A 117,585-nucleotide genomic window follows, 5' to 3' on the forward strand; every position below is an offset into this window, starting at 1 on the left:
ACCTCAGTGTTTTTTTTGTCTGGTCATTATAACCATTTTCTTTTTTGTTTTGATTGTTTCAAAAAGTCTAGAATTTTAGAGAAATCTGAGTTAAGACTTCTACAATTGAAATCTATAATAGAAAGTGAATCTTTTATGATTATGTGCTTCTCAAGTTGCTCATGTGTATAATATTCACTATTGTTCTGTATTTTTGCAAGCACATTGTTCTCTGGGTCCAAATCATTCTGTCTATCATGCGGTTTAAACTCTGTGTAATCAAACCTTTTGACATGACAAGAGTGATCTTACTGCACTATAAAGTGAGTCATGGGTGCTTATTTCTATACTTTAATATGAATGAAAACTGCTAGGCCTAAGCTACCTTTCATTTTTTAACTCTGAAATATATATAATAATCATGATAATAATAAATTATATGAAAATAAAATGAATTGTTTGATTGATTGTAACACAGCACAAACTTTCTCTTGCTCATTTATTTGAAAACTTCCGGCATAAGAAGCCAAAAGCAAGTGTTTTCATTTTTAATCAGCTTTTGCGGTTGAAATGACAAAAATCACTTAAAAACTTCATCAGATGTAGAGATAATTTAAAAACAAAACAAAATGGAGGCCACTCCATTTTGTGAGTGGCCGTTACTAGGCAACGGCTGCACTGTGAGTGGGAGGGGCTTGCATAATTAGCTTTGATGATGTCACATTCTAAAGTGCTTTAATGACACAGCCTCTTTATATATTGGGTTCCATCAGCATACAGACACTTTCTCCAAACCTCACAGGCTGCAGCATACGAAACACATAGTTACAGACAGAAGTAAGAGAAGGAGATAATAACATACATTACAAACATTGTACAAACATTTGGGACAGAACGCATTAAGAGGTAAGAGCTTACACATTGTACTGGACTGATTTTAACCAAGCTACACACAGTCTTTGAGTGTTAAACTAATACACCACTTTGAAGATTTACAAGGCTCATCAGCCATAATAACGCAGCCATAATCACCATGTCTAAACAAGTAACATCACAGACAGGGGAGATGCCGGAGGTTGATGGATGTACTTTTCTCCCACTGATTGAAAAGTATTTGAAAAGAATCCCAGAGGAACAGTGGCGACTGTTAAAATCAGGCACCCCTGATGAAGCTACTAAAGTGATGATAGCTGAACTGATTTTGGACATTTTGAAAGACATGTCAAAAGCCATGCTGACAGCTCTTGACAGTGGGGAAGTGTCTGAGGAGCTTGCTATGTCTAGTCTTTGCACCAAACTCTCTCAGAGTTTTTCCCAGGCTCTTGACGACGTCCAGAGTGACAGCTTAAAAAGCTTCATGAGTTTGATCAGAAAAGAGGTCTCAGCAAGTGTCAACGAGCTCATCGCCATTGATGAGGGCACTGTAGAAACTGTAATCAATCAACGCATCACTCCCGCCTATACACTGAATGGTATGGTTTTTGATGTCTGCAAAATGTTGAAGGCCTTCATAGCCAACATCAAAGTACCTCAAATACATTGGAAAAGAAGAAGGCAGACCACCTCCCAGAAAAGTACGGAGCCAGATTCAGAAAACCCAGACAATAAGGACCACAGGCAGGCACCTGCTACACCTTTGGAACCAGAATCCTCAGAGCCGGTCACATCAGAAAACACAACTGAAGCTGCCGAAGCAATCATCCGGAAAGAGGTCGTTCGGATCTTTCAACCTTTTGTGGTCGAAGACTCAGTGCCGCTGCTACCATCTGGAAGGTCTATGGAGATTTTGAGTATTGCAGAAGATATTGCTCAAGAAGGGAAGTATTTCGAGGGGACTGATTCCACAGGCCCAAATCCAAACTCCATAGAGAAGTGCAAGTCTCGGCAAAGAATAGCGAACAAGGCCAAGACCTTTTTTACAAAGTCCTTTACCAAAGTGTGGATACTCAGTTCACTGACTGGTCTGAAGATCAAATTCCACCTGAACTCTGATAAAGCTGAAAACAGGCGCTCAGCCATGTCACTCATGGAGAGTGTTCCTGCCCTGATGGCAGACGATGGAGATAAACCAAACAGTGAAAATGAGGCTTGGGGGTTTGCAAAGTTCAACTATATTTCCCCTAAAAAAGTCCTGTCATTCACAAAAAAATTCAGTGAACTCTTCTACAGTCACATCACACATGGAACCAAGGGTATCCCACAACCAGTAACAAGGACAGATACCTGCAGGACAGTGTCAGTTCCTCAGTCACATGCTGACATGTATGCTGAGATCCAGAACAAATCATGGAGTTACCTGGCACTGATTAATTGGTGGGTGACCACTCAGGTCGAAGCCCACAGCCAAAGGGTGACATGTGCTTTTGAGGCCATGAAGTCACCATCACCAAGACGGACACCAGAGGTCATGGAGGAGAGCGTGCCTGTAGAAGCTGCTGCAGCAACGGTCTCAGTACGTGAGGAGACATGTTCCAAAAAGACACCAGAGGTCATCGAGGAGATGGTGGCTGTAGAAGCTGCTGCAGCAACTGTCTCAGTACGGGAGGAGACATGTTCCAAAAAGACACCAGAGGACATCGAGGAGTGCATGCCTGTAGAAGCTGCTGCAGCAACTGTCTCAGTACATGAGGAGACATGTTCCAAAAAGACACCAGAGGACATCGAGGAGACAGTGCTCATAAAAGCTGCTCCAGCAACTGTCTCAGTACAAAAGGAGACATGTTCCAAAAAGACACCAGAGGACATCGAGGAGACAGTGCCCATAAAAGCTGCTGCAGCAACTGTCTCAGTACATGAGGGGACACGTTCCAAAAAGACACGAGAGGTCATCAAGGAGACGGTGCCTGTAGAAGCTCCTGCAGCAACCGTCTCTGTTCGTGAGGAGACATGTTCCAAAAAGGCACCAGAGGACATTGAGGAGACGGTGCCTGTAGAAGCTGCTGCAGCAACTGTCTCAGTATGTGAGGAGACATGTTCCAAAAAGGCACCAGAGGACATTGAGGAGAGCGTTCCTGTAGAAACTGCTGCAGCAACTGTCTCAGTACGTAAGGAGGTACCTGCCAAACTTGCGGGGGATGCAGAGGAAGAAAAAAACAAAATAGCCGTCGAGACCTTTGTGGAGAAGATGGTTGGACGGATATACAGGAAAGGAAAAGTGAACAGGACCATTTCAAACACTGAGGCCATCATTCAGCATCTGCATGAAATAGTATGGGCAGAAGTCGAGGACGTCAATTTTGATGTCACACCAAAAACTTTTCAAAACCTTGAAAAGAAGATTTTCAACGAGCTGTGTCAGAAGTGGGGCAATGCAGAAATGGTGCTGATCTCCCTCAGGCTAGGGGAACCAGCACTTGAAAGCTGTATTGCATCCGCTGTCAAGGATCACCTGATGACACCACCAAAAAAGTCGTGCAACATCGTTAGATTCTTCGCCTCTGCGCGCAAAGCCATTGCGCGCATCTGCAGATGGAACTGCGCATATACAAGTCCAGGGTGAACCGCTTGTTCACACTCAATGCCAGGTGATCTGGTTGTTCAATGCCAGGTGATCTGGTTGTTCAATGCTAGGTGATCTGGTTGTTCAATGCCAGGTGATCTGGTTGTTCCACATTCAATGCTGGGTGAACCGGTTGTTCTAGATTCAATGCTGGGTGAACCGGTTGTTCCACATTCTGTGAATATGAACAAAAAAACCCAAAAATTAAAAATTAAAACAAACAAAAATAATTCTGTTTATCCCTCTCATTATTTGCTGGAAGACCAAAGTCAAATGAATCTTTATTGTCATACAGAATGTACAGTGAAAATCAAAATAATAGAAAAAAGTTTTAATTCTTGATTCATTCTTAAAGGTTGAATATGAAGAATCTTAATTCATAGCTGTTTTTAAAAAAAAAAAAAGAATACACCCAAGGGGCGTTTTGAGGGGTACAGAATGAAAGTATTGCTTTTCAATTAAAAAAAAAAAAATCTCAAATCTGAATTAATATCTAAAAACACTTTTGATGGGCTTGACAATAAATTTCTTTTTATGTTCTGTTTACATTGAACCAGCCCATAACATTGGGCATTGTGGGCATTGTGGGCTAAGGGGCTAACGCTAACTGTCAGTCAAACTCCTCTGTAATATATTATTTTTTTATAGTGTGATTTGCTGGAGTTGATGGGTTCAAACGGGCTAAAACAGTGTAGGACCTCCATGAGGAAGTGCTGTTTAAGAAGTTTTTGTGTCTGGTTGTCTGCTCAGCGTCGCAGGAAGAAAATCGTAGATAAGACATTTGTGTGCTTGTTTTGATAAGAGATAAGGTGTGGTTTACAACCTCGGACCCTCCTGGGGTAATAAAACCTAGAACTCCTGGTCTCAGGACCCCCTTTTAACCTAAATCAACGTCAAATCTGACCGCACATCGAACTGGAGGAGCTGTATCTGGGAGGCAGATTGTCAGGTTCAAGCAACCTAAAGCATCCAAAACTTAACAAAAGAGAGAAAGACAAGAATTATATGTTTTACTTGCAAGGAGAACGGACAGAGATGCGTTCAGTTACAATCTCCTACCGCTCTGAAGCACACTCTGCCGAGCCCTTTCTTTTTATTTCCTTTTGGTGGTTCCTAGTTACAATGTGAGTTACAGCACATAAGGTGAGGGGGCACACAACTGCAACTCGTCACATATAAACAATTCATTATCTTCACGAGTTACAACTCTAAGGGAGAGGGGGCACATGTTGCTCGTTCTTAAAACATGTCCTGCCTTTAATCAGATAAGCAGTGTCTGTTTTTGCACAGATACCTCTTTGGGTACTCATCAGCAGTCATGCTTATCTGATTTCTTCTACCTGTAAAACAACTCTACACAAATTAGCTGTTCACACACACCAAGTAAGGTTAGATTATATGTAAAGGCAATTTGAGTAAATATGAGATTACTTTATGCACAATTATTCCAACATTTCCCTCCTGTTTATCACATATTTGCTCAAATTCTCATATCACTTTCAGTCAGCCACATGTCTGATTTTCAGCTGTAGGATTTTTTTCACGAGCACAAATTAATTACACTCTTAATTTCTTAATTTCTTAATACTTGTCAGAGTCATAGTCTGTTGGATCAGGATACAGTTCCATCAAATCAAAAGGAGTTTCCTTGTCGTCGTCATCGTTGCTTTCATCATCACTTTGGGGATCGCTGCCAAGCAAAGGATACAGCTGCTCCATTTTGTTCTCCATGGGTGAAATAGCTGTAGTAATGAGACGGTTAAGCAGAGCACGCAGACAAGGAACACAACAGCATCCACACAAGGTTAAAATTGCAGCAAAAACTGCTATGGAGACTAGGACAGAGGACACCAAAGTTCTATACTTCCCAAAAGCATCCTTCCAGGAGTCCCACATAGTGGTATCGACTCCAGAGTGCTCCTTCATCTTAGTGTTGAGAGTACAGAGCCCTGCTATGGCCTTGGTGAGGCTGCCATCAGCAGCAGTGTTGTTAGGGATGAAAGTGCAGCACTGTTCACCTGAACATTGCCCATACCCCTCCTTTCTCGGCCAATAGCATGTCCAGGGCTATTCGTTTTTGGAATGCCATGAAGGAAGTTGCAACTAATTGATCGTGAACTGCTTCGAAACCACTTTGTGTCCAATTTCCACAATTACTTGACACCATTCTTTTGAGAGATTGTTCAGTCGTTTTTCTCCTTCAGTCATGTGTATACATGTAAAGTTGCCTGGTGCTACTTTTTTAGAAAACATTGGTCTCTTAAGATCGAACGCAGTGATCGGGAAAATAGAATCCCAGTAACTACAATTTGCCCTAGGATTTGTGTTATTCATTATATCAGCTACACATGTTTGGGGAATTATGGACCCATACACACTACACAATTCTTTTTATATATGTTAGCAGCTTGTTCAACCATTAAAAACCAATTGTTTTTATGTCCAGATACCCCTGTTGCTGCCTGGAACCATTCATCTGGAGTATACGCTACTGTAGGTTCTCCAAATGCAAAAACTCCTATCGTTTTCCTGCCGGAGAGACCTGTGGTTTAGTTGGTGCACTTTCATGTTCACCACAATTATACATGCATAGACTTATTAGGAATGAAGGATCATTATTATTAAACAGATAGATGTCACCCAGCAATAAATGGCATCACCTAACCATGGTTTTCCAGAAAATTTGTGAGTGATTACTTTACTAATCATGGGACAATGTGTGTTATAAAGGGTAAAAAAACAAGTTCAAAAAGGCTTCATAAGCAGTATTTACATTATCTGAATATACATTGTCCCAGTTTTGTTCCATTAGAGCATTCTTAAGTCTATTAATTACCTCAGTGTTTTTTTTGTCTGGTCATTATAACCATTTTCTTTTTTGTTTTGATTGTTTCAAAAAGTCTAGAATTTTAGAGAAATTTGAGTTAAGACTTCTACAATTGAAATCTATAATAGAAAGTGAATCTTTTATGGTTATGTGCTTCTCAAGTTGCTCATGTGTATAATATTCACTATTGTTCTGTATTTTTGCAAGCACATTGTTCTCTGGGTCCAAATCATTCTGTCTATCATGCGGTTTAAACTCTGTGTAATCAAACCTTTTGACATGACAAGAGTGATCTTACTGCACTATAAAGTGAGTCATGGGTGCTTATTTCTATACTTTAATATGAATGAAAACTGCTAGGCCTAAGCTACCTTTCATTTTTTAACTCTGAAATATATATAATAATCATGATAATAATAAATTATATGAAAATAAAATGAATTGTTTGATTGATTGTAACACAGCACAAACTTTCTCTTGCTCATTTATTTGAAAACTTCCGGCATAAGAAGCCAAAAGCAAGTGTTTTCATTTTTAATCAGCTTTTGCGGTTGAAATGACAAAAATCACTTAAAAACTTCATCAGATGTAGAGATAGTTTAAAAACAAAACAAAATGGAGGCCACTCCATTTTGTGAGTGGCCGTTACCAGGCAACGGCTGCACTGTGAGTGGGAGGGGCTTGCATAATTAGCTTTGATGATGTCAGATTCTAAAGTGCTTTAATGACACAGCCTCTTTATATATTGGGTTCCATCAGCATACAGACACTTTCTCCAAACCTCACAGGCTGCAGCATACGAAACACATAGTTACAGACAGAAGTAAGAGAAGGAGATAATAACATACATTACAAACATTGTACAAACATTTGGGACAGAACGCATTAAGAGGTAAGAGCTTACACATTGTACTGGACTGATTTTAACCAAGCTACACACAGTCTTTGAGTGTTAAACTAATACACCACTTTGAAGATTTACAAGGCTCATCAGCCATAATAACGCAGCCATAATCACCATGTCTAAACAAGTAACATCACAGACAGGGGAGATGCCGGAGGTTGATGGATGTACTTTTCTCCCACTGATTGAAAAGTATTTGAAAAGAATCCCAGAGGAACAGTGGCGACTGTTAAAATCAGGCACCCCTGATGAAGCTACTAAAGTGATGATAGCTGAACTGATTTTGGACATTTTGAAAGACATGTCAAAAGCCATGCTGACAGCTCTTGACAGTGGGGAAGTGTCTGAGGAGCATGCTATGTCTAGTCTTTGCACCAAACTCTCTCAGAGTTTTTCCCAGGCTCTTGACGACGTCCAGAGTGACAGCTTAAAAAGCTTCATGAGTTTGATCAGAAAAGAGGTCTCAGCAAGTGTCAACGAGCTCATCGCCATTGATGAGGGCACTGTAGAAACTGTAATCAATCAACGCATCACTCCCGCCTATACACTGAATGGTATGGTTTTTGATGTCTGCAAAATGTTGAAGGCCTTCATAGCCAACATCAAAGTACCTCAAATACATTGGAAAAGAAGAAGGCAGACCACCTCCCAGAAAAGTACGGAGCCAGATTCAGAAAACCCAGACAATAAGGACCACAGGCAGGCACCTGCTACACCTTTGGAACCAGAATCCTCAGAGCCGGTCACATCAGAAAACACAACTGAAGCTGCCGAAGCAATCATCCGGAAAGAGGTCGTTCGGATCTTTCAACCTTTTGTGGTCGAAGACTCAGTGCCGCTGCTACCATCTGGAAGGTCTATGGAGATTTTGAGTATTGCAGAAGATATTGCTCAAGAAGGGAAGTATTTCGAGGGGACTGATTCCACAGGCCCAAGTCCAAACTCCATAGAGAAGTGCAAGTCTCGGCAAAGAATAGCGAACAAGGCCAAGACCTTTTTTACAAAGTCCTTTACCAAAGTGTGGATACTCAGTTCACTGACTGGTCTGAAGATCAAATTCCACCTGAACTCTGATAAAGCTGAAAACAGGCGCTCAGCCATGTCACTCATGGAGAGTGTTCCTGCCCTGATGGCAGACGATGGAGATAAACCAAACGGTGAAAATGAGGCTTGGGGGTTTGCAAAGTTCAACTATATTTCCCCTAAAAAAGTCCTGTCATTCACAAAAAAATTCAGTGAACTCTTCTACAGTCACATCACACATGGAACCAAGGGTATCCCACAACCAGTAACAAGGACAGATACCTGCAGGACAGTGTCAGTTCCTCAGTCACATGCTGACATGTATGCTGAGATCCAGAACAAATCATGGAGTTACCTGGCACTGATTAATTGGTGGGTGACCACTCAGGTCGAAGCCCACAGCCAAAGGGTGACATGTGCTTTTGAGGCCATGAAGTCACCATCACCAAGACGGACACCAGAGGTCATGGAGGAGAGCGTGCCTGTAGAAGCTGCTGCAGCAACGGTCTCAGTACGTGAGGAGACATGTTCCAAAAAGACACCAGAGGACATCGAGGAGTGCATGCCTGTAGAAGCTGCTGCAGCAACCGTCTCAGTACGTGAGGAGACATGTTCCAAAAAGACACCAGAGGTCATCGAGGAGACGGTGGCTGTAGAAGCTGCTGCAGCAACTGTCTCGGTACGGGAGGAGACATGTTCCAAAAAGACACCAGAGGACATCGAGGAGTGCATGCCTGTAGAAGTTGCTGCAGCAACTGTTTCAGTACATGAGGAGACATGTTCCAAAAAGACACCAGAGGACATCGAGGAGACAGTGCTCATAAAAGCTGCTCCAGCAACTGTCTCAGTACAAAAGGAGACATGTTCCAAAAAGACACGAGAGGTCATCGAGGAGACGGTGCCTGTAGAAGCTCCTGCAGCAACCGTCTCTGTTCGTGAGGAGACATGTTCCAAAAAGGCACCAGAGGACATTGAGGAGACGGTGCCTGTAGAAGCTGCTGCAGCAACTGTCTCAGTACAAAAGGAGACATGTTCCAAAAAGACACCAGAGGACATCGAGGAGTGCATGCCTGTAGAAGTTGCTGCAGCAACTGTTTCAGTACATGAGGAGACATGTTCCAAAAAGACACCAGAGGACATCGAGGAGACAGTGCTCATAAAAGCTGCTCCAGCAACTGTCTCAGTACAAAAGGAGACATGTTCCAAAAAGACACGAGAGGTCATCGAGGAGACGGTGCCTGTAGAAGCTCCTGCAGCAACCGTCTCTGTTCATGAGGAGACATGTTCCAAAAAGGCACCAGAGGACATTGAGGAGACGGTGCCTGTAGAAGCTGCTGCAGCAACTGTCTCAGTATGTGAGGAGACATGTTCCAAACAGACACCAAAGCACATCAAGGAGAGCGTTCCTGTAGAAACTGCTGCAGCAACTGTCTCAGTACGTAAGGAGGTACTTGCCAAACTTGCGGGGGATGCAGAGGAAGAAAAAAACAAAATAGCCGTCGAGACCTTTGTGGAGAAGCTGGTTGGACGGATATACAGGAAAGGAAAAGTGAACAGGACCATTTCAAACACTGAGGCCATCATTCAGCATCTGCATGAAATAGTATGGGCAGAAGTCGAGGACGTCAATTTTGATGTCACACCAAAAACTTTTCAAAACCTTGAAAAGAAGATTTTCAACGAGCTGTGTCAGAAGTGGGGCAATGCAGAAATGGTGCTGATCTCCCTCAGGCTAGGGGAACCAGCACTTGAAAGCTGTATTGCATCCGCTGTCAAGGATCACCTGATGACACCACCAAAAAAGTCGTGCAACATCGTTAGATTCTTCGCCTCTGCGCGCAAAGCCATTGCGCGCATCTGCAGATGGAACTGCGCATATACAAGTCCAGGGTGAACCGCTTGTTCACACTCAATGCCAGGTGATCTGGTTGTTCAATGCCAGGTGATCTGGTTGTTCAATGCTAGGTGATCTGGTTGTTCAATGCCAGGTGATCTGGTTGTTCCACATTCAATGCTGGGTGAACCGGTTGTTCTAGATTCAATGCTGGGTGAACCGGTTGTTCCACATTCTGTGAATATGAACAAAAAACCCCAAAAATTAAAAATTAAAACAAACAAAATAATTCTGTTTATCCCTCTCATCATTTGCTGGAAGACCAAAGTCGAATGAATCTTTATTGTCATACAGAATGTACAGTGAAAATCTAAATAATAGAAAAAAGTTTTAATTCTTGATTCATTCTTAAAGGTTGAATATGAAGAATCTTAATTCATAGCTGTTTTTAAAAAAAAGAAAAAGAAAAAAGAATACACCCAAGGGGCGTTTTGAGGGGTACAGAATGAAAGTATTGCTTTTCCATTAAAAAAAAAAAATCTCAAATCTGAATTAATATCTAAAAACACTTTTGATGGGCTTGACAATAAATTTCTTTTTATGTTCTGTTTACATCGAACCAGCCCATAACGTTGGGCATTGTGGGCTAACGCTAACTGTCAGTCAAACTCCTCTGTAATACTTTATTTTTTTATAGTGTGATTTGCTGGAGTTGATGGGTTCAAACAGGCTAAAACAGTGTAGGACCTCCATGAGGAAGGGCTGTTTAAGGAGTTTTTGTGTCTGGTTGTCTGCTCAGCGTCGCAGGAAGAAAATCGTAGATAAGACATTTGTGTGCTTGTTTTGATAAGAGATAAGGTGTGGTTTACAACCTCGGACCCTCCTGGGTTAATAAAACCTAGAACTCCAGGTCTCAGGACCCCCTTTTAACCTAAATCAACGTCAAATCTGACCGCACATCGAACTGGAGGAGCTGTATCTGGGAGGCAGATTGTCAGGTTCAAGCAACCTAAAGCATCCAAAACTTAACAAAAGAGAGAAAGACAAGAATTATATGTTTTACTTGCAAGGAGAACGGACAGAGATGCGTTCAGTTACAATCTCCTACCGCTCTGAAGCACACTCTGCCGAGCCCTTTCTTTTTATTTCCTTTTGGTGGTTCCTAGTTACAATGTGAGTTACAGCACATAAGGTGAGGGGGCACACAACTGCAACTCGTCACATATAAACAATTCATTATCTTCACGAGTTACAACTCTAAGGGAGAGGGGGCACATGTTGCTCGTTCTTAAAACATGTCCTGCCTTTAATCAGATAAGCAGTGTCTGTTTTTGCACAGATACCTCTTTGGGTACTCATCAGCAGTCATGCTTATCTGATTTCTTCTACCTGTAAAACAACTCTACACAAATTAGCTGTTCACACACACCAAGTAAGGTTAGATTATATGTAAAGGCAATTTGAGTAAATATGAGATTACTTTATGCACAATTATTCCAACATTTCCCTCCTGTTTATCACATATTTGCTCAAATTCTCATATCACTTTCAGTCAGCCACATGTCTGATTTTCAGCTGTAGGATTATTTTCACGAGCACAAATTAATTACACTCTTAATTTCTTAATTTCTTAATACTTGTCAGAGTCATAGTCTGTTGGATCAGGATACAGTTCCATCAAATCAAAAGGAGTTTCCTTGTCGTCGTCATCGTTGCTTTCATCATCACTTTGGGGATCGCTGCCAAGCAAAGGATACAGCTGCTCCATTTTGTTCTCCATGGGTGAAATAGCTGTAGTAATGAGACGGTTAAGCAGAGCACGCAGACAAGGAACACAACAGCATCCACACAAGGTTAAAATTGCAGCAAAAACTGCTATGGAGACTAGGACAGAGGACACCAAAGTTCTATACTTCCCAAAAGCATCCTTCCAGGAGTCCCACATAGTGGTATCGACTCCAGAGTGCTCCTTCATCTTAGTGTTGAGAGTACAGAGCCCTGCTATGGCCTTGGTGAGGCTGCCATCAGCAGCAGTGTTGTTAGGGATGAAAGTGCAGCACTGTTCACCTGAACATTGCCCATACCCCTCCTTTCTCGGCCAATAGCATGTCCAGGGCTATTCGTTTTTGGAATGCCATGAAGGAAGTTGCAACTAATTGATCGTGAACTGCTTCGAAACCACTTTGTGTCCAATTTCCACAATTACTTGACACCATTCTTTTGAGAGATTGTTCAGTCGTTTTTCTCCTTCAGTCATGTGTATACATGTAAAGTTGCCTGGTGCTACTTTTTTAGAAAACATTGGTCTCTTAAGATCGACCGCAGTGATCGGGAAAATAGAATCCCAGTAACTACAATTTGCCCTAGGATTTGTGTTATTCATTATATCAGCTACACATGTTTGGGGAATTATGGACCCATACACACTACACAATTCTTTTTATATATGTTAGCAGCTTGTTCAACCATTAAAAACCAATTGTTTTTATGTCCAGATACCCCTGTTGCTGCCTGGAACCATTCATCTGGAGTATACGCTACTGTAGGTTCTCCAAATGCAAAAACTCCTATCGTTTTCCTGCCGGAGAGACCTGTGGTTTAGTTGGTGCACTTTCATGTTCACCACAATTATACATGCATAGACTTATTAGGAATGAAGGATCATTATTATTAAACAGATAGATGTCACCCAGCAATAAATGGCATCACCTAACCATGGTTTTCCAGAAAATTTGTGAGTGATTACTTTACTAATCATGGGACAATGTGTGTTATAAAGGGTAAAAAAACAAGTTCAAAAAGGCTTCATAAGCAGTATTTACATTATCTGAATATACATTGTCCCAGTTTTGTTCCATTAGAGCATTCTTAAGTCTATTAATTACCTCAGTGTTTTTTTTGTCTGGTCATTATAACCATTTTCTTTTTTGTTTTGATTGTTTCAAAAAGTCTAGAATTTTAGAGAAATCTGAGTTAAGACTTCTACAATTGAAATCTATAATAGAAAGTGAATCTTTTATGGTTATGTGCTTCTCAAGTTGCTCATGTGTATAATATTCACTATTGTTCTGTATTTTTGCAAGCACATTGTTCTCTGGGTCCAAATCATTCTGTCTATCATGCGGTTTAAACTCTGTGTAATCAAACCTTTTGACATGACAAGAGTGATCTTACTGCACTATAAAGTGAGTCATGGGTGCTTATTTCTATACTTTAATATGAATGAAAACTGCTAGGCCTAAGCTACCTTTCATTTTTTAACTCTGAAATATATATAATAATCATGATAATAATAAATTATATGAAAATAAAATGAATTGTTTGATTGATTGTAACACAGCACAAACTTTCTCTTGCTCATTTATTTGAAAACTTCCGGCATAAGAAGCCAAAAGCAAGTGTTTTCATTTTTAATCAGCTTTTGCGGTTGAAATGACAAAAATCACTTAAAAACTTCATCAGATGTAGAGATAGTTTAAAAACAAAACAAAATGGAGGCCACTCCATTTTGTGAGTGGCCGTTACCAGGCAACGGCTGCACTGTGAGTGGGAGGGGCTTGCATAATTAGCTTTGATGATGTCAGATTCTAAAGTGCTTTAATGACACAGCCTCTTTATATATTGGGTTCCATCAGCATACAGACACTTTCTCCAAACCTCACAGGCTGCAGCATACGAAACACATAGTTACAGACAGAAGTAAGAGAAGGAGATAATAACATACATTACAAACATTGTACAAACATTTGGGACAGAACGCATTAAGAGGTAAGAGCTTACACATTGTACTGGACTGATTTTAACCAAGCTACACACAGTCTTTGAGTGTTAAACTAATACACCACTTTGAAGATTTACAAGGCTCATCAGCCATAATAACGCAGCCATAATCACCATGTCTAAACAAGTAACATCACAGACAGGGGAGATGCCGGAGGTTGATGGATGTACTTTTCTCCCACTGATTGAAAAGTATTTGAAAAGAATCCCAGAGGAACAGTGGCGACTGTTAAAATCAGGCACCCCTGATGAAGCTACTAAAGTGATGATAGCTGAACTGATTTTGGACATTTTGAAAGACATGTCAAAAGCCATGCTGACAGCTCTTGACAGTGGGGAAGTGTCTGAGGAGCATGCTATGTCTAGTCTTTGCACCAAACTCTCTCAGAGTTTTTCCCAGGCTCTTGACGACGTCCAGAGTGACAGCTTAAAAAGCTTCATGAGTTTGATCAGAAAAGAGGTCTCAGCAAGTGTCAACGAGCTCATCGCCATTGATGAGGGCACTGTAGAAACTGTAATCAATCAACGCATCACTCCCGCCTATACACTGAATGGTATGGTTTTTGATGTCTGCAAAATGTTGAAGGCCTTCATAGCCAACATCAAAGTACCTCAAATACATTGGAAAAGAAGAAGGCAGACCACCTCCCAGAAAAGTACGGAGCCAGATTCAGAAAACCCAGACAATAAGGACCACAGGCAGGCACCTGCTACACCTTTGGAACCAGAATCCTCAGAGCCGGTCACATCAGAAAACACAACTGAAGCTGCCGAAGCAATCATCCGGAAAGAGGTCGTTCGGATCTTTCAACCTTTTGTGGTCGAAGACTCAGTGCCGCTGCTACCATCTGGAAGGTCTATGGAGATTTTGAGTATTGCAGAAGATATTGCTCAAGAAGGGAAGTATTTCGAGGGGACTGATTCCACAGGCCCAAGTCCAAACTCCATAGAGAAGTGCAAGTCTCGGCAAAGAATAGCGAACAAGGCCAAGACCTTTTTTACAAAGTCCTTTACCAAAGTGTGGATACTCAGTTCACTGACTGGTCTGAAGATCAAATTCCACCTGAACTCTGATAAAGCTGAAAACAGGCGCTCAGCCATGTCACTCATGGAGAGTGTTCCTGCCCTGATGGCAGACGATGGAGATAAACCAAACAGTGAAAATGAGGCTTGGGGGTTTGCAAAGTTCAACTATATTTCCCCTAAAAAAGTCCTGTCATTCACAAAAAAATTCAGTGAACTCTTCTACAGTCACATCACACATGGTACAAAGGGTATCCCACAACCAGTAACAAGGACAGATACCTGCAGGACAGTGTCAGTTCCTCAGTCACATGCTGACATGTATGCTGAGATCCAGAACAAATCATGGAGTTACCTGGCACTGATTAATTGGTGGGTGACCACTCAGGTCGAAGCCCACAGCCAAAGGGTGACATGTGCTTTTGAGGCCCTGAAGTCACCATCACCAAGACGGACACCAGAGGTCATGGAGGAGAGCGTGCCTGTAGAAGCTGCTGCAGCAACGGTCTCAGTACGTGAGGAGACATGTTCCAAAAAGACACCAGAGGACATCGAGGAGTGCATGCCTGTAGAAGCTGCTGCAGCAACCGTCTCAGTACGTGAGGAGACATGTTCCAAAAAGACACCAGAGGTCATCGAGGAGACGGTGGCTGTAGAAGCTGCTGCAGCAACTGTCTCGGTACGGGAGGAGACATGTTCCAAAAAGACACCAGAGGTCATGGAGGAGTGCATGCCTGTAGAAGTTGCTGCAGCAACTGTTTCAGTACATGAGGAGACATGTTCCAAAAAGACACCAGAGGACATCGAGGAGACAGTGCTTATAAAAGCTGCTCCAGCAACTGTCTCAGTACAAAAGGAGACATGTTCCAAAAAGACACCAGAGGACATCGAGGAGTGCATGCCTGTAGACGTTGCTGCAGCAACTGTCTCAGTACAAAAGGAGACATGTTCCAAAAAGACACGAGAGGTCATCGAGGAGACGGTGCCTGTAGAAGCTCCTGCAGCAACCGTCTCTGTTCGTGAGGAGACATGTTCCAAAAAGGCACCAGAGGACATTGAGGAGACGGTGCCTGTAGAAGCTGCTGCAGCAACTGTCTCAGTATGTGAGGAGACATGTTCCAAACAGACACCAAAGCACATCAAGGAGAGCGTTCCTGTAGAAACTGCTGCAGCAACTGTCTCAGTACGTAAGGAGGTACCTGCCAAACTTGCGGGGGATGCAGAGGAAGAAAAAAAACAAAATAGCCGTCGAGACCTTTGTGGAGAAGCTGGTTGGACGGATATACAGGAAAGGAAAAGTGAACAGGACCATTTCAAACACTGAGGCCATCATTCAGCATCTGCATGAAATAGTATGGGCAGAAGTCGAGGACGTCAATTTTGATGTCACACCAAAAACTTTTCAAAACCTTGAAAAGAAGATTTTCAACGAGCTGTGTCAGAAGTGGGGCAATGCAGAAATGGTGCTGATCTCCCTCAGGCTAGGGGAACCAGCACTTGAAAGCTGTATTGCATCCGCTGTCAAGGATCACCTGATGACACCACCAAAAAAGTCGTGCAACATCGTTAGATTCTTCGCCTCTGCGCGCAAAGCCATTGCGCGCATCTGCAGATGGAACTGCGCATATACAAGTCCAGGGTGAACCGCTTGTTCACACTCAATGCCAGGTGATCTGGTTGTTCAATGCCAGGTGATCTGGTTGTTCAATGCTAGGTGATCTGGTTGTTCAATGCCAGGTGATCTGGTTGTTCCACATTCAATGCTGGGTGAACCGGTTGTTCTAGATTCAATGCTGGGTGAACCGGTTGTTCCACATTCTGTGAATATGAACAAAAAACCCCAAAAATTAAAAATTAAAACAAACAAAAATAATTCTGTTTATCCCTCTCATTATTTGCTGGAAGACCAAAGTCAAATGAATCTTTATTGTCATACAGAATGTACAGTGAAAATCTAAATAATAGAAAAAAGTATTAATTCTTGATTCATTCTTAAAGGTTGAATATGAAGAATCTTAATTCATAGCTGTTTAAAAAAAAAAAAAGAATACACCCAAGGGGCGTTTTGAGGGGTACAGAATGAAAGTATTGCTTTTCCATTAAAAAAAAAAAAATCTCAAATCTGAATTAATATCTAAAAACACTTTTGATGGGCTTGACAATAAATTTCTTTTTATGTTCTGTTTACATCGAACCAGCCCATAACGTTGGGCATTGTGGGCATTGTGGGCTAAGGGGCTAACGCTAACTGTCAGTCAAACTCCTCTGTAATACTTTATTTTTTTATAGTGTGATTTGCTGGAGTTGATGGGTTCAAACAGGCTAAAACAGTGTAGGACCTCCATGAGGAAGTGCTGTTTAAGAAGTTTTTGTGTCTGGTTGTCTGCTCAGCGTCGCAGGAAGAAAATCGTAGATAAGACATTTGTGTGCTTGTTTTGATAAGAGATAAGGTGTGGTTTACAACCTCGGACCCTCCTGGGGTAATAAAACCTAGAACTCCTGGTCTCAGGACCCCCTTTTAACCTAAATCAACGTCAAATCTGACCGCACATCGAACTGGAGGAGCTGTCTCTGGGAGGCAGATTGTCAGGTTCAAGCAACCTAAAGCATCCAAAACTTAACAAAAGAGAGAAAGACAAGAATTATATGTTTTACTTGCAAGGAGAACGGACAGAGACGCGTTCAGTTACAATCTCCTACCGCTCTGAAGCACACTCTGCCGAGCCCTTTCTTTTTATTTCCTTTTGGTGGTTCCTAGTTACAATGTGAGTTACAGCACATAAGGTGAGGGGGCACACAACTGCAACTCGTCACATATAAACAATTCATTATCTTCACGAGTTACAACTCTAAGGGAGAGGGGGCACATGTTGCTCGTTCTTAAAACATGTCCTGCCTTTAATCAGATAAGCAGTGTCTGTTTTTGCACAGATACCTCTTTGGGTACTCATCAGCAGTCATGCTTATCTGATTTCTTCTACCTGTAAAACAACTCTACACAAATTAGCTGTTCACACACACCAAGTAAGGTTAGATTATATGTAAAGGCAATTTGAGTAAATATGAGATTACTTTATGCACAATTATTCCAACATTTCCCTCCTGTTTATCACATATTTGCTCAAATTCTCATATCACTTTCAGTCAGCCACATGTCTGATTTTCAGCTGTAGGATTATTTTCACGAGCACAAATTAATTACACTCTTAATTTCTTAATTTCTTAATACTTGTCAGAGTCATAGTCTGTTGGATCAGGATACAGTTCCATCAAATCAAAAGGAGTTTCCTTGTCGTCGTCATCGTTGCTTTCATCATCACTTTGGGGATCGCTGCCAAGCAAAGAATACAGCTGCTCCATTTTGTTCTCCATGGGTGAAATAGCTGTACTAATGAGACGGTTAAGCAGAGCGCGCAGACAAGGAACACAACAGCATCCACACAAGGTTAAAATTGCAGCAAAAACTGCTATGGAGACTAGGACAGAGGACACCAAAGTTCTATACTTCCCAAAAGCATCCTTCCAGGAGTTCCACATAGTGGTATCGACTCCAGAGTGCTCCTTCATCTTAGTGTTGAGAGTACAGAGCCCTGCTATGGCCTTGGTGAGGCTGCCATCAGCAGCAGTGTTGTTAGGGATGAAAGTGCAGCACTGTTCACCTGAACATTGCCCATACCCCTCCTTTCTCGGCCAATAGCATGTCCAGGGCTATTCGTTTTTGGAATGCCATGAAGGAAGTTGCAACTAATTGATCGTGAACTGCTTCGAAACCACTTTGTGTCCAATTTCCACAATTACTTGACACCATTCTTTTGAGAGATTGTTCAGTCGTTTTTCTCCTTCAGTCATGTGTATACATGTAAAGTTGCCTGGTGCTACTTTTTTAGAAAACATTGGTCTCTTAAGATCGACCGCAGTGATCGGGAAAATAGAATCCCAGTAACTACAATTTGCCCTAGGATTTGTGTTATTCATTATATCAGCTACACATGTTTGGGGAATTATGGACCCATACACACTACACAATTCTGTTTAGATATGTTAGCAGCTTGTTCAACCATTAAAAACCAATTGTTTTTATGTCCAGATACCCCTGTTGCTGCCTGGAACCATTCATCTGGAGTATACGCTACTGTAGGTTCTCCAAATGCAAAAACTCCTATCGTTTTCCTGCCGGAGAGACCTGTGGTTTAGTTGGTGCACTTTCATGTTCACCACAATTATACATGCATAGACTTATTAGGAATGAAGGATCATTATTATTAAACAGATAGATGTCACCCAGCAATAAATGGCATCACCTAACCATGGTTTTCCAGAAAATTTGTGAGTGATTACTTTACTAATCATGGGACAATGTGTGTTATAAAGGGTAAAAAAACAAGTTAAAAAAGGCTTCATAAGCAGTATTTACATTATCTGAATATACATTGTCCCAGTTTTGTTCCATTAGAGCATTCTTAAGTCTATTAATTACCTCAGTGTTTTTTTTGTCTGGTCATTATAACCATTTTCTTTTTTGTTTTGATTGTTTCAAAAAGTCTAGAATTTTAGAGAAATCTGAGTTAAGACTTCTACAATTGAAATCTATAATAGAAAGTGAATCTTTTATGATTATGTGCTTCTCAAGTTGCTCATGTGTATAATATTCACTATTGTTCTGTATTTTTGCAAGCACATTGTTCTCTGGGTCCAAATCATTCTGTCTATCATGCGGTTTAAACTCTGTGTAATCAAACCTTTTGACATGACAAGAGTGATCTTACTGCACTATAAAGTGAGTCATGGGTGCTTATTTCTATACTTTAATATGAATGAAAACTGCTAGGCCTAAGCTACCTTTCATTTTTTTAACTCTGAAATATATATAATAATCATGATAATAATAAATTATATGAAAATAAAATGAATTGTTTGATTGATTGTAACACAGCACAAACTTTCTCTTGCTCATTTATTTGAAAACTTCCGGCATAAGAAGCCAAAAGCAAGTGTTTTCATTTTTAATCAGCTTTTGCGGTTGAAATGACAAAAATCACTTAAAAACTTCATCAGATGTAGAGATAGTTTAAAAACAAAACAAAATGGAGGCCACTCCATTTTGTGAGTGGCCGTTACTAGGCAACGGCTGCACTGTGAGTGGGAGGGGCTTGCATAATTAGCTTTGATGATGTCACATTCTAAAGTGCTTTAATGACACAGCCTCTTTATATATTGGGTTCCATCAGCATACAGACACTTTCTCCAAACCTCACAGGCTGCAGCATACGAAACACATAGTTACAGACAGAAGTAAGAGAAGGAGATAATAACATACATTACAAACATTGTACAAACATTTGGGACAGAACGCATTAAGAGGTAAGAGCTTACACATTGTACTGGACTGATTTTAACCAAGCTACACACAGTCTTTGAGTGTTAAACTAATACACCACTTTGAAGATTTACAAGGCTCATCAGCCATAATAACGCAGCCATAATCACCATGTCTAAACAAGTAACATCACAGACAGGGGAGATGCCGGAGGTTGATGGATGTACTTTTCTCCCACTGATTGAAAAGTATTTGAAAAGAATCCCAGAGGAACAGTGGCGACTGTTAAAATCAGGCACCCCTGATGAAGCTACTAAAGTGATGATAGCTGAACTGATTTTGGACATTTTGAAAGACATGTCAAAAGCCATGCTGACAGCTCTTGACAGTGGGGAAGTGTCTGAGGAGCTTGCTATGTCTAGTCTTTGCACCAAACTCTCTCAGAGTTTTTCCCAGGCTCTTGACGACGTCCAGAGTGACAGCTTAAAAAGCTTCATGAGTTTGATCAGAAAAGAGGTCTCAGCAAGTGTCAACGAGCTCATCGCCATTGATGAGGGCACTGTAGAAACTGTAATCAATCAACGCATCACTCCCGCCTATACACTGAATGGTATGGTTTTTGATGTCTGCAAAATGTTGAAGGCCTTCATAGCCAACATCAAAGTACCTCAAATACATTGGAAAAGAAGAAGGCAGACCACCTCCCAGAAAAGTACGGAGCCAGATTCAGAAAACCCAGACAATAAGGACCACAGGCAGGCACCTGCTACACCTTTGGAACCAGAATCCTCAGAGCCGGTCACATCAGAAAACACAACTGAAGCTGCCGAAGCAATCATCCGGAAAGAGGTCGTTCGGATCTTTCAACCTTTTGTGGTCGAAGACTCAGTGCCGCTGCTACCATCTGGAAGGTCTATGGAGATTTTGAGTATTGCAGAAGATATTGCTCAAGAAGGGAAGTATTTCGAGGGGACTGATTCCACAGGCCCAAATCCAAACTCCATAGAGAAGTGCAAGTCTCGGCAAAGAATAGCGAACAAGGCCAAGACCTTTTTTACAAAGTCCTTTACCAAAGTGTGGATACTCAGTTCACTGACTGGTCTGAAGATCAAATTCCACCTGAACTCTGATAAAGCTGAAAACAGGCGCTCAGCCATGTCACTCATGGAGAGTGTTCCTGCCCTGATGGCAGACGATGGAGATAAACCAAACAGTGAAAATGAGGCTTGGGGGTTTGCAAAGTTCAACTATATTTCCCCTAAAAAAGTCCTGTCATTCACAAAAAAATTCAGTGAACTCTTCTACAGTCACATCACACATGGTACCAAGGGTATCCCACAACCAGTAACAAGGACAGATACCTGCAGGACAGTGTCAGTTCCTCAGTCACATGCTGACATGTATGCTGAGATCCAGAACAAATCATGGAGTTACCTGGCACTGATTAATTGGTGGGTGACCACTCAGGTCGAAGCCCACAGCCAAAGGGTGACATGTGCTTTTGAGGCCATGAAGTCACCATCACCAAGACGGACACCAGAGGTCATGGAGGAGAGCGTGCCTGTAGAGGCTGCTGCAGCAACGGTCTCAGTACGTGAGGAGACATGTTCCAAAAAGACACCAGAGGACATCGAGGAGTGCATGCCTGTAGAAGCTGCTGCAGCAACCGTCTCAGTACGTGAGGAGACATGTTCCAAAAAGACACCAGAGGTCATCGAGGAGACGGTGGCTGTAGAAGCTGCTGCAGCAACTGTCTCGGTACGGGAGGAGACATGTTCCAAAAAGGCACCAGAGGACATCGAGGAGTGCATGCCTGTAGAAGCTGCTGCAGCAACTGTCTCGGTACGGGAGGAGACATGTTCCAAAAAGACACCAGAGGACATCGAGGAGTGCATGCCTGTAGAAGTTGCTGCAGCAACTGTTTCAGTACATGAGGAGACATGTTCCAAAAAGACACCAGAGGACATCGAGGAGACAGTGCTCATAAAAGCTGCTCCAGCAACTGTCTCAGTACAAAAGGAGACATGTTCCAAAAAGACACGAGAGGTCATCGAGGAGACGGTGCCTGTAGAAGCTCCTGCAGCAACCGTCTCTGTTCGTGAGGAGACATGTTCCAAAAAGGCACCAGAGGACATTGAGGAGACGGTGCCTGTAGAAGCTGCTGCAGCAACTGTCTCAGTATGTGAGGAGACATGTTCCAAACAGACACCAAAGCACATCAAGGAGAGCGTTCCTGTAGAAACTGCTGCAGCAACTGTCTCAGTACGTAAGGAGGTACCTGCCAAACTTGCGGGGGATGCAGAGGAAGAAAAAAACAAAATAGCCGTCGAGACCTTCGTGGAGAAGCTGGTTGGACGGATATACAGGAAAGGAAAAGTGAACAGGACCATTTCAAACACTGAGGCCATCATTCAGCATCTGCATGAAATAGTATGGGCAGAAGTCGAGGACGTCAATTTTGATGTCACACCAAAAACTTTTCAAAACCTTGAAAAGAAGATTTTCAACGAGCTGTGTCAGAAGTGGGGCAATGCAGAAATGGTGCTGATCTCCCTCAGGCTAGGGGAACCAGCACTTGAAAGCTGTATTGCATCCGCTGTCAAGGATCACCTGATGACACCACCAAAAAAGTCGTGCAACATCGTTAGATTCTTCGCCTCTGCGCGCAAAGCCATTGCGCGCATCTGCAGATGGAACTGCGCGTATACAAGTCCAGGGTGAACCGCTTGTTCACACTCAATGCCAGGTGATCTGGTTGTTCAATGCCAGGTGATCTGGTTGTTCAATGCTAGGTGATCTGGTTGTTCAATGCCAGGTGATCTGGTTGTTCAATGCTAGGTGATCTGGTTGTTCAATGCTAGGTGATCTGGTTGTTCAATGCCAGGTGATCTGGTTGTTCCACATTCAATGCTGGGTGAACCGGTTGTTCTAGATTCAATGCTGGGTGAACCGGTTGTTCCACATTCTGTGAATATGAACAAAAAACCCCAAAAATTAAAAATTAAAACAAACAAAATAATTCTGTTTATCCCTCTCATTATTTGCTGGAAGACCAAAGTCAAATGAATCTTTATTGTCATACAGAATGTACAGTGAAAATCAAAATAATAGAAAAAAGTTTTAATTCTTGATTCATTCTTAAAGGTTGAATATGAAGAATCTTAATTCATAGCTGTTTTTAAAAAAAAAGAAAAGAAAAAAGAATACACCCAAGGGGCGTTTTGAGGGGTACAGAATGAAAGTATTGCTTTTCCATTAAAAAAAAAAAATCTCAAATCTGAATTAATATCTAAAAACACTTTTGATGGGCTTGACAATAAATTTCTTTTTATGTTCTGTTTACATCGAACCAGCCCATAACGTTGGGCATTGTGGGCATTGTGGGCATTGTGGGCTAAGGGGCTAACGCTAACTGTCAGTCAAACTCCTCTGTAATACTTTATTTTTTTATAGTGTGATTTGCTGGAGTTGATGGGTTCAAACAGGCTAAAACAGTGTAGGACCTCCATGAGGAAGTGCTGTTTAAGGAGTTTTTGTGTCTGGTTGTCTGCTCAGCGTCGCAGGAAGAAAATCGTAGATAAGAAATTTGTGTGCTTGTTTTGATAAGAGATAAGGTGTGGTTTACAACCTCGGACCCTCCTGGGGTAATAAAACCTAGAACTCCAGGTCTCAGGACCCCCTTTTAACCTAAATCAACGTCAAATCTGACCGCACATCGAACTGGAGGAGCTGTCTCTGGGAGGCAGATTGTCAGGTTCAAGCAACCTAAAGCATCCAAAACTTAACAAAAGAGAGAAAGACAAGAATTATATGTTTTACTTGCAAGGAGAACGGACAGAGACGCGTTCAGTTACAATCTCCTACCGCTCTGAAGCACACTCTGCCGAGCCCTTTCTTTTTATTTCCTTTTGGTGGTTCCTAGTTACAATGTGAGTTACAGCACATAAGGTGAGGGGGCACACAACTGCAACTCGTCACATATAAACAATTCATTATCTTCACGAGTTACAACTCTAAGGGAGAGGGGGCACATGTTGCTCGTTCTTAAAACATGTCCTGCCTTTAATCAGATAAGCAGTGTCTGTTTTTGCACAGATACCTCTTTGGGTACTCATCAGCAGTCATGCTTATCTGATTTCTTCTACCTGTAAAACAACTCTACACAAATTAGCTGTTCACACACACCAAGTAAGGTTAGATTATATGTAAAGGCAATTTGAGTAAATATGAGATTACTTTATGCACAATTATTCCAACATTTCCCTCCTGTTTATCACATATTTGCTCAAATTCTCATATCACTTTCAGTCAGCCACATGTCTGATTTTCAGCTGTAGGATTATTTTCACGAGCACAAATTAATTACACTCTTAATTTCTTAATTTCTTAATACTTGTCAGAGTCATAGTCTGTTGGATCAGGATACAGTTCCATCAAATCAAAAGGAGTTTCCTTGTCGTCGTCATCGTTGCTTTCATCATCACTTTGGGGATCGCTGCCAAGCAAAGGATACAGCTGCTCCATTTTGTTCTCCATGGGTGAAATAGCTGTAGTAATGAGACGGTTAAGCAGAGCATGCAGACAAGGAACACAACAGCATCCACACAAGGTTAAAATTGCAGCATAAACTGCTATGGAGACTAGGACAGAGGACACCAAAGTTCTATACTTCCCAAAAGCATCCTTCCAGGAGTCCCACATAGTGGTATCGACTCCAGAGTGCTCCTTCATCTTAGTGTTGAGAGTACAGAGCCCTGCTATGGCCTTGGTGAGGCTGCCATCAGCAGCAGTGTTGTTAGGGATGAAAGTGCAGCACTGTTCACCTGAACATTGCCCATACCCCTCCTTTCTCGGCCAATAGCATGTCCAGGGCTATTCGTTTTTGGAATGCCATGAAGGAAGTTGCAACTAATTGATCGTGAACTGCTTCGAAACCACTTTGTGTCCAATTTCCACAATTACTTGACAACATTCTTTTGAGAGATTGTTCAGTCGTTTTTCTCCTTCAGTCATGTGTATACATGTAAAGTTGCCTGGTGCTACTTTTTTAGAAAACATTGGTCTCTTAAGATCGACCGCAGTGATCGGGAAAATAGAATCCCAGTAACTACAATTTGCCCTAGGATTTGTGTTATTCATTATATCAGCTACACATGTTTGGGGAATTATGGACCCATACACACTACACAATTCTGTTTAGATATGTTAGCAGCTTGTTCAACCATTAAAAACCAATTGTTTTTATGTCCAGATACCCCTGTTGCTGCCTGGAACCATTCATCTGGAGTATACGCTACTGTAGGTTCTCCAAATGCAAAAACTCCTATCGTTTTCCTGCCGGAGAGACCTGTGGTTTAGTTGGTGCACTTTCATGTTCACCACAATTATACATGCATAGACTTATTAGGAATGAAGGATCATTATTATTAAACAGATAGATGTCACCCAGCAATAAATGGCATCACCTAACCATGGTTTTCCAGAAAATTTGTGAGTGATTACTTTACTAATCATGGGACAATGTGTGTTGTAAAGGGTAAAAAAACAAGTTCAAAAAGGCTTCATAAGCAGTATTTACATTATCTGAATATACATTGTCCCAGTTTTGTTCCATTAGAGCATTCTTAAGTCTATTAATTACCTCAGTGTTTTTTTTGTCTGGTCATTATAACCATTTTCTTTTTTGTTTTGATTGTTTCAAAAAGTCTAGAATTTTAGAGAAATCTGAGTTAAGACTTCTACAATTGAAATCTATAATAGAAAGTGAATCTTTTATGGTTATGTGCTTCTCAAGTTGCTCATGTGTATAATATTCACTATTGTTCTGTATTTTTGCAAGCACATTGTTCTCTGGGTCCAAATCATTCTGTCTATCATGCGGTTTAAACTCTGTGTAATCAAACCTTTTGACATGACAAGAGTGATCTTACTGCACTATAAAGTGAGTCATGGGTGCTTATTTCTATACTTTAATATGAATGAAAACTGCTAGGCCTAAGCTACCTTTCATTTTTTAACTCTGAAATATATATAATAATCATGATAATAATAAATTATATGAAAATAAAATGAATTGTTTGATTGATTGTAACACAGCACAAACTTTCTCTTGCTCATTTATTTGAAAACTTCCGGCATAAGAAGCCAAAAGCAAGTGTTTTCATTTTTAATCAGCTTTTGCGGTTGAAATGACAAAAATCACTTATAAACTTCATCAGATGTAGAGATAGTTTAAAAACAAAACAAAATGGAGGCCACTCCATTTTGTGAGTGGCCGTTACTAGGCAACGGCTGCACTGTGAGTGGGAGGGGCTTGCATAATTAGCTTTGATGATGTCACATTCTAAAGTGCTTTAATGACACAGCCTCTTTATATATTGGGTTCCATCAGCATACAGACACTTTCTCCAAACCTCACAGGCTGCAGCATACGAAACACATAGTTACAGACAGAAGTAAGAGAAGGAGATAATAACATACATTACAAACATTGTACAAACATTTGGGACAGAACGCATTAAGAGGTAAGAGCTTACACATTGTACTGGACTGATTTTAACCAAGCTACACACAGTCTTTGAGTGTTAAACTAATACACCACTTTGAAGATTTACAAGGCTCATCAGCCATAATAACGCAGCCATAATCACCATGTCTAAACAAGTAACATCACAGACAGGGGAGATGCCGGAGGTTGATGGATGTACTTTTCTCCCACTGATTGAAAAGTATTTGAAAAGAATCCCAGAGGAACAGTGGCGACTGTTAAAATCAGGCACCCCTGATGAAGCTACTAAAGTGATGATAGCTGAACTGATTTTGGACATTTTGAAAGACATGTCAAAAGCCATGCTGACAGCTCTTGACAGTGGGGAAGTGTCTGAGGAGCTTGCTATGTCTAGTCTTTGCACCAAACTCTCTCAGAGTTTTTCCCAGGCTCTTGACGACGTCCAGAGTGACAGCTTAAAAAGCTTCATGAGTTTGATCAGAAAAGAGGTCTCAGCAAGTGTCAACGAGCTCATCGCCATTGATGAGGGCACTGTAGAAACTGTAATCAATCAACGCATCACTCCCGCCTATACACTGAATGGTATGGTTTTTGATGTCTGCAAAATGTTGAAGGCCTTCATAGCCAACATCAAAGTACCTCAAATACATTGGAAAAGAAGAAGGCAGACCACCTCCCAGAAAAGTACGGAGCCAGATTCAGAAAACCCAGACAATAAGGACCACAGGCAGGCACCTGCTACACCTTTGGAACCAGAATCCTCAGAGCCGGTCACATCAGAAAACACAACTGAAGCTGCCGAAGCAATCATCCGGAAAGAGGTCGTTCGGATCTTTCAACCTTTTGTGGTCGAAGACTCAGTGCCGCTGCTACCATCTGGAAGGTCTATGGAGATTTTGAGTATTGCAGAAGATATTGCTCAAGAAGGGAAGTATTTCGAGGGGACTGATTCCACAGGCCCAAGTCCAAACTCCATAGAGAAGTGCAAGTCTCGGCAAAGAATAGCGAACAAGGCCAAGACCTTTTTTACAAAGTCCTTTACCAAAGTGTGGATACTCAGTTCACTGACTGGTCTGAAGATCAAATTCCACCTGAACTCTGATAAAGCTGAAAACAGGCGCTCAGCCATGTCACTCATGGAGAGTGTTCCTGCCCTGATGGCAGACGATGGAGATAAACCAAACGGTGAAAATGAGGCTTGGGGGTTTGCAAAGTTCAACTATATTTCCCCTAAAAAAGTCCTGTCATTCACAAAAAAATTCAGTGAACTCTTCTACAGTCACATCACACATGGAACCAAGGGTATCCCACAACCAGTAACAAGGACAGATACCTGCAGGACAGTGTCAGTTCCTCAGTCACATGCTGACATGTATGCTGAGATCCAGAACAAATCATGGAGTTACCTGGCACTGATTAATTGGTGGGTGACCACTCAGGTCGAAGCCCACAGCCAAAGGGTGACATGTGCTTTTGAGGCCATGAAGTCACCATCACCAAGACGGACACCAGAGGTCATCGAAGAGTGCATGCCTGTAGAAGCTGCTGCAGCAACCGTCTCAGTACGTGAGGAGACATATTCCAAAAAGACACCAGAGGTCATCGAGGAGATGGTGGCTGTAGAAGCTGCTGCAGCAACTGTCTCAGTACGGGAGGAGACATGTTCCAAAAAGACACCAGAGGACATCGAGGAGTGCATGCCTGTAGAAGCTGCTGCAGCAACCGTCTCAGTACGTGAGGAGACATGTTCCAAAAAGACACCAGAGGTCATCGAGGAGACGGTGGCTGTAGAAGCTGCTGCAGCAACTGTCTCAGTACGGGAGGAGACATGTTCCAAAAAGACACCAGAGGACATCGAGGAGTGCATGCCTGTAGAAGTTGCTGCAGCAACTGTTTCAGTACATGAGGAGACATGTTCCAAAAAGACACCAGAGGACATCGAGGAGACAGTGCTCATAAAAGCTGCTCCCGCAACTGTCTCAGTACAAAAGGAGACATGTTCCAAAAAGACACCAGAGGACATCGAGGAGACAGTGCCCATAAAAGCTGCTGCAGCAACTGTCTCAGTACATGAGGGGACACGTTCCAAAAAGACACGAGAGGTCATCGAGGAGACGGTGCCTGTAGAAGCTCCTGCAGCAACCGTCTCTGTTCGTGAGGAGACATGTTCCAAAAAGGCACCAGAGGACATTGAGGAGACGGTGCCTGTAGAAGCTGCTGCAGCAACTGTCTCAGTATGTGAGGAGACATATTCCAAACAGACACCAAAGCACATCAAGGAGAGCGTTCCTGTAGAAACTGCTGCAGCAACTGTCTCAGTACGTAAGGAGGTACCTGCCAAACTTGCGGGGGATGCAGAGGAAGAAAAAAACAAAATAGCCGTCGAGACCTTCGTGGAGAAGCTGGTTGGACGGATATACAGGAAAGGAAAAGTGAACAGAACCATTTCAAACACTGAGGCCATCATTCAGCATCTGCATGAAATAGTATGGGCAGAAGTCGAGGACGTCAATTTTGATGTCACACCAAAAACTTTTCAAAACCTTGAAAAGAAGATTTTCAACGAGCTGTGTCAGAAGTGGGGCAATGCAGAAATGGTGCTGATCTCCCTCAGGCTAGGGGAACCAGCACTTGAAAGCTGTATTGCATCCGCTGTCAAGGATCACCTGATGACACCACCAAAAAAGTCGTGCAACATCGTTAGATTCTTCGCCTCTGCGCGCAAAGCCATTGCGCGCATCTGCAGATGGAACTGCGCATATACAAGTCCAGGGTGAACTGCTTGTTCACACTCAATGCCAGGTGATCTGGTTGTTCAATGCCAGGTGATCTGGTTGTTCAATGCTAGGTGATCTGGTTGTTCAATGCCAGGTGATCTGGTTGTTCCACATTCAATGCTGGGTGAACCGGTTGTTCTAGATTCAATGCTGGGTGAACCGGTTGTTCCACATTCTGTGAATATGAACAAAAAACCCCAAAAATTAAAAATTAAAACAAACAAAAATAATTCTGTTTATCCCTCTCATTATTTGCTGGAAGACCAAAGTCAAATGAATCTTTATTGTCATACAGAATGTACAGTGAAAATCTAAATAATAGAAAAAAGTATTAATTCTTGATTCATTCTTAAAGGTTGAATATGAAGAATCTTAATTCATAGCTGTTTAAAAAAAAAAAAAAAATACACCCAAGGGGCGTTTTGAGGGGTACAGAATGAAAGTATTGCTTTTCCATTAAAAAAAAAAAAATCTCAAATCTGAATTAATATCTAAAAACACTTTTGATGGGCTTGACAATAAATTTCTTTTTATGTTCTGTTTACATCGAACCAGCCCATAACGTTGGGCATTGTGGGCATTGTGGGCTAACGGGCTAACGCTAACTGTCAGTCAAACTCCTCTGTAATACTTTATTTTTTTATAGTGTGATTTGCTGGAGTTGATGGGTTCAAACAGGCTAAAACAGTGTAGGACCTCCATGAGGAAGTGCTGTTTAAGGAGTTTTTGTGTCTGGTTGTCTGCTCAGCGTCGCAGGAAGAAAATCGTAGATAAGACATTTGTGTGCTTGTTTTGATAAGAGATAAGGTGTGGTTTACAACCTCGGACCCTCCTGGGGTAATAAAACCTAGAACTCCAGGTCTCAGGACCCCCTTTTAACCTAAATCAACGTCAAATCTGACCGCACATCGAACTGGAGGAGCTGTCTCTGGGAGGCAGATTGTCAGGTTCAAGCAACCTAAAGCATCCAAAACTTAACAAAAGAGAGAAAGACAAGAATTATATGTTTTACTTGCAAGGAGAACGGACAGAGATGCGTTCAGTTACAATCTCCTACCGCTCTGAAGCACACTCTGCCGAGCCCTTTCTTTTTATTTCCTTTTGGTGGTTCCTAGTTACAATGTGAGTTACAGCACATAAGGTGAGGGGGCACACAACTGCAACTCGTCACATATAAACAATTCATTATCTTCACGAGTTACAACTCTAAGGGAGAGGGGGCACATGTTGCTCGTTCTTAAAACATGTCCTGCTTTTAATCAGATAAGCAGTGTCTGTTTTTACACAGTTACCTCTTTGGGTACTCATCAGCAGTCATGCTTATCTGATTTCTTCTACCTGTAAAACAACTCTACACAAATTAGCTGTTCACACACACCAAGTAAGGTTAGATTATATGTAAAGGCAATTTGAGTAAATATGAGATTACTTTATGCACAATTATTCCAACATTTCCCTCCTGTTTATCACATATTTGCTCAAATTCTCATATCACTTTCAGTCAGCCACATGTCTGATTTTCAGCTGTATGATTATTTTCACGAGCACAAATTAATTACACTCTTAATTTCTTAATTTCTTAATACTTGTCAGAGTCATAGTCTGTTGGATCAGGATACAGTTCCATCAAATCAAAAGGAGTTTCCTTGTCGTCGTCATCGTTGCTTTCATTATCACTTTGGGGATCGCTGCCAAGCAAAGGATACAGCTGCTCCATTTTGTTCTCCATGGGTGAAATAGCTGTAGTAATGAGACGGTTAAGCAGAGCACGCAGACAAGGACCACAACAGCATCTACACAAGGTTACAATTGCAGCAAAAACTGCTATGGAGACTAGGACAGAGGACACCAAAGTTCTATACTTCCCAAAAGCATCCTTCCAGGAGTTCCACATAGTGGTATCGACTCCAGAGTGCTCCTTCATCTTAGTGTTGAGAGTACAGAGCCCTGCTATGGCCTTGGTGAGGCTGCCATCAGCAGCAGTGTTGTTAGGGATGAAAGTGCAGCACTGTTCACCTGAACATTGCCCATACCCCTCCTTTCTCGGCCAATAGCATGTCCAGGGCTATTCGTTTTTGGAATGCCATGAAGGAAGTTGCAACTAATTGATCGTGAACTGCTTCGAAACCACTTTGTGTCCAATTTCCACAATTACTTGACACCATTCTTTTGAGAGATTGTTCAGTCGTTTTTCTCCTTCAGTCATGTGTATACATGTAAAGTTGCCTGGTGCTACTTTTTTAGAAAACATTGGTCTCTTAAGATCGACCGCAGTGATCGGGAAAATAGAATCCCAGTAACTACAATTTGCCCTAGGATTTGTGTTATTCATTATATCAGCTACACATGTTTGGGGAATTATGGACTCATACACACTACACAATTCTGTTTAGATATGTTAGCAGCTTGTTCAACCATTAAAAACCAATTGTTTTTATGTCCAGATACCCCTGTTGCTGCCTGGAACCATTCATCTGGAGTATACGCTACTGTAGGTTCTCCAAATGCAAAAACTCCTATCGTTTTCCTGCCGGAGAGACCTGTGGTTTAGTTGGTGCACTTTCATGTTCACCACAATTATACATGCATAGACTTATTAGGAATGAAGGATCATTATTATTAAACAGATAGATGTCACCCAGCAATAAATGGCATCTCCTAACCATCTTTGGGTCATTTTGGCTAAATTTATCTCCTCTACTTGGTTTGGTGTCTTATAAACGCTTCACTGACTTTCAGGTCTATCCAGCCTCGAAACGTCTAAATCCACCCTATTATCAGATTTTGGCACACCTCCCCTAACGGAGTCTTTAACCGAAGTTACCCTTTTGCAATGTATTAAATGGATCCACGTTGATCTTTCTGCTATCTTTACTGCTGTGGGAGTTGTTAGCAATACCGGATACGGCCCTTCACACTTAGGTGAATACCAATGTTTCTTCTTTATTCTTCTTATTAGCACCCAGTCTCCCAGTTCCACTAGTTGGAGTTCCTGCTGGGGGACAGAAGGATTTTCATTAGTTTGTTTCTGTTTTTGTTTTTCCAACATGGACCTCATCTAATCAGCTAAATTAGCCTCATCATCCGTTTCCCATTCATTTTTAAATTGGGGTAGTCTATATGGTCTTCCAAACAATGTTTCATAAGGTGTAAATCCAGAAGTACAGGTAATGTTTATGTATAATTTCACTAAATCTAAACATTGCGTCCATGGTCTTCCTTTATTTTTCTTCAATGCACTTTTCAATCTATTTTTAATCGTTCTGTTCATTCTTTCTACTAGGCCAGCACTTTGTGTTTGGTAAGCACAATGATTCTTCAGATCAATATGAAACATTATATTAGATTATATTACTTTTTACTATCTGGTTAACAACATTAGTTCCATTATTCCATTGCCATTATCACTACAGATTTTCTGGTTGGAAAAAGTTCAATCCATTTTAAAAATGCATCTATTATGAATGGACTTATACTTTTCCCTTCACTTTGGTTTAATTCTATAAAATCCATGTGGATTATTTGGAATGGATATTTAGATGTAGGAAACTTTCCTTTACGCGGTCTTAGATTACTTTGTGCATTGTGCCTGGCACACGTCAGACATGCTCTACAGAAATTATTTTTTTTAACAATAGTTGAATCCATAGGTCGTACGTATACTATTAGTCTATCTGTCCTACCATCCCTCCTTTTGAGACATGTGTTGACCCATGGCTCAACATGGGTCAACACATTTATACAAGTTTCTTGGTAGGATAGGTTTGTTGTCTAGTCACATATATATGTTGTCTTGTAATTTTGCTCCGTTTTTTATCCAAACTTCTCTTTCAGTTTGTGAACTTTGTTCTTGCATTTCTTTTAAGGTAGTTTGATCTAGAGTTGTGCACTCTTGCACTGTCATCACAGTTGTGTGAACTGTTGCTGTTGCTTTTGCTGTTTCATCTGCAAATGCATTTCCTAGGGAAACACTATCTGTGCCAGACGTATGTGCTGCACATTTACATATTGCTAATGCTTTTGGCAGTTGCACTGCTTGCAATAGATCTGTTAAAAGTTCAACATGTGTTACTAGTTTCCCTGTTGAGGTTATCATGCCTCTGTTGTTCCAAATTTGTGCAAAAGTATGAACTATAGCATATGTATACTGACTATCAGTATAGATAGTTACTTCTTTATTTTTCATTAATTTACATGCTCCAATTAGGGCTATTAATTCAGCAGCCTGTGCTGAATAATGTGATGGCAGTTGTTTTGCTTTATGCACCGTCGTGTGAGTTACAACTGCATCTCCTGTCAGGGTTTTACCTAGTTCATTCTTTTTAGAGTAACCATCTACAAATATCACTCCTTGTTTTTGTAATGGTTGGTCTCTCAGATCGGCTCTGCTCTCACACAGTCAGGCAGTGCACATGCAACACTGTCTAGTTTAGATGAAAAATATGCTATAGGTTTCAATTTGTCTCCATGTTATTGTTCTAATATAAAGGTCATAAAATATAATTTGCAATCTACCATTTGAACGATTTGAAAAGATTTACTATAATCTGGTTATGCTAGTGCTGTGCTAGATACCAAAACTTGTTTTAGTTTACAGAATGCTTCTTCATCCTCTGCATTCCAGCATAATGGGGATGTCGTTTTTAGATCTTCTTCATACATTAATTTACTCAAAGGTGCCGTTATTTCTGCATAGTTAGGCACCCAAGTTCTACAATACTGACATCATCTATTTATTTATTTTTTCACTAGTTTAGGAGCTTGGAGGATTGCAGTTTCTTCTGTCTTCCACTATTATTCGTCCTCCTGCACTAACATTGTGTCCCAAGTATTTTATCTGCTCTTTGCACATCTGAAGCTTATTCTTACTTGTTTTGTGACCTTCTTCAGCTAAATTTTTTAGGAGTGCTATAGTGTCTTTTTTACATGTCTCCATATCAGGGCAGGCTAATAAAATATCATTTACATACAGGAGCACTTGGCTTCCCCCTGGACGTTGGAATTTAGCCATACTTGCACTCATCACTTGAGAGTAAATAGCTGGACTCTCAGAATAGCCTTGGGGCAGTCTTCTTTAATTATTACTCCTGCAGCAATTGAATCCTCAATAATAGGTTTTTATTCCCTCTTATGCATCCTGTTTTAATGGATATTGTTTCACACATGGTCTGTACTCAGTTTTAGGTCTTATTTGCACTGGTAATGCTCCTTTTACTAATCCCACATCAGCTGGTCCTTTAGACCATAATTTATCTGGGACACTTTTTAGCAGTTCTTCCTCATTTTCCACTAACATAATGTTTCACTGAGCTCTTTGGTCCAGATGAGTACCTCCCTGTACTTGTACTGTCCAAAACAATGCTTTTCTGGTCAGGCCTGTATTTGAGCTGTACCACGTGTTCACTGATGTGGCAACCCAGTCTGTTGCACTCTCCCCCATTTGCACTATTTTACCCAGATCTTTCCATTGTTGATTTTTACTTTTATACAGGGAGATGTGAGGTGGGGTCCACATCCGATACAGCTTGGAGTTTTCACCAGACTGCTGTACTTTCTGAATCTCCATACAAATAAGTTACAGTGATTTTAGCAGGAGTGGCTTTCTCTAGCTTAGCTTCGTATTCTCTATCTGGTCCAGGTGTAGGTATTCATGCTAGTCCTAACAACAACAAGCGTCTCTGCCCAAAAGGTTGACTGGACATTCTGCAAACATTAAGATGGACAGCTGACAAGACAGTCCAGATGGATCTGGGTCTCTTATCCACACGGGTTCTGTCTCTGGCAACTGAGTCAGCTTTCCGGTGGCAGATCTCACAGTGACACTTGTTTGATTTGGTTTAAACCCTGGTATCCACATAGTGTATTGTAATATAGTGTTTATCTGCGATACTGTACTCTTATTATAGTTCATATTTTGTATTTTATATTGTTTTTTTATATTATTATTATTTTTTATTTTTGTACCGCTGCTACGATGACCTTATTTCCCCTCTGGGATAAATAAAGTTATCTATCTATCTATTTATTCATCTATCTATTTATCTATCTAGCTATCTATTAGTTATCTGCAGGTAGTCCTGCAGACACCTATGTCACATAAAAAGGTAATAGGTTTACCGTTTACATACAAAATTACCTCTGGTTTTATACTATCCATATAGAGCAGGGGCCTGTTTCGCAAAGCAGGTTTAGGTAGTGACTCATCAAACCAGGGCCCCATTGATGCTGTCTTTTTATACTTGTGGTGCACGCGCTTAACTCCAGATCAAACTACTCTGAGTTGATCAACCTAACGCAAATCTGCTGTTCTGGAACTGAAAACTCAGAGTTTCCTATCTCAGAGTAGTTCAACTCAGAGTTCAGGGTTAGACTCAGAGTTTTTTGAACCTGCTTTGTGAAACGGACCCCAGGTCTTGATCATTTAACAGCACATCCCCTGTGTCCCTGTCTGTTTTGCTCTCTCTGAAACCTCCTATACCCCTACCTCCTTGGTAGTAAATTTCCTCTTCCTCGTCCTGAAAGAAAGTACTGACATAATCCCTGCACTACGACCTTTGGCCCTGCAGCAACCACTGGCTTTGCAGCAGCTCCTTCTTCTTCACTTTCCTCATCCCTATGTCTCCCCTGTCTTCTTGTCACTGGCCCTGTCTCATCATCCTCCTTCCTATGAAACAGCAACTCTTTTGCTTTAGCTTTTCTACACTTTCAAGTATCTGTCTTTTACTTTTTCTTTTTTCCACAGCCTTCATCCAATACTTCGTATCTTCATACCCTTCTTGTTTCATCTGTTTTGGATTCTTTTTGGTCTTTGTTTTTTATTTGCATCTTGTAGTGCAGTTATTTTTTGTGTGTTCAGCCGGCCTTCAAATTTTTACGGTTTTATCCATTTATTTATTTAATTTTATCAGGATCCTTTTTTTCTATAAACTTCCAATCTTTAATTAACAGTTCATCTTTTGGTTCGATTTTGCTTCCCCCTTTTCCCATTTTTGAGATTTTGGTCCAGTCCTGTTAACACATAGGGTGTTCTAAAAACTGGTTTTAGTCAGTAGGGTAGCGATCAAACTACCTTTTGTGGTAACTCTCACTTCTTGAATTCTTGCCTTTGCATCCACAATAGATCCTCTACTTGTAGTCCTACTGTTTTGCATGAGGTAAAATACCTAGTGGTATTTTGATCTCCAATCTCACTCACAATCACACTTTCATTCACACAATTTTACCGTTTTTTACTTCTGAACTTTTAAGACGTCCGGACCCCACTTGTCCTTTTACACCAAAGCTTTCGGGTCTCTGTCTCCCAGTGGGTTTAGCATCACAGGACCCCGCCGTCCTTTACACAGAGTTTTTAATTTTCATTTATTATCTTTTTTTTTTTTTTTTTTTGTTTTATTTATTTTTTTGCGGACCTCCGTTGCCTCTACGGGATTTAAGTGATCGCTTTTACCTGATAGTGTCTAGAATTGTCAGGGCTTTATACACGCAATGACCCTCAGTCATTCATCATCTTTTTAAGTGAAACTTCACTCACCACTGTGGCACCACTGTTGTCTTTCCCCTTCACAGATTACCATCAGCCGTCGGATCCCAGCGGGTGAGCTGATTTCCAGTCCTGGAAAAGGATCTTAAAAGACTCACTCTATGGAGTCTGCCGTGGCCACGGTCTTTCCTGGAGTCCCCCACACCCGCAGGAATCCTTCAGGCGTGTTGGTATCCGGCTCGAAGGACCAAATAAATGTCAGGTTTAAGCAACCTAAAACACCCAAAACTTAACAAAAGAGAGAAAGACAAGAATTATATGTTTTACTTGCAAGGAGAACGGACAGAGACACGTTCAGTTACAATCTCCTACCGCTCTGAAGCACACCCTGCCGAGCCCTTTCTTTTTATTTCCTTTTGGTGGTTCCTAGTTACAATGTGAGTTACAGCACATAAGGTGAGGGGGCACACAACTGCAACTCGTCACATATGAACCATTCATTATCTTTATGAGTTTACAACTCTAAGGGAGAGGGGGCACATGTTGCTCGTTCTTAAAAACATGTCCTGCCTTTAATCAGATAAGCAGTGTCTGTTTTTGCACAGATACCTCTTTGGGTTCTTCTACCTGTAAAACAACTCTACACAAATTAGCTGTTCACACACACCAAGTAAGGTTAGATTATATGTAAAGGCAATTTGAGTAAATATGAGATTACTTTATGCACAATTATTCCAACACAGATGGACTTTCATTATTAAAATCTAAGCAACAGAACTTTGTGTAGATGTTTGGAAAAATAGTTAAAGTTCGATGTGTGTAACAGTATATGCATTATTTGTATCTTGTTGTGATTATGTTTATGTGGTTTCAGAAGTGCAAAGTCTCTGTCTAATTCCTGAAATAATTTGTGTTTTAATAATAGGCCTGTCACTATATCCAGGAGAGTGTGATGATGTGTAGTATTTGTATCTGTTAAAACTGTCTACCTAAAGATTTTGGTTAAATTCGTTTAACTGTGAGATAAATTAACAAACAGAGGTGTCCAAAACTCTCTCTTGTCTGCTCTCTTGTCTGCTCTCTTGTCTCCTCTCTTGCTCTCTTGTCTGCTCTCTTGTCTCCTCTCTTGCTCTCTTGTCTGCTCTCTTGTCTCCTCTCTTGCTCTCTTGTCTCCTCTCTTGTCTCCTCTCTTGCTCTCTTGTCTGCTCTCTTGTCTCCTCTCTTGCTCTCTTGTCTCCTCTCTTGCTCTCTTGTCTCCTCTCTTGTTCTCTTGTTCTCTCCTGCATCTCCACCATTTCGCACCTCTGACCACCCCTCCTGCTGTTAATTCCTTTGTTAACCCAAAGTTAGCAAGAGACGTTACTTTATATTTTGTTTCTTACTAAAGTATTTTCGTTTGTTAATCTATTTTTATCGCTTGACTTTTAAGTTTTCTACGACACGTTTTTTTTTATCTTTTATAAGTATAGTTAAACCCCTCGTGCTGTCTTTGCCTTTTTGTCCGGCCGGCAAATTGCATCGAACTCGTGACTCCAGCCCCACAGAATCTGTTGGCAGGCTAATTAGAGCAAGTTTTTGTATCCGCCAGTGATATTATAAACAAGCCCCCCTCGAGCCTCAAGCTTCTTATATCCACATTTAACCTTTTTTCACTTGTCTATTCAATGTCGCACTATACTGTATTATAATCTCGTTGTTATGTAGTCAAATAAAGGTTTATAACCTCACGTCGTTGTGAGAGTCTGCCGTTCTGTGCAGAAAGTGTTGGTCACTGATAAGGCTGTGGTACGAATTAACACGTTCAAGACGAGACTGATACAATTTAACAATCAATTACTTAAATAACTAACAGGTATTAAACCTTTACCAAAGTTGTATAAACATCCTGTCTTAATTTGGTGTGGTGCCCTTACTTCGAGGTAAAATAAATCCTAAATTTTAACGAGTCGTGTTAATTCATAATTAATTCACAGCGACTACTATATTCTAGCCATAACAAAAGTAGGCTTAATCTCCTACAACAGACTCCTGTCTCCTGTAGCTACTGGGGCAGGTCTGACCAACCTGGCAACCCGACTGCTGGAATTATTTTTTGTTGTTGTGACTACAATCTTGGGACACTAGATGGAGGTGTTCTGCTCCCTCTACCTTTAATCTAACTTGTACCTTGTTTGCTGTATTGCTTTGCCTATATGCATGTGAAAACTAAATAAAAATTTAACTTGTAAAAAACAGAATTGCATTCTAATATTATCTGGCTAAAGATATTCCATTTGTTGGTTATTTTCTCTATTATTTTTCACTTAGAGGAAACTCCCACAGGCTGTCATTTTCTTGCTTATTATTTACTCTATAAAAGGCAATGTTTGGGTCACCATGATCCAGCAGGCATGCTTGACGAAAGCCTGATTGCCAAAACGTTGCCTTTTTATGCCTGTCATGGCATAAGCAATCTGCAATCTTATAGTAAGGGCAGAGGTGTAAAGTGACTGTGTGTGTGTGTGTGTGTGTGTGTGGATTTAAGAGGGTAACATATAGGGGACGGACTTGAAGTAGAGAGATGAATGTGTTTCAATAAAGTTTACAAAAGAGTAACATAATAAATAGTCAACACAAATAGTGACTGTGAACGTGACAAGATGGAGGCTCTGAAAGAACAGGCTCACCTGCAGTTACATCTTACTGCCACAGAGGCCGCTAGAAACAACGTATCTCAATTCTTATGGAGTACAACTTTAACAGAAATGTTTTAAAACTGGTAAACTTCCATGTAGTTGAGACATTGTCAATGGATTATTTGAAGATTATTTTTTGAACTGCAGCCCTCCACCAATCAGGACATTATGGCAGAATGGCCTCTCCTCAGTGCACGACACACGAAAGCCTACATAGAGTTTGCCAAAAAACACATGAGGGAATCCCAGACCATGAGAAATAACATTCTCTGGTCTGATGAGACCAAGAGACTTCTGTCTGGGCAACTCTGAGACAAAGTCCTCATTAGTGGAGGGCTGCAGTGATGGTTGTCTTTCTCTGGAGCTCATCCACAGTGGTCTTTGGGTTCTTCTTTACCTCTCTCACCAGGGCTCTTCTCCCCTGAATATTATTATTATTATTATTATTATTATTATTATTAGTTTATTTAAAAGGGGGGAGTACAATTTCATTAAATACATGATTACTCATGGTTAAAAGAAATCCAGAATTAGCCAGAAGGCTAGTTTTCATCTGTAGTCCCCTGGCGGTGATGTGAAAAGGCAATAAAAATTACAATTTAACAAATGAGAAAAGAAAAGAAAAAGAGAGAAGAAAAAAAGCCCACAATACATGTACAATATAATATACAATACATGTGCAGCACTTACTATACAATTAAGAAAAAACACAAAATCACAACATAACATTTTATCAGAACATAAGAACATCACAACAGGCTTATCTTTTAGTGTTGGCAGCTGTAAGTGTTCGTCAGACACATTTTCAGGTTTTTTGTGAAGGCCTTGTCTGTGAAGTTTAACCTCCTCAGATACTGAGTTCCACACATTTGCACTCCCTACTGACCAGGCCAACTTACTGAAAGTGCTCCTGCGCTGAGGAACATAACAGTCACCTCTGACAGAGCCTCGAGTGACACGCTCAAGGCTGTTTCTGTGGTTGATGAACTCTGCCAGGATCTGGAGCCAATTTATGCAATACTTTACAGGTCAGTTTTAAGTCTGCAAATGTGTGAAAACTGTCCAAATTTAAAATACCATGTTTTTTTAATTGCACTGTGATGATAGTGCCTAGGTTTGTTATCCATCATTTTTAAGTGCTTGTTTGTACAAGATTTCCAATAGTTTTGTTTAACTCTTACCAGCCTGGGACCAGCTGGTCAGGCAATAGTTGAAGTGGCTGAAAATCATCGAATGCAAATACATTTTTGCGGCTTCAGTTGACATTTCATTTCGAATTGCATGAAAATTTGCGAGATTAAACTTGATTAAAGCCCAATTTGCCAATTTGGGCTTTAAAGGACAGCTGGGAATCTATTATTATCCCAAGATATATTATTGGCTGACAATTTGTATTCTTTCTCCATTAACATGTATGTCAGGGTCAGATGATACTCTATGTGTTTTAAGTTAAATACATGCCTACAGTTTTAGAAACGTTTAGCTGCAGACAGCACTCCTGTAACCAAGTTGTAACACAGAACATTGTTTTAATGAGTCTTTGGTGTGACGAGAAACAAAGAAACCTGTATCGTCTGCATACATTAAGCATTCAGCTTCAGTACAAACAGTGGGGAAATCATTAATAGAAAGACTAAATAAAAGGGAGCCTATTATTAACCCCTGAGGGACTCCGGAGGTTAGCCTAAGAGAGTCAGATCTGCAGTTGTTAACTGATACAGATTGTGTTCGATCATGCAGATTATGATTCACTCATAATCATTTGGTCGTCCCAAACTGCTTTCATTTAAGGATTGTGGGGGCCACTGTGCTCTGAGGAACCTGAAGTGCAGCAGAAATTCCTCTGTAACCTTGGCATGATCTGTGTCTTTCGACCTCATGATTCTCATTTGCTCTGACATGCACTGTGAGCTAAGGTCTTATATAGTCAAGCGTGTGCCTTTCCTTATCAAGTCCAATCAATTTATTTAAGAACAGCTGAACTTCAATAAAGGTGTAGAATCATCTCAAGGATGATCAGGAGAAATAGACAGAACCTGAGTTAACTATAGGAGTGTCACAGCAAAGGCTCTTAATAGTTATGGACATGTCATAGTTCAGGGCGGTAGGTGGTGTGGTTGTTAGCACTGTCGCCTCACAGCAAGAGGGTTCTTGGTTTGAATCCCAGCTGGGGCCCTTCTGTGTGGAGTTTGCATGTTGTCCCCGTGTCTGCGTGGGTTTTCTCCAGCTTCCTCCCACAGTCCAAAGACATGCAGGTGTTAGATTCATTGATGACTGTGAATGTGAGTGTGAATGGTTGTCTGTCTCTGTTTGTCTCTATGTGCCCTGTGATAGACTGGCATCCTGTCCAGGGCGGACCCCGCCTTACGCCCAACGTCAGCTGGGATCGGCTCCAGCCCCCCACCAGACAAGCGGTTGAAGATGATGGACTGATGGATGGTTGTCATATTTAACTTTTTTTGTTTTAGAAAAGTTCTACAATTCTGTGTTTTTCTTTCCAAATGTGTTGCTGCTTGAACATTAATAAGAAAAAAAACAACTTAAATGATTTTAGCAAATGGCTGCAAATGAACAGAGTGAGAAATATAAGGGTATTTATTCAACCTGGACCATATTTCCCCATGTATTTGTGTGCAAATGACGAAGAGCAACAACAATTTCTGAGCGAGAGCAATGCAGCCAGGTAGCTGCCAAACAGGCTGTAACGTTATCAAATGGGGCAATAACAAATTTCCATATACGTCCACTAAAAGTGCTAATCAAGCTGAAAAACAACCTTCCTCATCCAATCATTATCTTGTACAGTACATTGATACTTAATAAGGTGCCTACTACAATTTTTTTTTTTGTTTTTTCATTTTATTTAAGGGTTAAAGAAAAGAATATTGCAAAACATCCTCATAGTGTTTTGATAAAACCCCAAGCAGTGCATTATCATCATCATCATCATCATCATCATCATCATCATTACCAGCATCACTGCATTTACTTCTTATTGGTAAAGACTGCATATTAAATCAGTCTGAATGCAGACTTTGGATTTACACATTTGTCTTCCGTACTAACACAACCTCAGTGCAATCAACATTGGAATGACAGTTCAGTGTGCTGATTTAAATGTACTTTTAATTGCCTCATTTTAAAAAAAATTTGTAAGTTGATGCCTGGTTTTTGTGTCACAAAAATATGCATTTTAAGTTTTATGTAATTAGTATGAAAATGTTACCCACTTGTGTCTTTTTTCAGTTGAAGTGCAGTGTGGGGGCCTTACAGTCTTGGTCATGATTTCACTGTTACTTTGTTTTTGATTCTCTTCCAAACAAAAAAAAGTGTTATTATGAGTTTTGCAGGTTGGCAAAATGGAGTCGTTTTTACAAGAGTACTTCGGGGTACGGTGGTTGACCCTCAAGGCCACAGTACTATAGACTTAGTGGTGCACTGCCAGAGAGTCTGGGGACTCATGAGAAAAAAGATATGAACAGCTGCAGCCTTCCAACTTCCCAGTGTGTCTTTAGTGTGAGTCAAGCTTCAAAAACACTGGGTCCTCTTCCTGCGACCTTTGAGCTGTATTCACAACAAAACAGTGTATGTATGAAAACTTGATGCAGAATCAACTTACTATACTTTTTACTTCCAGGGCGAATGATAGTGACCAATATCTCTTTCAACAAAGATATGTGCGTATTGTTTTTTAATAGGCTGAATCAGTCCTTCAACCCTTCCATGTTTTCATGCGTGTTTACATCAGACATTACATACATTAAATCAAACCCAATGTGGTTATGAAAGCCTTTGTGATCCATGTAGGATTCTACAGTCTGTTAACTCTTTGTTGACTGTTGAGCGACTGTATTCCACACAGCTGCCTAATGAGCAGAAACAGTTCACAAAATATTAAATGCAATAACACAAAAAAAGATTATTTACAATCTTGGGGAAATGAAAGAAGCAGATAAACATGAAGTACGTGTAACAAAATAAGTTTCTAAACATTTTGAAAAGATTTCTATTATAACATGAATATAAAAAACAGTATTGTGTTTGTGTGGGGGTTGAAATCTACTCAAATATAAAAATAGCTTTCATTTATGTGATTTTTTTTTTATTTTGAGCAAGGAGTGTTATATTAGGGGAACGAGGACACAAGAACATCGAATAATCTTTTCACTATTAATATGTTTAAAGTATTTTTCAAAAGAATGAATAAATATCTAAAGGTGAACTCTGATGAATGTGACATCAGATCAGACCGGACCTAAATCACTCCCACACAGGGTCCATCCCTATGTTCCCTGCTCGCATCCATGTCCGCTGATTTATTCAGCATTTTGTTCGGGTTAGAGATTACGGTTGGGGTCAGGGTTAGGGGGTGGGATTAATGTCTACATAGCCCTATTTGCTGTGGAATTCGCCACTGATTTGGAACGTATGTTCCCCGCTTTGTATGTGACCGGGGAATATCAGACTCTTTTTTCAGAAAATGGTCTGATGTTCCACGCTATTCCCAAAAAAGGTCCTATGTTCTGTCCTGTTATTTTTTACACCGTCAGTGCCGAATTCCCCGGCAAATAGGCCTATGTAGACCCAAACCCTACCCCCTATCCGTAACCTCTAACCCTAACAAAATTCTGAATGAAATCAGCTAAGGCTTTTGCGACCGGGGAACACAGGACCCTTTTGGGGATGACCCCGATTAAGGATTGTGAAAAATCACAGTAAAGGCTAACGTTACATGTTGACGTCAACGCCGGCATACTACTAAAGTGTCAACATTTCGAAACCAAACACTTCACAACTAGACATGTTCAAGCAGGAATGTGATTGATCTCTGATTGATCCAAAATCAGAGAGAAATGAACAATAGCAACCAAGATTACAACAACAGCTGTTACTGCAGTGTTTACAGTTTACGTGTAGCTACATGCTAACATCAGGGAGAGCTGTAATCGTGGTTGCTCATGTTGGTAATTTCTCCCTTATTTTGGATGACATTTATGCTGGAACATGTCTGGTTGTATTGTTCCGGGTTTAGAAGCCTTTATCGGGGGTAGAAAGTGCAGCTATATCCGTTACAGTCAGTCCCTGGCAGTAATGAGGGACAGCACCAGTGTCGAAGCCTACTGTATATTGATGCCTGGGCGGTAGTTGATGTCGACAGCCCGTTGGGTGTGAGCTAGCATCTACCCAAAAACACTCAAGGAGTCCCATTTGAGAAATCTGCTCAGTTCAAACACACCTTTAATTCTACTTTCATCCATTATGTCATAAACATCAGTTTCAGATGTAGCAATGACATCTACACTGAAGTTGTAATTACGACTGTGAATTGATGAATTAATATCCAACCGATCCCAGCTGACATCGCACTTGAGGTTTAGAGTCATCAATGAACCGAACACCTGAATGTCTTTGGACTGTGGGAGGAAACTGGAGAACCTGGAGAAAACCCACGCAGACACGGGGAGAACATGCAAACTCCACACGGCTGGGATTCCAACCAGGAACCCTCTTGCTGTGAGGCCACAGTGCAAACCACCACACCGCTGTGCCCCTCCGGATGAATTAATAAAATATAATCAATTGAATTCTACTCTGTTGGGTATTCTGTACACACAACATCTTTGGCATGTCTGTCCTGAAAAGGGATCCCTCCTCTGTTGCCCTTCTTGAGCTTTGTTCCAGTTTTCCCTGTTCAAAGGTTTATGGGGTCAAAGGGCAGTGTGTTGGATGCTGTACATATTTTAAAACTCCTTGAGGCAAATTTGTCATATTGGGTTATGTAAATAAAATTGACAATAAATTCTCATAATCTAAGTTTAGACATAGATATAAAAAATATATGTAAGGGGCAGAAAACCATCAAACCTGGACCCCCTCGTGTCATTTAAGATCACTAAACCCAATTTTAAAGAAAGCAAATCTACATTGTATATGCAAAGTATTTTTTAATTCCTCAGCTGATGTGAATAAACATGGGACTATCCCCCACCTAACCATTCATTGCACAGTTTATTCTTCTTCACATGGCCTCAGTCCCTTACACTAGACCTGTTTCTATGGTGGGTGCATGTTAGTGCACATGACATTATTGTGAGAAAGAAACGGCACATGCTGCCCATTTAAATGAAGTACTCATTCAACAAATGTTTGAATGTTTTGTCAGTCAGACAAAACTACAGGTACGTTTTCTATCAAATACCCCCGACAACTTTCATAATTTACAAGATCTTTGTCAACTTTTCGTTAACAAAACACTGCAAAATCCTTTTTTAAGAGTTAAGACATAAAAATTAAATTCCAGCTAATATTTAAAAAACTGAATGATTAAAATGCAAATGCTCCACAGACAGCATGACGTCCCCGTGTTTACTGTATGTGTGTTGGTTTCAGTATGGCTCTCTATGCACTGTGCGTACAGACAAGGACTGCCATCTGTTGGTCACACTATGTCACACATTTGATTTAACCAGTCCCAATAGCTGCAGAACACGTTGCCTGTGTGTGTGTGTGAGTGTGTGTGTATGTGCGTGCGTGCGTGCGTGTGTGTGTAATTCAAGTTTGTAAATCAACATCGTTGTCCCAGAAACTTGCAGACCCATCTGATGATCATGTCTGACAAGAGTCCAATGGTTTGAAACATTTTCTAAAAATATATCTTTATTCTCTTCAGTCCTTAATGATGGATCATAAAAACGCTCCCAATAGCAAGAGTTGAAGAAGCAGTATCCACCCAGCACTTCCATCCTTTCTGATATTTTTCCCAATAATATATACAGATCAATGTGGTAGCAAAAATGTTGATAAATACAAATATTGACATGAATAAAAATAGGAGCTGTCTGACTTTGCTTTCAGGGGTGACAATGAATAATGTGTGTGAATGTAAACGTTAACATACAGCGTTCATGATGGGATTGCTGGCACTCTGTTGTGGACGTGATGAATTCATGTGCACATGAAGCTGTGAAGTGTGTCGTTTCTTTAGGTCTCTCCTGTCGCCTGCAGTGCAGCTGGGATGGACAGCGATGGATGAAGCTTCCATTTGGTGTTTGGTGTTGTCTCACCAGTCCCGCTGCCTTCACTCTGCCATGGTGAAGCTTCCACAACACTCTCAAGCTTTCATGTCTACATTTTGTGAGTGAGCCTTCAGGCAAAGCACTGATATGACAACGAGCCAAGGAGAGCGGGGTTTAGGTGTGTGCTACAGGCAGTCTAGGACAGGCGAACAGCACCAGAAAACACTTGGGTTATGGTTCAGTCTCTACCAGTGGTTCTCAACTAGGGGTCCCTGAAAGAACTCCAGGGCATCCCCAGGAAAAAGCAAAGAGTATGAATCATAAAAGTGACTTTTCTACAGCTTTCACATCCTTCCCTGTAATTCCAGCGCAAAATCATCCCATGTTTTTTTTTGGCACTTACATACATCAAATAAGCCATGAAGATCGTTTTTTTCATGTATAAACTATTAACGAAGGAATCCGGGAGAGTCGCTAACTCTCTAATGCTGCATTCAATCCAAACACGATACATGCGGATTGAGCGACAACTGTACATTGAAAATCAATGTAAATGGCGTAGCACGTGATTCAGGCGGAGGCAGCGCGAATAGATTGCCTGCCGTGACAAGATGTCTAGAGCGTCTGAAGCGATGCAAATAAAGTTAAAAATATTGAACTTTTCAGGTGAAATCGCACGAGACAGCCAATCAGCATTGAGATTGATGTTAGCGTCATCAAAGTTCTCCTTGATAAATCCAGGGGCTCACCAAAGCCGCCATTGTTGCAGTCCATGGGGGAAACCAGACTGTTCCTGTGGATATATTATAATTGATGTAACTATGACATCTAGTCTGCCGGAAATCCAGAAGAAGAGGAAGAAGAAAGCTGTCAGTGCAGAGTGAAGCAGAGAAGGAGACCGGACAGCACCTGAACAGCTTCAGAGGTTAAATCACTGACGGCCTGATCTCACTACAACACAACGACACACTTAATCTGAGAGCTCATTTCTGTTCTTTTAAAAGCGTTCAGACCCCTGTTAGCACTAGCTAGCCGCCTCCGCTGCTACCTGCGATTGAAGCCATGAAGCAATGATCAGAAATGTGACAAATGTGAGCAAGTGACGTGATACAAGCTCCTGAAGCGATTGTATTCGCGTCATTTGCATTTGGTGTGAACGCAACCCAATGGGCTCCTTCCTTTTTGATTGCAATCTTCTTGAATGGACTTTGCTTTGTGATGGATGTCCCTAGGTGTCTCCACCAAATACGACCAAGCACCTAAACTGGGTTGACAGAGCCTCCTCCATTGCTGCACCCCCCCCCCCACACACACACACACACACACACACACTAGCTCTCTCCCCCCAAACACACCAGTGACTGCACCGAGCTGACAATTCAAAACTCACCTTCACAGAATGGCTTTAAATGTGGGATTAGTGCTGTGTCATTTATATTTCATGTGTGTTGTTTAGTGTTTCATATGAAAAGTGTCCGATTACTTTGAAAAGTACTATTATAGATAAAATGTATTATTATTATTTTTAAAGCAACATATTATTAAATGGTTTATGACCTAATGTGTATCAACCAAAGCTGAAGTCGGCAGCATTTCTTTGATCAGAAATGCCGACACCATGCTCCGTTAGAACAACATAAATCATTCGGTTTAAGAAACAAAAACGCGCCTTTACGTGCACGTAGAGCCTTTTGTTTGTTTTGCAAAAATCCACCGCGCTAAGATCATCCTGTCCACTCAACGCAGAGCTGTGTGAGAGTTGACCGTCAGGAACAATTTGTGCACACGCCGCAGATCCCCCCTCCTCCCTCGTGCGCATGTTACAATATCACAGGAACCCGCCTCAAGCTAGGCATACTTTAAATGATGTTAACAGTTGCTATCCATGAGTACCTCCATGTAACATCTACTCCATGCTGTTTATCGATGAGAGAAGAGACGGGCTTCACAGGAATCTGGTGCACACACACTGGCGAGCACTCGATGGGCGGGATGGAGGAGCTCGGTGGTAGAGGGGGAGGGGCGTGACAGTTGTAAACATTGGAAATTTGACTGAGTCAACTCGATCTGCCTGACTTGCCGACTGCAGCTTTAAGATGGGTGTCAATGAGAAATTGCTCTATTATGAAACCTGCCCCTGGTGGTCACTCGACAAACTGCAAATCCATCTACTTGATCAGCCAGACTTGACGACTGCAGCTTTAAAGGGTCCTTTACACAAAAAAAGACTAGAACCACTGGTCTGTACTACATTGAGCGTCTGCTTATATAGATTTGTATGTTTGACATGGGGCTACATGGTGGTGTAGTGGTTAGCACTGTTGCCTCACAGCAAGAAGGTTCCAGGTTCACATCCCGACCTCGGCCTTTCTGTGCGGAGTTTGCATGTTCTCCCCGTGTCTGCGTGGGTTTTCTCCGGGTTCTCCGGTTTCCTCCCACAATCCAAAGACATGCACGTGTAGGTTAATTGATGACTCTAAAATTGCCCGTAGGTGTGAATGGTTGTTTGTCTCTGTTCGTCTCTATGTGTCCTGTGATAGACTGGCGTCCTGTCCAGGGTGTACCCCGCCTCACGCCCAATGTCAGCTGGGATCGGCTCCAGCACCCCCCGCGACCCCGACCCCGGGATAAGCGGTTGAAGATGAATGAATGATGTTTGACATGGATGTGGGCACAACATGAAAAATGTACTGTCCGGCTCTTGGAGGTGTAAAGTCTAAATTTGGCTAAATGGGACAGTTCACCCCAAAAAAACAGAAATTCCCATTTTTCCTCTTACCTGTAGAACTGTGTTTATCAGTGTAGTTAGTTTTGGTGTGAGTTTCCCAGTGTTAGAGATATCAGCTGTAGGGACGTCTGCCTTCTCTCTGACTAGAGATGACACAACTAGATGACACTCAGCTTGTGGTGTTTAAAGAGCCACAACATACATTTGAAAACTCTACAGAAATGTCTTTCCACAAATCATGACCTCGGGCCTCATTTATAAAAATCTGCGTAGAATTCTTCCCAAAACATTGTGTTCCCGCAAAAACATGAAGGTGCTAAGTCGTTGGTGGGAAGTAGGTTTGGACTTTAGTGCTTTACTGGGTCTTAACGATAGTCGTTGGAGTCACTGGAGGCCATTTGTGAACAGTTGTTTTTTGTGGTTAGATTGTCGAATCTCCTGGGAAGGGATGAAAGGGCAGCACTAATGAAGTTGAAACCAACTTCCCACCAACGACTGTCACTCTAACGACGGTCGTTGGCAATTGGAGCACAAAGGGTTCCAGTGACATCATCGGCCTTGTGAGAGGTTGAATACCTGGATCTCCACACCAGTTAGTTGGACCAGTCCCAGCCTGGTCAGATGCGTACATGAACTGATGAAGCCTCTTGGATGAGAGGTGAAACGTCTTCCTGGGCAAATAACCAATTGCTTTGAGGATACGTTTTCCACAACTACGGCCAAACGGACACACCTGCCAACCAATGTAGTTCTAAAATACATTTAAACATGACATTAGAAACATGTAGACTTGATAATAAATTCAAATTGCATCTTAACTGCATGCCAACAGTATAGTCCTATATACTTAGGCTTAGGCCTATCCTTAGGCCTTTCCACAACTACAAGGAATACGCACGCTTTTCCGCAAATTATTTTTCTATAAATACCAACGTTCGCCACCGCACATTTTTGCCCATCTACGCAAGGCTTTTGTGCGCAGCAAGCTTTATAAATGAGGCCCCTGGTTACTCAAGAAAATCCACAGATCTATTTTCTTTCTACAGAACTACACCTGCCAACCGTATCAGATTTATAGAAGATGAAATATGTATTTTTGATTTGGGGGTGAACTGTCCCTAAGTCTGCCCAAAATTAATGTGATGCTGATGCTTTTTTTTTTAACTGACTTGGTCTTCGTGTGTTTGTTTGTTTTTTACACAGTGGCAAACAATGTATAGAGAGAGTGAGAAAGACAGGAGGGACAGTGGCCTTTAGTTTCACAGTGGTGTGGTGCAGCAGAATTTGCAAAGCTGGAGCTCATTAATAATAGGGATATAATAATAGCTAGTTGGATGGGCCCCCTGACATCATGAACCGTAATGCATCCATCAGCCTGCAGACCAACTCACACCTCCAGCTGACAGTCATTTCAGTCCATTATAAAAATCATCTTCAGTGGTTTATTTAACAAATGTCATTGTTGAGTGCATACAAAATAATAAAATAAAAGAAGATAGCATAACAATATATATAAAATCTCTGGCGTATAGGAATTCAAAGGCCTGTGTAATATATTACTATTCATACTTGGAACGTGTGGTAGGGTTTAGGAACTTAACAGTGAGCTTACTTTAGACTAGCATGATCATATTCAAAATACTGCTACGATCTTTCTGTCAGTATCACATTTATACCTCATGACTTAATCCATTTCTCTGCAAATGTATCATATAGTACATACATTGTGTATTATGATATTTTTCTGAATATGTTACAGAGACAGCTGTCCAGAGTCTTTCTAAATAATGGAGTGTGTCTGCCAGCTGTCTGTCACAGGTACAATGTGGTGTTGAAAAGTGCAGGCGGATTGTTCCTAACACACCAATATGAGAGCCTGGGTGGTGGTGTTGGAGCAGCAGACACCCGGGGGGACCGCAGTGAAACTACAAGGCCAGACAATGGAAGGAGCATGTCATATGACAATCTGTGGAAGGTTAGCCTCTCCATGCATGCTGTTCGCTGACCTACTGACCATGAGAAGATGTCACAAACAGCATCATTGCAGGTGTTACCATGCAACCACACTTGACTGCAGCTCGGTCAGCACGTCATCTTGAGCTTCCTACAGGGCTGGGGCCTCATTACAGACACTTCCTACATCTGAAATCTTATCTTATCTCAGTTTAGAGTGACTGAAATGGAATTACAGAAACATGTTTTCTAAATGCATTTGAGAAGGAATCCTGTCTTATCTGATGATATGAACTTAACCATTTCAGAACTGTCCTAACTTAGGGATTTCCCAGGTTAGGAATCTTAGTAAAGATGGTATAGACCCTGTCGTCAATTCAAAATAAATTACAAGTGATGAAAATGTCAGCAGCACTGCAGTTACATCTGTATGGCACAGACACTGAAAATGGTGAACAACATGAACGCCGCAATATAATGATTGAAAGCTACTCAAACCATTTGAGGATGGTTTCCCAGACCATGTAATCATGGGTTTACTGTATATCGTCTGCCAAGTAGATTCATGGTTTTTTACTTTAAGTTGTACTCCGTAAGATTTTCATCTATTTAATTGTCTGTTTAGTTCCTATCTATCACAGAGTGAGTTAAAACAATGGTGATTGATCATATGACCCACTAATGAAAACACTTGTTGTCTTTTTGCTGAGTATTCCGATCTGAGTGTCTGTGGAGACATTCCCTCTCTAGATGGAAATAAGCCGCAATGTTAGTGACGCTGCTGACAGTGGTTGGTCTGCAGGTGGAGCTGGTCACTGTCGGTTATGCTGCGTTTCATTGTAACTGGAAATTAGGAACTTCCAACTTCTGAGTCAGGCTTGTAGTAAGGGCAGAAGTGTAATAGGAACATGTGTGTGAGGGGAACATATAGGGGACGGACTGGAAGCAGGGAGGTGAATTTGTGTCAATAAAGTTTACAAAAGAGCAAAATAAAGTCAACACACATGATGACAGGATGGAGACTCACCTGTAATTACATCTTACTGCCAAAAAAGCCGCTAGAAACAACGTATCTCAAATCTTACGGATTACAACTTTAAATTACTTCAAATTGATATTTTTTTCTTAATAACTAATTGATCTAAAGGGCTGCGAATGAGCTTGTCACAGTCCCTCACTCCATATCATCTTCCATAAACACACCCTTCGCCTATTTAAACTGCAAAAAGCTCCCCCTACCCTGTCAATGGCGCTGATGCCTTGTTCTCTCAGCCCCACCACCACCCCCAGCATCCACCTGCAGCCTCCAACAGGGGGAACATATTTACCCATCAGTCTCCTGTATCTCATGTTAACTATCTGCAGGGAGTGATGGGGTCGAGAGTCTCCACGCCAAAGTCTAACTATGTTCCGCTGTAAACATTTCAATCATGAGTTGTCTGACTGAACTAATATTACCTAACACTCATTATTGATTAGTTCATTAATCTGACAGGACGAGTGCCTACTGAAGGATCACATTAACAGTTGTAGTTTGAATTTCTTAACATAAGATAAGATAAGATAAGAGGTGTGAGATATAAGAGGACACAGACATGAGTTCAGGAACGGCTCCTGAAATATCTTTGATGCTTGAGCTACATTAGGACAAGCCCCACAAGGCCCCTGAGCAGCATGACGAACCCTTCTGTTGATGTATATGGTCGACACACCTGCATTCTAACTCCTGTGATTTCATCTTGTGTGATAAGTGCAAAACAGGACACACCAACTCTGGAGCCGCTGCATCCCTGTGTGGAGATGAATGGAGGAGCTTTTGATTCCCTGTATTCTGTTGTGTTTACCTTTACAGAATGCTTCCTAATTAGCTCTCGTGTGCTAGCTTCGGTATGGTAACTCAACAAAAAAGTGTGTCAGCCTGTACAAACTTGATCGCTGCAGCCCGATCTGTAGAATAAGTTACTCAGAGTGAGCCATCAGGACTTCCTAACAAGGGACTTATGGCCACTGACGAGCGTTTAAGAGTCAGCAGGCTGCAGGATGTTATCAGACAAAAGACTTGTTTCCATGGAGGTAGCCCTTCGTGCTGTGGTGGTCCAGAAGAACTGAAGCTGTGAGCGCATGGACTGTGTCTAAGCTGTTGGTGTATAACGTAGCTCATCTGGATACGGTCACTGGATCCATTCCAAACCCACAGGGTGTTTTGTCTTCCATCCAAACAAAGTGGCTTTCCCTGCTACCCCAGGAAAAAGGAGGAAAAAAAAGGAAGTGACCTCATCAGCAAATCCAAAGCTGCCTGGACTTCTGTGTGATGTGGACCTCTGTGGAGAATGTGAGAGGTCAGGATGAGACCTTCTGAGACGTGGAGAAACAGCAGCAGTGCAGAGGGACGGGCCGGGGATTGGGGCGGGGGGTGCTCACGGGGAGAGAATGGTTGTGATTGCTGTCAGTTCTCAGCCAGTGACAGAGCCAGAGCTGCCTGCAGTGCTGCTTCTTCATCGATGCTGTAGTCCTGTCAAAACCCAAAAAATAACAGGTACTGGTCACTGCAAAACACACGGTGCACCCTGATCCAATAAACACATTCATCATTTAATGAGACAAGGGAAATGGCTAATATTTATAAAAAAATAAATGTAATGTTATTTGACGAAATAGCCAAATGGTTACGCAACGTGCCTCATAACAACAAAGTCCCTCCAAACTCCAATCAGTTCATCGTTGAGTCTAAGTGGACATCTCATCTCATCTCATCTCATCTCATCTCATCTTCAGCCTCTTATCCGGGGTCAGGTCTCAGGGGCAGCAGCTCCAGCCGGGGACCCCAGACTTCCCTTTCCCGGGCCACATTAACCAGCTCTAACTGGGGGATCCTGAGGCGTTCCCAGGCCAGTGTGGAGATATAATCTCTCCACCTGGTCCTGGGTCTTCCCCGAGGCCTCCTCCCAGCTGGACGTGCCTGGAACACCTCCCTAGGGAGGCGCCCAGGGTTCATCCTCACTAGATGATCCTGAACCACCTCAACTGGCTCCTTTCAACCCAAAGGAGCAGCGGCTCTACTCTGACTTCCTCACGGATTGGCCGAACATCTCACCCTCTCTAAGGGAGACTCTAAGGGAGACTCTAGCCACCCTCCTGAGAAAACCCATTTCGTCCGCTTATACCCTCGACCTCGTTCTTTCGTTCATGACCCACCCTAAGTAGACATTTGTGCCAAATTTGAGGGAATTGCCTGCCTGGGTTCCTGAGATATCACATTCACGAGAATGGCGGACAACACACGGCTATCACCGGCGTGGAGGAATGAAAACACCAACAGTGAGTCATTGCAGAAAACAGGGAAAGAATCATACCATTTAACCACTATTATATTGGATATATCAGTATTATTATTAATATAGTGATACAATATGTTGCCAAATATAGAACATGCTGGAATCTTCATCATGGCCTATTAACCCCCCTCTTTGTGCAATATTTCTAATGACGGAATACTACCTGGTCCCTGTGGGAGATCTCATAAAACACACGCATTAGTACTGTACTGTACTGTTAGCTCCACAAATGACACTCCATGCCCCTCCACTGTACTGTGGTAGAGGCAGAAATCTCCACACCTGGATGAATAAAACCACAAGTGGTAATATACAACTCAAGGGGAAGAGAGAGCATTGTTGTTTCAAATTTCAAAAGGCAAACTTACCACAAAGGTGTCATAAGAGAACTTGTGTCTGTGGAGGAGATGCTGGAGGAAGTTGGAGCTCTTATAGCTGGGGTCTCCCCACGGCATGGCTGAACACACCGGACACACCTGGACATACAGACACACATTTAGCTTAGGCCAAGTTACACAGGCATGTGTATTAGACACTGACCTGAAGTCAACTGCAGGGTTTGACCACTACTTTTCTTCTGCACCTCATGGAGCCACACTAGCATCTGTAAAGTGTCCTGCTCATTTAGATCAAATGCACTTTCTTAGTCACAGTCTTGTTGTACACAGTCAGGGAGGGAACTAAACTGCATCCACTGGCAGAAACGCGTATGAAACTAGAAGTCCTAAAGAGTCCACTGGTACCAACCATGGGATGCTGATGTCAGGAAACAACGCTCCAAAGTTAGGTGACATTTTAGTGAGGGAAATACTAGCATGTCCGTTTTCAAAGGGGTCCCTTGGTTCCCACAGGTCTCCCCTTTACAGACCATTTAAGGATAATCCCAGGTAGTTTGGGCATAGACTGTATAAAATATTAACTTAGTCTCTGTGACGTCACCCATAGGTTTATGAAGAACCGTCACCATCATTCAAACGGGTGAGTTATAAAACAATTCACACCACTTCCAGCCATGAACAAGGAAATTACAGGGTTGTTACTGGTGCTGGAAAAACTCTGAATGTGGTGTTTTCAGGGTAGGGGTGACCCCAAATAGTTGACTATTTGACGATTTGCTCCAAGGAGCCTGATTCGACCGCCAATCTCACACTCGAATCGTCGTAAAACAGTCTGCTCCTGTTTAATCATCAGCATCATTTCATTTGAATATTTGCCCAATTGTTGTTTTTCATTATAGACGTTCAGTCGGACACAGTCTGACACAGCGCCGTGAAAGTGAAACTACAGTTCTAAATATACCGTCAGCTATTGTCAAAGAAAGATACAAATAAAACACATTTATGTTCTAACAACAAATACTTTTTTCATGAGTAAAAAACCCAAACTGATTCGATGATTAGTGGACTACAGACATGAATCAGACTCGACTATGAAAATCTTTAGCCGGGGACACCCCTATTTCAGGGTTTGAAATGTGCTTGGAACTCCTTAGAATTTAGGTGAAAAACAAACCTTCCTTTGATTTGTCACCCTAATGTAGAACGCTGTCACAAAACACAATTTGGGTTGTTTAAAGCACAATAACAGTTAACGATAATCAATGTACTGTATATAAATATGTAATTTACTGCAGCTGTAAGGTGCTGGAAAAGCTTGAAAAGGCAACTTGAAAGTGCTTGAATTTTACTTTGGAAAAGTATGGGAACCTTGAAATTAGTTATAGAGACCAAAACATTGGTGTTTTTCGGACAGACTGGAAGTCCTTCTGGTGATTTGGGATCACCTGAGTTAGAGTAATGTGGTGTGTTAAAGAGCAGTCTCTTACCACTTTATTAGGGTCATTACGGTGGTTGTCCATACAGTGCTTCACCAGCTCCGGCTGGTCCAGGTTTCTGGCCCCACAGAACGGACACACAAATGTGGACCGGTTTGGAATATTGCTGCATATGTGAGGACACACATACACATAAAGACAGATGATATAATTTATCAGAAGCTTGTAGAAGTTAATGTAAACTGTGAACATGTGTCAGATATTTTATAGTTAGCAAGTAGTAGGTTCCTCGACTAAGGAGAGGAATAGATCGTCAGTTCCAGCTTTAGACAGCTGACTTACAGCTGACTTACCAGTCAAAAGCTTGGACACGTTTTACCATTCAAGTCAATGAGAAGCGTGTCCAAACCTTTGACAGGTCCTGTGTTCTCCCACAAATGACACTGGACCTTTCTGTCCAGATCAGTGAGTATCTACTCCTGCACTGGGCATTGAAGCATGCCATTGAAACAGACCAAAAGCTCATGTTTCATTTGCTGTAGCAGATGAGTCCCATTCAGACAGATTTACAGGAGCGCTGTGATCAGCTGTAGGTCACGTTTCTTTGCTCTGATCGGCTGTAGGTCTATCCAATTGCTTGAGTATTTTCACTCCTTTTTAAAGTGATTAAATGAACGGAGAGATTGCAGACAAATATGCATTTGCCAATTATTTTGATAATGCCAGGATAACAGAGCTCAACAGTGAGGTTCATCCATTTTCTGAATCAGGATTTCATGGTTGGTTTATGCTCCTGTAGAAGCCACTACCCACAATCCCAAGTGTTACAGTGATGTTGACCACACCCGCGAATGGCTAGTGAGATTCTACCACTGAACTCAACAGTCATTTATGTACTCAGTCATGTTCCTTTGTCTTTTCTTCCTTTTTTTATTTTCATTTTTTTATTTAAATTTTACTGTTTTTTCATTACCAGCCACAACAGCAAAGCTGGTGTTGTTTTCACCATGCGTGTATGTGTGTGTGTGTGTGTGTGTGTGTGTGTGTGTGTGTGTGTGTGTGTGTGTGTGTGTGTGCACCTTGGAATAGGTTGGGAGGTGGGTACCACAGGGACAAACTTAGGACAGTTGGCTATCTGTTCCTGTACTTTAGAACAGGAAGCAATGTGGGACCTCATCTTTACCAGAGACACCTGAGAACACACACACACGCACACGCGCGCACACACACACACACACACACACACGCACACACACACACACACACACACACACACACACACACACACACACACACACACACACACACACACACACACACACACACACACACACACACACACACACACACACACACACACACACACACACACACACACACACACACACACACACACACAGTTATCATTTGTGGAAGTATTTTTATTTGTTTTTACCGTGCATGCTCCAGAAATAAACTGTATGTGTGTAAAAAAGATAGGACTGTATATCAGCTTTAGTAGACATCATAAGATGATACTCTACTTCTATGCCACATAATAAAGTACCTTCTTGTTACAGCCCCTGCAGGGTGCCTTGAATGAGGCCAGCTGCTTCTCCACACTAGAGGAGCGCTCCACCTTCTTGGGGTCAAAGGGCACACGACAGAGAGGGCAGAGGGGTGAGGCCACCTGAAGACATGGCTGCAGACACTCCCCACAGAACCTGGAAGAGCAGACAGCAGTGATCAGCCACAGTGTGAATGTAGGAGTTCTGTTTCAATAAATGACCCTATATTTTCTGGATTATTCACCCTGACACAGAGCTAGATTTAACTGGGTAAAGCATGCCTTTAAGGAGAGATGCAACAGATGAATATGGTTAAAACCTGTCTAATAGATATCACCATGAAACTTTATGTCAGTTCAGTGTATGTTCACTTGTCATGAAGAGAAACGTGAACATTGGATGAAGCCAGTCTCAAAATGCTTTCATTTTGAGGACATATTAGAGTTTGTCAACGTTTCTACAAAGGTTTACGCTTAGGGGATTTTGGATATCTGAGAAAATACTCTAAACTGCCATAAATATAAATGTTCTCCTTATTTTTATGAATAAAATGTGGTATAAAAGAGGGTGGGAATGATATGTTATACTATGTTATGTTATGTTATACTATGTTATGCTATACTATGTTATACTACGTTATGTTATACTATGTTGTTATACTATGTTATGTTATGCTTTGTTATGTTATACTGTTATAATATGCTATGTTATGCTTTGTTATGTTATATTATGTTAGGCTATGTTATACTATGTTATGCTATGCTATGTTATGATATACCTTTTATGCTATGTTATGTTTTGTTATACTGTTAAGTTATATTATACCTGTTATGTTATATTATGTTATGCTTTATGTTATACTGTTAAGTTATGTTATACCTGTTATGTTATATTATGTTATGCTTTGTTATACTGTTAAGTTATGTTATACCTGTTATGTTATATTATGTTATGCTTTGTTATACTGTTAAGTTATATTATACCTGTTATGTTATTCCATGTTATGCTGCTATGTTATGTTATACTATGCTATGTTATGCTTTGTTATGTTATACTATGTTATGTTATATTATGTTGTGCTTTGTTATGTTATGCTGCTATGTTATGTTATGCTTGGTTATGTTATACTATGTTATGTTGTGCTGTGTTATGTTATGCTGCTATGTTATGTTTTGTTATATTTGGTTATGTTATACTATGTTATGTTGGGCTTTGTTATGTTATGCTGCTATGTTATGTTTTGTTATGTTATACTATGTTGTTATACTATGTTATGTTGTGCTTTGTTATGTTACGCTGCTGTTATGTCATGCTTTGTTATGTTATACTATGTTATGTTATACTATGTTATGTTGTGCTTTGTTATGCTGCTATGTTATGTTATGCTTTGTTATGTTATACTATGTTATGTTGTGCTTTGTTATGTTGCTATGTTATGTTATGCTTTGTTGTTATACTATGTTATGTTATACTACGGTTATGTTATGTTATACTATGTTATGTTGTGCTTTGTTATGTTATGCTGCTATGTTATGTTTTGCTTTGTGATGTTATGCTTTGTCATGTTATACTATGTTATGTTATGCTATGGCTATTATTTCGAACTATGTTCCTGCCAAATGAATCTTCAAAATCCTATAGATTAAATTAAAAAATACACAACATTTAGCAAAATGTAGTACTACACATGGAAGGCTGTAAGGAATGCTTGGGTTGTGACTGAAACACAGTGAAAAGGACGTGTTCTACATTCATTCAACAGTACTATGCAGTAGCTTTAACTGGAGACAATGGGGGTCACACGGATATTTAACACACAGGAGAGCGGAGATTCTGTTTCCCTGTACAGCTGTGTGAGTATGTATGGGCCAACGAGCATGAGGGTTAGTGATTCCTGAAGTTTCATCCATCCCATCAGCAGCACACAAGTAAAAATAGCTGTATTTGAACTTTAACTAGAAATAGAACTGAGGATCTCTTCTGCTCTTTGTTGTTCTGTTCAGCTCCACAATGAGATATATTAGAAACACACACACACACACACACAAACCTCGGTCTTCAGATTCCATTTTGATTAAGTGTCAAAACACACTTCAGCTAACGCTCTTATACACTAATTTGAACTAATTCAATCTTGCAATGCAATATATTAGTGTAGCTTTATTTATTCCAAAACAGCAGTAAAAATATAAAAGTGTATAAGACATGTCCGGGATAATGCGACAAAGTCCAGGACCTATTTCCATCATAGTCCCTGATGTTCCAACCCTCCATCCTCACCCCAGTGGAGAGACTAGACAGCTGATCACCGTCCAAAAGTGGGAAACACACAACCACAGTATGCCACATCCCTACACAACAGTCCACTTACAGATAAATAGTGCAATAAAAAAAACCTGAATATATATTAACTTGATTTCATTGTATTGTTATTTGAGCAGCCTGTTTGACCTTTATCTTCAGGGTTCCTACACCTTTTCCAAAGTCAAATTCAAGCACTTTTCAAGCTTTTCCAGCACCTTACAGCTGTAGTAAATTACACATTTATGAACAGTATATACAGTTTACGGAATATTGCACACTTCATCCCATTAAATAAGATTATCAAACAACCAAAATGCTGCTTCACTGCGGAATTCTACAGAGGGCTGACCCAATAAAGTTTCACGTTTCAAAATGCGGTTAGAGAAAGTAGAATATAAACTTAATTTCAAGCACTTCACTTAAAACCCGAACATTTTTCAAACCTTGAAAACCCCACATTGAAAATCACATAACCATCATGTCTTTGAATCTACAGTAAGCTCTAGTACTGTGATTATGAACTTCTTCTTACTTCTTAAAGACGCCCACTCTGTTTAACCATGTGGACATATCTGTATGGTGCTTTTTATGCTACAAGACATGAGTGAAATGAGCAGTCAACATCTTCAAAACCGCAGTGAAGCAGACAGCCAGGGTCTCTTACCTCACATACCTAAGGAACCAATTGTGTTAACCTGTGGCTGGCACATTCCATAGCCTAATTATGGCAGCAGTGGTGGGCGGGGCTTGAGCCACAGCCAGTGGACGTCTGTAGCTGTGTTGGAAATCATTCCCTATAATAGTAGTGCACTAAAAAAAAAATGTGTGTTTCATGTTTAATTTAATTCACTTTATAGTCCACTATAAAATACCCACAATGCACAAGTAATTTGAGCATACATACAATGTACACTACATTGTATTTCCACATACCACAATGCAATGGGGTCGTGTTTTACTGGAGAAGAAGAAGCAGATGCAGGTGCTAACGGTAGCCAGAGAGCTAACTGAAGTTACCAACAGCCGTTCCTCATGAGCTTACTGCTGTTACTCACTCATGAAATAAATGAACGGTGGGCTATTACAGCTCACAATCAGGACACACAACCATTGTCAACAAAACCACACTTTAACACCATCAAAATTTCAACAATTTATTTGGGATTTAACACTGAAATTAACATGAACATCAACACAAAAAAATAGACTGTAAAATGAGTTTACAGCTGTTTGTTTGCAGGATGTTGGATGCACCCACTTCTGTCACACATATATCTGACGCATCTACAGACGCAACGATTTGTTAGAACATTCCAGTGTAGTGTCTGGAATCTCTTTTGGTCATTCCCTATATACTGCACTTTTTAATAAACACTATATAGGGAATAGTGAGTGAGTGAGTGAACGATTTCAAACACAGCTAATGAGAAGACTAGATGTACTTCAAGCCCCACACAACTTTTTGCCTGAAAACCATGTTAAAGGAAATATTAATCAGAGTATTTTTCTGCAGGAGGACTTTAAAGAAACTGACATATTAAATTGGATTTGACACAAACTTGGTGATAAATGCCAAACTGTCAATGACATCTCCCTTTCTGTAGTCTACAGTGCATCAATTGGACACAGTATGGGTTATTTGTGCTTCATTTAAAGCTATGGTCTACAATTTGGAATATTGTTTATTATTATTCACATCGTTTATATGTCTATATGGTCCTGTAGTCCAATTCACAATTTGAATAGCAAAAAGAACCACAAAAACAATTCAGTCCATTAGCCGTAGGCCTGCATAGAAATTGACCAATGGGAGCCATCCGGTCTGGAAGGCTCCCCTTGGCTCGTATCCTCCATCCAATCCCCTGGTCTCCCCTGCTCCCCGTCATCCCTCCTCGTCCCCTACCTCTCTGTAAACTCTGAGCAGCTAGTGATTAGCTTAGCAGCTCAGCTACCAGAGCTTCTTTTACCATGGAGAAGACTGATACCAGCAAGCGGACTCTGCTCGCCCCGACGAAGAAGGTTAGAGAAAACGTAATTGGACTGAGGAAAAGACCTCCATAGGAACCAAAGATGAGTCAACATCAGGGATTCCTATGAGCAGTGGAGAAGGCTATGCCAAGATCTGGGACTGAAAACAGAGGCTGAGACAGCAGACTTTTTGTTGAACAGGTCACTTTGTGTTTTATCGTGGTAGATGTTACATAAATAGCCTCAATAAAAACATTTCACCATGACGTCACAACAATAATATTCGCTCTTCTGGGTGGCAAAAGCCGAAGCGTTGACCGATGGCACCACTAGTACACAAACCCTTCCGTGTCATTTAAATGGTTTGAATTACTGGGTGATCTGCACCGAAGTGGAAGTAGAAGTTATTTACACACTTCTAAGAATCTACAAGGTAAATTTCATATTTGAACATGAATATTTACACGTCAAATTAGTGAGGGAATTACCAGAACCCAGAGGTGACGTACCACTCTGAATTGGTTTGGATCGCCGGTGATCAGCTGATCAGTGATACAGCGGTGCGCCGCTCTAAAGTGAGAAATACAGAATAGTTGTAGTTTGATTTAAGGTGGACCGTATGATTCACAACGTCAACTTATGTAAGGAAAACACTTCACCTTAAAGATTTGAGATGCCGTGAAAGTGTGTGTTGAAAGACAGGCTGTCACCCTGCTGCAGTACGGTGTGTGTGTGTGTGTGTGTATATATGTGTGTGTGTGTCTGTGTGTGTGTCCGTGTGTGTGTGTGTGTGTGTGTGTGTGTGTGTGTGTGTGAATGGGAGAGAGAGAGAGAGAGAGAGAGGAATGGAACATGGAGCAAAGGACCATAGGTCGGAAATCCAACTCAGAATCCGTGCACTGATCATTTTCTGTGCTGTGTTCTTCTACACCACTGGATAAAAGTGTCTACGCTACTTCACTGTGTTGTTGTGGCGTCTGTTCTACCACACGTCACATCCTGCTGAGAGCTACATCCAATCAGCAATCGGGTAAACCTCAGGGGAGAAAAGAGGCCCTGCTCTCCGACAGTGAAGCAGACAGGCCATCGTCGCTTGGAAAGGGAAGGGTGAGGGGAGCGGTATTCAGTTGGTTCTAAGTCTCTAAGTCACCACTAGATGATGCTAAATCGCACTGCTCTTTAAAGGAACAACTTACATTTTAAGCATCTCTTTAACGGTTTGAAACTTTAGAATTCATTTTAAAATACTTGTGATCATTTTTAAGGCCCGCTCTGGACTCGCACATCTCAGATCTTCTGACAGCGTACTGCAACCTGAGTTCTTCAGCTAAGACTCTGCTATTCAACGATCCAGGCTGAGGACCAAGGGTGACCAGGCTTTTTCTGCAAGGATCCTCACTCTCTGGAACAGTTTCCCTGAGGAGATCAGACTGGCGAGCTCCTTATCCTCTTTTAAATCCCCCTGAAGTAGGGTTATCGGTAATATGATTCACTTTCACAGAGCTTTTATTGTGAAAGGGAAGAAAGGAAGAAATGGACTATCTACCCTGCTTTTTTCAAAGTTAAATGAGTAATCCAGTTGTCCGTCTGATCCATGGACGTATGAGGGCTAGTTGCAGACCTCTGTATTGTTGTCTTATAATCCTCATAGGTAAACAACACAACGTGATTGGTTGATATCTTGATGCACCCACCACAGCAACTTCCTGGTTGATCCAACCAGGAAGTGCCAAAAACGACAGTTCTCAGAGTGTCCACTAGGGGCAGGTTTCATGATAGAGCAGTTTCTCATTGAGCCCCATGTTAAACAGACTGTTTTCACAGCATAATTAAACTTATTTAAGGCCTGGGACAAAAAAACATTCTAGTCTGTATGTTTAGGTCATATCTCCATGACAACACTGAGGGGGGTGAATTTTTGTACCAGGCTAGTTTTTATTTTATCTGTGGTAAAAGATTATGAATAATTAGGGGCGTGGCCTTTTGAGTGACAGCTAGCCTCTGGCCCTCACTTCTCCTCGGAGGTAAACGTCAGCCAGATGGACGTATCCCCCCCCCCCCCCAACACCACATACATGCCCTTTTTTGGTAAGAGGAAATGAGGCGGAGTCAAAGTCTGACAACATGGAGACTCCCGTAGGTGAGGAGGATTGGATCAAGTTGAGAGAAAGGACCTGACGGAGATCCTACGTCCATTTTTAATACAGTCTGTGAGTGAAAAATCAACCTTGATCCAGAAAAATATGATGTCACATTTTCGCTGTGTAGTAGTGGCATTCTGTGTGAAAGTACTCGTGAGAAAAACAAAAAAATATATTGACGTGCAAATTAATCGCATGAAAAACCCGCCCCCGGTGTGTAAAGACGCCTGAAAAGACTCTCTGGCTGCCTCTGCTCAGGTGCATGTCGCCAGATTCTGGAGCACTCCATCGATGTGTCTTCACTGTCACTTCACTTCACAAAGAAAGCTGTGCAGAGTCAGGTCACTGCGACTCCATGACATTTCATAAAATTGTGAAGCAGCAGCGGATATAATTTTGCAGCCGACTTAGACTTAAAGGAATACTTTGCCCATTTTATTCCAGGTCTGTGTCATGGTAGTTGGTCACTTCTTAAAACCCATTTAAAGGCATTCTCTTGATTTCTATTTTATTGTTTATATTGTTTTATATGTAGCTCCTTTTGTTCAATGTTGCATAACTTTTAAACTGTTTTAAATAGCTCTGGTCATTGTTTGACTACCATTTTTAGTCTGTCTTGTAAAGATCCTTGTAACTCTGTTTGTTCTATACAAATAAAGTTTATATTTACTATTATTACATTGTAAAAATGAGTCACTGCTGTCTGACGGACAAACCATGAAATTGGGTCACCTTTTCTAAACTACCCAAAATCTAGTTTGCCATTTCTCGTGAACTGTTTCCATTACCCCTCTATCATACCTCTGGAAGCCTACTTCCACATGTAGAAAAATAAAAACTATTTTAGTCACTCAGCTTCATCTACTGCTGTGCTGCAATTAAAACAGAGACTAGCTCGGGCATGTCTCCAACTTATGATGTGAGAGAGCGAAAGTGGAGCGGGAGATTTAGGCAACATGCCAACTTTTAAAAATCTGATCTGCACTCCATCCAAAATCCTCCTGCTTGCGCTCCGCTTACATGCTATGCCCATGGAAAGTTATTATAATGTAATTATGAGATAAAAATTATCAAAATTTTGACATAAAGTCATGGCATAAAAAGTCAGAATTACAGAAAATTATGAGATAAGAAATTGTGAGATGAGATTATATCTTATAATTCTGATTTTTTAGTAAAGGTTGAATATGTAGAATCTTTATTAAAGCTATATATATTTTTTAAATAATTACACCCACAGGTTTTGAGGGGTACACAATGAAAGTGTTGCTTTTCCATAAAAAATATATTAAGTCTGTATTAAAATGTTACTTTTTTGGGGGGGGGGGGGGGGGGGGTTTAACAATGACTTTCTGTCCCGTTCTGTTTCCATGGTAGCAGCCAATAGTGTCGGGCGTTGCTGGTTGCCAGGGTTGTCTGTTGTTGGGTGCAGCTACTGTAGGCTGGCCCTGGGTGAAATGAACTTTGCCAATCCTGCAGCTGCTTCGGAGCCTCAGTGAAGGGGGCGTTATTTGTCCCAGCAGCTGAGTGAGCGGAGACGGGCAAAAACCAGAGTCACTATAGGCCGAGCATTCACTCCATGGACTGAGAGAAAGGAGAGAAACGCCATTCAAACGCACGCCCACATGGCTACGCTTCTCCTTGATTGCTAACATCACTTTCATCTTTACTTAGCTGGAACGGTTAACACTAACGCTAACGCTAACTGTCAGTCAAACTCCTCTTATCCTTGTTTTTATGGTGTGATTTGCTTGAGGGGACGGGTTCAAACAGGCTCAAACAGACTCTGGTCTCTTGGAGGCTACTGGGCCGGGTCTGACCAACCTGGCAACCTGACATGTGGAATTATTTTTTGTTGTTGCTACTACGATCTTGAGACACTAGATGGTGGTGTTCTACTCATTCTCCATATTCAACGTTTAACTTTGACTTATCTCATAATTACATTTTTTTTTAACCTCATACGACTTTTTATCTCATAATTCACACCTTTTTAGCTCTCTCATATTTGTTTCCCTAGTTATTGTTTTTAACTGGCAGTACAGAGCTTCCACAGCTGTAGTGATGATTGACCATCATGACTGCTGCTGCTGCTGCTGCTGCTGACAGATGTTTGAAAGGCTGAGTGCTTCGAAACACAGTGAAGCCAAATGAACTGAGCAGTCATTTTAAAAACAAAGCTCGGTACGTCACCCTAACTCACTGCATGGCCACACACAATAACAAGAAGCAGCTACTTTACGTGTGAGCACAGCTGGCGATGCTGACGGGTTTATGGTAGACCTCCAGGCAGATGGGACAAGAGAACTGGCTCTCGATGCCCTCCGCCGGTGCTGCCAACGAGCCTGAGCCGCTGTTGGGATGCTGCTGCTGCTGCTGCTGCTGCTGCGGCTGGCGGAGATGGGTGCTCGCAAAGCTCCGAAACATCGCCATCATGGAGCCGGAGAGGATCTGCAATTTTCGACAACAGCTCGCTGCCAGAGAGAGGAACCTGTCCGAACTGTCGTTAGCTAGTGCATTCGCCGTACAGCTAACTGAATATATACATATATATGCCGTAACGTTACAAACATGGTTGCTTTCGAGTCCACTTATCATAAAATATGTCCCGCAGACCTAGCATTACTTTGCCCTGGCTGCAGGAGACACGCCGGAGAAGTAAACATTGGGAGCAGCGGGCGTTGGAGAGTGTCCGCGCTGCGCTGAGGATGACCTGGATAGGAACACAGATGTATACACTCACGGAGAACATGTAGCGCCGGCTCCACTTGGCTGTTACATTAGTGCTGGGTGAAAAACACCAGTGAACGCTCGCGAACAGCACGAGCGGCTCCGACAACAGCCCCCCGCGCGCCGTGCTCTGTGGAGGTTGGAGTCCCGCGGTGGGTGGACTGACAGCTCTCTGTCTGTGGAGGACTGCAATCCCAGAGGCCAGCGCGCTCCGCTGCCCTCTGCCAGTACCGGCGTTGCTGTTGTGGTTGGTAATTAAAAAACAGTAAAATAACGTTAAAAAAAAACAACTATTAGAGTGAGATTTAAAAAGTGACTTGAATGAAGAGAATGAATACATTTGCTCTGGGAAAGAGACTGACAGAGAGTGGTGGGGATGAAGACTTCAGAATGCTTATATTGAATCAAGGGAACGCAGGGGTGATGACAAAGAAGCAGAAACACTAACTGTCCCATATGCAGTCATATAAGGTCGCAGAGAACAATACATAACATGGGCGAACAATTAGCTACAGGGAGCAGTGTTTTCTCTGATGAAGAAGAGAGTTTGACTTAAATGCACTGAATATCTTAGATATTATACTGAGACTAGATGGGCTATAGCTTGGATTGGCTCCAGCCAGATTTTGTATCCTCTAATGTCCTGAGTAAGAAAAAAAAGCCCAGAAGAATCCCAATAGGAGAACGTTTCTAAAAAGACCCAAATATACCCTAACTATTCACTTTAAAGCAGGGACTTGAACCACCGCTGAATGGATTTCACTCCTGTACATGACTGAGAACTAGAAATGGATCCTGAACAAGATACACAATTACACCATAAACATCTAAAGGATTTTAGCTCCTTTTGTCTTCTGTTCTTATCTCAGATACAGGCCCACAGACCCACAGACCCACAGACCCACAGACTCACAGACTCACAGACCCACAGACCCACAGACCCACAGACCCACAGTCCCACAGACTCACAGACCCACAGACCCACAGACCCACAGACCCACAGTCCCACAGACCCACACACCCACACACCCACACACCCACAGACCCACAGACCCACACCCCCACAGACCCACACACCCACACACCCACACAGCCACAGACCCACAGACCCAAACACCCACAGACCCACAGACCCAAACACCCACACACCCACAGACCCACAGACCCACAGTCCCACAGACCCACACACCCACACACCCACAGACCCACAGACCCACACACCCACACACCCACACACCCACAGACCCACACACCCACAGAACCACACACCCACACACCCACACACCCACAGACCCACAGTCCCACACACCCACAGACCCACAGTCCCACACACCCACAGTCCCACAGACCCACAGACCCACAGTCCCACAGACCCACAGTCCCACAGACCCACAGACCCACACACCCACAGACCTACAGACCCACAGACCCACGCACCCACACACCCACAGACCCACTGACCCACTGACCCACAGACCCACAGACCCACAGACCCAAAACCCATCTGTGCAATAATCCTTCATAAAGGCTGATTCACCAGCGTCCCGTCTTTACTGTAAACAGCTTGGACGGTTCCCTGTTTCCCCCTCCTGAGATGTCGAATGGTTTTCCAGAAGCACCTTGGTGCCGCCCGAAAGTCCTTCTCCATGGCTTCTCCGAACTCCTCCCACACCCGCTGCTTTGCCTCTGACACAGCAGAGGCTGCAGCCCTTCTGGCCTGTCGGTACCTTGCAACTGCCTCCGGAGTCTTCTGGGATAGCATATCCCGGAAGACCTCCTTCTTCAGTCGGACAGCTTCCCTGACCACCGGTGTCCACCACGGTGTTCGAGGGTTACCGCCCCTTGAGGCACCTGAGACCTTGAGGCCACAGCTCACCGCTGCAGCTTCAGCAATTGAAGCTTTGAACATTGCCCACTCCGGTTCAATGCCCCCAACCTCCACAGGGATGCCAGAAAAGCTCCCCCGGAGGTGTGAGTTGAAGATCTCTCGGACAGGGGCCTCCTCCAGACGTTCCCAGTTCACCCGCACTACTCGTTTGGGTTTACCTGGTCTGTCCAGAATCTTCCCCCATCCTCTGATCCAACTCATCACTAGATGGTGATCAGTTGACAGCTCTGCCCCTCTCTTCACCCGAGTGTCCAAAACATGCGGCCTCAGATCAAATGATACGATCACAAAATCGATCATCGACCTTTGGCCTAGGGTGCTCTGGTACCACGTACACTTATGAGCATCCTTATGTTCGAACATGGTGTTAGTTATAGATTATCCGTGACTAGCACAGAAGTCTAATAACTGACGACCACTCAGATTTAGATCAGGGAGGCCGTTCCTCCCAATCACGCCTCTCCAGGTGTCTCCATCATTGCCCACGTGGGCGTTGAAGTCTCCCAGCAGAACTATTGAGTCCCCTACTGGAGCCCCATGCAGGACTCCATTCAGGGTCTCCAAGAAGGCCGAATACTCTGAACTGCTGTTTGGTGCATATGCACAAACAACAGTCAGAGTTTTCCCCCCTACCACCCGCAGGCGTAAGGAGGCGACCCTCTCGTCCACCGGGGTGAACTCCAACACCGCGGCGCTCAGCCGGGGGTTTGTGAGTATCCCCACACCCGCCCGTCCCCTCACACCCTGGGCAACTCCAGAGAAGAATAGTGTCCAACCCCTATCCAGGAGAACGGTTCCAGAACCGAGACTGTGTGTGGAGGTAAGCCCCACCAGATCTAACTGGTAGCGCTCCACCTCCCGCACAAGCTCCGGCTCCTTCCCCGACAGAGAGGTGACATTCCACGTCCCAAGAGCCAGCTTCTGCTGCCCGTGTCTGGTCCGTCGAGGCCCCTCACCTTCACTGCCACCCGTGCAGCAGCGCACCCGACCCAAGTGGTTCCTCCTGCGAGTGGTGGGCCCACAGGATGGAGAGGAGGGAGGTGCCACGTCACTTTTTCGGGCTGTGCCCGGCCGGGCTCCGTGGCAAACCCGGCCACCAGGCGCTCGCCGGCGAGCCCTCCGTCTGGAGCCAGGCCCAGACGGGGGCCCCGGGCTTCCTCCGGGCAGGGTCTCTCTTCCTCTTTGTTGTTTGTCCATTGAGTCTTTGTGAACCATTCTTAGTCCGGCCCCTCGTCTGAGACCACTTTGCCATGGGAGACCCTACCAGGAGCATTAAGCTCCAGACAACACAGCCCTCAGGTTCACAGGGACACACAAACCTCTCCACCACGATAAGGTGATGGTTCCCGGAGAGGTGATTCATATATGATAATAATCATTCATAAAGGCCGATTCATATATGATAATAATCCTTCATAAAGGCTGATTTATATATAATAATAATCCTTCATAAAGGCTGATTTATATATAATAATAATCCTTCATAAAGGCTGATTCATATATAATAATAATCCTTCATGAAGGTTGATTTATATATAATAATAATCCTTCATAAAGGCTGATTCATATATAATAATAATCCTTCATAAAGGCTGATTTATATATAATAATAATCCTTCATAAAGGCTGATTTATGTATAATAATAATCCTTCATAAAGGCTGATTTATATATAATAATAATCCTTCATAAAGGCTGATTCATATATAATAATAATCCTTCATAAAGGCTGATTTATATATAATAATAATCCTTCATAAAGGCTGATTTATGTATAATAATAATCCTTCATAAAGGCTGATTTATATATAATAATAATCCTTCATAAAGGCTGATTTATATATAATAATAATCCTTCATAAAGGCTGATTCATATATAATAATAATCCTTCATGAAGGCTGATTTATATATAATAATAATCCTTCATAAAGGCTGATTCATATATAATAATAATCCTTCATAAAGGCTGATTTATATATAATAATAATCCTTCATAAAGGCTGATTCATATATAATAATAATCCTTCATGAAGGCTGATTTATATATAATAATAATCCTTCATGAAGGCTGATTTATATATAATAATAATCCTTCATGAAGGCTGATTTATGTATAATAATAATCCTTCATGAAGGCTGATTTATATATAATAATAATCCTTCATGAAGGCTGATTTATATATAATAATAATCCTTCATAAAGGCTGATTTAAAGTCCTGCTTCCTGCATGTATTAATGCTCATGGGTCGACTAAATGGTAGTAGTAGTATAATGGTAAGTATTTTACTGTTCTATGTCAACAACATTCAACCACATATTTTCAACTGCTGAAAAACTATTTTCACCTAAAAATGAGCACATACCTAATCAGATTATTATTATGTTTACCCATGTGAACAAACAATTTCACAAAACTTCTAATACATTTTTGTTTGTCTAGATGTAAGTAATGAACTCAGTCACTTCATGGTGATATATGAAGGTTATTTCTTCCCTATTCATGTGAGAAAAAATAATGAATAGGTGAATCCATAGGGTATATTTGGGTCTTTTTAGAATCTTTCATGACTTTTCTTCCTTCCTCAGGACATTAGAGGATACTAAATCAGCTGAGTTTGCTTCTGTTGCAATGTGTTCAACGTTGACCCCTGTTTTGGCTGGAAGTAAAAGGGAGAATAACAAAAAAAAGACAATAAAACAGAATGAATAAAATGAGAGATACAAGCCTCAATCATTCCTTAGTCAGATTTGTGTTTACCCTATTGTTATTTTCATGTAATATTATATGGAAGCTTTTAATCCCGACACACACTCCAAACCAGCTGGTGGCGGTAACATAACGCACCCTACTTTAATATGTCCGTGAACGCACCGTAAACATCAAGAGGAAGACTTTATACGTCATCAACAAGCGCCAGAACCAGACACGCGAGACAAATAGTTGTAACTAAATAATATTTAGGTTGATAGAGTAATATTTAATGGCATTATAGCGGAACATACAGCAGAAACGCGAGGCTGAATGTACCGTTGTTGTTGTTTTGGTCGGAGTGAGAATACTTGAATTTTGTAGAAGTTCAAAGTTAGACGGAAGTCTTTTTGACAGCTAACACCCGACCCAAGTGGTTCCTCCTGCGAGTGGTGGGCCCACAGGATGGAGAGGAGGGAGGAGCCACGTCACTTTTTCGGGCTGTGCCCGGCCGGGCTCCGTGGCAAACCCGGCCACCAGGCGCTCGCCGGCGAGCCCTCCGTCTGGAGCCAGGCCCAGACGGGGGCCCCGGGCTTCCTCCGGGCAGGGTCTCTCTTCCTCTTTGTTGTTTGTCCATTGAGTCTTTGTGAACCATTCTTAGTCCGGCCCCTCGCCTGAGACCACTTTGCCATGGGAGACCCTACCAGGAGCATTAAGCTCCAGACAACACAGCCCTCAGGTTCACAGGGACACACAAACCTCTCCACCACGATAAGGTGATGGTTCCCGGAGAGGTGATTCATATATGATAATAATCATTCATAAAGGCCGATTCATATATGATAATAATCCTTCATAAAGGCTGATTTATATATAATAATAATCATTCATAAAGGCTGATTTATATATAATAATAATCATTCATAAAGGCTGATTCATATATAATAATAATCCTTCATAAAGGCTGATTTATATATAATAATAATCCTTCATAAAGGCTGATTCATATATAATAATAATCCTTCATGAAGGTTGATTCATATATAATAATAATCCTTCATAAAGGCTGATTCATATATAATAATAATCCTTCATAAAGGCTGATTTATATATAATAATAATCCTTCATAAAGGCTGATTCATATATAATAATAATCCTTCATAAAGGCTGATTTATATATAATAATAATCCTTCATAAAGGCTGATTCATATATAATAATAATCCTTCATGAAGGCTGATTTATATATAATAATAATCCTTCATAAAGGCTGATTCATATATAATAATAATCCTTCATAAAGGCTGATTTATATATAATAATAATCCTTCATGAAGGCTGATTTATATATAATAATAATCCTTCATAAAGGCTGATTCATATATAATAATAATCCTTCATGAAGGCTGATTTATATATAATAATAATCCTTCATGAAGGCTGATTTATGTATAATAATAATCATTCATAAAGGCTGATTAATATATAATAATAATCATTCATAAAGGCTGATTTAAAGTCCTGCTTCCTGCATGTATTAATGCTCATGGGTCGACTAAATGGTAGTAGTAGTATAATGGTAAGTATTTTACTGTTCTATGTCAACAACATTCAACCACATATTTTCAACTGCTGAAAAACTATTTTCACCTAAAAATGAGCACATACCTAATCAGATTATTATTATGTTTACCCATGTGAACAAACAATTTCACAAAACTTCTATGACATTTTTGTTTGTCTAGATGTAAGTAATGAATGGTGATATATGAAGATTATTTTTTCCCTTTGTGAGAAAAAATAATGAATAGGTGAATCCATAGGGTATATTTGGGTCTTTTTAGAATCTTTCATGACTTTTCTTCCTTCCTCATGACATTAGAGGATACTAAATCAGCTGAGTTTGCTTCTGTTGCAATGTGTTCAACGTTGACCCCTGTTTTGGCTGGAAGTTAAAGGGAGAATAACAAAAAAAAGACAATAAAACAGAATGAATAAAATGAGAGATACAAGCCTCAATCATTCCTTAGTCAGATTTGTGTTTACCCTATTGTTATTTTCATGTAATATTATATGGAAGCTTTTAATCCCGACACACACTCCAAACCAGCTGGTGGCGGTAACGTAAAGCACCCTACTTTAATATGTCCCTGAACGCACCGTAAACATCAAGAGGAAGACTTTATACGTCATCAACAAGCGCCAGAACCAGACACGCGAGACAAATAGTTGTAACTAAATAATATTTAGGTTGATAGAGTAATATTTAATGGCATTATAGCGGAACATACAGCAGAAACGCGAGGCTGAATGTACCGTTGTTGTTTTTTTGGTCGGAGTGAGAATACTTGAATTTTGTAGAAGTTCAAAGTTAGACGGAAGTCTTTTTGACAGCTAACGTGTTGTTGTTGCCTGGTAACTTCAGGTGTAAACTACGAGTTGCTTCAGGAGCTGTTAGCAGACCTCTGTCTCAGCTCGTTCACCAGCTTCTCAATGTGCCAGGTGGACGAAGACTACCACGGTGAGCTGCAGCGCGTGGCAGGGCTCAGGTAGGTTATCACCCCAGCACGAGCACACACAGGTTTGAAGGTAGAATTGTATTCCGTAATGCTGAGTGTGTATTATTATAGATATGGTAAATGATTGACAAAAATGTACATTTTTTTACCAGTCCTGATTGACTTAAAGTGCATCATTAATAACTGGTGTTGTTGATGATACTTGTGAGCATCTGGCTTTGGCCATTTGATGAAGTTCTATTATTTTTAGGTAATCAGTTCACAACTCTCATACAGTATCAACTAATGCTGGTCCTCTATTGTTAAAGGGTATAACCCTAAATACGGTTGTGTTTCTTAACATAGCACTCAAACATGACCTGCGTACGCGGACAGGTTGTTAGACAATAATCACTTTATGGTAAATTTGGAGAGATACAATGATAGACACCAGTGTCTTTCAAAATGCACACATGCGACACGTGAGTGTGGTGATCTGTTCTAACAGTGATCTGTTAATCAAATCACCACTAACTATACTTTAATAATGAAGCTGACCGTCTTATTCAGTCGGACCTAAAACATGAATGCAACAGATTACATACAGTATGTGCAAAGAGTCGCAGTGTTAAAGACACTCTGGGATTTTTGAGTTAGTTGAAGGAGTGTATCAGGAGTCATTATGTTCAATAAAACAATGTTGGAAATATTTCCCTTCAGTTTTTTTTAATTACACAAGAAATTAGTTGTATTTCAGTAGCATACTGAACGCAGCAGAAAGGCAAAACTGAGTACACTTTAATGTCTGTTGTTTATTACAAGTGATATCGCTATGGCAATATTCAACAACATTATCCTCTTATTACGCGGCTTTGTTGAAAACTCGATTGTGAACGAAACAATCTGTCATTTCTGTATAGCAGTCCACTGTTATAGGCTGAGGTTATCAAAAGTATCAATATTTTAATACTTTTTAACGCCACGTGTTTTAGAATGATGTGATATCCACATAACAGTGCATTCAGATTTTCAATCCCAGACTTCACAGATGTAACGGATAAGAAAATCTGTGGTGTTCTGTGTTCAGTGACTTCGTCTGAGCTAGAGATGCACCGATCCAGTTTTTTTCGATCCAATCAGATACCGATACCGTGGCTGAGCGTATCGGTCGATACCTGATACCGATCCGATCCTGCTGTTGAATGATTGAAGCGTAGACCTTTCCATGTGAGTGAAGGCATCAGGCTTGATATAACATTTAGCCTTGTTAACAAAAAGGGAACAAATTAACACAGATATAAATGTACTTAATATTATTTAGTAACAAATAATAGATTGTACATTAGCAGCAAAAGAAATAAGTAAAACTTCCATGTAAAGTTTACTGCAAACATATATTTTAAACTGTAATCTAAAATACAGCAGCTGCCTGAAACCCAACAAACAATGGCTTAGTTAACTTGCTGTGTATGATATTAATAAAAAAGAAATGACTGGATCAGAATGCTGGATCGAGCTAATTAGTCAATATCAGAGCCGATATGCGATCCCGGTATTGGATCGGTGCATCTCTAGTCTAAACCAGTATTGTGTGCAGGATGTTCCTTTTTTTTAAAGAGAGAAAATTTGTCTTGTGTGCCAAGGACTTTTCTATCGAGTTTGCTGTGGTATCGAAAGATGTTTCGAGTATAGTCTTTCATACAGGGATTGTATGAAAGTTTACAATTCTGGTGCTGTGAAACCCTTACTATATACACTTTCTGATCTGGTGGAGCACGTCCACCAATCTGCAGGAAAACCATTTAACAGCAGCTGTGGCAAAAAAAAACAAATTAGCAAATTAGCTTTTTGAAATCAGTATTTTTCATCAAGTAATTGGTTTCTTTTGTTAGCAGCCGCGTAATAATAGGGACAATGTCGAGCGAGCTGGTCATTATTGAGAATTAAACCTGCTTTAGGTCAGAATACAGCATCGCCCCGTCAGGGCTGCTCGACATTATCCCTTATACAGTACATCATGCAGCCCTACTCTCCGGAGTATTTGGACTGGGTAATGACAGCACATGAACATGTCACATTAGTTTTTAAGTTTTTTTGTTGTTCTTCCATTTCCTAGTGTTTCTAAGAAATGTGTGAAATGCAAAGAGGCAACTGCAGCTGTGGTCATCAGAGCGGGAGATGCATACTGCAGGTAAGACTGTTTCACTGCTATCTACTGTGCAGCTGCTACATAATGTCACACCAACGCGGAGCCAACTGCGATTGTGATTCTAGCACCATTTAAGAGAATTGGATGGCATTAGTTTTTATTTGCAGAGCTCGTAGACAATCCTGGTGAAAGATGATGTCTAAAGCTTAATTTTCACTATCTGTGGGTAGAATTCATGAAGAAAGACTAATAAAGAAAAACAAGGGATGTGTGCACAAATACATTCTATAATAAATAAAACCCTGTGGATCCCTCTTGAACATGTAGTCCTGCCATTTAGTATCAAATCCTGCTTCCACTGCACACATGCTAAAAGGCTAGTCATTGAAATAGTTTGCTCAAATAATAGCTGGGGGAATGGACTAGCTGGTACTAATCAAAGCTCGGTAAACACTTTACCTGGGCTGTAATGGATCACATACATTCTGCATAATGTACAATACCAGTACAATAACAGAGGCATGCCACACTCACCACACTGATGCTCTGCCCTCAGTCAAGAATTATTGCCTTACCTGTGCTTTAAAGGGACAGTTGACCCCAAGATCAGAAACACATATTTTTTCTCTTCCCTGTAGAACTATTTATCAATCTGGATAGTTCTAGTGTGAGTTTCCCAGTGTTGGAGATATCAGCTGTAGGGACATCTGCCTTCTCTCTGATATTATGGAACTACGTAAATTACACCTGTTGAGCACTTTCTTGTAGGAACTATTTTCTCTCTTCCAAACTACACCTGTAAACCGTATCACTGCACAGAAGGAAGCGTACTCAAATCAAATCAACTTTAAGTATATGGCACCTTTCAGTAGGAGTGCCTCACAGAAAATAAAAACGGAACAAAACAAAAACAAAACATGAACAAAGAAACACCATGAAAACCCAAACCTCCCACCCCCACACATATACACCCAGAGTTACATAAATGCAAACACACTCATGCACATAGCCATACACACATACGCACACACCCATACACATACACTAACTGTCGCTAAGGAGACATGGCTGGGAACCGAGCTCTGAGGTGAGGAGGAATCATGGTCCATGGCTGCAGGGGGCGCCCCCACAGGGACCCAGCCCAGGCAGACAGGAGGCTCCACACCACGGTGTAGAGCTCTCTGACACCCGGGCCAGGGCCGTCCACGGGACAACACCCCCATCGGAGGACCAGAGACAACTCCCAGTGTGGCCGGCCCCCATGAGGAAACACTGGAAAACCGAGGGGCTAAAACAGTAAAATAAGAGAAAAGGTATAGAAGCTAAAGGCTGAGGGAATAAAAACAGTCAAATAAGAGAAAAGGTGTGGAAGCTAAAAGCTTCAAGCTTTGAGTGTCATCTACGTAGTTCCATAATATCAGAGAGAGGGCAGACGTCTCTACAGCTGATATCTTCAACACTGGGAAACTCACACCAGAACTATCTAGACTGATAAATAGTTCTACAGGAAAGAGAAAAATATGTATCTTTGATTGCAGGGTGAACTCTCCCTTTCACATTTTTATTGGTTTCTTTTTAGCCACTGCTTATTAAGCTCAAATATTGCAGGAAGTGTTAAAAGTCTTTGGCAAAGTAGAAGTGACTTTCTAGCAGTGACAAGTCCATGTGTCAAACCTGTCCCATATCTGACGGAGGAAACAATCACAATAGATTAGATCAGGGCTGCCCAACCCTGCTCCTGGAGAGCCACTGTCCTACATGTTTTAGGTTACTCTCTGCTCTAACACACCTGAGTCTAATGATGTGCTTGTTATCAAGCAGCTGAAGCTCGTCACAGGTTTAATAATGGTCAGACTCAGGTGTGTCGAGGCAGAGAGAAACCTAAAACATGCAGGACAGCGGACCTCCAGGAGCAGGGTTCCGCAGCCCTGGATTAGAGCATAATTTACAACTCAAAGGTGTTGTCAGAGCTCGAGGTGTGGCTAGAAGTGATGGTCTTCCAATGTTTACATGGTTTTAGAAGACATTTCCTGCGATTTACTGTTTTTCTTTATCTGTGTTAGGGGCTGTTTCAAGGAATACTTCATCCATAAGTTCCGAGCCATGCTGGGCAAAAACCGGGTCATTTTCCCTGGAGAGAAGGTAAGCTGCGCGCTTTATTCGCTCTCCTGACACAACAAAATATACAGGACTGCGATACATTTTCTGCATTTGGTAAATCAAACCGTAAAAATGAAAATGAAGTGAAGAGGTGTGTGTGTTCTCAGGTGCTGCTGGCTGTATCCGGAGGTCCCTCTTCCTGTTCAATGCTGAGTCAGGTCCAAGAGGTTTGTCTTCCATTCCATCTGTCTCTATGTATGTCTCTTTTATGTTGTTAACCTTTGCATTATTTTTATTATATTACAAGATATCATTGGTTTGATTTTGTGTTTAAATTGGGAAGTATTATAATTATTTAATTTACTCTAATATTTTATTATCACACCCAGTGTTAAAAAGATAGGGAGATAAAGTGTGTGCAGTTATGATGTTGGTTCCTTGTGCCCTTGTTTTGGTGGGGACCGATAATACAGACGCTCCAGAGAGGGTTCTAGCTCTGCCCTCATGTGCGTTGCTTCGCCGTTGGTCGTGACCTCTAAGTGAAGTAAAATAAAATCTTCCTGTCCTGCCGTAAGGGTGCCTTTTCATTGAAGAAGTATTTACCCCATGTAACCCGCAACACCCATGGTCCTGGCACGCTACCCATCCAGAAACCAGGGTTACGTTATCATCAAACAAGTGTCCCCAGTGTGTTGGTACACCGACTGCTTCTGACATGTCTCTGGTAGATTCTTGGCTCTGGTGCTGCATACTTTCACCACACACTTCTTAGTGAGTGACAGCTGTGTCCATGCACGCCGTTAGAGTGATTCAAATTAAGAGCTGAGATGTAAAGCTCTTGGTTGTTTAGCTTGCTTTTATTTATTAATATTAATATCATATTCTTCTTTTACGCTGGACTGCAGACGCAACATTCAGGAACATTATTCACATGGCTGCTTAAGTGGACCGTGTGGATCGCCCCCTGGTGGCTGGCTGTTGGTTTAGGAAACGCTTGATTTGAATTGCAGCAGAGTTTTCTAAAGTCGGAGCATTTAAACGGCAATATAACTGACCATCAAGTTCATGTAGTTATTGAAGGCCAAAATTGTGATTGAAATTAGTATATGATTAACTGTGCAGATCTAAGACTACCATGCAACTACCATGCACTTTTAAAATAATTTTGGTGAACCCCTCAGTGTTCACGTACTGCTACATGTTGGCCAACTCTTTGGTTCAGGTCTCTCAAAATGACATGACTGGATTGCCTTAAACTGTGATCTTCATACCTTTGGTCAGCGAAGATGACTCCTAATGGTTTTAGTTAACCATTTCTACCTCAGATTGCAACAACAATTCCTTCCAAAACATCTCATAACCCATCTCATTGGTTTCTCATAACTTCTCACAAATTTGTTATATTTGAAAATGATGTGAAAGCCCATGTTTTTTCCTCATGAGTTCCTCTGAATAGAATCAGATCCATGCAGCAGGTATAGGCCTGAAACCACAGTGAGCATGGTGTCTGAATCACATACTATACACTACATTCTCAATATGTATGCTATTGCAGTATCTTTTCAAACGCACTATGCGGTTTCCCACACGTCTTTTCCAAGAGAGATCTGTAACAATGGTAACCAGTGTCAACCTCAGCTTTACCGGTGCTGAAAAGGAAAAGTAGGTTGATTAGTCCGCTGGTTGCAGGTAACAAAATCACAGATTTCTTTTTTAAAGCTGTAGAAAAGTAAACTGAAATGTGTTGACATTACAGAGGTGCCTGGGTGTCTGTTTGTCTGTTATGAACGTTGTTGGGACTGCCACATTGGATATTATATTGACAGAGGGCATATATGATGCTGGTGTAGTGTCCAGTGTTGCATGCTGTTATATTTGTCCAGAAATAGCATACATTTCATGCACTATTGAATTCATACTAAGGGTCAGGACATACTAATAAGTCTTGCATACTGTTAATATGAAATTTCAGACGCAACCATGATCAGCTGACACATGGCTGGCTACAACCTTGTTTCCTTGTCTTGGTGTTCTTCTACTTCTTCTTATTATTATTATTAAAGGTTGAATATGTAGAATGAGCAGAAGTCCTCCATCTTGTGTCTCAAGATCGTGGTCACAACAACAAAAAAGAATTCCAGCAGTCGGGTTGCCAGGTTTGTTGCAGTGTGTGTCAGAGATCAGTCTGCTCCATGTCAGTGATGAATCAAACAGGGGAACCACTCATTTGGACTCATCAGTTCATTTACAACAGTATTAAACGTTAGCCAGTCTTCAGCTGGAAGTCTTTCTTTGACTGCTGTGGAATCCATTAGCTAGCTCTCAACTCAGAATGTTTCTTGTTTCTGTAGCAACAACAGACAACCCTGGCAACCAGCAACGCCCAACGCTATTGGCTGCTACAATGAAACAGGACGGGACAGAAATTCATTCTCAAACCCGTCAAAAAGTTTAAAATATTAATTCAGACTAAATATATTTTTAATGGAAAAGCAATGCTTTCATTCTGTACCCCTCAAAACGCCCTGTGGGTGTCTTTTTTTATTATAAAATATATAGCTTTTAATAAAGATTCTACATAATCAACCTTTAATACAACATTGTTACCTTGTCCTGGTGTTGATATTATTATAATTATTATTATTATGAATGCAACTGAAAAGCTTTCTTCCTCCCAGGGTTTGAGTCAGAATGCTCACAAGAAGTTGAGATTCATACCCGGCATTGTCTTCATTGACGGTAAATTCTTATCATTTTCATATATGTCAGCAGGAACGTCTGACAAAACGTTTCTTAGTGGTTGTGTGTGTGTTTGCTCCAGAGGGTGGTGCTGTAGGTCAGTCTGTGGAGGAGAGACAGAGGACGCTGGCTGAGCTGCAGACTGTGTTCAGAGCTACTGGTTTCCCCTTCCACATTGTGCCTCTGGAACAGGTCAGTGTGCCAAACCTCAGCAGTCTGATCCACAGCTTAATATGAGATCCAGTAGATTCAATTCGAGTGTGAAGGCATTACATTACATTTAGCTGACACGTTTGTCCAAAGCAACTTTCAATAAGTGCATTCAATAATCAGGGTACAAACCAGAAGAGCAAGTTATTAAGAAAGTGTGGTAGCTTCGAATAAGCTAATCTATAGAGTGCTACATATAAGTGTATTCAATCATCTTCTTAGCCAAGGTGCAGTCCAAAGAGGTGTGTTTTTAGCCTGCAGCGGAAGATGTGTAGATTTTATGCCTTCTGAATGTCGATGGGGAGCTCGTTTCACCATTTGGGAGCCAGGACGGCAAACTGTGTGTCGGAGTGAGGAAAAGAGAGAGTAAGTTGGGTGTCATCAGCATAGCTATGATAGGAAAAACAATTTGAGTGAATAACAGAACCAAGGAAGTTGGTGTACAGAGAGAAGAGGAGGGGCCCCAGGACTGAACCTTGAGGGCGAAAATGTGCCAAATAGTGATTACATAATTGAGAAGCACTGCCCTAAAATAATCTTCAAAAAAAAATATACATGCATCAAAAATGTGCCTACAGTTTGTAGAATGTGTCCTCCAAACTCCTCTCAGGTTCTGGACCTTCCCAGTTCAGTTGTGGTGATGGCCCAGGCACCATCAGAGCAAGCAGCCAGCACCTACAAAGCAGCCGTGGATCACTTCATACAGAGCGACAGCAGAAGCAGTTTGACACCACTGCAGCAGGAGGAAACATCACTACCTGATGTTCAGGAGGCCCACACACAGTCACTGCAGCAGCTGATCCGCTCTGCTAAGACACTGACGGCCAGAGAAGACCTGCTCAGCACATTAAGGTCAGACGGGTGCACGCTCTCACTATCACCCTGATGATGCTTCTGAGTGTATGCTCAAGTCTAACCAGAGAGGTTCCTCCGGGATAATACACCGCTCTGTGATGAAGTAATTGATTTGGCACTGTACTCATGGGACCTCGCGGCCATGTCCTGTGTTTTTATTTACATAACACACACACCCACACAACATGGCATGATAATGTCACCATATAACCTCACAAAAAAACACCAAAACTTTGACAGAAAAAGATAAATTGAAGCAGAAAAAGACAAAATGAAAGCTCGTCAGTAATTCATATAATTCGGTTGACAGAGTTAGGCTTGGAAAATGGAAGTAAGTAAGTCGAGCTGCAATAATTAATCTATTAATTAGTTCTAAAATAATAAATTAATCAGAAACTATTTTGATAGTCAATCATTTCGAGTCATTGTTTTAAGATAAAAAAGTCAAAAATGTATGAATTCAGCTTCTTGAATGTAAGCATCCCCCCCCCCCCCCTATTCCTATGGTAGTAAACTGAATGTCATTTTGGGCTTCGGGAAACACTGATCAACATTTTCACCATTCATGTTGTTCACATCAACATTTTATAGACCAAATAACTAATTGATAAATCAAGAAAATGATCGAAAGATTAATCAGTAATGAAAATAATTTAGTTTTAGCCCTGAGGCAGAGCATACAGTTCCTATAGAAAGTCATGATACCCTTTTGAAATAGTCGCGCTTTTTGTTATACAGCCTGAAATGATAATACATAAAAATTATGGTTCCAGTGTGATTTACACATTTTGCCTTACAACATTCACCTTCAAGATCACCAGGAAAACCCTTGCCCATTTTCAAGTTAGACACTTGAAAATGGGCAGGTGGTTCACCTTCAGCATGGCAACGACCCAAAACACACCTCCATAAAAACAACACAGTGGCTAAAGGACAGGAACGTGAATGTCCTAGAGTGGCCTAGTCACAGCCCTGACCTGAATCCTACAGAACATCTGTGGATGGACTTGAAGAGTGCAGTCCATCAGCGCTCACCACAGAATCTGACTGAACTCCAACAGTTCTGCAGGAAGAACAGGGAAATATTCCCACTCTAGGTGCACAAAGCTGTAGAGACAGATCCAAACAGACTGATGCTGGACTTAAAGAAAAAGGAGCCTCCACAAAGGATTACATCTGAGGACTCATCACTGTTACAACACTGATGTTCTAGTTTTTCAGTTTTATTAATTTTCAGAAATTTTGAAAAAAAACTCACTGGAATGTTCTATGGCAAAATGTGTAAATCACACTGGGAAAATATATATTTGTGTGTATTATTTCAGGCTGTAAAACAAACCGTGACTATCTCTATAGGAACTGTATTTAGATCTGTATATAGTCCCACTCCCTTCACTGGAGCAAATGTTTTCCCATTTCATGTTGTTGTGCTACTTTGTACTGGTTTGTAAAAATTCTCCAAATTTTCCAAAAGAGGCTTTACATTATATTTTTTAGGAAACTTAGATTCAGATTTGCTCTTGGTTGAGCTTTAAATATAAATATTTTACTCAGTAGAATAATTATGTTTATTATCTGGAAACAGCCTGTGAATGTTCTCATTTGTCCAGGTCGTCGTTATCTCCAAAGCAATTTCAGTCAAAAGCAACTGGACTTGGTTATTTTGTCTAGGAAAACGTTTCACCTCTCGGTAGCTCAGTCCATGAATGGAGGGTAGAGAGGTGCCAGTTCATCTCCTGGGCACTGCCGAGGTGCTGTTTAGCAAGGCACCGAACCCCCAACTGCTCGGGGCGCTGGTCACTGGCAGCCCCCCCGCTCTAACATCTCTCCATTAATTGCATGTATATAGGTCCTGTCTGTGCATGTGTGTGTATTTCAGGCCTGTGTGTGTGTAACATGAATAACAATAATAGAGTGAAAAAATGTCCCCGTTGCGGGACTAATAAAGGAATTCTTCTTCTTCTTCTTCAAGAGGCTTCATCAGTTCATGTACGCATCTGGAAAAGGAACTGATGAAGCCTCTTGGATGAGAGGTGAAACGTCTTCCTAGACAAATAACCAAGTCCAGTTGCTTTTGACTGAAATATCTGGGAACACTGTTCATCTCATTTAAAATAAAAATCCAGTTGTGGATATTGGACCACAGACATGCAATATACATGTATGGACAGTAGAAAAAGAAGTGGTCCACCTCATCCTCATTACAGAATCTACACAGTGATGATTGTTCAATGTTCAAAACAGAAATGTTAAAGGTTGAATATGTAGAATGAGTAGAACACCGCCATTTAGTGTCTCAAGATCGTAGTCGCAGCAACAAAAAAGAATTCCAGCAGTCAGGTTGCCAGGTTGGTCAGACCCAGCCCAGTAGCTACAGGAGACCAGAGTCTGTTTGAGCCTGTTTGAACCAAGTCCCCACCACAGCAACTTCCTGGTTGATCCAATCAGGATGTGTCCAAAACTGCAGTTCTCTGAGTGTCCACTAGGGGCATGTTTCATAAGAGAGCAGTTTCTCATTGACCCCCATGTTAAACAGGCTGTTTTCACAGCATCATTAAACCTGTTTAAGGCCTGGTGCAAAAAAACATTCTAGTCTGTATGTTTAGCTCATATCTCCATGACAACACTGAGGGGGGTGATTTAAAAAAAAAATGTTTTACCAGGCTAGTTTTTGTTTTATTGGAGGTTAAAGTTTATAAATAATAATTAGGGGCATTGCCTCTTGAGTGACAGCTAGCCTCTGGCCCTCACTTTGCCTCAGAGGCTAATTGTCAGGATTAGCATGCTAACTCTGTTGTCTCGACCTGGACTGCAGTCTTGGCCTATATTGACTGTGGTTTTTTCCTGTCTCCGGTCACTCAGCTGCTGGGACAAATATTTATGGAAAAGCAATACTTCCATTCCGTACCTCTCAAAATGCCCCGTGGGTGTATCATTATTATTATTTTTTAAATGTAGCTTCTAATAAAGATTCTACATAGTCAACCGTTAAGTTGTTGTGTGTTATTTTCTTCCCATGGGAATCTTTACTCCGTCCTGAAATGAAACCATATCCTCAGCACCAGTGTTGGGGCTGCAGCGAAAATAAATATTTGAAGTCGATTAGAAGGCAGTGATGTTGAGAAAGTCCAGTGTGTATTTTTAGATATGCTGACCCCACTGTGTGTTCTCCTAAAAGGCAGCATCTGCTGGTGCACACAGCTCGCACTAAAGGCTACAGTAAACTGATGCTGGGAGACAACTGCACCAGACTGGCTGTGAAACTGCTCACCAGTATATCACTGGGCAGAGGAGCACAGCTGGCTCAGGACACGGTGCGTATGTGTACAGATGAGAGACAGTGAGGGAAGAACACTAAATTCATACTAGATTTCCGATTGTGTGTGTGTGCAGGGTTTTGCAGACTCCAGGTATGGCGACATAATCTCAGTGAGGCCAATGAGGGACTACTCAGCTAAAGAAATTGCTTACTACAACCATATGTTCAACATACCCTCTGTTTTCATACCAAGCCTGGACACTAAGGTAAGATGAAGCAACGGTCGTCACTTTCATAAGGCACCTTTTTACCTGCAGTATTCCTTATACCCCTATTCCAGTAAGAGCTCAACCAGGGTTGATTCAAGGCAGATTTTGTTTTAGAGAGGGCTAACCCGGGTTCACTGACTTGCCCTAAAGGCCTGGGTAAGCAGGTATGTTTGACAAGGGTCCATTTAAATGTAAATTTCATACTACCAGGATCACTAATAACCTTAAATGTTTCCATTTGGTATCTGGTTTTAGCTCGCTAACTTTGTTAGACTATCAGTATGTTAGACCAGTGTTCTTTGTAGTTACTTTGTCTCTTTGTAGTTACTCTGTCTCCTTGAAGTTACTTTTTGTCTCTTTCTAGTTAGTTTTTGTCTCTTTGTAGTTACTTTGTCTCTTTGTAGTTACTTTGTCTCTTTGTAGTTACTTTGTCTCTGTGGGGTTGCTTTGTCTCTTTGTAGTTACTTTGTCTCTTTGTAGTTACTTTGTCTCTTTGTAGTTACTTTGTCTCTGTGGGGTTGCTTTGTCTCTTTGTAGTTACTTTGTCTCTTTGTAGTTACTTTGTCTCTTTGTAGTTACTTTGTCTCTGTGGGGTTCCTTTCTCTCTTTGTAGTTACTTTGTCTCTGTGGGGTTCCTTTCAATCTTTGTAGTTATTTTGTTTCTGTGGGGTTCCTTTCTCTCTTTGTAGTTACTTTGTCTCTGTGGGGTTGCTTTGTCTCTTTGTAGTTACTTTGTCTCTGTGGGGTTCCTTTCTCTCTTTGTAGTTACTTTGTCTCTGTGGGGTTCCTTTCTCTCTTTGTAGTTACTTTGTCTCTGTGGGGTTCCTTTCAATCTTTGTAGTTATTTTGTTTCTGTGGGGTTCCTTTGTCTCTTTGTAGTTACTTTGTCTCTGTGGTAACTTTTGTCTCTTTGTAATTACCTTTTCTCTGTAGTTACTTTGTCTCTTTGTAGTTACTTTGTCTCAGTGGTAACTTTTGTCTCTTTGTAGTTACTTTGTCTCTTTGTAGTTACTTTGTCTCTCTGTGGTTGCTTTGTCTCTTTGTAGCTACTTTGTCTCTCTAGGGTTGCTTTGTCTCTTTGTTGTTACTTTGTCTCTTGTTTCAGAAACATTAAATTAGTCAGGACTCCTGGGCCTCTTTGGCATGTGCCTCATAGGCGTGTGTTTGTCCCACAGACAACAGACAAGTCCAGCATCCAGCGTCTGACAGAGAGCTTTGTCACCAGGCTTCAGGCAGACTTCCCCTCCACTGTCAGCACCATCTACAGGTCAGCAGGAAACTGAGCATGTATTCTGCAGAATGAAGTACTCAATGTGAGGGGTTTGACACACAATGATTGGATAATGGATGCAGGACATTTAATAAACAGTACAGGTTCTGCAGCTGGGTTTTTCTAATTATTGACAGTCAAGCTAGCCTTTTTCACTCACGCAAATGATCTGCTTTGTGTGCTGTAGGACTAGTGAGAAGCTGCAGACAGCATGTCAGAGCTCCTCCACGGCTGAACACTGTGACAGATGTCTGCTCTGTTTGTGCTCCCTGGACACTGCTGTTGGTGAGTTGTAGCTTTTCGAGTACTTCAAAAAGTTGAGTTAGCTTAGACGTTACAGTAACCATTGCGAGGAACTTCCCTCGTCAACAGGCTCAATCAACACAGCAATCACGAATCCATCATATAAATCCATCATCTTCAACCACTTGTCCCTAACGGGGTCGCGGGGGGGGGCGGGGGGGGCTGGAGCTGGAGCTGATCCCAGCTGACATCAGGCATGAGGCGGGGTCCACCCTGGACAGGACGCCAGTCTATCACAGGACACAAAGACAAACAGAGACAGACAACCATTCAGACTGACATTCTCACCAAGGGCAACTCACACTGTCCGGGCCAAAACAGGTTTTTCGGCTTAAGCCTAGTGCGTTTGACCAGTGTGAGTGCAACCGCTCCGCGCATAACTGCGGCCAGCTGGCCGTCAACGGCCCGTCTGAGAGAGGTGGGCTTTTGTAAAGCATGTACGAGCACGAGCGTGCGCACGTGTACGAGCACGAGGCCTTCGACGGTTCTGACGTAATTTATGTGCGCCTGTTCGGACATAGAAAAAAGAAGGACGGACCATGCACAGACATTTAACAACAACAACAACAATGGCGGCGAAAGGTTCACGTTGGTGTGATGCGGAGGTGGAGTGTTTACTGCAGATTTGGTCGGATGAAAATATTAAAAAACAGTCGACAAGACGCACAAAAACTCGGAGGTCTATGGAAACATTTGTAAACAAAGCGACGCATCGCGATGACGTCAATCAATGCGTGTGACGTGTGACGTGTTACGGCGTGATGACGTATGGACAGCAAAAAGCATTTGCGCGAGGCCCAGATAGTGTGAGTACAAACGGGCTTGAGGCGCGGGGGAAGAGGGAGGGGGGGGACAAGTACCCTAAAGCCCGGGGCGGGATGCGGAAGGACAGTGTGAGTGCGCCCTTAGTGTGAGGCAACAGTGCTAACCACTGCACCAGCCGCCCATCATATAAATAAAACATTAAAATACACAAAATAGCATAAATATACAATATAAGTCAGAAACAAGCTTGCCTTGAAACATCACAAAATATTGCTGTCCCATGTAAGGTTAGCAGAGATTATAGTGCCAAGATATTTAAACAGATATAAATCTTCCTTCCTCTCTGCCTCCCTCCTCTTCTTTTTCAGAGAATGCTTCAGCCTTCAAGGCCACACTGATCTCAGAGCAGCTCTCCCAGACCAAATCTTCAGGAGCTAAGATCTTAAGACAGAAGCCAGGTACAGTGTACTTTTCAGTCAGTGAACGTAGTTCACCTCGATCATGCCCTCAGATGTCTGGTAGCCGTTGTGTGACATTGGTGTGGTAATAAACAGGAGAAGGACAACGCACTGTAGAACTATGAGCACAGCAAGACAACTTAGCATCAAAGTAGAGATACAAATTTGAAGCCATTTCTTTAATCGATAGTTGTAACATTTGAGTATTTATGAAACTGGTAATAGGCTTAGGAATTAGGTTGGATGTTTCTCCATGAGAAAACTGTTAACCACTGACACAACCTGATGCAAAATCAGGGTAGGCTGCAATATGAGTTGAAATAACAAATAATAAGTAAACACGAGTCACTTGAATAAATAACAAAAAATCATGACATGGCTCCTGTCTGCAGACCTGATCTTAATTAAGAGCTATGAACTGATAACTGATTGATTATAATCATCTGTACATAAAAGCATCTTCTGAGGCGTGGCCTGTCACTTATGAAATGTCATATGAATTAGACACTTGTATTTGAGCACTGTGTTTATAGATGCACACATAAAAAGTTAAGTGGCACTGACTGGGCAGAAACCTTCTCTAGCCGAGGTCCCATGATGCACCTGCCTTTTTAGTTACTCCTCTTCTTATGCGTTTATATCAACTTTCCTTTGTTTTCATGAAACTTCAGTGGAGCCTGACTCCACTGTTCCCCCTGGACAGTGCTGCTCCTCTGGTGGAGGAGAGGATTGTGGGAAAGCTGCAGGTGGTGGAGGCTGCTGTTCGTCCTCCAAGTAAGTGTTGAATCTGATCGAATCAGGGATTACATCATTCTAAATAGGACACTGCCTTTTTAGTGTCTGTCTTTGTTCATGGCACTAAAATGGTTTACAGTGATGGCAGGCCAATGAATGTGCTGTATGAGGCGGAGGCCCTTTCCCTCTGTACTGTCCGTTAGTGGTGAAAGTTCCAGTACTCACTTCTGAATGTTGTATAATCAGGTATTGGTCTTCACTGGTCATCGATCAGAACCTCTGGTCACACGTTATCTCTCTGTTCAGGTGGGCGATGCTTTAGGAACTGATTTAAATCATTCAAACAGTCTGCAGCCATGCCAGCTGTTCTGTGAGGCTGTACCGGCGCATTAAAGAGTGCTTTGAGCTACCTGTAGCATCAGCATGCTAACATGCTATCACGGACAGTGCTTTCATCAATCAGCACTGCACATGTGCATTTCTCAAGAGAGATGGGAAAATGAGATGGCTCACTCTTTGGCTACTTCCATCATCAAAAAACAATGTGCAAATTCAGAGTGTTATTAAAGTTGTATTAAATGGATTTCCATCTATTTAAGTTCCTCTCTATCAAAGAGTGAGTTAAAACAATGATGATTGATCATAGGACCCACTAGTGAAAATGAAACTGTTTGCTGAGTATTCCAATATCTGTGTCTGTAGAGACATTCCCTCCGTAGATGTAAATGAGCCGCCATGGTAGTAACTCTGCTGATAGCGGTTTATAAATCACATTTTAATGTCTTCTAGACGCATCTATGGCATGAGTATATGGGGTGACTTATATGTTCATCACATCACATCTACTGTATAAGCATATACCTGTATGTGTTATCAAATAATTTCCCAGGCTGGGATCAGTAAAGTAATTCTATTATTACACATACAGCCGACTGGGGCTGACAGCTAGCTGGTTAGCTACAATGCAACGTAGCTGGCTAGTTAGCTGTCTGTTTTATGAACTACTTCAGTTTGACTTGACTGAACCTACACTCATACACAAACAGATGTGAAATAATTCCATGTAAAGTTCAACATTTCCATTTCAATCCAGGAGACTGGTGGTTACACAACACTTACAGCTGCCAAAGGCTGTGAAACAGAAAGTTGTTACAGAGCATCTTTGGTGGTCGGTCGTCAAATTGTCACACATTCGTGGTACAAATCACGCATGTTGTTTCATTGTGTGTAATGTAAACCGCTTTTGTAGCAATCGTAAGCCAACATACATACACTGCTTCAATGAGTAATTGTTCATGTCAGACCTGACCACCTGTGTTGGTGTGTTTCAGGGGACCAGAGACAACCGATCTGAAGAGCCTGTTGTGTTACAGCTGCCAGCTCACAGTCAAAGACATGGTGAGTGAAACCAAGTACAGTCCTCTCTGTATTTGATGTTAGCCTCTTAATCCAGAATCTAAATAGCTTATGACCTTAAAAATGTATTTTTGTAAAATAAGTTGTAAAATACAGCTTTGACCAGATTTTATTTATTTATTAGAATTAGCTGTATGCTACTCTTGGTCCTACTCGGACACCCCGGTCTACACACTTTAAACACTGGGAGCTGCTGGTCGTCCAAATTAACACCAATGCTGTCAACACATACTTCAGTCCTTCACAATGCTTCAACCACTCCAAAATATACCCTAAAGTCTTCTTAATTTCCATGTTTAATGTAAAGCACCACCTGAGCGTCACCCAAATGTTCTTACTGCTTTCTCTCATTATAGTCACTTTTCGTTTAACTAATTGGACATGTAAATGCCCATATACAAATACAAATATGACATTTCACTTGTAGATTGAAGTGTGTAAATTAATTCTACTTGCACTTTGGTGGGGATAGCCCAGGAAAAGCACCGCATAAAGACCTGAAACTGGGTCAGACCATAGGTGGACAAAACCAGCAAACCGTGTCCAAGTGGTCATATCATTTGCAGTAATTCAATAAATAAACATTCTGCATGAAATAACCACATACTAAAGCCTATTTTTGTATTTTCTCATTTTGTTAAAAAAACTTAAGGGCAAAATGAACATAACATGCAAGGATCAGAACGTAGTTGTTCAAATAACACCAATATTGCTGTAACGCAGTTACAGAACTGATATTGAAATATAATCATTGTTTTGTTTTGACGGTATTCAAATGCCCTGGGGGATACGACAATCTCCATTATAAAACCCAAACTGTATTTTTAAGTCATAACAATGACCCATGTTGTTCAGAGAAGCGGTGAAATAAGAAAATCCATGTAGACATTCCATTTGTTTTACTGCTGTTGTCCTCTCCTGACCTGTGCTGTCCTGACCCCTCCTGTCCTGACCCATTCTGTCCCGTCCTGACCCGTCCTGTCCTGACCCATTCTGTCCTGTCCCGTCCTGACCGTCCTGTCCTGACCCGTCCTGTCCCATTGTGTCCTGTCCCGTCCTGACCTGTCCTGACCCGTCCTGTGCTGACCTGTCCTCATGACATCTCTCTTTCCTTCCAGATGTCAGTGGAGTGTCTCCCACAGTACATCCTGTCAGAGGCTGAGAGGAGGAAAAGGAGGTGAGGAGAATATTTTGTTCATTTAAAAATGTTTTTTATTGTTTATACCATGGCAACAAACCACATCTACTTTACATGACTGCTGACAGGTTATGACACATAAAACGGTGCTTTTTTCAAACCAAAAATGTAGAAGACGGGCAACGCGTGCTTGGCGACACTGTTCACAGAGCGTTATCGTTCATTAGTCTGGATGCTCACATCGTTATAGTTAGAGTTGTTGGTGTGGACGGCCCAATGCGGAGGCGGAGATTCCCCTGAGGTGAGGTCAACGAGGGCATGTTGAACCACTAATGGAACTCAGCTAAGGGACTATATGAGAACAAATCAGCATTTTAACATCAACGTGAAGGTAGAAAATAAGAGCAGGAAGTCAAATGAGCGAGCATCAGGACAGAAATATCATTTGTCTTTTTCTGCAGGTTCCAAATGAGAGCAGAGATCAGTGACTTCCTGCTGGATGATGATGGTGATGATGATGAGGGCGATCAGAGGGAGAAGTCAAGCTGAATGTTCACCTCCAGCAGCCAACTCTGAAAACAGGCTCCTGTCAACCTGCAGGGAGTGGAGGACTTTCAAATAGACTCACATTATCTGTATCTCATCATCCTGTGTAGGATGGGTTTTTATTAATTATAATTCATATATACTATCATACACGTTGGTGTCGTGGTAAGCACTGTCGCCTCACAGCAAGAGGGTTCCTGGTTCGAATCCCGTCTGGGGCCCTTCTGTGTGGAGTTTGCATGTTCTCCCCGTGTCTGCGTGGGTTTTCTCCGTCTTCCTCCCACAGTCCAAAGACATGCAGGTGTTTGATGACTTTAAATTGCCCGTAGGTGTGAATGTGAGTGTGAATGGTTGTCTGTCTCTGTTTGTCTCTATGTGCCCTGTGATAGACTGGCGTTCTGTCCAGGATGACTGATACCCAATGTCAGCTGGGATCGGCTCCAGACGCCCCGCGACCCTGATAGGGACAAGCGGTTGAAGATGGATGGGTGGACTCATGCGGGATTCAAACTCAGCACATGGACCAAGCACTAAAGTTTACAGTTAAAGGTTGAATATGTAGAATCTTTATTAAAAGCCATATTTTTAAAAAGAGATAAGTGAAAGTATTGTTTTTCCATTAAAAATATACTTTTAGTCTGAATTAATATTTAAAAATCCATTTTGACGGGTTTGACAAAGACTTTCTGTCCAGTTCTGTTTCCATGGTAGCAGCCAATAGCGTTGGGCGTTGCTGGTTGCCAGGGTTGTCTGTTGTTGGGTGCAGCCACTGTAGGCTGGCACTGGGTGAAATGGAGTGTTCCAATCCTGCAGCTGCTTGGGAGCCTCAGTGAAGGGTCCGTTATTTGTCCCAGCAGCTGAGTGAGCGGAGACGGGCAAAAACCAGAGTCACTATAGGCCGAGCATTCACTCCATGGACTGAGAGAAAGGAGAGAAACACCATTCAAACGCACGCCCACATGGCTACGCTTCTCCTTGAGCTCCTCTAATCCTTGTTTTTATAGTGTGATTTGCCGGAGGAGACGGGTTCAAACAGGCTCAAACAGACTCTGGCCTCCTGTAGGCTGCTGGGCTGGGTCTGTCTCCAGACGTGCCAACCTGACATGTGGAATCATTTTTTGTTGCTGCGACTACGATCTTGAGACACTAGATGGCGGTGTTCTGCTCATTCTCGATATTCAACCTTTAAAATTTCTGTTTTTACTGCTTTTCATGCTTTCGTTCCTTCATCATGTTGTCATTTTGGAACTAAAAGGATGGTATAAATGTGGTGTTTGAAGTATAAAGCACAGCCCATGCTGGTACTTCCAGACAAAGTCGTTTGAACCATATAACAGATCAGTTTGACACTGAGAAAAAGTGTTAATGCTGTGAAAATAATAACGTTTTCATTTAAAGCTGCTTTCAAGCTGGTAAAATGCATCCTTTCTGTGCTAAAACGTTTATGACAAACAATCAAATCTTGGTGAATTTTGATGCATCGTGTTGAAAAAAAATGGACGTAGCCTCTCCGTTGAGGTCCGTTCTGTCAACTTGATCCAATCGTACTCGCCTCTGGGAGCCGCCATCTTGTCAGACTTTGACTACTCATTTCCTCTTACCAAAAAAGGGCATTGATGACGTTTGGAGATACGTCTATCTGGCTGACGTTTAAAAAAATAGCCACATTAACTCCATTGCCCGGGAGCTAGGCTAACAGAACATGCTGCTAGATAAACGGGAGTGGGAGTCAATGTCGAGATTATTTTCCGGGACTGGGAGTCATTTTTTTAATTTCTTCCAGCTTTCTTACAGTGCAGGCGCTTTTCTCTCTGCTTGCAATTCTTGCTGATATTCTTGCTCTTCTTCGACACCAGTTAGATGGACCAGTCCCAGCCTGGTCAGATGCGTACATGAACTGATGAAGCCTCTTGGATGAGAGGTGAAACGTCTTCAAGTCAAGTTGCTTTTGACCTAAATTGCTTTGGGGATGGTTTAAAGAAAAGCTTTTCCATGGTTTCAAAAAGTCCATAAAAACAAAGATAACTGATAATGCAGTGACATTAACAAAGACTTATTGTAGCCATCGGCTTTAGGGTACTTGTCCCCCCTCCCGCTCCCCCCGCGCCCCATCCCCGTTTGTACTCACACTGCCAGGGCCGGCCAATGCTTCTTGCTGTCCATTCATCATCACGCCGTAACACGTCACACGCTTTGATCGCGTGTGTGTGGCTTTGTTTACAAATCTTTCCACAGACCTCTGAGTTTTTGTGCATCTTGTCGACTGTTTTTGAATATTTTTATCCGACCAAATCTGCAGTAAACACTCCACCTCCGCATCGCACCAACGTTAAATGTCCGCGCATGGTCCCTCCTTCTATTTTCTATGTCCGAACAGGCGCACATACTGCTACCGCCGTAGGGCTCGGGCTCGTGCTCGTACATGTGCAAACGGCTCTGCTAAAGCCCACCTCTTTCAAGCCGTGGACGGCCCGCTGTCGGCTGTTATGCGCGGAACGGATGCACTCACACTGCTTAAAGGTAGTAGGCTTTAGCTGAAAAAACGGTTTTGGCCCCGGCCAGAAGGACAGTGTGAGTGCACCCTTAAGAGCGTACTCACACTGTCCTCCCGGACCGCGACCCTGGCTTTAGGGTACTTGTCCCCCCTCCCTCTCCCCCCGCGCCCCAGCCCCGTTTGTACTCACACTGCCAGGGCCGGCCAATGCTTCTTGCTGTCCATACGCCATCACGCCGTAACACGTCACACGCATTGGTCGCGTGTGTGTGGCTTTGTTTACAAATCTTTCCACAGACCTCGGAGTTTTTGTGCGTCTTGTCGACTGTTTTTGAATATTTTCATCCGACCAAATCTGCAGTAAACACTCCACCTCCGCATCACACCAACGTGAACCTTTCACCGCCATTGTTGTTGTTAAATGTCCGCGCGTGGTCCGTCGTTCTATTTACATGTCCGAACAGGCGGACATAACGCTACTGCCGTAGGGCTCGTGCTCGTGCTCGTACACGTGCGCACGCTCGTGCTCGTACATGTGCAAACGGCTCCGCTAAAGCCCACCTATTTCAAGCGGGCCGTGGACGGTCCGCTGGCCGCAGTTATGCGCGGAGCGGGTGCACTCACACTGCTTAAAGGTACTAGGCTTTAGCTGAAAAAGGCCAGAAGGACAGTGTGAGTACGACCTGAGTGCGCCCTAAATTACCAATTTCACCCAAGGTAAAAAAAAAAATCCAGTTCAAATTAATTGACTTTCTGCTGCTAAAACTCTAAGGAAATGGTTCTATTTTTAAGTCTGTGTGTTTTCTGTTTGACAGAACACGAAACAATTGAACATTCTCCTATTGTTCGGTCACAATGATGTTCTGGAAAGAGGTTTATCGATGGTTACATATTGGGACTGACAATTCTTTGTTTAACAAATTTCAAGTGATGATTTATATGGATGGTCTGTCAAAAAGGTAAACAACATGGTGAACATCATCTACACAAGAATAAATGGAATAACAGCAAACCCACCATAAACTGTTTTAAAAATGAGATTAAAAACTATAGAACATCCCTAAAGGTGTTCTCGGAAGAAAAGCAGTCTATAAATGAATTTTATGAAACAATGTCAGCCTTTTGCTCTTTAAGTTACAATCCAGTATTATTTGAACACGCTTAAAGCACCTTTGTTAAACTGTCAACCCCTGATTATTGATTTGATTTGATCTTGTTCATGTGTTGGAAGCTTGTACTGGTTCGAATGCAAGCAAATGTTTCCTTGAATTAGTTTTCCTAAGTTGTATTTGTATTGTATTTCAAATTGAAATTTGTGATATGAAATTAAGTTTGAAACTTCAACGTCACGTAAAGAAGACTTCTCTTCACTGAAGTGGTCCACTGTGGACCACTTTATCATCCTGAGTTTCCTTCGTTTCCCTGTGGATGAAGAGGTGAAGGCTGTGTGGACAGGAACTGTTCATGCAGAACTTCTCCCCGTCTGCCGGTTCTCAGGTTTGCAGTGTTCATTTTCTACCAGGGGCTTTTTTGGACAATTAAAGAAGGGTGCAGTCCCCTGTCTGTTCGTCTTGAAAAATCTTTCTCTTCTGGCACCAGGGCTTAATGTGCGGGACATTGCCCTTGACCTCCGACCCCACAGTTGCTGACGGCAGACATTGCCCTTGACCTCCGACCCCACAGTTGCCGACGGCAGACATTGCCCTTGACCTCCGACCCCACAGTTGGCGACGGCGGACATTGCCCTTGACCTCCGACCCCACAGTTAGCGACGGCAGACATTGCCCTTGACCTCCGACCCCACAGTTGGCGACGGCAGACATTGCCCTTGACCTCCGACCCCACAGTTGCCGACGGCAGACATTGCCCTTGACCTCCGACCCCACAGTTGCCGACGGCAGACATTGCCCTTGACCTCCGACCCCACAGTTGCTGACTGCAGACATTGCCCTTGACCTCCGACCCCACAGTTAGCGACGGCAGACATTGCCCTTGACCTCCAACCCCACAGTTGCCGACGGCAGACATTGCCCTTGACCTCCGACCCCACAAATTCTGACGCCAGACATTGCCCTTGACCTCAGACCCCAGGGTTGCCGACAGCAGACATTGCCCTTGACCTCCGACCCCAGAGTTAGCGACGGCAGACATTGCCCTTGACCTCCGACCCCAGAGTTAGCGACGGCAGACATTGCCCTTGACCTCCAACCCCACAGTTGCTGATGGCAGACATTGCCCTTGACCTCCGACCCCACAGTTTCTGACGGCAGACTTTGCCCTTGACCTCCGACCCCACAGTTTCTGACGGCAGACATTGCCCTTGACCTCGGACCCCAGAGTTAGCGACGGCAGACATTGCCCTTGACCTCCGACCCCACAGTTTCTGACGGCAGACATTGCCCTTGACCTCCGACCCCACAGTTAGTCAGATTTACTTGATATTTCATTGCCTCTGGCTTAGCCACAGTTTTCTAAAGAACTCCCAACTGTAACATAAGGCACCATGTATAGATTTGTTGTGATAACTAAATGCACAAGCAGGCATGTATATTTTAGTTATGTACATTTATTTGTTTTATCAGTATTCAAGAGCTTTATGTATATATTCTTTGCAATCATAGTCAAAAAACATCAAGAGTATTTTACTTACTTTTGGTAAAAGCAAAGTAACTTTTTACATAATTATTGGGTAGAAGTTCATTCCTTTCTATACATTTTTCTTATCTTGAAATAAAAATTCATAAAATAATGATTTCTTTGTAAAACATTTGAGGTAGACCACTGGATGAACAGCGCGGGTTTGTAGAGAACTGTTGACATTCAACTGCACACAGAAATACGCCAACATCAGTGAAAATAAATATCAAAGTAAACAGCATCAGCATCACAGTTGTTACATGTGACGGGAATTCCCAACTGGTATGAGCAGAAAAGTTATACAAGTCAAGGACATCACTGAGGCGACCACAGGCTGTAAAATAGATACTTTATACTATCTATGGAGTGGACCGTTAGCATTATCTAGCTAGCAGTTTACCACAGATGTTGATAGTGCTAAAGGTTCTAAAGGATCTTTTGGTTAGAGCGAGCTACTAGCTAACGCTAACGTTAGATTAGCTGCTGCTAACCTACGCAAAAGTGAATCTGAGAGACAGTGCTAGCTGCTCATTGTTTCAATACCGTTTAATGACATTTTCTCTGTGAAGATACTGATCTCATATCAGTGTAATGTGTGCATAATAATCCAAAATCATAGTCATACTTACAGTAGATTCTTGATATTGAGCTTCATTGTGGTTCATCATCATCGAGTTAACAAAAGGCAGACAGTTAAAGCACATTTATTTATATTTTTCATTCATTTATACACATTTATACTCATTTAAAAATATAAATATGTTTATTTATTTGTATGTCCCTTTTTATATTTGCATATTTGTATTTTGTTTATGTATAAATGTATGCATATTAATACATATCATTTCGATATGTATTCATGTTTTTTTTTTACAAAGGGTGGTAGTAGCTCAGTCCATAGGTGACTTCGCTGGGAACCGTAGGGTCGCTGGTTCAAGTCCCTGTGAGGACCAAGTATGGAGCGTGGACTGGTGGCTGGAGAGGTGCCAGTTCATCTCCTGGGCACTGCTGAGGTGCTGTTGAGCAAGGCACCGAACCCCCAACTGCTCTGGGCGCTGGTCACTGGCAGCCCCCTCGCTCTAACATCTCTCCTTAATTGCATGTATAGGTCCTGGTTGTGCATGTGTGTATATCGGGCCTGTGTGTGTAACATGTATACTTCAATGTGTAATTCTTCTTCTTTTTGAGACAATGCACGTTTATTTATGCAAATGGTTTATTAATTTGTATGTCACGTTTTTATATCTGTATATTTGCCATATTTGGTAGCCAATTCTACCTCCATAGGATACAGACAGGAAACATAGAGGGAGAGGCTGGAACCAGAAACTGGCTACGCATTTCACTGGATGTTTCACATGTTCACAAGTTTGGACATGTAGCCTACCTTTATCACTGACTCACCAAGTGAGTTAATGCCAAAATCTGGCACTAGAAATGGACCGTAGATAAATCTATATAAATAGAATATAAATAGAACATACAAGAGTTGATCTTCCTGTCATTCAATCATCTGCTGTGAGGGAGATAACACTCACAGCTCACATAACACTCAACACATGTCTAAATGTTTGATTGAAATAAGTTATGCATTGACTCGTTGGTTTCTAACAACAATGATTTAAACAGTAAGCACTAAGCAATTTGAACACATCACAAGTAGACCTTATTGTGAACTACCTTTTAGTGCTATCTGTCTTCATGTGTAGGCTATACTTAGTTACAGTTTTCTAAAAGGGATAAAGAAGTCATTTAGTAAACATGTTGGACTAATTGAAGGTGAATGTATGAACTGAACATAGTTCTCCATGGCAGCACAGATATTCCTTTAGGAAATATTATAAGGAAGCACTTCACAGGCTTTCATTGTTATGCTCATGATACACAATTATCTTTGTTGATCAAACCAGAGGAAAGCGAAAGTTAGATAAACTTCAAATGTGCATTAAGGAAATAAAAAGCTGGATGACCTGCAATTTCCTGATGTTAAACTCAGACAAAACTGAAATTATTGTACTTGGCCCCAAAGGCCTCCGAAATTCAATAGCTAAAGACATTGTTACTCTGGATGATGTTGTGTTGTCCTCCAGCACCACAGTAAGGAATCTGGGTGTTATTTTTGATCAGGATATGTCCTTCGATTCTCACATAAAACTAACAACAAGGACTGCATATTTTCACCTGCGTAATATTGCAAAAATTAGGAACATTGTGTCTCAGAAAGATGCAGAGAAACTTGTTCATGCATTTGTTACTTCTAGGCTGGACTACTGCAACTCCTTATTATCAGGCTGCTCCAATAAGTCTGTTAAGAGTCTCCAGTTGGTCCAAAATGCTGCAGCTCGTGTACTAACTAAAACAAATAGAAGAGAGCATCTTTCTCCTGTATTAGCTTCTCTGCACTGGCTACCTGTAAAATCTAGAATAGAATTTAAAATCCTTCTCCTTACGTACAAAGCTCTTATTGGTCAGGCTCCGTCGTATCTTAAAGAGCTCATAGTACCGTATTACCCGACTAGATCGCTGCGCTCTGAGAATGCAGGGCTACTCGTCGTTCCTAGAGTCTCCAAAAGTAGAATGGGAGACAGAGCCTTCAGCTACCAAGCTCCTCTCCTGTGGAACAAACTCCCAAATGTTATTCGGGAGGCAGACACTGTCCCCTTATTTAAAAGTAAACTTAAAACTTTCCTCTTTGATAAAGCTTACAGCTAGGACTGACTGGCCCTGATTTATGCTGCTATAGGTCGAGTCTGCCGGGGGATAATCCTGTTCCTGATCCTCTGACCTTCTCTCTTCTCTGTCTGTATCATTCATGTCTCATCAATGCATGTTACTAATTCACTTCTTCCCCAGAGTTGTTTGTGCTTTGACGTCTCTCAGGTTTCTGCTGATCGTGGTGGTGCCTGCTGCCGTGGTCCTGCATGACGTTTCCTGCTGCTATTAACACTATTACTCATATATATTATCATTGGTTTTATACATTTTAATATTCACAGCCATTAAAACATTATCAGTCATATTTCTTCTAGTATCTCAGCTGTTGTTACCATTACTTGTATCAAAAGATCATATTTACCATTATTATTCATATTTCTATCACCTTAACTGCAATTGTTTCTACTTACCATATCACTCTGTTATATTAACTGCCATAGCTTGTTATTCATATTCACATGACTATAGATATAAGTATAGTTAACATTGATGTTGTGGTTGCTTGTATACCTGGGACTGTCTGTCTACCTGTCTTTAAGAGTTGTGACCTTCATGAATAATCCATATCTATTGAACACCTGTTTAACATGAACGATGGGAACTGAGTCGCTTCTGAGAGCCATTCTTTTTTGTTCATCGCTGCACACATATGCTCCTCCTTTGCTACTCCACTGAATGAGGACAGGCACAAGGGGGGGGGGGGGGGGGGGGTACATGCGCAATTCTTTTTTTATTCTTTTTTGGCAGTTTTTCAAGCCTTTATTGTATAGGACAGACTGGAAATGGGGGTTTTAGAGCTCCAGGATAAAGTTAATTCAAAAATACAAATGTAGTAAACAGAAACCACAAATACAACATTTTAAAATAGAGTTTTGACAATATATTCAAACTTTATATGGCCTTAGAAATAGTAAAGCAATAAAAACAATAGCAATGTGTAAAGCCTTACATATTTGTACAGTATATGTACACATATACAAACTCAGGTGTCCCACCAATACAATATATTATTATATATCATTCCTCCCAGTGATTATTTCCGGGATAAAATCAGTTTCTTCTTAAATATGTATAAAAATGAGCCAGTCTTTTGAACGCCTATTTTAAATGAACAGATCCACAAGATCCAGCTCCCTTCAATGAGCCAGAAACCCCATCTTTTCTGTCTGTCCATCTCTCTCCCCTCTCCATATGTAAAGTATCTTCAGAGAACTTTTGTTATGATTTGGCCATGGGTGCAGACCTTGGAAAACATGAATTGCTAGGTGTGACTAGACATTAGATGACCCTTATAATGATGATTTACTAATCATAATCATAATCATAATCACGAAACAGTTAAGTAAGCAGTTATACAGTGATACAGTTGGCTGTTAAATAAATGATTGTAAATGATTCCATGTGCAGTACTGTTTTAATGATATGGTGAGCCTCAAGTTGTGATATTCGGTGGCATGGTGTGTTACATACGGGCAAAACAAAACTCACTTGTATTTGGCACTATAAAAACATTTAAGTCAGATAGTAGTAGTAACACATCACATCCAATAAAATAATGAGGCATCCCAAATGCTGTGGTGCATTACACATGTATCTCTATAGTGTGAGGAAAGAAACAGTAGGCTTCTGCAAACACTTCCTTCTGCAACACATTCTACTTCTGTAGTAAACGTTACATGTACACAACACTAACAGTTGTGTTGTGTAAAGACCGGGGGAGAGGGACGCGCTGCCTGCCTGGGGACAAAACTCGGGACAGAAACATTTCCGGCGCGTTATCTCCCGCTCAGACCACGTGACAGCTTCCCGCCTCCCGATTGGAGGTTTTCAAACACAGCGCGCGAGCTCATTGGTCTGTTTTGAACCGCTGCTTTACTGCGGCCAATTCAAAAGAGTCCGTGAGCATTCCAGCGGCAGTCTGTGCACCGGGAGTACACACGAACCAAACGAGGCGCAGCAGGTAATGCTTATTCCTCTTTAAAAGTAGGTTGAAATATGAATGCAGCCATTTAGCAGGTTAGTAGAATACTTGGACCATTCTTGACAGAAAGCGAGTCAGCTGCCACTCTCAAATCAATAGAAGGTAACGTTAGCCGTGGCGACTAGCACTAACGCTAGCCTAGCTAACGGTGACGGTAAGGTTGGTGACCTTACCTTGCTCGCTTTGTAATAAGAAAACAGCGACATATTACTTTATCATATCGCTTCTGTCTGTCCAGGTTTACCGACGTAACGTTAAGCGAAACCTGGTGAGTCAGTTAACTGTCGATTGCTTAAAGTCAGGCTAAAATAATCTTAACGTCTCAGTTTAAAATGCCAGCTTCCTCTCTAAGTTACAAAGCCTACGATTCATCGATGTTACGGGTTAAATTAACTTAACTGACGTTATGTGTCCCGTTCAAGCTGTTAGTTAGGTTTAGGCCACGTTTGGGCAGCATAGTTAGTAAAATAGTCCGTTTGACTTAATGTCTGTAAGTATGGAATAGGGAGGGGAACTTTAGCTGAAGATAATAGAAAGTAATGATAACTGTTAGCTGTTGAGATATCACACCTGACATGACAGCATTTTCTTTTCAGGCAATATGGAAGACTACTTGAAGATAGAGAAAATCGGAGAAGGTTGGTCTCATTGTTTTCTTGTCTTCATCTTAATTATTCAAACAAATTGTTACAAATGTTTTGCTTCTCTGAAAGTATTGCAGGTTTGTCCTTATGGAAGTAAAGTTACATTGTTCTCAGTACCTTCCATTGTCATGATGGGTGCCTTTAATCAACAATCAAGTCATGCTGAATATAAAGTTGATTCAGTGTTAGTTTGGCTGTGCTTAATGTGATGGAAAAAAAATGCTGTGGTATGTTGTTCTGCAGGTACCTATGGGGTGGTGTACAAGGGCAAGCACAGAAACACGGGGCAGATCGTGGCCATGAAGAAGATCCGTCTGGAGAGTGAGGAGGAGGGTGTCCCCAGCACTGCTGTCAGAGAGGTCTCTCTACTTCAGGAGCTGAAGCATCCCAACGTTGTACGGTACGCTCGCTTGGTGTGGAGATGAGGGGGTGTTACAAAACGGAGTGTGTGTGTCCATTGTGTCGGGTCATAGGGTTTTAAAAGTAGAATAAGAGAAATGTAAAAGAAACATGACCCTCCTAATATAATGGAAGAGGGAACGGGTAGCTTATGAAATGCTAATGGTAAGTGCAGACACTTGTAGTGAACAGTGGAATTAGATCTCAGTAATAACAGCAGCACTGATGGTACTTCACTGTTGTAGAGGCATATGTCGGTGTTATGACACTGACATTGTCACTAATGTTCACATGTCAAACCACTTCACACAGGTATCAACAGTAGATGTATCGATATTGATCAGGCCGATACTGAGTCAAATAGCTGGATTAACTCAACAATGGGGCCAAATCTATTTAATACTATTGTTTTTATATTCTGTGAGACACTACAAGTAACATTTAAAACCAAAAGATGGCACCGCAGTTGATTACTGACATTAAGACTAGCGATGGGATTCAGAGACATTAAGTTCTCTGAAGAAATGCAAAATACATTTGCAGATCAGAAATCCTATAGAGTTGAAATGTTTTTACAGAGAGGATTTTGTACGTCTCTTTTTATTACTCAGAAAATACTGTTAATTGCCTAAAAAAATGAATGAACTGCCAAGCAACAGGGGCCCCTTTTATTAAAAAAAAAAAAAAATTCTGTGAGGATCTCTCTTGAAGGTAGGTGGTTGACAGGGCGTTTGACGCGTGTGAAAACGGCTTTAATAATAACAATAATTCAGTAAATTTATCTCTATGTATGTTAGGAAACTCGATTACTCGATTACATTACTCAAGTTACTCGATTACAAAAATTCATCTGCTGATGATTTGTCCAAGTCCTATCCTGTGTGTTATGCAGCCTGTTCAGTGCAGGGATCATTGTTCCACACAGACAGTTTTTGCGGATGCACGCCATAACATCCAGAAAAGGTAGAGAATACGTTTGGGATCATTTCAGATTTCTTAAAAAGAAGCCAAAGCGGTGCAGTGTCCACTGTAGAACTGTTTTAGCACAACATTGATGATTCAGCGTCTGAGCTGAAAGCAGCCCGTTAACACCAGTCACAGAGAACCACTGCTCCAGTTTAAGGAGGACAGTTGCCATAGTTACGAACAAACAGGAAGAGAATGGGTAATGTTAGCTGTCCTGGTGAATGCCTCTATTTCGAGTTTTTCATGACAATGTTAAACATAACGTGACCTTCCTGATCAGTCTTTAGAGTTTTGTTTGAGTAAATGCGTCAGTGATGTTTTGTTCGGTGTTTGTTATTACAGGAAACAGGAAGAGAGCGACTCGCTCTTCCTGATAATATCTATCGTTAATTCATTTTCTAAATTAATCTATTTGTCTTTGAAACCTGTTTAAGTAAACATGCACGTCACGTAGGTTTTTATGCACCACTTTGAATTGTTTAAATAGTAAACTTTTTCATGGTAAATTGTGAGTGTATTGTCTTCAACACACACATCTTGTCTCTCTCTCCTCCTCAAGTGCACACACAAACATTCACACACATCCACCCCTATTAGATTACCACACCAAATAGGTCAACCTCAGAAGTAATATATTTTTTTGCAAAATAACGCAAATTATATAATTTTTCCGTAAAAATGAATTGTATCTTTTCTTTTATCCGATTCCCTGATTAATAGATGGAATAATCTGTAAAATACTCGATTACAAAAAGATTTGATAGCTGCAGCCCTACTTCTACTTGAAAGAATGATCCCTGTCCCTTCCACACTGTGAGGCTTACAGCTTATTAATTAAACACTCAAATCGAATCAAGTAAGAAGATGAAATGTATTTCATAGAGGGCGTTTTGAGCGTTCAATCATGACAACTGCTTACAGTATAAATATCTGTCCAGAGCCTTTACATGCAGTGTGTGAGCAAATGAGGATTATGAGGAGATGTACTCCTATGGACTTATCTGTGTCTGTGTGTATCCAGACTCCTGGATGTCCTGATGCAGGAGTCTCGTCTCTACCTCATCTTTGAGTTCCTGTCCATGGACCTGAAGAAGTACCTGGACTCCATCCCCTCTGGCCAGTACATGGACCCTATGCTGGTCAAGGTAACGTGTTTTTGTTTTGAATAAATTATTCATTATTGTGCTTTGAATTAGATAGTGAAATAATATATCCTTATGGAACATGGTACCCAGTGTGCTAAAAGGCTTGAAGTAAACATCTTAAATTTCTGCGCTCATTCGTTGCTTTGCTGCTGTTGACATCAGTCCTGTCTAACTGGTTATCCAGCCTAGCCTGTTTCATAAAGTTACTTTTTTTTAAATGCTACTATTTGCTAATTAAGGCTTATTATTTAAATCTTACTTTATCTAAATGTGAAGCTTTTTAAATTTGTGGTCCAATGATTCATATCCTTAAGGCAATTTCTTTACTGCAATTGACCTTTGCTGCTACAAAATGTCCCGCATAAATGAATTCAGAATACAGTCTCTAATACAGAGGCATCCTAGCCTAGGGCAGGCAGCTGCTGGCTAACAGGTTAGCTACAACAGTTAACTATGTCATATAATGATTGCTCATGCTTGCTGGTTGTCATAGTAACTCAACTTATTTTCTGGTACATTAGTTTACATGTTTTCCAGAAATTGTTGACCAGTGTCCCCCTCCCTCCATCTGCAGCCATGTTTGTGACTGTACATAAAGTTCAAAGAGTCTGATACTAGCAACCTTCTTTATTGTCATCTCTGAGTCACCAATGGTGAAAGGGAGATACCATGAAAAAAACGTTTGTCTTGTTCTGCTCTTTTAGTTTCACAACTCTAAATGTCTCCATCCCCATGTTCATTCATTTAGAGCTACCATTACCAGATCTTGGAGGGCATTTACTTCTGTCACTGTCGCCGGGTCCTCCACCGAGACCTGAAACCCCAGAACCTCCTGATTGACAACAAGGGCGTAATCAAACTGGCGGACTTTGGCCTGGCTCGGGCCTTCGGTGTTCCTGTCAGGGTCTACACCCATGAGGTGAGAATCCATTCACACATTTCTGGGATTCATGTCACAGTGGTCAGGTATAGTATCACCATCACTGAGTGAACAATGTATCAGGGCATATTTGATTAACATCGTACAGCAAGAAGCCATTTCTGATGTATTCACCAAAGGTGTATGTGAGGCACAAGCCCCCGTCAGCTGGGAGATTCTCATAAATAAACAAAATACAGTCAAGGAAGGATATATTCTTACACGCATATACTTAATTAAACAGAAACCCAACTGTGCACCTTCTGAATTCAAGTTTATCTCTTCCACCAAACAAAGACGTTGGCCTAATTTCCTCATTAACTCATCAAAGACATGTCCTTAAGAGAGCAAACAGCAAAACAGAAGACATAACTACTTATATAGGTATATTTATTTCAACATAAACATATCCTCAAAGCAATTTCAGTCAAAAACAACTGGACTGGTTGTTTGTCTAGGAAGACGTTTCACCTCTCATCCAAGAGGCTTCATCAGTTCATGTACGCATCTGACCAGGCTGGGACTGGTCCAACTAACTGGTGTGGAGATCCAGGTATTTAACCTCTCACAAGGCCGATGATGTCACTGAAACCCTTTGTGCTCCAAGTGCCCACGCCCGTCGTTAGAGTGACAGTCGTTGGTGGGCAGTTGGTTTCGACTTCGTTAGTGCTCTATTGAGTCTGAACAACAGTCGTTGGGGTCACCCGGGCCATGTGTGAACAGTTGTCCTTTGAGGTTAGATTGTTGAATCTCCTGGGAAGGGATGAAAGGGCGGCATTGTAAATTGGAGATAAGTGGTGTCTCAGACCCCCTCCTCTGTTTAGCGATGGTTTCTCCACTTTTACATAGATGCCTTCTTTTACTCCTCTTTCAAACCATCTGTCCTCTCTGTCCAAGATTTGGACATTGCTGTCATCAAAGGAGTGGGCTTTCTCCTTGAGGTGTAAGTGGACAGCCGAGTCCAGGCCTGAGGAGTTAGCTCTCCTGTGTTGGGCCATGCGTTTATGCAGTGGTTGTTTTGTTTCTCCAATGTAAAGATCTTTGCATTCCTCGTTGCATTGGACAGCATAAACCAGGTTGCTTTTGTGGTGGTGTGGTGTTCTGTCCTTCGGATGTACTAGTCTCTGTCTGAGTGTGTTACCGGGTTTGAAATACACAGGGATGCAGTGTTTGTTGAAAATCCTCCTGAGTTTCTCCGATACCCCAGCCACATATGGGATGACTATGTTGTTTCTCCTGTTATCTTTTTCTTTCTCAACCACTTTGGTTTTCTTTCTGGAGGCAGCTGTCGTTTTAACAAAGGTCCAGCTGGGGTAGCCACAAGTAGTGAGGGCGCCTCTCAGGTGCTTGCGTTCTTCCCCTTGAGCTTGTGAGCTAGTGGGTACGTTAGCAGCTCTGTGCTGCAGTGTTCTGATAACGCCAAGCTTGTGTTCCAAAGGGTGGTGAGAATCGAAAAGTAGATATTGATCCGTGTGAGTGGGTTTTCTGTATACCCCTATGTGGAGGCTCCTGTCATTCTCCATATGGACGTCACAGTCCAAGAAGGGCAAGCTGTTGTCCTTAACATAGGGGTATACAGAAAACCCACTCACACGGATCAATATCTACTTTTTGACTCTCACCACCCTTTGGAACACAAGCTTGGCGTTGTCAGAACACTGCAGCATAGAGCTGATAACGTACCCACTAGCTCACAAGCTCAAGGGGAAGAACGCAAGCACCTGAGAGGCGCCCTCACAACTTGTGGCTACCCCAGCTGGACCTTAAAACGACAGCTGCCTCCAGAAAGAAAACCAAAGTGGTTGAGAAAGAAAAAGATAACAGGAGAAACAACATAGTCATCCCATATGTGGCTGGGGTATCGGAGAAACTCAGGAGGATTTTCAACAAACACTGCATCCCTGTGTATTTCAAACCCGGTAACACACTCAGACAGAGACTAGTACATCCGAAGGACAGAACACCACACCACCACAAAAGCAACCTGGTTTATGCTGTCCAATGCAACGAGGAATGCAAAGATCTTTACATTGGAGAAACAAAACAACCACTGCATAAACGCATGGCCCAACACAGGAGAGCTAACTCCTCAGGCCTGGACTCGGCTGTCCACTTACACCTCAAGGAGAAAGCCCACTCCTTTGATGACAGCAATGTCCAAATCTTGGACAGAGAGGACAGATGGTTTGAAAGAGGAGTAAAAGAAGCCATCTATGTAAAAGTGGAGAAACCATCGCTAAACAGAGGAGGGGGTCTGAGACACCACTTATCTCCAATTTACAATGCCGCCCTTTCATCCCTTCCCAGGAGATTCAACAATCTAACCTCAAAGGACAACTGTTCACACATGGCCCGGGTGACCCCAACGACTGTCGTTCAGACTCAATAGAGCACTAACGACGTCGAAACCAACTGCCCACCACCGACTGTCACTCTAACGACGGGCGTGGGCACTTGGAGCACAAAGGGTTTCAGTGACATCATCGGCCTTGTGAGAGGTTAAATACCTGGATCTCCACACCAGTTAGTTGGACCAGTCCCAGCCTGGTCAGATGCGTACATGAACTGATGAAGCCTCTTGGATGAGAGGTGAAACGTCTTCCTAGACAAACAACCAGTCCAGTTGTTTTTGACTGAAATTGCTTTGAGGATAACGATGACCTGGACGAATGAGAACATTCACAGGCCAACATAAATATATCTTTAACAGCAATCTAATCACCAATCAGAACTGTTGGAGTTCAGTCAGATTCTGTGGTGAGTGGTGATGGACTGCACTCTTCAAGTCCATCCACAGATGTTCTGTAGGATTCAGGTCAGGGCTCTGACTGGGCCACTCTAGGACCTTCACCTTCCTGTCCTTTAGCCACTGTTTTGTTTTTATAGAGGTGTGTTTTGGGTCTTTGGGTCCTGACCAACTGCCCAGTTCCTGCTGAAGAGAAACAAGCCCACAACATAATGCTGCCACCACCATGCTTCACTGTAGGGATGGGGTGTTTTGGGTGGTGTGCTGTGTTTGGGTTCTGACAAACATAGAGCTTAGAGTTCAGCCCAAAAAGTTCTGTTTTGGTCTCATCTGACTATAGAACCTTTTTGCTACATGGCATCAGAATCTTCATTGTGTTATTTTTTTTTTTTTACGAGACTGTGTGACATTTTTTCAGAAGAGGCTTCTTTCTCTCCACCCTGCCAAACATGTAGAGCTTGTGAAATTGTTGTCACATGCACAGATCGACCAACCTCTGCCATTCAGACTTTAACTGCTTCAAGGTCACCATGGGCCTCTTGGTAGCTTTCCTGATCAATCTTTTCTTGGCTAGGTCCTCCAGTTTGGAGGGGCGGCCCGATCTAGGCCAGGTCTGGGTGGATCCATATGCCTTCCACTTCTGGACAATACTCTGAACGGTCCTCAGAGGGGGAGTTAAAGCCTTAGATCCTTCTCCTAACTTGTGCCTATCCACAACTTTATCCTGGAGCTCTTTTAAAAAGCGTCTTTCCAACCATGGTGAATTCTTTGTGTTACCATGAAGTACTAGGAGTGGAATCCTGAAGGAACAGCTGATTTTATTCTGAAGTCAAATCAAAACCACCATAGTTCATATCAGGTGGAGCTCAATTAACTTGGTGCATGATCTGGAAGGTGATTGGTTAAACCTGAGAATGTTTATAATGGTTATTCTCATTCTTTCCAACCCTGCTATTCTAGTTAAAAAAAAATTCACTTGAATGTTGTAAGGCAAAATGTGTAAATCACGCTGAAAAAATATATCATGTATTATCATTTCAGCCTGTAAAAGAAAAAAAGTGACTATTTCAAAAGGGTATCATGACCTGTATCTATGGACTCTGTATATTGGTATAATCTTCGAACCATATTAACGCCAACAACGTATGTCAAGCCTGCGCTGAATTAACCCATGTGTGTGTTCCTAGGTTGTAACTCTTTGGTACCGGGCTCCAGAGGTCCTCCTGGGTTCGGCCCGATATTCAACCCCTGTGGATGTTTGGAGCACTGGCACCATCTTTGCTGAGCTCGCCACTAAGAAGCCTCTGTTCCATGGAGACTCTGAGATAGACCAGCTTTTCAGGATCTTCAGGTAGATGCACCAAAGCAGACCTGCATTAATTTACGCCCGTCAGTTGGTTAACTCCAAATGTGAAAATAAACACGTGAAGTTGTAGTTGGTTAAAGAGATCAGTATGCAAAGCTACAGAAAATCTTAACTGTATTTTTCTGAATTTAAAATGGCCGAATGCTGCCAGAAGTCAACAGTAATTCTTAATGTTCCTCCAGATCCTGTTTCTGTTTACAACCATCACATTCATGCTGCTGTTGCAATCAGAGTGGGTTGCGATGCATTCGAAAGCACTCCGTTGGTATGTTTTATCACAGTCATGATCCGTTGGGTAAAAGTGGCCTGCAATGTGAGCAAGCACCATCTATAATAGTAGTAGGGATGTAATGAAACATTTTAATACGATGCGTATGATTTTCTGTGGTTCCCATTAGGGATGGGCGTGAGTGATCCATTCCTCGAGTAGTCTTCGTTTCAAATTAACATGATTGTTAAACAACGGCACGTTTTATTTTGTGTGCATGTGCAGCACCTCTTGCTTCTGCACTTGACCAGAGACACAAACACCTTTTAGATTTTTTTTTTGGAACCGGCTCTTCGCTTCTCCATCAGAGTGAAGGTGTGTGTGGCCTACATGATGTGGTTACTGTGCAAGGCCCAGACGACACCACAGGGGAACACAGTGACGTTCAGGGCCGCAACTTCGAACCACTGGACACCCTCTTCGGGAGGACTAGTTTGAAATATGGATGTCAAAGAGCTAGAAGCTTGTTTCAGTGAGTCGAACATTGGTTCTCAGAAACCAGGACAAAAGACTGAGCGTTGTGTCTGTGGCAGCAGCTGCTGAAACCTGCCTCCTCTGTGTCAGAGGAGCTCCTGTTCTCCACAGCAGGACTGATCCTTAACACAATGAGAACAAGGATTTCATCACGCTTTTGTAAGAAACCATGTTTTGAGGTTGCGGTTGTGAAAAGGGGGCACTGTGACTGTTTTGATTGGGAATAAGCATTAGGTGTTGGGTAGGCTGTATTGCTGTGCATCAGTATTCCTGCAGGAAGAGGCACTGGGTTCTAAAAATAGATTTGGAAAAAATGAGTAGTCATTTGGCCCTTGAGGAATTGATGTGATCCCTCCATCTTGGAATTAACCACTCATGCCCATGCCTAATTCCGATACAATTCAATATATGATATTTGGCTCTTCTAGTACGAGTCAATGATTGCTGCAGGAAGTTTTTGCTGTTAAAAATTTGGAAAACAAATTAATAATAATGTTAGATGGGCTCCTTAAAGCTTAACTCTTATGTCACATGGAAAACTTATTGACTAAAGGTTATGGAATTATGGCCAGTGTGGTGTGTTTCACCTTTGCATTCCCTGAAATTTAAAAATAAAGCAGGTTTCAATCATCATCACTCTGTTGGGATTAATGGCGATCAATTCGGCATTTGGCAAAGTTATTTTAAGACAACATGCAGAATCTTTTGTCTGCCTTTTTATAATGATTATAGTGATCTGCTCCTCTTGACTGAAATATGCAGCCATTGATCTATCCAAAGGGTGAATCAAATGATGCGATACACACCCTTTTTATGAGAACGCACACTGAAACTAAAGTGGAGACCCTGGCTCCAAAGTGAGCTTCGTGGTCCCTTTTTAACCGAGTTTTGTATTTGTTGATCCAGGTTTTCCAAAGAAACCCTGGGGATGTTCAGCGGGCTTCGTAGTTCAACATTTAACAACTTCTTTTCAGCAGTTACTGCGGTCCACATGGCTGATTTAATTGTGGCTCAGGTCGTAGCTTTTGCTTTGATGCCTTATGTGCATGTGGCTGACTGCTGTATGTCTGAGGTGGTGGTCGGAGTATAGCAGCCAGGCTTCTGTCAGCACGGTTCAACAGACGGTTATTTCAACGCGGCCACAGTGTGACAATGGTACCAGTCAGTATACAGCAACACATCCCACTCTGAAGACTCACCAATAAAGGCTTCTAAAGCAAAAACTACATGTTTCAGGAGGAGTGGGACCCAAAATTGGGGAGAAATGTATTATTTGCAGCCAATATTACAAAAACTTTATGCTTTTTTAAATTTCATGTGTATATAAATTGACCTGTTTTGCACTGATGGTATTCCCTTTCTGTGAAGCACCTCTGTATTTATTTGAATTAGTATGCTTTAAAATGTGTAGTTGTTATGATTCTTAACAGACTTCACTACAGTGTTTACATTTTACACATGTGCTACATGTAGCTCCATGCTAGCATGAGGGGAAGCTGTAATCTCGTTAGCAGATGTTAATTTCTTCCCATGTTCAGATCACATCCCTGCTGGAACATGTTTGAGTCTTTCTTGGGGATTTTTCACAGCAGAAGCTCATTCCTGTGCTGTACACTAGTGATGATGTCTTCATCTAATTCCTGTTTTTTTGCCGGTCCGCTGCACAAGCTTAAAGTAGACGGTTTTGTGCAAACCTGCTGTACTGGCATTAGTCATTGGGATGAGTTGTGGCAAATAAAGAAAAGGAGCCGACATCAGCAACCTGCAACATTTCCTGGTGTTTCTGAGGCTCAAGCACAGTGGAGCTTTCTGCTGCAGTCTGAAATCAAACTGCAGAGATGAGCCATAGACAGATGCACGTGGATGTATAAAAGATTGCTTTGATATAGTAAACTACTTTAGCTTAAAGGCATTTGCTACTTGTGTAACAATCAAAAAGCCCTCGATGCTTAGATTCGACAGTGAATCAACCTAGGCGGGCTTAAAGCACACAGGCAGAAACTCCCCAGGCGTGCACAGTCGGCAACACTGAGCCCTGCCCTGCACACCTGGAAGTATCACGCATGAACTAAATCTAGTCCTGGTTCCTTAGGTTCTGTTCTGAGGGGCTGGATCTCTAGGGACACTTCCTGTTGTGTAACTGTCTGTCCCTGTTCTTTCCAGGACTCTGGGAACCCCAAACAATGACGTGTGGCCCGAAGTCGAGAGCCTACCTGACTACAAAAACACTTTCCCTAAATGGAAGTCTGGCAACCTGTCGTCAATGGTGAAAAACCTGGATAAGAATGGCCTGGACCTCCTGGCGGTAAGAACCTAGGGCTGAACCATTTAACGCTGACTTTCTGGTTACACCTTAAACTCCAGACCTGTTCTGGTTGTACCATCAAATGTCATAAGCATCATGGCATCACTTCCAATCCATCATGGCGTTATAATGACAAGAGCCAGATAAGAAGAATCAGTTCCTTGTTATTTTAACGTTGGTCCTCCAACGGTTCTCCTCTTCATCCCCGTCAGTCAGGGAATAGCCAGTACTGATGCACCTCATTCCTCTATCAGTGGTGCACCTTATGTTCCTCTCAGAAGTAACACTGCCATGGACAGTGGATATCTTGGCACCAGGTCACATCGTTTGTGCGCCGTTCTGTTGTAAAGAACTCGTTCTGTCTAAACAGAGTCTCCGTAAGTAGCAGAGTCACTGAGATGACCGAACAGCATCTGACAGGGTTCCTACGCAGTCTGGAAAGTCATTTCCAGGTCTGACTAAGAATGAAAAGAGTACAAAAAAAAACGTTTGTTTTTCCGGACTATTATCTCACTTTCTAAAATAAAATATATTAACAAGTACAAATCCGAACAAGTTTACTAACACAACTCAGCTGACCTGTAGAAGATATAAAGCTAATCAAGCTGGCTGTAGAATGGTGTCAGGTTACCATGGTTACCGTTCACCAGCATTGGATTTTTCCATACGTGTTGACTCCATTTAATCCATTTACAGTATGTTTACTCCATCTGAAGCCAATGAAGCACTGACTTATTTAATGTTCCTGGTTAATTCTCAATCTCTACTGTTCCTGTCTGTAGAGTTACAGGTTCACAGTTATGCATTTCACTCCTTTAGCGTGAATATAATGCTGTGCATTGACCATGTCTCAGTTTGGAGTTCATTCACTTATCTGAGCTACAGTACGTTTGTACAAATGTCTTGTAATTACTTGGCAACATAGTCCGAATGTGAGCTGTTCTATAGGAAAGGTATCCTTTACCCTCCTTAAATGACTCCTGCTGTGATCTGGTGCTGTTGGGCCCCTGAAACTGGTCAGTGAGATGTGATTGTGGCCCCTACAGGGCTCCAGGGGTCAGTGAGTCATCAGTGGATTTAAGTCTTTCACTCCCGGAGTAACAGTAAAGACAAGCAGGACAGAGGATAAGCTCGTCAGTGCACGGACAGTTTCTGAAATAAAACGCAAACAAACAAATGCATGAATATCTGATGTTGTTTCTTATATCCAGCTTTATATAAATCTTTAAGGACTGTTACTTAAATCTGCATCTTCTCTCCATCAGTATTGAACACAAAAGATCCTAATGTCCCCTCTTAGAATGTTATAAAATGACACCGGCGCTGCCCCCTGATATAATGGTAGGGGACATACTGCCAACAGCCTCCTGAGTGACACCCTCTCCTTTTCTCTCTCTCGTTTCTCTGCTGTAGAAAATGTTGACCTACAATCCTCCCAAGAGGATCTCCGCCCGCGAGGCCATGACTCACCCCTACTTTGATGACTTGGACAAATCCACCCTGCCTGCCGCCAGCATCAACAAAATCTAAAAGGCATCCAAACCCGTTCACAGCCATTGTGAAGTCTCATCCTGTAAATACTTGTGTGTGATACTTGTTGTAGACCTGTAGTGAATTTTTGTCTTTCAACTTTTCAATAAAACTGCACTTTCTGTGTTTCTCAAAACGTTACACTTAATCTTTTCCCTTCATTTGCCTGAGAGATGTATTAGGCTTCAAATTAAAGTGTGAATATCTAAATTAAATGAGTTTTCGTTGTTTGATTCCAGGACAGCCTAAAGGTAAATGTGGCCATGGCACACATGCAGCCTGGAGTCATTCAGCTCAGACCTACACTCAGAAATCCAAACGTCTTCAGGAAACACTGGATGTTAAATTTCCCCTCAGAGCTGGAGGATTAAGTGGCAGATGTTATGATAAATGTGTGACCTTAAAGGTGTGTGTGTGTATATATGTTTGTCCAGTCCTGGAAAATGAGAGAACAAGCAGAATGCCCCGGAAAAGTATTTCAACATTCTCTGTTTCACCTTTTCGATGAGAATGAGCCGTAGGCTGGTGCTAACATCAGCTCCACAAAACAAACCTTTCCATCTGAAAGGAAGAAGTTTACGGAAGCCCTAGAAGGTCATACATTTGATTTCCTCCGTTTTCCTGTGACAAGATAATGTGAGACCTGGGGCCTGTTTCACAAAGCAGGTTTAGTGAAAACTCTGAGTATGTTAACCCTGAAATGAGGGAAACTCTGAGTTTTCCGTTTCACAAAGGGAGGTAACTCAAACCAGAGACAGAGGGGTAACTCTAGCCTGTTTCACAAAGGGAGGTAACTTAACCTCTCGGTCAGTTACCATGGTAACATGCTCTCTGAAACTAACCTGGTCGGGACCAGGTTTTTCTCAGAAAACCTTGAGTTTCTCTCTGTCTCCGCCCTCTTTCAGCCACACACTGTGTTTGATTTCCTCATTCATTCAGTCAGCGGGCGAGTTTTGGCGAAGTATAGTTCTGCTATAGTTCCGTCTGTTTTTTCAGAAAATCATTGCAAAAATCAGTCATTAGAAGTTATATTAGGTGGCGACTATTTCACTACCATGGCGTGTCCTTCTGATAACAATCCCGTGGATGAAGGTGCAGAGAATTAAATATTCGTCGAGAGATGATTATCAGACCGCGCATAGACGTCCTTAATATACTGCAGCCATAATTACAAAATGAATGAAATGGATCTTTTGAGCAAGTTGAATGTATTTGACTCAGCGTTTCCTAAGTATAATCCCAGCTTTTCTTGCAATTCATAGGTTCAAAAGTGTGTGCTTTTAATTGGGTTACCGGTATATAAACTACTCCTATAGGTGGAAACAACAGCCTTCTGATCCAGAAGATCACCTATAATGTGAGGGGATGCATTTCACGGCAGGGAAACACCGTTTCACGTCACAGTCCATCTCATCCCTCCTTACATTTCCAACATTAACAACCAAAGTCATGCTCTCACATCCCAGCAGATATTGTGTGTTGCGCTGCGTTTTTTTTGCAAATGGGAGTTTTTTTTAGCAACATATAAAACAGCCACTTATGGTAATATTTACTTTACCATGTAAAACATCCTGAAAATGAAGCGTCACCATGAGATTGTGCTGAGGTTTTACCTGTTTGAAAAATGTTTTTATGTTTCATCTTAAGCTGCTGCCAAGTGCGCTTCTCTTTGGGGTTGCACTTAAATGAAATAAACTAATAGGCTCCCACTCATGCAGTTTCCCCTGTGATATTATTGTGTTTACAACAGGACTACATTTAAACTTACGCACTGACCCGAGCAGCAATGTTCTCCCGCACCGTCTCCCTCTCTTTTGCTGCTGCAGCGCTGTAAACCTGCTCAAACTCAGAGTTTCCTATCTCAGAGTAGATCAACTCAGAGTTCCGGGTTAGACTCAGAGTTTTTTGAACCTGCTTTGTGAGTGTGTCAGAGGAGCAGGAGAATATGGAGGATCACCAATCGAGTCCTGACAGGCTGAAATAACTTAATGCCTTTTCATTACAGAGAAAGTTCACATTAGTGTGCGTCATCTAAGAGGACGGTTAGGAAGGCTGCAGCTTTATCAGGAGTGTCCTCATTAACAAGTTTTTTTGTTTTTTAAACAAACTTATTCATTAATTCATTCATCTTCAACCGCTTGTCCCTGTCGGGGTCGCGGGGGGGCTGGAGCCGATCCCAGCTGACATCGGGCGTGAGGTGGGGTCCACCCTGGACAGGACGCCAGTCTATCACAGGACACATAGAGACGAACAGAGCAGACAACCATTCACACCTACGGGCAATTTCAGACTCATCAATGAACCTAACACCTGCACGTCTTTGGACTGTGGGAGGAAACCGGAGAACCCGGAGAAAACCCACGCGAAAACACACAGCGACAGTGCTAACCACTACACCACCGTGTAGCCCAACACACCCAACAATATTATATTACAACAACATAAATACTACATACTATATACATACTAATACTACTACAGGGAGGAGTTTTACAATGTGCACATGAATCTACCGATTACAGTTTAATTTTCATAACAGTAAATAACCTTCAGTGTTGTATCGTGCTCTTCAAGTTATGAGAAGTG

At 41.8% G+C, this 117,585-nt stretch overlaps 3 protein-coding genes across 3 annotated transcripts; 2 read left to right on the forward strand and 1 right to left on the reverse strand.

The window, feature by feature from the left end:
- Nucleotides 1-50,906: 50,906 nt before the first annotated feature.
- rnf166 (ring finger protein 166) lies at nt 50,907-67,019 on the reverse strand. Its single transcript, XM_083923441.1, has 6 exons — nt 66,635-67,019; nt 57,979-58,135; nt 57,512-57,624; nt 56,484-56,598; nt 55,027-55,134; nt 50,907-53,835 (listed from the first exon to the last, which is right to left on the reverse strand). Exons 1-6 carry the CDS (start codon nt 66,988-66,990, stop codon nt 53,770-53,772), a joined length of 915 nt encoding a protein of 304 aa, XP_083779567.1. The 5' UTR covers nt 66,991-67,019; the 3' UTR covers nt 50,907-53,769.
- Nucleotides 67,020-73,915: 6,896 nt separating this feature from the next.
- On the forward strand, nt 73,916-93,713 carry ctu2 (cytosolic thiouridylase subunit 2 homolog (S. pombe)). The gene is made up of 16 exons (XM_083922770.1): nt 73,916-74,249; nt 76,315-76,389; nt 78,411-78,489; nt 78,615-78,674; nt 81,126-81,186; nt 81,269-81,378; nt 82,007-82,248; nt 85,430-85,565; nt 85,645-85,776; nt 86,955-87,046; nt 87,237-87,334; nt 88,486-88,575; nt 89,247-89,349; nt 90,642-90,708; nt 91,845-91,903; nt 92,326-93,713. Exons 1-16 carry the CDS (start codon nt 74,194-74,196, stop codon nt 92,411-92,413), a joined length of 1,548 nt encoding a protein of 515 aa, XP_083778896.1. The 5' UTR covers nt 73,916-74,193; the 3' UTR covers nt 92,414-93,713.
- An 8,463-nt stretch (nt 93,714-102,176) lies between these two features.
- Nucleotides 102,177-115,015, forward strand: cdk1 (cyclin dependent kinase 1). The gene is made up of 8 exons (XM_083923256.1): nt 102,177-102,216; nt 102,834-102,875; nt 103,125-103,281; nt 105,268-105,391; nt 106,140-106,310; nt 110,244-110,407; nt 113,328-113,469; nt 114,883-115,015. The coding sequence occupies exons 2-8, from the start codon at nt 102,839-102,841 to the stop codon at nt 114,997-114,999; spliced, it is 912 nt and encodes a 303-aa protein (XP_083779382.1). The 5' UTR covers nt 102,177-102,216; nt 102,834-102,838; the 3' UTR covers nt 115,000-115,015.
- Nucleotides 115,016-117,585: the final 2,570 nt, after the last annotated feature.

Source organism: Echiichthys vipera (assembly GCF_963691815.1).
Source record: "Echiichthys vipera genome assembly, chromosome: 11".
Taxonomy (NCBI): Eukaryota; Metazoa; Chordata; class Actinopteri; order Perciformes; family Trachinidae; genus Echiichthys; species Echiichthys vipera.

Excerpts from the sequence above, each read along its gene's own strand:
- ctu2 (XM_083922770.1), top strand. The coding sequence starts at position 74,194 with ATGTGCCAGGTGGACGAAGACTACCACGGTGAGCTGCAGCGCGTGGCA. Across the intron at positions 78,675-81,125 it reads TGCTGAGTCAGGTCCAAGAG|GGTTTGAGTCAGAATGCTCA; the intron begins GTTTGTCTTCCA and ends TCTTCCTCCCAG. Across the intron at positions 87,335-88,485 it reads CTCCCTGGACACTGCTGTTG|AGAATGCTTCAGCCTTCAAG; the intron begins GTGAGTTGTAGC and ends CTTCTTTTTCAG.
- rnf166 (XM_083923441.1), bottom strand. The coding sequence starts at position 66,990 with ATGATAAGTGGACTCGAAAGCAACCATGTTTGTAACGTTACGGCATAT. Across the intron at positions 56,599-57,511 it reads ACCTCCCAACCTATTCCAAG|CAATATTCCAAACCGGTCCA; the intron begins GTGCACACACAC and ends TCACATATGCAG. Across the intron at positions 55,135-56,483 it reads GTAATGACCCTAATAAAGTG|GTGTGTCCGGTGTGTTCAGC; the intron begins GTAAGAGACTGC and ends CTGTATGTCCAG.
- cdk1 (XM_083923256.1), top strand. The coding sequence starts at position 102,839 with ATGGAAGACTACTTGAAGATAGAGAAAATCGGAGAAG. Across the intron at positions 103,282-105,267 it reads AAGCATCCCAACGTTGTACG|ACTCCTGGATGTCCTGATGC; the intron begins GTACGCTCGCTT and ends GTGTGTATCCAG. Across the intron at positions 110,408-113,327 it reads CAGCTTTTCAGGATCTTCAG|GACTCTGGGAACCCCAAACA; the intron begins GTAGATGCACCA and ends TGTTCTTTCCAG.